The 144,179-nt window shown below is 41.7% G+C and overlaps 1 long non-coding RNA gene across 1 annotated transcript; it reads left to right on the forward strand.

Annotated features, from left to right (window-relative positions):
- Nucleotides 1-40,292: 40,292 nt before the first annotated feature.
- On the forward strand, nt 40,293-99,319 carry LOC144333620 (uncharacterized). The gene is made up of 3 exons (XR_013402521.1): nt 40,293-40,398; nt 48,837-48,972; nt 97,419-99,319. It is a non-coding gene; the product is annotated as an uncharacterized LOC144333620 (long non-coding RNA).
- Nucleotides 99,320-144,179: the final 44,860 nt, after the last annotated feature.

Raw genomic sequence — 144,179 nt, forward strand, 5'->3', positions numbered from 1 at the left:
GACAAGTCATCTCTTAGGACTATCCAGGTCCCTATTAACATGCTCAGCCAGCACATACATGCCAGATGATTGTCCAGTAATAGTACAACATTTGTGTAATACTTTACAACAATCACTAATTGATTCTCAGGAGGAGAGGATTCCTACTGTGCTTAGGGATTTTGGTGTTCTGCTTTGTTTTCAGACTTCTGCTGAGGTCACTTGGGAAGAGCTAGAGGACTTCAAAGGTCAAACATCACAGGTCACTGCTCTCCCTTTTTCTCAGATCTTCTTATAGCTTGATCAAGGATGGAGTGGGTGGGAGTAATGTTTGAGAAAGACAGTTGAGGGGGGTGAAGGGAGAGACTACAGTACTGGGGAAAGAACACAGAGCTGGAGGTAGGCTTAGACCTGAACCCTTGCTCAGCAACTGGCTTGCTGTGTGATCGCAGGTAGGCCCCTTTGCCTCTCTGCGCCTCTGTTTCACCAGCTGAGAGGGATGGCATTGAATTAAGTGAATCTCAGACATTTCTTTAAGGTAAGCACTGGGAGTCTGTGCACTGGCTAACAAAGGCTTTTCCTGAAGAAACAGCACATGGTGCCCAGCTTGCAAATCTCAGGACTCTGCCTCATGTCGGGTTCTCAGTTCCTCTCTGCCTCACGCTCCTTTTTAGCCCATTACAAAAGCTGAAAGGACAAAAATGAAGATAATGAAACACAATGCAAAGAGCGAATCAGTCACTAAATCCCTCACTCCATACACAGAAAATTATCACCAGCTGTTGCCCAATTAAATGCAACAATCCAGTAGTGCACAAGCAGTTCACAGGAGATTTCAGTGCATGCTGTGCACCCAGCCGAACCACTTCCACAAAAACCCAGAGGATTTCAACATAAAAACACATTTTTCCATAAACTACATTTGCGTTTTCACTAGAAGCATCCCTACACAAAGACTTGGTGAACAGTGGTGGACTCTGTTAGCAAACTTCACTCTGGATTTTTGTACACATTCTGCCTTTCGCATCATGTAGAAGGGAATCTGAAAGGAGGACTTCTCATCACAAGTGCAGGAAGACTATCTTAAACTCTTAGTAATGCCCTGTAAGATAAGCAGATAAATGCAATGTCATCAGTAGGTGCACTCTTGCATTTAACAACTCATCATCCATTTATTGTGCATCCTCCAGGTGGCAGTCAGTTTGCTAAGTTTCAGAGGATAAAGATCAATAAGCCAGTTTCTGCTATGAGGAAACTCAAAGTCCAGTGTGACAGATGTGAAAATTACAAGACAATGTTACAACGTTGTAAGGGTGGTATTAGGATCTTGGATCAAAACAGCAAGCATTAAGATGCTCAGGGGAGTCAGAGGAAGCTTCTAGAAGGAACTGTGCTAGAGCTGGGACAAAGGCATGGTTAGCTCCTAAATTTAATATAACCAATTTTTTCCCTATAATGTAGGGGTTGTTGAAGAAATGGTTTTCTGTTGGCGTGGATGTGGTGAAAAGGGAACACTTTTACACTGCTGATGGGATTGCAAACTAGTACAAACACTATGAAAAACAGTGTGGAGATTCCTTAAAGAACTAAAAGTAGATCTACTGTTTGATCCAGCAATCCCATTACTGAGTATCTACCCAGAAGAAAATAAGTCATTATACAAAAAAGACACATGCATGTTTACAGCAGCACAAATCACAATTGCAAAAATGTAAAACCATCCCAAATGCTCATCAATCAACGAGTGGATAAAAAAATTGTGATATATATCATATATAAATATATATGCCTATATGATATATAATATATAAAATGATATATGGTTTGTATGATATATATGATATATATACTCATAAGTGGGGGCTAAGCAATATTTTTATATCATATTTTTATATGTATATATAATATAGAATGTATAATATATGGAAAGACATTTTTATATATATCCTATAAGATATATATTACATACATATATATTTATATTACATATATCATATATGATATACTACATAGATATTATATATGATATATATCTATATGATATCATATCATATATATGATATATATGCGCGCGTGCGCGCGCGTGTGTGTGTGTGTACACATCATGGAATACTACTCAGCCATACAAAGGAATGAAATAATGCCATTTGCAGCAACCTGGATGGAATTGGAGGCCATTATTCTAAGTGATGTAACTCAAGAAAGGAAAACAAAACATTATATGTTCTCACTCATAAGTGGGAGCTAAGCTGTGATATTTTTCTTTTTAAACATATGTATTTAGAAAAGATCCTACAAATTCTAATATTTACTTTTTAACTTTTCATTTAAAAATATTTTCTAATTTCCATTATGAATTATGATTTGTCCATAGGCTCATGGATTATTTATAAATGGAATTCTTAATTTCTAAACATATATGTATTTTATAATTATCTTTTCTTTGTTCGTTTTGACTTCTACCATAATTGCATTGCCATCAGAGGGCACACTCACTATAAATTCACACTTTTAAAAATTGGTCATTATTTGTTTATGACCCAGTATATAGTTAATTTTTGTAACTGTCTTTGGTGTGCTTTAAATGTCCCTGTATTCTGTAGTTTGGGAGATAACATTCTATGTACTTATAAGTCAAGTTTATTAATCAAGTTCTTTAAATCTCTATTTTCCACTATTCGTTTGTTGTTATTGTTGTTTTGGTCTGCGTGAATCAATCAATAATAAGAGTTGTGCCAAAAGTTTTAATATGATGGTGCATTTTTCTATTTCTCCTTGTAGTGGTAGCAACTTTTGTCTTATGTGTTTTGTGACTATGTTACTGACTGCATACAAATTTAGAATAGCTTTTTATCTTCTGGGTGATTTTAATGTTCCATTGTTGTGATTTTATGATCAAAACTCTTTATGAGTGAGTTTTGCCTCAAAATATACTATATCTAATATACTAGGTTTCTTTTGGTTGGTGTTTGCATGGTGTGTGCTTTTCTTTCTTGTTACTTTTAACAGTTCTATACATTTTGTTTGAGATATGATTTGTATGTATAGATTATATTTGGAATTTTTTTCACTCTGGCATTTTTTATGTTTCTACTGGGTCATTTATTTATATCAAATGAAATTACGGATATATTTATATTATTTTGTGCTTTCTATCTATCTATGTTTCTTTTCCCTTTCTTTCCTGCATTCGTTTAGTGGCTACCCTAAGAATTATAACACTACTACTTAATTAATCTATATTAACAAATGCTTTTCTCCTCCTCTTGAACAATACAGTGCCATATAAACTAACTCCATCCCTTTGCCTCCTGACTCACTGGTTGTCCATCTCTCTTGCCCTTGGGAATGTCAGGTTCAGCATCTCCACAGCTGACTGTGGGCCAGGGTTCCTGGATGCCACTCAGATTTTGCCAATCATTACAATCATTGCAATGATTCCTTTTAATGATCAATCACTGCCACCTGGTTTTTGATTTTGGGGACTCCTATTGTGTTATGGATATCAGGGGACACAGTTCTGTATCAGCATTCCCTACTGTCAGTCTTGACTTGTAGAAAGCAGCCGCACTGAGCTTTCCTGTGAAACTGATGCTCCATTCAACAGGGCGGTCCTTCTTGCTTTGGAAAACAGCCTCCAGGCCCTCCTGTGATGCTTAATTGGCTGGGTATTCCACTCCTCCCTGTTAAAATCAAGTGGTCTTCTATGGCACATTCACGCCAGCAACCCCACTTCTCTGAGACTTTTGATTTCTTTTTTCATGTCTGAGATGTTCTGGGATTCCTGTCTCACTTAGCATAGGCTGGTGCTTTCTCCTGGCTTCCCGGTGCCTCCACGGTGTGTTAGCATCCTCCCCCATGGCCCTAGCCTGTGTGCTCAACCCTTGGTCACCGGAGATTTTGCTCTTGTCCTCCTATGTCTCACCTTCACCTTGATCCCAGGTCTTCAGGCTCCACTCTCCCAGCTCCTGCTGATACATGTCGGTAAAAGGCCCTGCAGCTCTTTTGGGGAACAGTCCTCCTCCTTTTCAGCAGGCCCAACATATTCCCAGCCACATTGTGCGGAGACTTTAGTGTTGACCTGGTAGCTAGGAGGGCTGGTGGGATAGGTCTTAAGCAGGGGTAAGGGGTAAGGAGGAAGTGGTTCTGGCTCTCATTCTCTTGTAAGGCAGTGGTCACCTGATCTTAGCAGGGAGGAGTGGGTTACTTCTGCTCACCCAGAGGTTTGGACAGATGAAGGGGCTTGAAATTTTCAAAAGCATTGATGTCCATGCTCCAGTCCCAAATCTCAGCATCCAACTTCCCAAATAGGGATCTAACCTTGGTGTGGTAGTAACTTTGCTGAAGTTGAGATTCTACTTCCACTGGAGCTCTGCTACACTGACAATGAACTTCTGGACCTAAATATCAAGTGTTCTGCCCCAAAGTATCAATCACATTCAACAACGGTCATTGGAGTCTGATGTCCTCAGAATTATCCTATCCCTTGAATTTCTCAAATGTGTGGGGTCTCGCGCCCTGTGCGTGCCCTGCAGTGTGTCCCTTCCTCGTTCATGACTGTGAAACAGACAGTTGCGGTGCAGCTTGCTGGGGCTCTTCATGCTTCTGTCCCTGGCTCCCAGTGACGGGGTCTTCACTGCCTGTCGGCCAGAAGGCTGCCGACTTCCGGAATTCCATTTTAGAGTCCAGTTCCTCAGACCAGGCCTGGCACCAGCTGCTCTAAGTCGGGTTCCTCAGGCAGCAGATACAGATAGAAATCTGAGTCAGGAAGTTGATGGCAGTGTGCCTCTATGGAGGAGTGAAACGGGGACAATAGAACAAATGAAATGGTTTAACTGAAATGTAGTTCATGCAAAGGCCTCCCAGATCCCACAGGGAGTTCTGGACTCAGTGTTGTTCTATCTGGAGGCCAGGAGGCCAGGCCTTTCCACTGTCTGCACTGGCTGGTCACAGAATGGAGGCTGTCCCTGGGGAAGGGGAAAGGGTCTCTTGCAGAGGCAGCTGTGTTGCATTGCAGGCAACTGGGATAATTCCTGGAGAATAAGTTAGCCCTGAGCTGTCAGTGTTGGTGGAGTTCCTCTGGGGAGGACCATGGAGCGACTGCCTGAAACGTAGTGCTTGTCACTGGCTTTCATAATTTCATAATTCCACACTGTGGACTGAACTGTGTCCCTCCAAATTCATATGATGAAGCCCCAATCCTCAACGTAACAGTTTTTAGAGATGGTTCCTGTAATGAGATCATAAAGGTGGGACTTTAACCCCACTAGTGTCCTTATGAGAAGGGGAAGGAACAGGGATGCAGATACACAGAGAGGGCTGTTTGAGGACAGGTTCAGAAGAGTTATTATGGACTAATTTGTTTTTAAACTGGTAACGGCATTTGATGTGCATGGACCAGGAGTTTCCACATTCCAGAGATCCTGCTAGAGAGATGTACACCAAACAGGTTGAGACTTTAAATAAGAAAGAGTCTGTCATTTCTCCCTCATATACTCATTATTCTTGTGAATGATCAGGACGAAAAAAGTGGGCATTGAATTTCCATTGAAGAGAAACCAAGCTCATATCCAAGAATATCATCCAACTATATTCCTACAGGGAATGTGAAAAATCAGAGAAGTTTCCCCAGAGAAATTCTGAGCCTTGAGTTCTGAAAAAGGCGGCCAGGGCGGTGGAGGGTGGGCAAGTGTGCCAAGCGGTTCTCCTGTGTCTCAAGGGCAGTGATTTCATGAAACATTGCTTCATGTTTGCTTACTTATAAATCAGCGAGACTGTGGAGGGCAGAAAAGATGACTGACATGACACTGTGGACTGAACTGTGTCCCTCCAAATTCGTATGCTGAAGCCCCAATCCCCAACATGACAGTTTCTAGAGATGGTTCCTGTAATGAGATCATAAAGGCGGGACTTTAACCCCACTAGTGTCCTTATGAGAAGGGGAAGGAACAGGGATGCAGGTGCACAGAGAAAAGGCCATGCCAGGACACAGCCAGAAGGTGCCATATCCAAGCCAAGGAGAAAAGACTCGGGAATCCAACCTTGTGGGCACCTTGATCTCAGCCGTCCAGCCTCCAGGAAATAACATCTCTTGTTGACATCCCAGTCCATGGCACTTTGTTATGGAGCCCTTGGCTGACTGAGGCGCTTGGCAGCTTGTAAGACATTCCAGGCACACCAGTGCGCCTCAGGACAGTGGTTAGAAAGCTCTCCAATACAGAAATGTGGAAATATAGCTTAGGAGCACATGCATATGCAGGAAAAGTCAAGGAAACAAACAAGAAAAGAGACAGAGAAAACTCTGGAAATGATAAAAATCCAGTTCAAGCCAGTGGTTACCTCTGGGAGCTTATCCCCAGGGAAGGTGGAAGAGAGAGGTTGGGGAAGAATTGGTTGAAAGTGGGCTTCAACTGTGTTTGCAATATTTTGTTTCTTCAGCTGGTTTTAGGTGCATTGTTATTGTTTATATTTTTCTTTATTTCTTTATATCATTTTGTATGCATTTTCTCTTTCATAGAATATTAGAAAAAAGAATAGCAAAATATTTCCAAGAGACGCTGATTAATTTAATAAATATTTGCTCAACCTTCTTTTCATGGTACTGATAGAATAGACAGAAAGAAGTAATCCAACACATGTTTGGCTTTATTTTTCAATGAAACTCTGTTGCCATTGACCAAGCCATCCTTTCTGGTCTGGTTCTGGACCCAACTTATAATTAGATTTTTGCTTTTGCAAGGTGAATGGAGTTATGGTTGCAGGACTTGCATATTTAAGGATCATACCTCCAAAGTGTGATGTCTTTAGTTAAAAGATGCACATTTAACGTGAAGGTTTGAGTTCTGCCATGAGGCCAGCCATCACTAAGATTTGCTGCAGGTTCCATTCAGTTGTCCTTGCGGAAGTTTTTATGCCCCATCGTGTTCAAAATAATATGAATTGCTATGGTCTGAATAAAAGAGGCTCAGCGAGATCCCTCACCCCTTCTCCCATATGAGATCACATCAAGAAAGTACCATCTAAGGACACGAAAGCAGGCCCTCACTAGACACTGAATCTCAAAACACCTTGATTTTGGGCTTCCCAGCCTTTAGAAGTGTAGGAAATAAATTTCTGTTATTTAGCCACTCAGTCTATGCTATTTTGTATAGCAGCTCGAATGGTCTAAGACACTAATTATACCTGACATTTGTTATTATTTCACCAGTATCAAAGTACTCCCAAAGACCTTCATATCATAACTTACTAGGCCCTACTATTATGAGACGGAGACTATTCCATCCATCAAAGTTCTCCTGAAGGCAGGACAGGCTGCGTTGGCTGCCTGCTGGCCTGTGAAAAGCCCCAGCCTGGGGAATTGGACATCACTCCCTAGAAGACTTGACTGCAGGAAGACTTAGAGGAAAGGGGTGCAATTAACCAAATGGCAGAGATTGTACAATATAGAATGTGATGCTTCCAAATAGCCCTCACACCTTTAGTAAAATTGTGAGACTGAAATGCCAAAGGGCATTAGATTAAAAGATGCAGCTGAATAGGATGAATGAGCACAGAACTGGGGGCAGAGGCATCGAGGTGGGGGCACTTGCAGAAATCATGGAAACGGCATGAAGCTCTCACTCCAGATTCTAACCAGGTTTCACAAGTGGAGAAAGTCCCATCCAACATCTGATTCCACAAACAACAGAGACAGGAGGTAAGTATAGCAGGTGCTGGGACTGTCCCATGGAGGGGGTGCAGCAGCAGAAACCAGAGCCCACAGAGGCAAAGGAAGAGATGGTAGCAGCAAGTGGCAATGCCAGAGGTTAAGACTAAGGCTTCTCCCTCCACATCGTTTCTCCTTCATGAACCCAAGCTGCCCCCAAACCCCAGGGACCAAGCATGGCCTATGAGGGTTCTCCTCCAGGGTGCAGGTACCATTCTGTCACCAGCAAGGAAGGCTGATGGGAAGGAGGTGAGAGCCGTAGATCAGGAGGACGTTTCGGTGGGATCACAGGGTATAAGTGGATGGCACTGCAAGGTAGGTTTCCGCTCCCATTTTCTGGGTGTCAGTGACATTTCTTGAGGTTTTACATTATCTCTGACAATCAGTCCTAATGACAGCCTTTGCGGTGGCCTGGCCAGGCCTGACTCAGCTTCAGCCCTGTGCTGAGGCAGCAGGAAGTGATCTCATCAACTCTGTGGGAAGTTCCTACATTATACTGGAGAAAACAGAATCCAAATAAATTAGGTAGAAAAGAAAGCCCTCATCAGCAAGAATGGGAGTTTGAAACATGAGAAATAACTACAGTAGGATGCTGGGGGCATTTTAAGTGGGAAATGTTATTAACTTTGATTTAGGAGCAGATAACTTGGTGTAAAACAGAATAAAAATAGGCAGTCAGATCAAAGTCTCTTTTATTTTGCTCACACTTGCTATGTGTATTACTCAAAACTTATAAAATAATATAATTTTCCCTCAAATAAGGTTTAAAAACTCTTTGATTAAGGAAGGTGTAAATGTTCCTTAATGAAATAGTAACTACCAGGCCTGGATTTGATTTTTTTTTTTTTTGTCTTCTCTTTAGCTTCCTGTTTCCAAGGGGATTTTTTCCCCCAGAAATATATTGCTTATTGGATGTTGCCTCTCTAATTTTGGAGACCATATGTTCTAGGTATTCCGGGAAAGATCCGTGTTTCAAATCCTGGATCCATTGTTCCCAAAAGCCATGTAAGAATCCCAACAGAGACAGGTCCCTCTCATGGGTATGTCCTATGTCCCAGGGATACCGCTCAGAGCATTTTGTGGCTGAAGACATTTAATCTTTCATAGAATCTCCTGAAGAAGGTATTATTGTTATTATAATCATATATATTTGGAAATGAAGACTTAGAAAAGTTCTAACTTAGTCAACATTTCTCAACCAGCATGTGGCAAAGTTCCGAAAGCCTATTATTCTAACCAACATCCACCTTGAGGAGCAATGATATTCACCTGTCTGGCTGCTACAACTTGCGTCCTTCTGTGGGCAGCAGAGTTCCAAGACATTCCCCAAGATCTCATTTTCTGGAGGTGCGTGCCTCCCATGGCCCCCTCTTCGGATTGCCCAGAGAGCCTGTGAAGACAGTGTTATCGCTCCTGTGACAGCCCTACTGATCAGGTGACTTTGAGTCCATCAAAAGGTAGATTATCCAGGTGTGCCTGATTTGCTCAGGTGGTCCCTTAAGGAGCCTTAAAATGACCCTTTCTGAGGTAGAGTAATTGGAAAAGTAAGAGGGTCTACGGGTGGGGTCACCTGGCAAGGACCTGAACTCAGCCTCCGTGAGCTCTGGCCACCAGCTGACCTTTAGCAAGAAAGCAAATCTTTCCTTGTTCAGTCTCCACAACAGGACAAAGCTGGCTGAGCCCTTGCCTTTGGCCCTGTGAGACTCTGACGGGAGTATACAGCAAACAGGTGCCGGAGTCCTGACCCACGGAAATGGAGACAATGAGTCTGTGTTGCTTTAAGCCACTAGGTCTACAGTTATTCGTTAGACAGCAATAGAAAACGAATAAACCTCCCTCTTTTTCATTTACCATCTTTCTTTCCTTCTGTCCACAAATACTTATTGAGCATTTATTCATGTATTAGAACATGTGCTAGGAACTGTAGCTATAATGATCAGTAAAGCCAGATAAAGTCTCTGCCCTCACATGGTTTATAGTATCACGAAGGAGACAGATGTAAATCAAACAACATGAATACATGAAAAGCTACAACTTAGATGACTGAGGAGACCCCATAGCACCATGACAGTGTACAGTAGTTGCCTTGGTCTAGCCAGAGAGCATAGGAAACATGTTCCTCGTGGCATTAACAATTAAGCAGGAGCTGACAGATGAGCAGTTATTGCCAAGGCCAAATTGAAGGGAAGGACAATGCAGGCAGAGGGAACAGCATGAACAAAATCTCTGTGGAGATAAAATAATACAAGTGCAAGGGACAAAAGGAAGGTCCTCTGACTGCAGCCTGGCCATTGGGACAGGAGATGAGGCTGGGCTGGTGCATACAAAGCCTAAAAGCCATAAGAAGTACGTTTTCTTTTAGGAAGAGCAATGATGTCTTAGTCAGTTTGGGCTGCTATAATAAATTACCATAGATTGGGTGGCTTGAATGACAGATGTTGATTTCTCACAGTTTTGGAGGCTGGGAAGGCTAAGATCAAAGTCCTGACAGATTCAGCGTGTGGTGGATCTGCTTCCTGGTATGAAGATGGCCTTCCTTTCCTCGTATCCTCACATGGTAGAAACAGTAAAGAGAAAGGAAGCAAGCTCTCTCCTGTCTCCCCTTATGAGGGCACACGTCCACCATGAGGGCCCCAACCTCAGAACCCATCGCCTTTCAAAGCCCCCGCCTTCTAATACCATCCCATTGGAGCTTCGTGTTTTGACATATGCATTTGTGGGGGACACACACACATGCCATCCATAACAAATGGAAAGCCTATTACGGGAGAATATCAAGCAAAAGGAACGCAGAAAGGCAGGAAATGGGCAGAACAGGTGAAAGTAAGTAGTGTAGACCCTAGGAGAACTGCGAGTCTCCATCTGAGCAATGGCACAGGGAAGGAGAGAGGTGGGCCAGGGGGCAGAGAGGAGGCAGGGTGTGTGGTTTGGAAACTGATTAGATGAGTGGAGCAAGAGAGAAGAGTAGCCAGCTTTGGCTCCGCTGTCCTTAGAGAATTCAGAGGAGGAGGAGGAGGGGGAGGAGGAAAAACAGCATGCGGGAGAAGAGAGAGGAGGGCAAGGGGAAGCGGGGGGAGGAGAACAGGAAGGAGTGAGGCTCATTGGAAGGAAGGGGCAGAGCCTGGTTTGCCCCTTCTGGGGTGAAAAGTGGAACTGTCATACATATCTACAGCCAAAGGCACAATCAGGAACATTTACTACATAGCAGAGGCGGCTGAAATGATGACAGTGAATGGAATCTTGGATGATGCAAAAGCAGAGAAAAAAGGCCAAGGACAGAACCATCTGGACAGCCTCCATATCTTTCTCACCTCTTTGGGTGACTCAAGTTTTCTCTTTCATAAATAAAGGAAAAGTGGGTAGCATGCACTTCCTTTCATTAAGTATCCAATTAATAAAAAAATTGAATAATAAATAGTAAAATTTATAATATATGTATAGACTATAAATAATACAATTTAAATAATTTGAATTTTAGAGACTATGATGTGATAATGAGAATTGAGGCTCTATTATAATGACCTTGAGATAAGACAAATACTCAGATACATTATTGTAGGTTTAAATTGGGTGCTTTTATGAAGTTTAAGTCAATGATGTGTAGCCAGCTGTGGTCAGAGGACCTATGGCTGTACTGAATCTCTGAGATACTATTGATTTTGTTTGTTTTTAGCTGAGATTCAATGTATTGTTAATTTTCATTCAAGCAACTCTGGCAGATATAGTTTTCTTTTTGATCTGAAAATGAACGGAAAGATTTTATACTTTATGAACTCGTTAAATTATTATACAAGAAAGTTTACATTTAGAAATATGGGGTGTGTTGGCTTACACCTGTAATCTCAGCGTTTTGGGAGGCTGAGACAGGAGGATCACTTAAGGCCAGGAGTTGAAGACCAGCCTGGGCAGCATAGCAAGATCTCATCTCCACATACACACATGCATACACAACAAATAAAAATAAATAAAAAAAAGCTTAAAAAGGCACAGTGACTCACACTTGCAGTCCCAGCTACTGGGGAGGCTGAGGCGGGAGGATTGTTTGAGCCCAGGAATTGGAGGCTGCAGTGGGCTATGATTGTACCACTGCACTCCTGGGAAACAGAGCAACAAGCAACAATCTGTCAAAAAAAAAAAAAAAAAAGAAAGAAAGAAAGAAAAGAAAAAAGAAAAGAAATAAAGGAAAAGGATGCTATTTTTATCCAGAAGATGGCATGGTCAGGATCACTTGAGCCTCTCGTTCCACCCAGATCCTTTCCCCAGCATATATTAGATTTCCATTTGGATTCAGGCAGATTGAGTTCAAATCCCAGCTCTGTATGGACCATCTCTGTGATTCTGTGGAAATCGTTTATTCTATAATATACTTAACTTCTTGGGCTGCTTGTGAAAATTACAGGGGATAAAGTAAGTGAAGTGTCTGGAAAGTAGTGGTTAATTGGTCGGTAGTAATTGCCTTCCCTGGTTGTCAGGGGTCACCCTTTTTTTTAATCCAAAGGTGATCATCTAGACTCCAGTTCTGGGTCTATTTTTCCCCCAAATAAAATCTTATCCTCTCAAGAAGTAAAGTAAGAAAACAGTGAAAGTGTCTATGTCTGTAATATTACCTAAATATCTCCTGGGATACTGTGAATGGAGTGAGGGAGTTCATAAAAAATTCTAGCATTTCATTCATTTTCAGCTGCTATCTCTGATATATGGAAGGCTGTAATTTCACAAGGAAGTGAAACCTTTACCTCCTACCAGGTGTCAATATATTTTAAGCACAGAGATATTATAACCCGGGAATTATTGAAAACCTATGTTCTTTCCCTGCAATTGCTTGAGGCAGATTTTGAAAGCCACATTTTGAAATCAGCCTATGACGTCATCAGAACTAGCTGTAATCGAGGTGAGGCAGTTGATGACTCTCTGGGTAGGGCTGGTGTGGGAGATAGTGATAAACATTTGGCCTGAAGAAAGCTGGAGGACAGATCTATTTTTAGACTTTTATCATGCAGTTTTATCCTGAGTCTCTTTAAAGCTGTGCAACTCTCAACTCTCCAAACAAATGAACATTTCATTGCTCTGTATTCTAAAACAATTTTTTTTAAAACTTGCTTTCTGTCTTTTTCTCAGCTCTCCATCTCTCAAAAGGTTAAAAATCAGAAGGTAAATTGCTTGTGTCCTTTCCATGCACCTAATTTCAGCTCATTTTAAGTGTTTAATTTACTTAAATAGCCTTCAATTCATCTTGGAACTATTTCGACTTAGCAAGAAAATATAAGAACATATACGATTTACTGCCCATAATAATGTCTTGGAGAGGTATGTAGTGTGTGTGTGCACACGTGTGTGTGTGTGTGTGTGTGAGTGTGTGTTTGCCTCCCCCAAGGAGCAGCAGCAGCGCCTGGTATTCACTCTGTTCCTATTTTTGTCTTTTGTCATCACTGCTGTAACTGAGCCCACTGTCATCTGGTAGGAATATTTACCCGCTGGATCTGACTTGGCCGGGTAGCAGTGAACACACATCTGGAGTCTAGACTTGGCGGCTCTGTGGGCAGGCTCGCAGCCCAGGGCTCCATCAGCCCCAGGGCTCCAACGCTCCAGCGCCCTGCTCTGTTGACATAGCTGGTGGGCTGCCTCATCAGTTTCAGCTGCCTGACCCCCTGGTCCCCCAGCCTCCCCCATCCCTGCCATATCCCGGCTCTGTGCACTTTGGAGAGCCACCAGAGGAGCCCCTCTTCTGCTTCCTTCGGCGAGCCCCTCTACTCAGGATGCTTTGCTGGAGGAGAAGGGAAGGAGGAATCCACGTTAATGTGAAAACTGCAGACAACGATTCTGCTTCAGAGATGAGGGATTGCTTTGAATTGGGAGAAGAGCTCTGATAAACTCACTGAGCATAAGAGAGAAAAGAAATCTGATGGGGTAAAACAGATATATACCTTGGAATATATGGTTTGGGTTTAAATCTTATACCCAGTTGTTATGCCAGATGTATGGCCTGGAAGGTCTTTGAGGCTCAAATTCATTATGTATAAATTCAGGGGAAGAGTGACGACTGCATTAAGTTTTTGGGCAGGATACAAACCTGAATAAAGACAAAAGGTCTACTTCAATGTCTGCCTTAAAGCGACAAATAAAAATCAGTTCCCTTTTTCCTAGTCTATGTTTTATTTACATAAATCAGAGTGATTCTTTGACCCAATGCAAGCAAAACATCCTTGAGATTTGCTGAAAATAGAGGATGCTTGCGGGGAAACCTTCATGTGAGATGAGAAGTTTTTGAAAAAGGTCCCACAGCAATACCTGCTTTTAGATAGGAGGTAACAGAGACAGAGGCGACCACATTCTCGTGGTGGCAACATTTTCCATGTAGGATCTTGTTTTCTCTTGTTTATTTTTATAACATGAAACTAGTGTGAGACTTTGATAATGGGTTGGTGACTTCTATAGAATGAGGATGAGCCCCCCATGAGCTGAGGCTCCCCTGAAACATCAAGTTTGATATTTCAGAGATTCTTAATACACATGTGTTGGTCTATGCTTTAACAGCAATGGGTTCTTAATGTATTTCCCTCACAAGGAGGCTAAAACACTGTTAAAGTTATTTGCATGTGTCTGATCAGTTATATCTGCAATAAAATGATACCCAAATCAATTTCTTGCAAAAACAATTACTTGGATGTCTACCCAGCAAACAAAAGTGTTTGAGAAATTATAAGTTTCTTTTGGAAAGTCTATTCTATTCTATTGTCGTTGGTAAACCACGGCCTGCAGCCCACAGACAGAAACTGTGGATCTGCATCCAAGCCTAAAATATGTGCTCTGTGGCTCTTTACAGAAATGTTTGTTGATGCTTGTAATTATATAAATAAATAAAATTAAAAAGGGTAGTTTTCTCTTTTAAAATTGGGAATACCTGTTGGTATAGTGTGACCATGATATTTTCTGGTTTACAATCCAACCTACATGCTCATTGACTACAGTATTATGAGTGTGTGGGAGCTGCTGTGACAGAACCCCAGTGGACTGCCTGATGGCTTAAGCAGCAAACATTTATTTCTCACAGTTCTGGAGGCTGGAAAGTCCAAGTTCAAGGCCAATTTGACTCCTGGTGAGGGCCCTCTTCCTGGCTTACAGATGGCTGCCTTCTCATGGTGTCCTCACATAGAGAGAGGAGGGACCTCTGGTCTCTGTTTCCTTTCTTTTTTTCTTTTTTTGAGACAGAGTTTCACTCTTGTTGCTCAGGCTGTAGTGCAATGGAATGATCTCGGCTCACTGCAACCTCCACCTCCCAGGTTCAAGCGATTCTTCTGCCTCAGCCTGCAGAGTAGCTGGAATTACAGGCACTCCCCACTACAACCGGCTAATTTTTGTATCTTCAGTAGAGATGGGGTTTTACCTTGTTGACCAAGCTGGTCTTGAACTCCTGACCTCAGGTGATTCACCTGCCTCAGCCTCCCAAAGTGTTGGGAATACAGGCATGAGCACCGCACACGGCCTGTTTCTTTTCTTACAGATTAATTTCATCAAGGAGCCTCGAACTCATGACCTCCTCTAAATCTCATTTCCTCCCAAGGGCCCTATTTTCAAATCCCATCACATTGGAGGTTAGGGCTTCAACATATACATTGTAGGAGGAAGGGGAATACAAATGTTCAGTCTGTAATAATTACACAGTAAATTATTTACCGTGGTGTAAAAAGCCCTTCCTTTTCTGATCTTAACATAGCAACTTCATTCCCTGGCACTCACTTCCACCCACCTTATATTCCAGACAAATGATGAGTACTCACAATAGTCTATGGGAACATAAATGGGGGAATAGATAATTTTGTCTGAGGCCACCAGAGACATTTAAGTGAAAAAGAGTATATATGACTTGAGCTTTGAAGAATAGCAGATAAATAGGCCATGGGTGTTCTAGCCAGTCAAAGCAGCATAGCCCAGGCCTGGCTAGAGGCATGAAATGCTATGATGTGCTCCAGGGAACCGAGTCATGCCAAAGAGCAAGAGATTGGGCATGTGAGGCAACGCTGGATTCACAGATCCACTCTATTACTGACCAGACAAGTGTCTTTGGGAAGGTTCTTAGGTTCTTAGTACTTAGTACTTAGGTTCCTAAGTTTCAATATTCTCACCTGTGAAATGGGAACAGTAATGGCATCTGCCTTTTAAGGCTGCTGTCCTTGTCATTACATATGGTATCTCCCCATGATCCTCCTTCATTGAAGCAAACTCAACTCAAAGAAACATAAACCAAAAAATCACCAACCCAAACAGAACCCCATCTCCATGCTTGTTGCCTGCTGGTCAAGGCCAAACTCAAGGAGGTCTCCTTGCACTTTGGAATCCTGATGATAATACTGCGTAGTGCAGTTTGTCTTGGAAGAATTATACCACCTAAAGCGCCTGAAATCACAGTCAGCAAGCTCTCTGCCTGCTATTTCAATACAGATGTATGCTTGTTGCTATAAGGAGACATTTGACCTTTAACAGTGAACAAGAATCAAAGAGTTTTGATTTATGTTCAGTTTGGGTTTGGTTTAACCACCTATCATGTTCCAGTTTGTTGACTACTAGCAAAAATTTCCTAGGTAAACCAGACTAGCATTTCAGTTTTAGCAACATGGAAGTATATGAAAATATAATCACTTAAAGGGCTAACTTAGTCTTTATTATGTTTTAACATCATTGGCTTGTACAGTTAGTTGTATAAATAGATTTTAAAAATCAGGTGCCTTCAATATGAGCCCATCAATCTTTAGGATTCTATTTTAGATTTATAATATTTTAGCTCTGGGGCCAAATATATTCTTTAACATTTAAAGTGAAAATTTCTAGCACCTAGATATGTACTTATTTTTGTTTTTTCCTGCTTCATGTAAGTGAAAAATTGAGTCCAAATCAAGAATAAAGTACCTAGTAGATTTTCTTTGTGTAGTCACCAGAATTCATCAGGGCATAAGTCAAAGACTGTAGGATGAAGGACTTCACGTGTCATCAGTCAGTCCAGAGACAATAGCTAGCATTGTTCAGTGAGTGTGGGCGTATGTGTGTGTGTATGCATGATTGTGTGTATATGGGTGCGAATGCCTGAGTATGTGTGTGTGTACATGCATGAGTGTGTGTGTGCATGCATGAACATGTGTGCATGCAGGAGTGTGTGTATATGTGTTTACATGCCTGAGCATGTGTGTGCATGTGTGAACATGCACAAGCCAGTAGGCTTAAGCATGATATAAGCTGATGTTTGCAGATGAGGAAACACTTGTGCCTTAAATAATAGGCAGCATTGGCGCCGCTGAAAATTTCTCAAGGGATAGAGATCATGTGGAAATCTTGTCCCTATTGATTAAGCCAAGCTCCAGGGTCCCCGATGACACTCTTGCCTTTGGATGGAGGTCTCGCTGCATTAGCAGCAGGAAGTGATTTTGAGTCATGAGCTGCTCTCCCCAGTAGCTGGGCTCCTTCTGAGCCAATGGGCAGGAGCCAGAAGTCTATGGAGAAGCTGGCTCACACCACGCTCTATCTGTGACAAGCTGGTTTGGCACATGAAGTGGGAACATCTTCATTGTCACCAGCAGGACCAGTGGCAGAAGCAGATTCTGCTTTCCCATGGCATGCCCCTCCCTGCACTGGGTTTTTTTTTTTCTTTTTCTTTCAAGGAGCTGAAAACCAAACCTCTCTTTTCAGGAGCTAGTTTCAGAGAAGGTCAGCACCGGGAGGGTCTTAAAGTGAGTTTATCAGGTCTCATTGTTTTATACATGAAGGATTCAAGTCCCAGAGGAGGGCCTTTCCCAACACCAAGCAGGCCACATCGTCACTGATACAGCCAGAAACAGAAGTGGCATCTCCAGACTTCCATCCATCCAGGGTTCTTTCTCCCACCAAATTCTTCCTTGTCTTTTTACATTTCAATGGTCTGTAGAAAGTATGAAGAGGGAGGGAACTGTTCACGCTATTTTTCTGTAAGAAGAGATCATTTTGTTATTATGCTGAACGCATTTCCTGGCACATGGTACTCAGTGAATTCTAGCTAAAGACCTCATTGTTGAGATTGGCTGTCTTGTTCTTTTCTGCTGCAGTGCTGTTCTGCCTATATCTAGCTTTGCTGTTGATATTAGACTAAGAAGATGCTGCATGAATTCAGTAAAATAATCCAGTTGAAACAAGCCCTAGAATTATTCCCAAGGCAGGCACTCAGCTTCTGAAGCTTTAGAGAAGGTTCAGCATCCTGCTGAAGTGTTATTTTATTTTAATCCCCAATTCAGGGATCAGGAAACAGAGATAGGTTAGACCATGTGTCCAAAGTCACACAGCTAAAGAGTGGGCTCTGCCCTTTACAAAGGTGGGTGAACTCTCTAGGTTCCAATGTATCATCAGCTACAAAGGACCTGATGACGTCTGCTGTTAGTAAGGCCAGTGCCCACTGAAGACCCACTGGTATTGGGGAGGTGCCCTCGTCAGAAGGTATCAGCCCTGACATCTCTTCATTGCCATTGCCATTGGCAAACTGCTTCCAACCTGGAGCATTTGACCAATTGTATTTCAATTAGTAAAATCCTAAAATCTCTATGCTGATTTAGAAAATATTTTAGGGATTTCCAGAGCCTATATTTGTGTAATAATACGTAATAATAATGGAAGTGAATAGGTGACTTTCTCTATAGTTAAAAAATGCTTTTATGCATATCATCTCCCTGATTCTTCACAAATCTTAAGAGAGATAACAATCTCATTGTACAAAGTAAACACTGAGGCTCAAAGAGGTTGTGAGTAGCCAAGAGTAGAACCCAGGCAATGCTTTCTTTGTTTCTGATTCTTACTGTATTACATTGTCACAGTGAGCTCGGTTTCTAATCATGCACAGGCCATTGCTGGATGAGATCTGGCTAATGGTACCCAGGGAACCATAGCGTTATTTCCCCAAGCCCCCACTGTTTCACACACAGATACCCTCTGCTACATGCATTGCAATACGGGCTTTGTCCATTCACATCGTCTTTGGTTAAAAGGGGGAAGAAAATGGCAGCTTTTGGAGAATATAGATGAAAGAAAAAATATTAATCATATATATTCAGAATAGTTGGTAGACAAAATCTCGACCCTAACCCCGCCTCTGCCAGTTTATGAGTAGAGCACAAGTTGCTTCCATTTCTAGAGGAGTCTTCTCATCTACACATTGCAGAAATTGTATTTGACAATCACTCAGGTTAGTCAGCTCTAAAAGACCATCTTTACAGATGCTGCCCCGTCTACAAAGAACTGGGTTCTATTAGAGTCTTTATACAGTAATCTCAGGTTATGCCTTCATATCTTCTGTCTAGTTTTGGTCTCTCAAAAGCCAAACTATGAGAATCAGCATTTCTAAAAAGTCTGTATTGGCACTTCCTTCCATAAAAGTGAATGAATGTATACAGCGAGACCAGGTGACACGTGGTGGCCTGGGTTTCAGTTCCAGTTCAACCACTCTTTAGCTGTGTGACTTTGGACACATTGTCTAACCTATCTCTGTTTCCTGATCCCTGAATTGGGGATTAAAGTAAAATAACACTTCAGAGAGCTGTTAAATGAATTTTAAAATATTGGTCGATGCCAATGTTTGTAATTATTTGTAACTTGTAATAAGTGCCATGTACATTTTAATTGGAACTTTTCTCCTCTGCGTGGTATATTCTCGTTTTCCTGCCAGATGGTCACTCACTCCTTAGCCCAGAGGATAAGTTATGGTTGGACTAAGGCAGTCTTGGCTGTCTTACTCTTTCCCATCCATTCTCATGGTGTGATGGGATTTGGGCCCATGGGATGTGAGAAGAGCTCTGCTTAGGGACTCTGGAGAAAGATTTTGCTCCCTGATAACAGAGGGAGGGACTGGAGGAGAAGGCGCTATGGCTCCAGCCATTCTTTGTCTCACTCAGAGCTGCTCAGTGAGAATAAGGTATTAAAAGCCACAACAGCTGTGACTTTAAGAGGAGACATTCCTGACAGTACTGGAACAAAGGAACAGGAAGGAGAAACAACTTGGGTGAAGTTTGTTGAGCTTCAGAGCTAACTCTGCTGCCAGCTCTATCCAGTCCTTATTTCCCATGAAATAATTAAATGTATTTGTGCTTAAGTCACAGCTGGTCATTTATTTTGTTAAATACCCCCCAAAGCATTCTTAAGATGGTCTAAACATGCGGTAACCTTGTCCCTTAATCAAATCAGACCATAGCAAGGAGGAAAGACACAATGAATACTAAACGGTCTTAGCATAGTTGCTGCAAACAAACATGAGATTTCATTCTGGGCTTCCTGGCTGCCAGGGGGAAACACACACACACACACAATTTTGCACGGCATGCAAGATCAGAAAGAAGAAAACAACCAACCTGAGTAGCCAAAACTGTTTTGGCAATACGTTTGAAAAGCCATTTCTCACATTCAGCATCATAGAGGTGAAACCGAAAGGCTGAATGTGCACCTTCTTGACAATTTTACATCAAACTGCATTTGTTTTTATAAATGGCTGGTTTTTTTTTTTTTTGATAAGGAATTCATCACTTAAAGCACAAACAAAGCAAGGACATCATGCTAAAGTGAAACCCTTACTGTTTTCTTTGTGACTTCTTGCTCTTTTTCTTGGTTCTAAATTTCTACCCCTACTTCATTAACTTTATCTCCACCTGACTCTGTTCCTTTGATGAAATTGCTTTACATGTTTTCAGGACCAGAGAGAAAATTTATTTAGTGGTATGTAAACACCCTAAGTTGAATTACATGGATTCATGTCGGTACATGTAGTTGTCAATGTGTATCATGATCTTCTAAGATATGGACAAAAATAAAGTGAATCCTGCCCTCAACCAGGTCCTCTCCCTGCCCTCAACCAGGTCCTCTCCCTGCCCTCAACCAGGTCCCCTCCCTGCCCTCAACCAGGTCCCCTCCCTGCCCTCAACCAGGTCCTCTCCCCTGCCCTCAACCAGGTCCCCTCCCTGCCCTCAACCAGGTCCCCTCGCTGCCCTCAACCAGGTCCCCTCCATGCCCTCAACCAGGTCCCCTCCATGCCCTCAACCAGGTCCTCTCCCTGCCTTCAACCAGGTCCCTTCCTTGCCCTCAACCAGGTCCCCTCCCTGCTGACAGCAGGAGCTGAGGTAGGGGTTTGGCAGCATCCGTGGGGCTGTCCTGGGTGGAGGGAGCCTCAGAAAGCTCCAGGATAAAGGCGGTGGGAGGCGGTGGGTTGCCAGCATGGATAGAGCGTGCATCCTGGGAATCACATTCTGTCCTAAGAGGAGAGTATTGGCAGGAAATGCATATTGATTATTGATGACCAGTTGCTTGGACAGTGATTGCCTGGTACAATTACACTTACGCTTTCTTTTCAAATAATCTCCAGCTTCTAGCTCAGACTAATTAGTGTCTGTTACAGATGCAACAACAATCTCTGCTCCTGCCTGGATAAGATTAGAAATGGCCAAGGAGGTACAGGAGAGATTTCAATGTTTCTGAACTTTAGCTTTTCTAATACTTGCTGGGGGAAAAATGTAACTTTAATCCCAGAACATACGAACATTTGCAGAGAGCTTAGGAGACAGAGACAAGATGTTACTTGTAAAATAGGCCCCAGGACTTGGTGCCAGAAAACAAACTCTGAGGAAAAGGGACCTTTGGGCACTGTGGCCTAGGTGTTAGAGAACCTGGGCAGGCAGGGGCAGGCCCATCGCTGGCAGGGGGACTCTTAGGATTCTGGTGAGTTTGGAAGGGAATAGGAGGCCTCCGCTGGGTTTTGAATTAGGAAATGCTTCAAAATAATCAGCCAGATGAAAGAGCTGATGAAGTGGATGTTTGCAGGCCTGAAGCAGACAGATGGTCAGCCCCCACAGGCTGCGTGTGTTAAGATGTGCACTGGCCAGGACAAGCTTGGGGACTCCTGTGGGAGAGACCTGGTGCCCAGGCAGCCCCAGGGGTCAGTCCACCAGGTAGAGCACAGGGAAGGTGGAAGAAGGCACCACTCGTTCTGGAAAAACCTTGCTCGTCCAAAAGAAGTCAACACCTGGCTCAATCGTGTTCTGCACGATTAAAAAGGGGCACATAAATTCTTGCTGTTGTTTATTCAACTGCAGCTAGGACTTAAAGTTTCACGAGAAAACGGGAATGAGGATAAACTCTGGGAGATGGGGTAGAGGTGGTATCTGACAACATCTGACTGAGAGGGAATGTGGAGGGGTCCCAGGGAAGATGTGTGACTGTCCCCCAAAGGTTACCTGTGGAATCTGCTGCTGTGTCTCGGTGCTGCCAGTGAGACAGAAATGTTTTGCTGGCAGAAAACTGACCCTCACTCCCTAGCAGGGTGTCCTTGACTAGAAGCTCCCCTGTCTGAATCCCTTTCTCTCCATCGCTGAGGTCAGGATAACCACAGTCGCCCAGCTGAGCTGTGGGGAGGATTAGCAATAGTTCCTGTGTAACTCACAGCACGGTGCCCATGCATACAAGGTTCCCAGGAAAGGAGCATCGATGCGCGATGGCTGTGGCTGGAAGCTCTGCGGTTGGCACATGGCCAGGCAGATAAGTGCTCTGTCCCAGGTGGCATGGCTCTGCCAGGGCGGGACGGGGCTGAGATATCTGTACTGTGGTCTGTCCTGGGTTCCTCTCCATGCTTCGTGCATCAGGTCAGCCTGGGCAGGACCAGCAGATCTTTAAAACTGAGGTCCTGTGGTTCAATAGAAAATAAGTATTTGGTCTTTGTCCCTGGTTCCTGACACAGAGGTCCTAAAACCCTTGGAATTTACTGTCTTGGAGATTCTGGTGAGAGGACTTTTAGAGAAATAAAAGGGGGTCAGATGGCTTCAGGATGAAGGGGGTCAGACTTCAGAAATTGAAGTCAGTCATCAATGGCAATGGAACCTTCATAAAACCCCTAAACAACAGGCTTTGGGGACCTTGCAGATTGAGGAGCACACTGAGGTGCAGGGAAGGTGGCACCCCTGCAGAGAACTGGAAACTCTGTGCCCTCTGCCAGCTTTGTCCTGTGGGGCTGTTCTGCCCGGCTGTTTCTGGGTGGCATCCTTCACAATCAACTGATAAACATAAGTAAAGCCCTTTTTCTGAGTTCTGCAAGTCATTCTAGAAAATGATCAAACCTAAAGAGCAGGTTGTGGGCAACCCTGAATTTGTAGTTGGCCGGCAGAGGGTAGGTGACCTGGACATCCCATTTGTGGCTGGTGTCTGGCGTGAGGGCAGTCTTGTGGAACTTGGAGTCTAACTTTGGGCATTTAGTGTCAGGATGGACTTGAACTGTAGGACACCCCGTTAGCTGGTGAATTGGTTGGCTCTGGAAGGAGAAGCCACACAAGTGCCCACGAGAGAATGAGCCCCTCGTTATCCAGGGCGGAAGACTTAGGAGTGAGATGAAGTCAGGGAAGGCAAGGATTAAACCACTCTCCCGTGCTTAATGCCTTTTTGTAACACAGTCTTCACTTGGGTGAAACAAGAATGTCCCTTGGGCACTGGTATCAGATCATTTAGAGTTTATAGTAACTCCCTGCCCATAAAGTGTGAAGTTAATGTGAAGCATTTTAGTCTCGAAAAAGTAAATCCCCATTGTTTTAATAAAGAAAATTTAAAAATCACAGACAACATTTATTGGGCACTTTCTAAGTTTCAGGTACAATTCAGAGAGTTTCACATGGATAAACTCAGGCTGTACTCATAAAAATCACCATGGAGGAGGTACTATCATTGTTTCCATCTTACAGTTGATGGAACAGAAGTTTAAGGAGATGAAGTGACATGGCTCCATCACAAGGACAGGAAGGGGTGGTTAGAATTGGAGCCTGGAAGAAGGACTTCTGTGACTTACCAAAAGTATCCTCACTGAGAAGTGCTGAATGTTGAAACAATGAAAGAATATGCAAAATGCGGAAAAACTTATATATAGGGGGCGAAAGCAATTCTTTAGCTTTTGGTGTGTTTTAGCTTATTTCTTTAAGATGGGATCTGGGATATTGAAATAGATATATTAGCTATATTTCAATATCATAAATACCTGATGAAAAAAGTATTAATGCAACTAAAGTGACTAACGTGAGCAGCACAGAGATTTCAAAGGTCTACAATTTATTAAATGTAATTTTCAGGAACGTGAAAAGAGCCAGAGGCAGGAATCCAGTGATCTGGTTTCAGCACTGACACAAACTGAACCTAAGAAAACTGAACATGCAGCTATTTAGTTACCTGAGCATCCTGCCCCACCACCCCTCACCATATCACTATAGAGACATTTGGGAAATCTGGTGTCAGGACATTAGTTTGCTGAGTTGATATGATTTGAGGGATTTTATACCTTTTATCTTGCCTTTCATGCCTTTATTCACTTGTACATCCAGTCAACTCCTGTTTGTCCAGGGAGTCTCAGTCCAAGTCTGGCCACCTTCATGTATTGCTTCTTGACACCTCTGAGCATGCTGGTTGTGTTCCAGTAACCCTCTTAAGTACCTCCGTGAATGGAGTGACATATTGCATTGCAATCATTAGTTACAAGCTATGTCTGCTGGGTCTTCCTTGAGGGTTCTATCTTTGCATCTCTACTACCAGGCACACTGCACACATTTTAGCAATTGCTTAGTAAATATTTGTGGAAAGAATGAGTGACTTTTCCTGAATAAATAATTCTCAAAATGTGGAGAGTGTACAATAAGAAGCATGACAATTAGGAATACAATGACTTGGACACATCTCTTGGTTTCTGTTGCATATTTCAACCTCAGTATGTAGAAGACCCTTCTTCCATGTACTGGGTTTTGTATTTATGTTTTTTAAATTTTTAGTATTTTGAGTCTAATGCTGCGAATATGGCAAACTCTTGAACATGCATGAGATCATCAACTTGAGAGAATGATCGTTTATTAGTTATAGGAATGTATTTTGAGTGAATTAGATCTCGATGAAGAAAAGAAGATAGAACATTTCTCCTCCTCACCTCTTACCCAGCTCAACAAAGAAATGAGTACCATTCCAAAGGCGCATGTCAAATGATAAAAGGAACCACAAAAAACCTTAGTAACTGAGTAAGAGAATATGAAGAAAAAGGCAAAATAAGAAAATCAGAAATTTGCACATCCAAGATCACAGAGTTGGTGGTGAACACTGTTTCACTAGCTTATTTGCAGAAGTGAACTTGGCTGCAGGGAGCACATGGAAATTCGTAGAACGTGCAGGCATTGCCAGGTCTGAAAGGTAGAGTGGGAAGAGACTCTACCTCTTCCCTGGGGATGAGTGACTAACTACAAGTGTGCCTAACACATAAACATTGAAGTAGGCGCTCTTGATTGGTTTGGGTGAACATAGGATTTTCTGTGCCTGGGATAAAGAGAGAAGAAAACCAAGAGTGACAGGATAAAATCTGAGGAATCATTAACTGAGAATTTTGGGGGAAAGTGAGGTTGGGGAGAATGCCGAAATCCATCTCATTCAAATGGAAGTGAAGGGGACTGAAGGCAAGGCTGAAATACAATCAAAGGAAAGGAAAGCATGAGCTTTTGGAAGCAGTGAATGGAAGACCCTCTATTTATTCCTATGAAGATCTGAGAGGGGAGGATGGGAGAGACACAATCCCCGTGCCTAGGTGACTGAGCTAATCTTTCCAAATAACTGTTGGAAACTCTCTCCTTCTGTATGTGAAGAAGATGCTATATCCTTTTACATAAAGGATTGAAGAAATGGACACAGACTTATTGGTGAGAATAAAAGTACTGCTGGAGTTGAAGAACTATATACATAAACATGGCAGCCAAAGCCAAGAGAATAGTAAGAGTCCATATTTACTATGAAATTAGTTGAATTGGAGAGAAATTATTATCTTAATTTACCAGCTTCCTACTCTTAAGGATTATATTACATGTTCTGAAAGGTCTAAGAAATGTAAGTTGGATGCAAAGGGATTTGAAGAAATGGAGTAGGTCTCCTCCAACTTTTCCATTAGAGTTATAAAAAATTTAATCCAAACAAGAATTGGTGCATGCTTGCTTGTGCAAATTAATGAAAACTTCTCCAGCTCAGACATTTTGGTGTACTAGCTAAAGGGTTTTCCAATTTTAGGTTAGGGAAAACTGTATGTCATACAAATTATACGTTCAAAGTATTGGTTACATGGGAGAAAGCTCATTTAACAGATAAATATTATTAATTGTTCCATATGTTCTTGCTTAGGGCTTGAAACTGAATAAAATTATTAAAAGTTAAACACTCTTTGAAAAAGAAATAACAGCAAAGATCTGTTTGTAATTATTCTATTCTGTTAAGGAGGACTTTCTTTAGCAACTAAATACAAACCATCCCAATTTTAGGTAATCTTTAGCTTTTTACTGCAATCCACAGAAACTACAACCAACTTTTAAAACCCAATCACTGAGTAGATACAGAGAACATAGGCTAGTAATACAGGACACATGGTTTGGCCACTTTGATGTCTGAATTCTTTGTAATTTTGCATTTGAAATACTACCAGGTATTTCTGAAGCAGAAACAGAATGTACTGAATTTGTCATGGCTCGACTTAGTTGCAATTAGAACTGAACCAGATAAGCACATCTGTTGGAGGATGAAAAAAGGAAGCATTTACATATTCGAGTCTCTGGGTCAAAGCCCCAGGAGGAGAATTGCAGAGAAATACAGAGAGGGATGGCGCGAGTCACCAGCAGACATCTTTGGGAAGATGATCCCATGTTGGGGAGTAGAGCACAGGAAACCAGAGCTGAAACTGCCTCGTACACCATCCAGGTGACTTTCATCTTTGATAGATGGAGAGATGGGCCCACAAAGGTTGAATGATTTCCCCCAGACACACAGGAAGTTGATGGCAGGGCCAGCCGTAGACCTGGAATCTTCCCTCGTCGCTCCTGTTCTTTCCCTCCACACTTAATGGGACTATTTTCATTGTTTACTCTGTAACGCAGACTTGCACACCTGAAAGTTGTGCTGTTCTCTCAAGCATCTCATAGGAGGTGAAGAGGTGGACCTGAGAACACTGGATGTTCTTCACATCCCCCACGAAGGGGGGTGAAGTAGAAGGGGCCCCTCTGAAACTGGGGGAGGTAGGCTCTTCCTCCTGGCTTCTGAAACTGCAAGCCCTGGGGCCTTCCATCCCCTCAGAGCAAGCCTGCCTTTCTTGGGAGGAGCAGATCACACTCTCACACCTGCGGATGCCCTCTGCTTAGGGTTCTGGGCTGGGGTGAGCCCTGCAGTGAGCCAGGGTGGAATCTGTCCAAGAGTCACCTGTACTCTCAGTAGCGGCTTGAGACCCTGGGAAGAAAACCTGCCCAGCTCTGCCTGGACAGGCCAGTTGCCTCCCAAGTGCCAGAGCTCTGCTCGGCCCCTGGCATCTGGCATCACTTGTCCATTAGGCATTTACCAGACACCTGCCACGTCAGGTGTTCTGCAGCACTCACATTCTGGGCCTCTGATGAATACAGCACTTGGTCTTGGGAGGCTCCCCATCCAAGGAGACTGTGACCCGTGACAGCACACTGTGTAACACGTGCCCTGCTGAGACCTTGACTGCCGACACCACGGTGGCTCTTGACATTTTCTTGTCCCCATTCCTTGGCTGATACAGCATTTGAGAAAGAAACAAACAAAACAAATCCCTTTTGTTCCCTAGGTTGAGACAGCACCTATCATGAGGAGGGACAGCACCTGTCATGAGGAGGGAAGCCAGAGAGAAGAGCCAGTCTGCAGACTCCTGCAGTGTGCTTCTCCCATTTTCTATCCCCCGCCTCACACACAAACCAGCTGTTTTCTATGAGTGGAAATGGGAACCCAAATGCCATTATTGACAAAGACAATAAAGTGCATTTGAGCTGGAAATGACCTAGAGACATCAGTAGCACATCCTGTTTATTAAAAAGTAACACATCAGCAGCACGTGTTCGCAATAAAACACTCAGACAGCAGACAGGGTTCCAAGTTGAGGGCCCCAATGCCTGCTGGACACAGGTGAGTTTAGAGGTGAGGAAGCACAGGTCGTCTGAGGCTGTGAACACGTGTTTCACAGTGTGCTGTCATGGGTCACAGTCTCCTTGGATGGGGAGCCTCCCAAAAGCAAGTGCTGTATTCATCAGAGGCCCATTCGCAGACACCCTATGCCCAGGTCAACTCTTGTGATAATATTGGGCTCAGCTGCATCTCATGTCCTTATAGAAACCTTCTGCTTTTATTAGGTTGATACGAAAGTATTTGTGATTTTTGCCATTTACTTTTGCACCAACCTAACTTTTGCCATCATGTTTGCCTTAGCACAATTACACCTTTAGTGGGATATCATATGCCATGTATTCCCCCAAGGTGCCTTCCTATTCCTCCTCCAGAAACTGTCCTACCTGCTCTTTTAATTTTAATCCATTCAATCCTCGTAACTATTCCGTACTACACTGTTGTTATTATTATTATTATCAATATCTTGATTATGTGGATTTGAAAACCAAGGCCCAGAAAGTTAAGTAAATCGCCCCAGGTTATGGAGGTAGTAAAGAGTAAAGCTGTGTGTTCTTCCCATAATTTAAAAGCTCTTTTACTGCTAGAATGATGGTTTCAATCTTTTTCTTGAGGACCATAGTCACTGGCACATAGAAAATGCTCAATTAATATTCACTGATTGAATTAATAAATTCCTAAGGAGAGGAGGTCTTTCTATATTATTGCAGTGCTTTGTCACATACTGTTTGTTAGAAGTGACTCATTCATTAAATTGACTGAATGCTCCCCAGTCCCCAGTTTCTGCAGATCCAGGATGAAGAGCAGGCAGTCCCAGACTTGATTTCTCTGTGTTTGTTCTCCTGTTCCCCACATGTATGGAAGATAGGACTTAAGAAACGAACACCACTTTCACCTTGGAGGAAAATATTAGTTCAGTAATTTTCTCATTATCGTACTTTGGAAATAAGAGCTATGGGAATCAGCTGGGAATGGGAAAGAAAGATTTCAGAAAAAAATACTCATTTCCAGTTTCCTGGCATAGGAAAGTTGGCCATAGGTTTTGAAATTAGGTAGGGATCAGGGATATAGGAACACCCTCTTCTCACCTTCTGTCTTCCAACCATTTCAAAGTCCCTCACCAACCTGCACATTCCAAGTGTGCAGCCACCTTGTGCCAAGGCAAATGTGGGCTTTGGATTAGCATTTGAACTCGTGGGCACTCCTCTGGCCAGTGTTGATAAGGTTATACAGCTGTGTTCTCCCAGCACAATGGGCCCCATGGTGAATGAGGCCATGAATTGGTATTTAGACAAATTGGGCAGTATTTTCTGAACTTTCTGTGCCATATGTCCATTCAAGAATGGGATAATGAGTGCATGTGCAGAGGCAGCAGCACTAGACTTCAACAAAAATAACATTTCCAAACCAGCAAAACTGCAAACACATGAAAGGCAAACGTTTCTAAACCAAATCTTATCCCCCAAATCAGTTGAACTATAATAATAAGAACAACCATTATTCTCATTATTACATAGATTTCTCATTTGTCTTTGATTACTGAGAAACGAGGAAGCCCTTGTAAAGTACTTTTTCCGATAAATGAGGCTTTCCATTCCAAATATCAATGAAGATCGTTATAAATAACTTACTGTCTTCTCTGCCTTCTTAAACAAAGTCTCTGAAGAAGAAAAGCTAGTGGAGTTCTCCAGCACTACCGGGGGGACTAATATCTCCCAAAACGCATGTTCACTGGTGTATTAGGGTACTCTAGAGGGACAGAACTAATAGGATAGATGTATATATAAACGGGAGTTTATTAAGGAGTATTGACTCACACAATCACAAGGTGAGGTCCCACAATAAGCCATTTGCAAGCTGAGGAGCAAAGAAGCCCATCTGAGTCCCAAAGCTGAAGAACCTGGAGTCCGATGTTCTAGGGCAGCAAGCATCCAGCGTGGGAGAAAGATGTAGGTTGGGAGGCTAAGCCAGTCTAGCCTTTTCACGTTCTTCTGCCTGCTTTTATTCTGGCCATGCTGGCAATTGATTAGATGGTGCCCACCCAGACTGAGGGTGAGTCCGCCTTTCCCCATCCACTGACTCAAACGTTAATCTCCTTTGGCAACACCCTCACAGACACACCCAGGAACAATACTTTGCATCCTTCAGTCCAATCAAGTTGACACTCAGTATTAACTATCACAACTGGGAATCTCAGAGTGTGCTTGTATTTGTTTGTTCGGGCTGCATAACAAAATGTTACAAACTGGGTGACTTAAACAACAGATATTTATTTCTCATAGTTCTGGAGACTGGAAGTACAGTACCAGGCTTGGGTTCTGGTGAGGGCTCTCTCCTAGGGCTGCAGATGGCTGCCCTCTTGCTATGTCCTCACATGGCAGAGAGAAAGAGCTCTGACAATTCTTCCTCTTCTAAGGACACTAGCACTGCAGGGTCAAGGCTCCATGTTTATAATCTCATTAGATCTTAATAACCTCCTTGGGCCTTGTCTCTAAATACAGTCATATCAGGGTTAGGGATTCAAAATATGACTTTTGGGAGGACACAATTCAATCCATAGCAGTGATCTTATTTGGAAGTACAGTAGTGATTTTGCAGATGTGTTTAATTAAGATGAAGTCATCCTCAATTAGGGTGGGTCCTAATTTAATTACCTGTGTCCTTATAAGAAGTGAAAACAGAGATAGGCAGAGAGAGAGAGAGAACACCAAGTGAAGACAGAGGCAGAGACTGAGGTGATGCCACTACATGCCAAGGCATGCCAAGAATTGCTGGCAACCTCTGGAAGCCAGAAGAGGTGAGGAACAGATTCTCCCCCAAGTTCCCAAAAAAGAACCTACCCAGCTGACACCCTGATTTCAGACTTCTGGCCTCCAGAATTGTGAGCGGAGGCATTTCTGTTGTTTGGAGCCACCGAGTTTGTGAACATTTGTTATGGGAGCCCCAGGAATCTAATCCACTGCTGTTCCATTACCATAATGACCATCACTACTCTTCAACATGGCGATTTAGCAAGGTGTCTGCTGGGCTGTTTTTGTATTGGCTTCCTGCCATGCAAGTGTGGTTCTATGAAAACTTGAGCTCTTCCCATCAGTTTTCTTCCTCTACACTGCTATAGGCATGAAGACACCTCATTAGCCTGGGGTGGTTGGAAGGAAGAGGAGGCTGGAGGTGCAGCCACCCTTGGCATATGTTAAGTGTTAGCTATTATTCCATGGAGTGGGGGTTGCTGGTATTCTTTTCATTTCTCTAACCAATATATATCTACCTTTTAAAGTATTTTAAAATTTATAATGCATTTTCACATTATCTCAATAGATCCCCCTCACATCACCGAGAGGTAGACAGAGTATTATTAACCCCATTTTACAGACAAGGAAACAGAGGCTCAAGGAGTTATTTGATTAAAGTCACTCTGCTTGGAATATGATGCTGCTGAGACTCAATCCGAGATGCCAGGCTCCTTTCTTTAACCCAAACTTACAAGAGTATTGAATGAGGAGTCTCAAGAGAAGGGCTCTGATTCTAGCTCCATCCCAAATTCCCTGGAGTTGCTAGTGGTGTACCTTCAAGTTAGATAGCACATTGCATTTTTATGAATGATATTATACATTTAAAATCCATTTGTTCGTACAGGTAGACGCAGTACGCTGATGGTGAGAAAACCACAGAGCCTTGTCTCCTGGAGCTTTTGGGTCTGTGGGGAAGACAAGCAACCAAACAAGCAATGGCCATCAAGCGAGGCAGATGCTGTGACAGAGGAGGCCCACCTCACTAGAGGAGGGGACAGGGAAGGCTTCCCAGAGAAGGACAACTCGAGTCCAGAGCTTCGAAGCTGCATCTCAGCTGGCTAGGTCTATAGGAGGCATGGCTAATCCAGGCTGAAGGAAAAGGCAAGAGGCACATTCTGCTCTGAAAAAAAATTAAAGGAAGGTGAAGGAAGAGAGAGGAAGGGAGGTAATGAAGAGAAGGAGAAAGGGAGAAAAGAAGGAAGGAAGCTCATTTTGGCTAAAACATAGAGTTAGACAGTGGGGTAGTGTGCAAAGAGAGATGAAGTTTGCAAGGGAGGTAGAGGCCAGGTGAGAAAGAACCTGGGGGCCCTTTGCATGGATTCAATGTGACCTAAGAGGAAGGGGAAGCCACTAAAGAGTTTCCTGCAGGGACAGTGTGTCCAGATGTGTTTTAGAAGGCTTGCTTATGCTGCCACGGGGAGTCTGGATTGGAGTAGAAGCAAAGTCCATCAGCTGGCTACACGGGAATTCAAGTGGGGATTGGGGTAGTGACAGCGGAGAGAAGTGGACCCTTGTAGAGGAGTAGAATCGACAGGTCTGGTATTTAATTCAAGGTAGGAGGAAGGTCAAGGAATGTCAAAGATAACTTCTCTTCCTGGCTCAGGAAGCAGCCCCGAGATACACTTTACAATAAATCATGTCTCTTAGTAACCACAGGAGCAAAGTGAAAATGAGTTAGTTTAGAAGTGAGAATGAGGTTCTGTTGGGTTTTAAGTGAAGTAGTGTTTATATTTGAATCATATTTGAATCATATTTTCCATTTTCAGTTCTTCACTTGTTTCATTCACACAATGCATTTTTAATGGTTCTGAATGGACTTTTTAGTTGGGATGTTGATTTGGGATTATGATGAAAATAATTCCCTTACATATAATAATTGGTTATATTATACCTTATTCAATGAATTTTCTCAGATGCATATAGCATGCTGAGGGCTGATGAAAAGTATACTTTTCATCTGAATGAAAAGTATACTAAAGACAGGCAAGGTGGTGCCCAGTAATTTACTGGGAAAAGAATAGTGTTCCAGGGAAGACCCTTTGCTACTTCCCAGTGTCTACTGGGGCTAACTGAAAATATTCATTAGGAAAATACATGAGGGAAAGAAAAAAAAGGAAAACACGATGTTAACACGTGTGTGCATGAGAGATGGAAGGGTGACGAAGTTAAGTGGAAAGAATTTTGTTCTGTCTTTCAGCTTTATTGAGGTTTAATTGGCAATTAAAATTGTATATATTTACGGTGTACAACGTGATGTTTTGATATAAGTATATGTTGTGAAATGATTGCCAAAATCTAGCTAATAAATATACATATAACCTCACATAGTTACCATTTGTTTGCAGTGAGAATACTTGAGATCTACTCTGTTAACAAATTTCAAGTACATAATACATTATTATTTACTGTAGTTATCTGCTGTACATTAGAACTCTAGGTAGTGCTCATCTTTTATTTATTTATTTATCTATTTATTTATTTATTTAGAGACAAGGTTTCTCTCTATTGACCACGCTGGTGTGCAGTGGCACGATCACAGCTCACTGCAGACTCAAACTCCTGAACTGAAGGGATCCCCCTGCCTCAGCCTCCAGAGCAGCTGGGACTATAGGTATGTACTACCATGACCAGCTAATTAAAAAAAAAATTGTAGAGATGGGGTCTCACTATGTTGCCCAGGCTTGTCTTGAACTCCTAGACTCAAGAGATCCTCTCATATCAGCTTCCCAAAGTGTTGGGATTACAGGCATGCATTGCCGTGCCCGACCCTTATTCATCTTATAACTGAAAATGTGTGCCCTTTTGACAAATATCTCCCCATTTCTCCTGTCCCCTAATCCCTGGTAACCATCCTACTTTCTGTTTCCAAGAAGTCAAGTTGTTTAGGTTCCACATAGAAGTGATATGATGCAGTATTTGTCTTTCTGTGTCTGGCTTATTTCACTTAGTACAACATCTTCCAGGTTCAACAATGTTGTTGCAAAATGTCAGGATTTCCTTCTTTTCTAAGGTTCAATAATATTCCATGACATATATGTATGTTTGTGTGTGTGTGTGTGTGTATCTCATTTTTAGTCTATTCATCTGTTCACAGATACTTAGATTTTATCCATATTTTGGCTATTGTGAATCATGCTGTAATGAATGTGGAGCTGCAGACATCTTCTCTAACTACTGATTTCCTTTCCTTTGAATGCGTGCTCAAAAGTGGAATTGATGGATCATGGGGTAGTTCTATTTTTAAGTTTCTGAGGAATGTCCATACTGTTTTCCATAATGTCTGTATCAATTTACATTCTTACAAACAATATATAAGGGTTCCTATGACTCTACACCCTCTCTAACATTTATTACCTTTTGATGTTTTGATAGCACCCATCCTAACAGGTGTAAGGTAATATATCACTGTGGCTTTGATTTACATTTCCTGGTGAATAGTGATGTTGAGCATCTTTCCATATAACTACTTGCCATTTGTATGTGTGAAAAAAGGTGTATTCGTGTACTTTGCCTATTTTTAAATCAGGTTGTTTTTCTTGCTGTTGAGTTGTATGAGTTCCTTACATATTTTGAATATTAACTCCTTATGAAATGTATTGTTTGCAAATATTTTCTCCCATTCTGTGGGTTGCCTTTCCATTTTGCTGATTGTTTCCTTGGTTGTGCAGAAACCTTTTAGTTTGATGGAGTCCCACTTGTTTACTTGTGCTATTGTTACTTGTGCTTTCGGTGCCACATACAAAAAGTCACTGCCAAGACCACTGTCAAGAAGCTTTTTTCTTATTTTTTCCTTCTAAAAATTTTACAATTTCAGGTCTTACATATAACTCTTTTTTTTCCTTTCAGTACCAATCAGCCTTTATTCCTTGTATTTTCCCAGGGAAAGGAGAAGGGAAGAGAAAAGAGTCAGCATGCCTTATAAAATGATTAGAAAATGGGAAAGGAGGTTCCGGGTACAGCAAAGTCAACCATCAAATAAACACACCCAGTGATGACATCACAAAAGTGTGTAGGGGCTCAGTCTCCTGCAGTTCAGGAATGAGGGGAAGGTATCAGGAAAATAAAAGACAGGTTAAGTCTTTAATTCATTTTGTGTTTGTTTTTGTGTATGGTATAAAAATGCAACTTTATTCTTTTGCATGTGGATATCTAGCTTCCCAACATTTGCTGAAAGATGATCCTTTCTCTATTGTTTATTCTTGGTGTCTTTGTGGAAGATTAGTGGACTATATATGCATGGATTTATTTCTGAGCTTTCTATTCTGTTCCATTAGTCTATGTGTCTGTCATTATGCAAATGCCATACTGTTTTGATTGCAATAGCTTTGTAATATAATTTGAAAGCAGTTAAGTGTGATACCTTCAGCTTTGTTTCTTCCTTCTCAAGATTGTTTTACCCACTTGGGGTATTTTGTGGTTCCACATGAATTTTAGAATTGTTTTTTCTATTTAAAAATGCCATTGAAAACTTGATAAAGATTATTTATGCATACATTCCATTGCATTGTATGGACATTTTTACAATATTGATTTTTCAGATCCATGAATATAGAATATCTTTCCATTTATTTGTAGGGTTTTTTTTTTTTCCAATTTCTTTCATTGTTTTATAACTTTCAGTGCACAGATGTTTCACCATCTTGATTAATTGTATTCCCAAGTACTTTATTATTATTTTTTTGATGCTATCTTCAATGGACTTGTTTTCTTAATTTATTTTTTGGACAGTTTGTTTTAGTATGTAGAGGACTAATTGGTTTTTGTATGGTGATTCTGTATGCTGCAACTCTACTGAATTCATGTATTAACAGTTTTTTGGTGTAGTCTTTAAAAGGACATGGGGAATGAAGTAGAAATGTTTTGGTTTTATTTTTGCCTCAATTATGTATGATCTAATACAAGTTATAAAATTTATCTGAATCTCAGTTACTACATCTGTAAAATAGAGATAATAACATTAGAGTTAAAATATTTTAATTATGTATAACCTGGTGCCTGGCATATAATAAACTATTCAGTGCCTAATAAATAACTCTCATTATGATTCATTTCTCTAAATTTTTAGATGTCAGCAGCATCTCCAATTTTAGGCAATGGGATCCCCTGTGTAATGGCTCTTAATGCCTTCTAACATTCACAAAGTAAAGAAACAAATCAAAACTCTTCCTAAGGGATGGAAACTTCTCAAACGTAACCCAAGCCAAGAACATTGACTTATTTTGGAAAGTTTCTTTAAAAATTCATCAGGCTATTGTTTCTGGGTTTGAGTTTGATTTGGTTTGAATTATGTTAGTAATTCAAAAAACAAAATAAATATTGTAAATAAATAACAGAGATACCCTTTAATTTCAGAGCTGAGGAAGAAAAGTACACTTTGTGCTGGATTTGCAGCCAGCCAGTTTCCAGACAAGAGTTCCTGAAGATCAGGCCTCTTCCAATAGTCTGATTGTGTGTAAACCAGTCAGCACCTTCAGGCCTCTTCCAATAGTCTGATTGTGTGTAAACCAGTCAGCATAGGAATATTCCTACAGCCAGCACCTGGCCAAGCAGTGGTCAAAGAACAAATCATTGCAAGTTCCCATGTGAAGAAGTCATAGTGTCAAAAACCTCTTAAGGAATTTTAAAAGTCACCACCATTTGGGTCTATTGGCTGATAAAGCTGTAAGAAATGGCCTTAGTAACTTTCAGATAGGGACCTCTCATTGATATTGAAACAGGAAAATTTCCCTTGTCCCCCAGGCAGGGCGTGCGACAGGGGGAGTGGCTAGCTTCCTCAGTGCCCCACTGCTCAAACCTCTAGGGGAGCATACAGATGGGCAGGCTGTGGGGTTGACCCCACAGCAGTGTCTAGGGATGAATGTTTCTATCTGCTGCACCCCTAGTGGGTGGGCGTGTGTTACAGGGCGCTCTTTCAGCTTAGCCATCCGCAGGTGGCTTGTGTTTAACTGTTCAATCCCAAGGACAGGGGGCTTTCTGGATCCTGGGGTTTCTTGCCTTGGTGTACCAGAAGAATCTGATCATATGTGGGCTTGGAGAATGAGTGCAAGGTTTTATTGAATGGAAGTAGCTCTCAGCAGATGAGGGAGCCAGAAGGGAGATGGAGTCGGGCTGCTCAGCTGCCCAGGTTCTCCTCCGCCTGCCCCGGCCAAACTCCGTGTTGTTCTGCCATTCAATGGCCTGCTGGCCTGCTGTGGTCAGTCAGTGTGCTTTTCCACCGATGTCCTTTTGATGTCCAGCCACTTGTGTCTTTGTCCACTGATGTGTTCCCCTCGATGTCCAGCTACTTGTGTCTTCTTCCACTGATGTGTTCCTCTCCATGTCCAGCCACTTGTGTCTTTGTCCACTGATGTGTTCCCCTTGATGTCCAGCTACTTGTGTCTCTGCCTGCTAGGGTCTTGGGGTTTTTATAGGCACAGGATGGGGGTGTGGCAGGCCACAGTGGTCTTGGGAAATGCAACACTTGGGCTCAAAAACAGGAGTGCCTGTCCTCACCGAGGCCAATGGGCACAAGCCCAGGGGTGGAGCCCTAGCCAGGGACCATGCCCTTCCCTTCCCAGCACTTCCCTGCCCCACTTCCGTATCAATACTGTAAGGTATCACAATGACTTCGCAGAGTGTCATGCTGTCCTTTGCTTGCATAGCACTTTGTCGTTTGTAAAAGGTTCCCATTTACAGGCTCTCCCTTGAACTTCAGAGAGATTAAGTCACCTGCCCACATGAAATAGACTCTCATTGCCTAACCAAATTTAGCTTATATATTTTTTGAACACTGATATGGTTTAGATTTGTGGCCCCACCCAAACCTCATGTCAAATTACAATCCCCAGCATTGGAGGAGGAGCCTGGTGGGAGGCCACTGGATCCCTGGGGAAGATTTCCCCCTTGCTGTTCTCATGATAGTGAGTTCTCATGAGATCTACCTGTTTAAAAGTGTGTCGCACCTCCCCCTGCTCTCTCTTCCTCACCTCCCCCTGCTCTCTCTTCCTCCTGCTCCAGAGAATGGGACATACCTGCCTCCTCTTTGCCTTCTTCCATGATTGTAACTTTCCTCAGGCCTCCACAGCCAGGCGTTTTGTAAAGCCTGTGGAATCATGAGCCAATTAAACTTTTTTCTTTACAAATTACCTAGTCTCAGGTAGTTCTTTATCGTAATGCAAAAATGGACTAATACAAACACTTTCTATGTGCCAGGCATGTAATAACCACGCTCATATATATGCCCTCATTTGATCTATTTGACCATCCCTATTTTACAGACAAGCAAATGGAGGCAAAGAACATTGAAGTCACTCTCCTGCTACACATGCTGAGGTGATAACCAAAGCAAGATTTGAACACCACTTTCTTTCTGATTGCAAACCTGGTTGTTTTCTTATTATACTGTTCTAGTAAATAGCAAATGTAGTAAGTTGTTATTTACTTACTTTCAGGCTGCTCCTGCTGGGCAAAAAGAACAAAGGAGAAATAAGAGGAGGAGGAGGAGAGCAAGAGATAGAGGCAAGGAACTGGACTGGAAATCTACAATAACTCATGGAGGGAGGAAATGTCTTACAGAAGAGGCATCAGATCGAACATCCAGTGGTGTTTTCTCCCCCTCGGTTTCTGGAAAACCGTAGACTTTCATTTATAAACTCTATGCCCAGACCCCAAAGTAGGAACCAGGAGCTCCTTTGAGGACGTGCAACCCTTCTCAGAAGTCTCACATAACAGCATGAGGTAAGATGAAGGCGGCACTGCGGGTCCAACCCTGGCTGAGGATCAGGGTCTGGCACCCTCTGATTTCTCCAGCGAAGATTCAGGTAGGATAGGGGAGAAAGAGGAGGACGAGGGGCTCCCTGCCACCTGGGAGACCCACTGCTTGGTCAAGCCTGCCTGGGCCCTGCCTGGAGTCAGCCACAGCCAAGTAACACAGACGATCCTGGAGAACTGAGGATGACTGGCTTGATTGACAGGAAGGTGGTAGGCTCCGGTAGCATCACTGAGGAGCCCAAGGGCAAGACTTGGGGCACCGCAGTATCCAGGCTGATCAAGGAGCATCTGGCCAGAACCCAGATTAAGGTAGCAAGGGAGCTGCGCATCCTGTGCCTTGAGGGTCTTTTGACAACTAGCCTTTTGTGTGAAGCTGGTTTCTCTAAAGGAAGTGAAAGCATGTGAGTATGGCAAGCTGCAGTAGGGGAGGAAACATCTTGTTTACAAATGTCAGGCGGTAATTAGCCCATTTTAAAGAGAGGAGCCACCACTGATGGCTTTTGTTAGCTGAAAACCTCAGTGCTTTCTTGTGGCTGTGCTTGAAGAGGCCGGGTAGACACAGAGACTCTGAACCCAGTTCATAAATAGTTGATTTCATATTTTAAAATGTTGCACTAAAACTGTCACCCCCTCTCGTGGATCACAGATGGTGAAGAACTAATTTGTTACTGTTTGATAACTGCTTTTATGTATCAAAGCTCTTATTTACTACTCTGTGGGGGAAATGACAGACTAAGAGCAATTGTGTGTTTTCTTTCCGTTTTTCTTCAACCGCTAGGCTTCTTGTTTTTCCCCTGACGTGTCTCTTCTTTGAAAGAGAAAATGGTGAAGCTTTTGCATATGCCAACTTGGCTGAACTCAGTTTTGGGGGAATTGGAAGACGCCTCTCCCAGCACAGACCAGCAGACTTTTTTTTTTTTTTTTGGATCCTTTTTAATGTGCCCATGCTCCATAGTAACATTCAGGCCAGCCTCTCTTCTCTCTTAACTCACAAAATGTTTCTAATTATCTATGCAAAGTGAGTCTTTGCTTGTAAGAACTGTCCGGCAAATGTAAGTGCAAGAAGATGGGTAAGCTGGATCCAGCTCATCAGACTTTCTTTCCTGTAACCACTCACTTCATTCATTCATTCAGTTCATATTTGATTCACTTTTTCATTCAATTAGCCAGTTGTTAATTCTTTCGGAGTTTTTGGCTAGATCAGAGCTTAGATTGTGGGCACAGTGGAGGCTGGCACTGGTATGTACTCACCCCTACCACTCCTACCTATGTCCTTGGCATGTCTTGAGCATAACGTAAAATGCCTAGAGAAAAAAATCCAACAATTAGTTAGCTCAGTTTAGCCAACTATAGACTGTGAGCTAAGAATAATTTTTATATTTTCAAATGGTTGGAAAAAATCAAGAGAAGAACAGTAATTCTTGACATGTGAAAATTATCAGAAAATCAAGGTTCAGCTTTTTGGAACACTGCCCCACCCACCTGTTGATGTATTGTCTGCAGTTGCTTCATGCTACAATGGCAGTGTTGAATAGTTGTGACCGGGACCATTGTCTGCAAAACCTAAAGTATGTATTACCTGGCCATGTGCAGAAAAACCTTACCAATCCCTGAGCTCATTCCCTGCTTTCTTTAACACAGCAGGAATGTACTTGAACCATACTCATGGTTGTGATTCAGGCATACGCAACCTCATCACTTGCTACTTACCCTTCGATCACTGTGCCCAGTCATCCAACCCAAAGTCACCTCCTGCCCCGCATCGTTGCACCTCCTATTCTGCTTACATGCAGAGCTATTCCTATTCTTTCTCCACATCAACTTTATTCGTTCTTTTATTTCAGAGTTTATATCAAATACAATTTTATCAGACAAGACTTCGTAAATCCCCAGACCAAATTAGCTCTTTGTCATCTGTTCTTTTATGGACCTCCATTTTTTCTTTTCTTCTTTGATAAGAGCATTCATGAAAGTTTTCAGTTATATTTTTCTTAGTGCCATTATTTAATTAATATCCTTACACTAGCCTTTAAGATTTCTGACAGCAAAAGCAATGACTGCTCATTTTGTCATTGCACCCAGGTACTCAAAAAGGGCCAGGGTGCAGCAGTGAGTGCCAGTCTGAATGAAGGAAGCATGCGTGGCCTGGAGCCTCACTGTGTTCCAGGCACCCAGGTAAGTGCTCTGCACATAATACCACACGTTGCGTTCCACGATAAGGTATTCATCTCATTTTACAGATGGAGAAAATAAGGATACTTTCTAGAATTTGGCAGAGCTCTGTCTGGCAGATAGAAACAAGTTCTATTTGACTCCAAATCTCTCATCTCATTCTTATGACTATTTTACCGATAAGGAAATTATGTGTAAGGCATCATGATTCAAATCAATTCTCACTGGGAAAGAAAAATGCCATAGAAAACATTTTATTCTATACACAAAAAGGTTTTCTCAGCATGTTTTATCAACATAATCATCATCACATTATCATCATTAAGACATGAAAGAGGAGCGTACAATGGAGAGGCTCTCCTTCCCTCCTCAGTCACTCAAGAATGCGATGGTAAATGGGGTTTTAAGCTGTGTTTTGCTCTACTTTTAATCGTGTTTCCTTTCTCGAATAATCACAAGATGCTAGAGTGTTAGAAAGAATATTAGAGGGAATCTAGCTCAGCCAGTTTCCTCGTCACACCCAGAAGTCTGAGATCACTTCCCCTGGTTGTAAAGTGTGGGCTGACGTAGATTCCCAGCACAGACCTCCTCCTGCAGCGTTTGTTCCCAGGACCTCTCCTCCACTCCACTATTCTAAAAGCACAAAAGAAAATCTCTCCAACGCTTTCTGTAATTGAGAATAAATTGCCCATTTGCAATTTCATCATGTCGTATTTTGAGATTTGAGATTGTAAATGCATTTTCATGCATGTTCGTTCAGTGATGCCCCCACACTTACCCTGTTGCCATGTTAGATTTTGGAGTGCTGAACATAGAAAATCAAGGAAACAAATTTTCCCATGTCACTCTTTGGAAAATGTTCATGCCTCATAAATATTGGAATGCGGATTTCATCATAAGTCAGTCTATGTGGAGTGCCCACTCTCTTCCGAACTCACACCTCCCTGTTACCCTTTGTTCAAGTGAAGTTTAGAAGGGTTAAATGTTATATTATCAACAATTTGATGACATTAAAAATGAATATGAACAGAGATCAATAATTCAGCATGTAGTTTCAGAGTGTCCCTTAGCTTTTGTTAGAGTAGAAGCTGATAATAATGATGACAGTTATGATGATTAAAACAATCGCTATTTAGGAGCTATTTTACATTTGGCAGAGCCCCTTCATCATGAATTTTCTCATGAAATATTCACAACTTTTCTTGTTAGTATCATTCAGTATTATTACTGCCTTATGCAAATGAAGATATAGAGCTACAGAAAGTTTATAGGAATTTCCACAAATCATATAATAAATAAATGATAGAGCCAGGGAAATTATTCTTTTGTCTTCTAAGGAGTAGAGGGAATTTCTATGTTACCAAATATATCTTGTCATCTTTTCTCTAATTCCTAAAATTGCAGTAATATGAAGAAAATCTATGAAAGAAGAATTCCAGTGGAAGATTAAAATACTGGAGTCAACTCAGGTTGGAGCAAAAATCAGTGGCTGCGTATTTGCCTGAGAGGGTCCAGTTCCTGCTGCAGCCTCATGTCATAGTTCATCATGCGTCCCTTGCTGTCACCAGAAGGTCCCAGTTTGGGCAACAATCGTGTACTCATGTGATCGCCCCAGAGACAAAGGACTGAGCAGGCTTGCATGGGGGTCAAGGAAGGAAAGGACAGGAGAGGATACCAAGAGCAGAGGCCCAGGGTCACCTTCTCCCCAAAAGCTGGCTCTGAAGTGGTGAAGGCACAAGCTGCATTCCACAGCAGTCACTGACTTGGTGATGTGTATCTTGACAGGACTTGGGGTTTACACAGCATCCAGGAGCTCCCCATCTAAGCTCCCTTTCACAGCCTCCATGTAAACGTCTCCCATCTCCCCAGTACCCTGCTGGCCTCTCCACACTGCCCTGTCCCTCTCCAGCCATTCTCAGCTTTGCTAACATTGCATGAAAAAACACCTTATTTCTCTTTGTGCCATGGTCTTTTTCCTTAATTATACCAAAACACTTCTCGGGTCAACTAGTCTAAGCATGTCCTATAGACATCCCGGCCTTCTTTCAGCATCACTTGTGGACAGTCTGCAGCCAAAGCCAGTGTCCAACAGAGGCCCTTATGTCTGGCTCTGTCAAGCAAGATCACATTCCTCCCCGACTCTCAGGAAAGGCTCACATGGATCCCACAGACTTCCAGAATCCCCAGCCCTCATTTCCTGGATTCCAAAGACCCACCATCCCAATCTCCCAAACTTTTCTCTGCAGCTTTGCACATGCAACTCAAGTGTGTGGGGGTGTGTGTGCGCCCGCGTGCGTGCGCGCACACACACGCACCCACACATGCCCATGCACGTGTGTATAGGAGTGGGGGATAAAATAGAAACCTCAGATAACACATTCTGAAGTCATCCCTTCACCATCATCTCTCATATGTTTTTGTTTTTTGACTAAAAGTGACAACATGTTTACTATTACTCTGAGCCCCACATGGCAAGAGAGAGGCTCATTTCATACATTCCTTCTCGCACATTCTTCTTAGGAAACACTAATGTGCATACTTTTCACCAAAAAAGAATCAACAGTGCCTTTCTAAAGTACAGTTGGTGCCTGCAACTGAATGCATTCAAATCTTAAATACATGGAAGTATAGAAAAGGATGTCTGTATACTTCTTAAATATGTTTATATTCTAACATGGGAAACAGATGTGAATATAAAGAGAGGGGATGTGTTTCCACAAAGCCAAAAGTATGTGAGAAATGTTTAAAATGGTCACAAAACTGCTCGTATAATCCCCGACAGAGGAGTTCAGGCCGGCACTTCTCTTAGGCCCACTTTCTGTATTACTCTGGCGGCCGTATTGATTTGATTTTTCGAGTCTTCATGCCCTGACCAAGGTCCTGGCTTCTGAACGGGCATCATTAGGGCTTCTTGGTTTGTTTCTCTTGAGGGAGATGTTTTATGACCTTGAAGGTATCAGTTTTCATTTAAGTGGAGGATTGAGAGATGCCAGGCTAAGGCATTATTTGCCTGTATTTTACCATAATACACAAATAAGTTCTGATTTTCTGCTTGGAAACAGGAAAATGGTCATTTAAACTATTTAAATATTATTAACTTGCTTAGGAAAAGCGGAAAAAAAACCCTCAAGCTATAATGGCATCTACAGCTCACAGGATAGATTTATGGAACTTTTTATTCCTTGGTAGAAATATATCTACAGATGCCCCATGGTAAAATTAGGTAGGCTTATGGCACTTAGAAAACTGAAATCTAGAAACACATGGAATGAGTAAGATGATATTTCCAGCAATCAATGCATTCTATAAAGTGATTGGAGAGAGCTTCCTCTACACAACAATTTTGGACTTAAGATTCCAATTCAGTGTTTCTTGCCCTAAATTATAGTAAAGGCTAAATCTCATTATGACAAACCGTAATAGATCATCAAAATTCTTGAGTTAGACCTAGAAATCTGTTGCGTTATGCGCCTTGATCTAAATGTGACTGGGACTTGGAAACCTTGTTATACTGAAAAGTCTGGCTATACAGATATTTGGCTGATGTATTCAGTGATTCTCATTCCTAGAGCAGGAAAGGGAATGAAGTATAAAAGTTTCAGATTGTTTGGTGAGCCGGATCAGATCACAAAGTTGGTCGAGTCCAGGATGGGGACACTGACCGCTCATAGGAAGCTGCTGTAACACCTGTTTACTGCTCATCCAGCAAGCAAACAAGCTTTGAGAACTCTTAGAGCTCCCTGGGTGGATTTGGTCACTGAGGCTGGCTTTGTTACTCATGGAAGTGGGACTCAGGTCTGGATGATCTTGGCCTAAGCTGAGCAGAGCATAGATTCTGCTAGGTCACCAGAGCTGTGGACTGACAAACTTCCCCCAGGTGGGGTAGGTGCAGGTGTCCCTTCAGCACCCAGTTGGCCACTCATTGTCATACAAAAGAGTTCTTCATGCATGGCCATTATATAGGTCTACTTAAGATTTCAGTGCAGGAGGACTAGCTACAAATGAAACTGCTAAAATAGTCTCCTGAAATGAAAGATTATGCTGATACCTGATGTATTAGTCTGTTTTCACACTGCTGGAAAGAACTACCTAAGACTGGGTAATTTATAGAGGAAAGAGGTTTAATTGACTCAGAGTTCTGCATGGCTAGGGAGGCCTCAGTAATCTTACAATTATGGCGGAAGGTGAAAGGAAAGCAAGAGGCGTCTTATATGGTGGCAGGAGACAGAGAAAGCAAGGGGGGAATGTGCCACACTTTTAAACCATCTTGTGAGAACTCACTCACTATCACAAGAACAGCAAGGGGGAAATCTGCCCCCCAATATTCAATCTCCTTCCATCAGGTTCCTCCCCTGACACATGGGGATTACAATTCAACATGAGATTTGGATGAGGACACACAGCCAAACCATATCACCTGTGTTTGAGAAAACACTCTCCTCTGAAGGGTAAGATAGTAAAACAACGTTATTTAAAACAATAAAAAAAAGAAACAGAAGCTAGCATTTTAGAACCCAATACTTTCTTCCTTTTTGATGACAGACTGCCAAATTCCTTTGGGCAAGCTCAGAAAAAGAAAACAAAAATATATGAATAGGGCAATTTCCTCTAGATGTGTAGCTTAGCGTACTCATCTTATATGGAAAAAATATCAGCTTTACTCTTCATCCACTAGAGAACTAGCAAAAGAGTGCATTCCTATCGGAGTTTGTACTCTAAGAAGTCTTTCCATATGTGACAGAAGGGGAAGAAATATCCTTTCACACACGTGCCACTGAGCAGTCTGTTCTTTTAATTTGGCCAAATGTTGTCTAGGCTCTTCTTGGAGCCTCATTCACTGAGACATTTATTCCCTCATCTTACCCTTATTTTAAGGTATATTGAGAAATTAATAGGATCCGTGAACTGTCTTTTGTAGTTCATGCTAATATAGTTCTGCCTGAGAATCCTAAGAGGAGCTGTCTGAGAGCTTTCTAATATCAGAAAAGTTATCTGAAGTTAGAAAATAGGCAAAGATTAGTAAGTATTTTCTCAGTGCAGAGCTGGTTTTGCATCTTTGATTGACTTTTTGTTGACCGAGCTATTTGACAGCTTTGTTAGGGGCAAAGTTAACTTATAGATTTTCATCTGGTAGAGATGCAAATAATTACCATCCACTGGGGGAACCTCCTCCCAAATATGGCTTATGACCTTGTAAAATATCAATCGTGTCTCTCACCTAAGCAGTCTTTTCCTAATGTTCTCATATTAAACTGTCCATAAATATCCAGCTCCTCAAATTCTCCTTTGAATCCGTATTAACATCTTAGCGGCTTCCTCCTAATTAATGAACTGAATAGAACTTGGACATTATGTTCATATTTGTGTGAGAGTTGTGTTTTTGAACCTTTTGAAAATTAGACAATAGCTCTAGGAAATAACACAGTCCAGAGCCTAGAAATTTTCTTTGAACATTTTACATACTTCTTTGACTAGCATTCCATTTTTGTACCTATGCTCTACCCATGGAGCTTTTCTGAGAAGGATTCAATAACTATCACTCTTCCCAAGAAAAATGTACAACTCTATCTGCACATGCTAGTGCCATCTGGATGGAGATCGGACTCCACAGCAAACAGGATGAGGCAAAGAAAGTCCAGTGGATATTCCCAGGTTTAGAAACTCTGACAGCAGGATATGGATGTGCCAATCAGAGTCAGATGCTGCTCATGACTGTAATAACAGATGCCACTCAGAAGTCTTGCGCCCCACCCTGTGGTCCTCTCAGTCCCTCCAATCAGATCCATCCACCTAGAATGACTGTGTCTGCTGCATTCACAGAGGCAAGTAAAGTCTCTGGTGAACTTTTACCTACCTGCCCCTTTCGAATTGGGAGATTTGCCCTCCTTGTCCAGATGCTGTCTTGGCTCCAGGCTCGTGTCTGTCCCCAAGAGACCCTGCTTTGTCTCAGAATGCCACAGGGCTATTAGCACAACTCTTTCTGATGGTTAGTCATGATAATTTGTACCTCTGGCTTCACTACTATCTACAAAAATGTGCTTCATGACTCATTATCTGTTCCTGTCTTCTCCAGTTTTCCTTTTCCAGGCATTGTACTCCCTCTTTGGGTACCAAGACTACTTGGCATCCTCTCTTTTTGTATTGTTGAGTAATTCATCTCTTCTTTTCCAGTGTAAGTCTTGGGGATTTCCACTTAGAAAATAGGACAGTAAGGTATTTTGCTAAGCAAAAGAATTATAGACTCCAAGAAATGTCAAGTCTCTAGGAATTAGAAATAGCTATAGTCAGTGTTTCTATCAGTCTGAATAGCATAACTTTTAATGTTCACCCTACACTAGCAAAGGAGGCTGGATGGGAGGTGGCTCCAGCCACTGAGGAAGTATCCTGGAGAAAGAATTGGTTTAGAGGAACAGTGAGAAATTTGGTTTTGAAACAGTTCCAAGGGAATTTCCCACGGAACATCCACAGTATCATGGGATGACTTCCAAAGCTTGAAGAAGTTTGCTTCCCCGCTGAAACTTTCTGTCCTTCTGCAGAGTTGAGGAAAGCCTTTTCCTCATTTTGGCTCTTAGTCATTGGAAACCATTTGTTTCTTTCTCTCCAATCCCCTCCCATGAGGCTCTGCCATTCTGAATTACACAGAGGTAGCTCCTTTTGATGCTCAGGGTCCTGTAAAACAAGCAGAAGTTACAGACTTGGAGTGTGACCGATGCGGCAGAGCCCGGCCCCTGCCCACAGCATCCCTCCCCAGGATTGCACGTATGCCCGTCCCAGTTCTGTGTGGTCTTGGCTGCAGTGGCCAAACATAAAGCTTCAGCTGCTGTTTAACAGCTTGGATTTTAAAGAGCTCATAAGGAGAGATTGAAAGCTGAATATCTAATGCTGTCTTCAGATGCAACATTCTATCACCCGAACAGTCTGCGTATAGTATTAGTTGCTAGAAAACTGTCCCACACATGCTTTTTATATCTTACCCTCAACCAGAATGAACCCCTCAAATGTACTAATCAACCAACCAGAGTGTGCAGATCTCTGTTAGGCCAGAGCAAAGCAAAATTTTTCAAGTTCTAAACTTACACGTATGGGAAGTGAAATTAACCTAAACTCTTACCTTTTGTCTTATAAAAACGATGTCCTGGAGGATCTTAGAAATTTCCTGGGAAATAGTTAATTACCTATTTTAGAGTCTGATAGTTAAATGTAGCTATTATGGGACAGACTTGATGCCATTTTGACCAGCCATAGTCCAACCTGCCTAGGAATCTATATTGTGCCAAGAATCTTTCAGAGGTAATTTAGAGAGTGTACATTTTTTTTAAAAACTAATTAGTAGAAAGATAACTGGATAGAAAGCTGGAGATTTAGGTTCTAATTTGGGTTTGACCCCTAACCAGCCATGCATCCCTGGAGGTATGACCCTAGACTTTCAAGGCACCAATTTAATCTATAAGGCCAAGTAGTTGGATAAAGTACTTTCGAAGTGTTTCAGAAAGGTTCTTATAATAAATACTTTCTAAAGGTTCATCAGTAACCTTTACTTACTTCTACGTGCATTTCTAGTTAAGTTCCTTTTAAAGAAAAGGAGAAAGATAGAGTCTCTGCATTCTCCCTGTTCACTTTTTTTCCGCCAATCTAAGGGATGGAGCTCTTGCCATCAGGTAGACATTGGCCTAGGCTATTGCTAAGAGCTTCCTCCAAACTTCCTGCTTTCTCAACAAGGCATTTATTGTAATGAATCCATCTCACATTTTTGACTGCCAGCACCTGAGCATATCTTCTCTGTTTCAAGACCTTTGCTACTTTTGGGGGGCCCTGGGAGCCTTGATGGGACACAGAAGCCACCTCCCATCATGGACATTTCAAATGCCAGGTAGTTGGCTTTGACAACCTCCCATGCACCTTGGCAACAGACGTGGCACTCACCATCAGACAAATATGCTGTGGGCTGTAAGTCCTCAGTGGGGCAGAGATGACAGAGATTCTGTGGTGTGGCCATGGTGTGGCTGTGGTGGTTGTAGCCCGGTTGCTTACTTGGGAAGTGGTGCTGGTGCCACCATACAGGAACCAGGTAAGTGGCATTGAGGTGCAAGATGCAGCCTGCTGCTGGGCCACAGGGCTGTCTTCAGCAGACCAGTTCTGTGGCCTGATTTAGGGGCATTGTTCCCAGTGAACCACCTGTAAATGTGCTGCTCAACCCCTCTCAGTGATTTTGCAAAGTAATCTGCAACATTTTAATACAATCTCTTTATGTCTAACTCAGCCACACTCAGTTTATTTGTCTTGCAACTGCATACTCTGACTTTAAGTATAATTGGACATAAAATAGAGGTTTTCTTATTCAACGGTTTCCAGAGACCAAAGCTAGATAAAATCATAAATCGAAATTTCTATCTCCTCCACTAATCTGTTGGTTCTTTGAGATCAGGGATGGTGCTTTGTTTATTTCTACTGCTTTAGAACTCAATGCACTCTGACATCTTTCACAGAATAAGTTCTCACATGGGAACCCGAGCAAAGTGTAATGGATGTTCCCAGGAGCTGCCTATGGGATTGAAGAAACACGTATGAGAGGAGTAACATTTGGGCTGGAAGCGAAAATACAAGTAAATATATGTCAAATAGGTAAGTATGGAAAGTGCATTCCAGTAGAAGAAAATGAGTGTAAAAATACAGAATAAGCCATTTAGAGTATAGCAATTAATTTGGTGCTTGAGGACTACAGCAACATGTTTCTTTCCCGGTCGAAAAGTCTAGCAGTAGAATTACAGTTGTGCATCACTTAATGACAGGGATACCGTCTGAGAAATGCCTCTCTCTTTGATTTTATCGTGGCATGCACTTACATAAACTTAAATGGTATGGCCTAGTATATACCTAGGTCGTGTGGCATAGCCTGCTGCTCCTGGGCTGTAAACCTGTTCAGCATGTTACTGTACTGAATACTGTTGGCAATTGTAACACGACGGAAAGTATTTGTGTATCTAAACATAGAAAAGGTACAGTAAAGGTGCAGTACTATGGACGACTGCCCCATAAGATTGTATGTGATGCATTATTGGCCAAAACGTGTTATGTTTGGTGCATGACTCTATAGTACTGTCTCATGAAATCGGCACAGGTCAGGAGCTGCAGACAGTCAAGAGCACATTCACAGATCAGAATGGCTCCCACTTTGCCAATCTTAGCTTGAACTTGAGTGAATTCATTAATTGACTGCATTAATATATCCAGAGGCAGAATTGGCACATAAAAGGTGGGTAGATCAGCCATGAATTGGCATCTAGTTTATAAATCAGTCTTGCTTGCTTGGTTAATGTGAGACTGTCACAAAAGATACAGCCTTTCTATTTTGATGATGATAAATTAAGGTTTCTAAACCAGGAAGGAGCAAACTAAGGATAGAGGATAATTTACAAAGAAAATGCCACCTTGTGGGAAATGACTGGCTAGCTATTCCCTTATGCTATGGTTTGGATATTTGCAAAATACCCCTTTACTTTGAGTTTTTGTATTTGGCATGGCTAAAAAGTAGGATTTCTGGCATGTAGGGATGGCACGTATGAATAGTAGAGCCAGAAGAAGAGTGTGGAAGCTAGATGTTTGAGAAAAAGCAGCCCCAATTTCGCATGCTTTATGTACTGGGCAGGAGTAAAGCTTCCAGGCTGTGAGTGGGGATGAAAGACAAATTTTAAAAATCACTTTGCTTCAACACACATTATGTGAGTGGACTATGGAGATGTGGGCTTAGCAGGATGACAACAGCTTTATTATGTTCTCCAGGAGGTCACTATATAGTGGGAAACAGATGAGGGTCTCAGAATTGCATGACAAGTCCAACAACAGGTACCAGCATGAGACATGGCAATCCGACTGATCATCCACATGAGAAGAGATTGGGAGGCCAAGTGAACCCACTCTGACAGCTTCTCCCTGGCAGGCTGGGTGAGGAGGTGGGCTCTGTCGTTAATATCCAGTTCCACTTCTCATGCCCCTCCTCGTCCTGTGGACCCTCAGCCCGGCACCTCCAGGAGGATGTTCTTGGAGGATGAGGTTGCATCCCACCATCTCCCTGGCCCTGTGGACCCTCAGCCCAGCACCTCCAGGAGGATGTTCTTGGAGGATGAGGTTGCATCCCACCATCTCCCTGGCCCTGTGGACCCTCAGCCCGGCACCTCCAGGAGGATGTTCTTGGAGGATGAGGTTGCATCCCACCATCTCCCTGGTCCTGTGGACCCTCAGCCCGGCACCTCCAGGAGGATGTTCTTGGAGGATGAGGTTGCATCCCACCATCTCCCTGTGGGTATTCTCCACATCAGTTTCGTCTGATGGTTCAATTGTTGATGAGTGTCCAGCCATGTCATCTTTCAGAAGTTGACTGAAGTTCTATACTGGCTGACAGTCAATCCCTCCTCCTTCCCTTTTGGGACAATTTTGGTTTATGGATTTTGTTTTGAGTGTGAGTTCAATAGTTCTTAAGGCAGAGGAGAGGTAAGAGGGTTTGTCCAGCCTGTCATATTTTTGCATTTCTCATTTCACCTGCACTCCAGCCTGGAAAGACAGGGGATACTATTAATCTAATTTAAAAGATAAGTGTGCCTCTGTGAGTGAGGAAGCTTGCCAAGGCGGCACAGCTCTAAAAGGCAGGGCCAGGCTGGAGCCCCCAGCAGCCTCCACTGTGCTTCCTCGTGCAAAGTGGGCTAAAGCCAGGGGGTGTTCAGCAGGGTGCATCCAGTGTGAGCTCAAGGAGGTTGATGTGGTTGGTGGGCTACTAGAGGAACTTTGCAAGGTGAAGGTGTGTCTTAAAGCAGTTTGCTTTATATTCACACTTTGCTGAATATTAGAGCTTTTAAAAATCCCCATGCATAGCCACATGTCACACCAATTAAATGAGAATTTCTGGCGGGGGGTTCAGACATCCAGAATTTCTAAAGCTCCCCAAGTGATTCCACTGCAGTCAGGATAAAATGCAGATTCAGATTCAGTAGTTGTGAGGTGGGACCTGAGAGTCCACATTTCTTTCTCTCCTTTTTTTTTTTTTTTTTTTTTTCCTGATAAGGAGTCTGGCTCTGTCACCCACGCTGGAGTGCAGTGGCTCGATCTCAGCTCACTGCAACCTCCACCTCCTGGGTTGAAGTGTTTCTCCTGCCTCACCCTCCTGAGTAGCTGGGATTACAGGCACCTGCCACCACAGCCAGCAAATTTTTGTATTTTTAGTGGAGACAGGGTTTTGTCATGTTGGCCAGGCTGGTCTTGAACTCCTGACCTGAGGTAATCCACACCCTTTGGCCTCCCAAAGTGCTGAGATTACAGGCTGAGCTGCTGTGCCTGGTGGCGTCTACATTTCTAACAAGCCCCAGCAGATGTGGATGCATCCGGGCCCCAGCCAACATGCTGGGGAGTAAAACCTTAGACACGTGCAAGACCCTTTATTTCAGAGTTAATTTTCAGAAAAACAAGCCTAGTTTCCTTGGAGGAGTCCTTGCTGGGAACGAGTCCGTCCTCAGGTGATGCTGCCTTGCCAGGCCACATCCCTGGTATTGCAGCCACTCTGACAGATCGATGGCAGTTGGAGCAGCACCTTCTGCCTGCCCCCACCCCCGGTCCTGCCAGGCTCAGCTGAAGTTTTGTCCTAAAGTGTCAGACATGTGTGCGGTAAGGAAAAATCATTTTATGGGGAAATCTCCTTTGACTGAGAGTGAGTTAGTGAAGAATCAAGTTGGAAGAGGGGCATTTCAGTTGGAAACTAGGGAACATTTTTCCCTGTGGCACTTTATTAGACAGCGGAATGAGTTTCCCGGGCGGTAGCAGCCACTTGTTTCATTTAAAAAGACCAATATACAAGAGGTGCTGGCAGAGGGATAGATGAAGTGACCTAAGAGGGTTTCTATTGCTCCAGCTTCTGTCGCCAAATGAAACTCAAACAGCTTTTTCATATCTTAAACAGACCTACATAGAGCAATTATGAAAATTCCATCCATTATAAATACCTCTTTTAGCAGCACTTTAGAAATATGCCTCTTGGGTCCCATTCATCCTCGGTAGATGGGATTTGGATGGTCAGGTGGGGGAGGACGTGTGGCTGGGGAGAAGGAAGGTAAGGTCTCATCACCGCCTCTCCGGATCCCAGCCCAAGGCAGCGGGCCTGGAGCAGCAGAGGTAGGGCGGGCAATCGCTTCTTCATCTTTTCTTACGGTGTTTTACAAAATGATGCTGCCATACGTGTTGGTCGTATTTAAAGAGCGGATGCAGAAAACTCACCAAGTGGACAATGCAAAGCAGGTGACCATTTGCAAACAGGTTTTCCAGGGGCAGCTGGATTCCTCACACGGCTTCGAGTGGATCGCACCCATTTTGTGTCTAATGACCGCCGGCCGCACGGGACAATGTTTTCACAGGCAGGTGTTTTCTCTCTGGCTAATCCATGGAGCAGGCTGCGTGGAGACAGGCCTGTGTGAAATTGCTTTTCACACCGTGAGGGAGCTGGGATGATCTCTCAGCAGTGTAACTGCACGTGCACACTGGCTGGAGTATTCTCATTTCAGAGAGGATTGGAGCAAAGTTCTCATTTCTCATCAGAGATACACTGGAGTAGGCAGAAGTCTTTCTGTTCCCCTTAACAAGGTTGAGGGAAGAATGCAGAAACAGTGCAAGAAACAGATTAGACTTCAGAAGTAAAGCAACTTCCCTGACATACTCAGATTTATGGCTTTAATTAGGAAGGCCAACCAGGGTCATAGGAAAAGCAGAGGAATAACAGACCTGGATTCAAATATCATTTCTACAACTTGTTAATTGTAAGATTTGGGCCAAGAACCTGGAGCAGACTTCGTTTCCAGTGGGAACAGTCATACCATCAAAACCGGTTGAAGTTCAATATAGCAGAACTTGTAATGAAGCCTGTTTACTCTGCACAAATGAGTCATTATTCCTCACTGACATGGTTTGGATCTGTGTCCCTGCCCAAATCTCGTATGGAATTGTAATCCCCCATGTTAAAGTTGGAGGCTGGTGGGAGGCGATTTTGGGGGTGGATTTTCCTCTTGGTGCTGTTCTGGTGATAGTGAGTTCTCGTGAGATCTGGTTGTTTAAAAGCGTGTGGCCCCTCCCTGCTCTGTCTTGCTCCTGCTCCTCTATGTAAAACACCTGCTCCCTCTTTGCCTTCCACCACGATTGGAAGCTCCTCTATGTAAAACACCTGCTCCCTCTTTGCCTTCCACCACGATTGGAAGCTCCTCTATGTAAAACACCTGCTCCCTCTTTGCGTTCCACCACGATTGGAAGCTCCCCGAGGCCACCACTGAAGCAGAAGCTTCTATGCTTCCTGTACAGCCTGCAGAACCGTGAGTCAATTAAACTTCTTTTCTTTATAAATTACCCAGTCTCAGGTATGTCTTTATACTAGTGTGAGAACAGGTTAATTCATTCACTAAATATCCTTTCTTAGCTGAATTCCTAGGGAAAAGCACCACTGATGAATTATAAAGCTTACCACAAGCTTTGATTCCACGATTAATGCTCATTCTATAGTAGCTAGAGAAATAGTTTAAGATACCAACAAGGCACCCCAAGGTGCCATCAAATTAAGCCTCCGTGAAAATGGTTAAGATGAAGAATAAGAAATATTAGTTATTATCATTTAATCACTTACTGTGTAACCTAAGTTCCGAATTAAAGGGTTCTTGGTGGATGTGTTTTTGAAGACAAGGCTGCTTTGATTCTGTGGGAGTTTTAATATTTACATCCGTTTCATTATGTAAGATAAAAACCACTTTAAATTGTTACCAAGAAATATAAATTATGAAGTAATGTATGTGGCAGAAATCCTCACCTTGTCCTTGACCTTTAACCTCTGGTTAATGGGGTGAGGGCGGGCCTTTAGGAATGGCCAAGAATGACATAATATTGAGGGACTGGGGCAGGAAACAATTTAAAAACAATTGAATTTACATATAGTTAATGAGTATACATTTTAGAATATACAAGGAACATCTGTTACTATACTCATGGTATATATACACTGGAAAATTAATTTAAAAATAAATCAGAATGGTTTGGTTTTGGATTTGTTATAGGCATTTGTCCCAATGCCTATAATGTTAAACATCCAACAGTCTTTCAGGATGCCATGTGATCCCAGCAGGGCCACAGACTCATACATGAAATCTACCTTCAGCTCCTTCCAGACCATCGGGGTTGAGACGATGGAAGTGTGAGTCCACTGTGTTGTTAGACACGTAGTGACCAGGGCCACAGACAGGTTGAGCCCATTTCTGTGGAAGGGAAGAAGAGAACGGCCTATTTAGAACTGTAGAGGAAAGCCAGGCTTCAAGGAGAAGAGGCGTTTGAACTGCATCTTCATCTTTTATTAGGATTCGAATCCAGAATGAAAAGAAAGGAAATGTTGAGCCTGAGCTAAGGACTGGGGCAAGAGTGTAAGCTGCCAGAAGGGGAAATAGTAGGAACTTGAGTTAGGATGAGTTGTGAACAGGTGTTGGCTTTCAGTGTCTAGCTCGAGAGCTAGGCTGTTACTTCCTGGGTCCTGGGGAGCAGGTGAACTACATGAGAGTAAGGACGGTGTTGACAGAAATCTGAGTCTGTTAGCATTTAGTGGGGCACAATGGAGGGTCCCAGGGAGGCTGGGAGAAGTATTGTGACTGTCCCCATGGAGTAACAGCTCTCTACCCTGACTCAGAGAACAGATGCTGAATGACAAGGGTAGTGGGTGGGTTTCTTCCATAGAAGTGGAGGAGACCTGCTAGAACCAGATCCTGTTATTGGTGTGGATCATTCAACACATGCAGAGCCAGTCCTAGAGAGGGCCTCAGACAGTTCTTCTTATTGAAAGGGACACATTTTACCCCTTGAAACTGAACGACCATGTTTTCTGTAACAGTGTCATCAAAAGGATATTTGGTAAAAAATTGTGCTCAGCAGGTTTAGGTGAATTTGTCAAGTCTGGAGTTTTTCAGGCACAATACAATCTAAGAAGAAAAGCACCACCAACAAATCCAGTAAGAATGTTTCTTTAGGGTCTCAAGAGGTGAATGATGAGACTAGGTTTGAGTCTTCAGGGAATTCATAAAACATGAGAAAGAAGACGACTAGTGATTATCAATCTACCTACACATCAATGCATTGAATATATTATCTCTAATCTTCATAAAAATGCAAAATCAATTATGACTCATTCTATGGTTGTGGAAATTGTAGTTTGGAGTAAACAATTAGTCAAAGGCCACAGAACTCACAAATGTTGAAACTGAAGCTTGACTTTTGGTCAGACTGACTCTTAAAATCTCTCTGCTGGAACTCCTTATTTCAAGGAGATTAGAATCTTCCTCAACTTCTATTTATGGAGATCATTAGAACACGCAAAAATACAAAATTCATGACAGTGCAGTCTACACAAGAGCATTGAGGGTAGTATTTGAAATAAAATTCTGTGATTTTAAAATTCCTTCTTTGCATGTTTCTCCCCTGCTTCTACTAACAGTGTTCTTATTAGAGAAAGTCAGAGAGAAAAGCATTAGTCATAGCTTAGTTTTGCATTTCAAAATTTAGCTGTGATTATCAGGAGCCAAAATTTGGAGAAATTAGCATCCAGTTTATCTCCAAATTACAGGATTTCATAGACTGTTAGACGAACTGGTCCCCTTTGTCTTCTACATCCCAATTCTATCCCAGGGAAGGGAAATCAAAAGTCTTCGTGGATTAGTTGTACGTGTAAGATTTTTTCCAAAGAGTTGGAGAGAAGCAAGTGTTAGATGTGGGTGTGGGTTTCCTGATCCCATTGGTAACTTCCAACTCTTCCTAGAAAGGGAGAAGTCGTAGAAGTTAGGGATAGAAACTTCCTTAATGTGAAGGAGTCCAAGAGCCGGAGAACTTATGTCTAGCTTTTAAAGCATGTAGCCTAGGGATTATTAGTGACTACTTACTACTTGAAATCTTGTTGAGATTAAGATCTGCCTTCCCTTTCTCTTAATGCTAGGATATTTTGATTTCACAGATTCAACCCCTTAATGGATACAATGAGAAATAAGAGAATAGGGCTGGGGGTTTCAGGTAGCTCTTTACAGTCTAATTGTTGGTCAGGTACATTTTCTGGGAGGAAGAAACACTGGCATGTGGTGTAAAGAAAATTGTCCTAGCAGACTTGGGTTATTAGATTTCCTTTTTTTGTTTCCTGTTTTTTGTTTTTGTTTTTGTTTTTGTTTTAATTGAGATAGCATCTCACACTGTCACCCTGGCTAGAGTGCAGTGGTGCGATCTTGGCTCACTGCAACCTTCTCCTCCTGAGTTCAAGGGATTCTCCTGCCTCAGCCTCCCGAGTAGCTGGAATTACAAGCACCTGCCACTATACCCAGTTAATTTTTTTGTATTTTTAGTAGAGACGGGGTTTCACCACGTTGGCCAGGCTGGTCTTGAACTCCTGACCTCATGATTCATCTGCCTCAGCCTCTCAAAGTGCTGGGATTACAGGGGTGAGCCCCCGCTCCCAGCCAGTTATTAGATTTCTTAGACAAACAATCTTGACTTCTCTGGGTCTCAGGCGACTTACCTATGTGCTGCTGGGCCACTATGTGAAGATAGGAGCCTTGTTCCAAGTTTTGTCTGAAGTTATTTCCCTATCTGGGATCCTGTGAGAAGGGTCTAGAAGAAATATGAATATGCACCAGAGTGGAGAGTGAGTATCCCTCTGTAATGGTTTTGTTTTTCAGTTTACCTGAAAGGAGAATGGTAAGGTCAATCAAGGGATGGTCGAGAGAAAACCTGCATGGTAGTTCCCTAAAAAGTTCCACATCCTTCAGTAGCATCCTCCCTCATCTGGGGCAGTGGGCTGTAACCACAGACCTTAACAGATCCACCTTGAACCTCAGGCCTGTCTTGTCACGCCTTGAGTCTCTCACCTGCTTTGAATAGCCTCCATGTCCATCTCTTTACTGCCCCAAGGCCTCCCCCTGGCTGCTTTCTTTCCTCCTTCCCCTGGGCCTGACACATTGTTGGAAGGTCACTTCCCAGTGTGTCCAAGGTCCCGGCTCTGGTCATCCTCGTTCAGCCTTCACAGTGAGGCCCAGGCCTGGTTCCGACCAAAGTGGCAGGTTCTCATCTTGTTTTTTTTTTTTTTTTTTTTTTTTTGAGACGGAGTCTCGCTCTGTCGCCCAGGCTGGAGTGCAGTGGCCGGATCTCAGCTCACTGCAAGCTCCGCCTCCCGGGTTCACGCCATTCTCCTGCCTCAGCCTCCCGAGTAGCTGGGACTACAGGCGCCCGCCACCTCGCCCGGCTAGTTTTTTGTAGTTTTAGTAGAGACGGGGTTTCACTGTGTTCACCAGGATGGTCTCGATCTCCTGACCTCGTGATCCACCCGTCTCGGCCTCCCAAAGTGCTGGGATTACAGGCTTGAGCCACCGCGCCCGGCGGTTCTCATCTTGTTGAAAGGGGCGTCAGAAATTTAGCTCCAAAGGATGGAGACGAAATTTGGATTTCTATAGTCCAGATATTTAGAACGACTTTGTGATTCCTTCAGGGAGGTTGTTGGACCTGACTAGAAATAGTCGTTTCTCGCCTCATTGTGAGCTACTCCCCTTGCTAAGTCCTCAATGGCGCACCTTCTTCTGGTTCAGTCCCAGGCTGTGTGCTCTGCGTGTGGGCTCTCTTGCTGCCTGACACTTAACGTTCTGCCCGACCTGCTGTTCCTTGTGAGGTCTGACTTGATTATTTCAGTGCAGGCGATGCTGAAATTCCTCTTTGAAATTCCTGATCCTTGTCACATGATCACTGAACGCAGAGCTCCTGTGAATCTACCTGGGGAGGACGTCAGGTGACGCCAGCACCTTCTCCTGTGCGAGACAGCACTGACCTGTGATGGGTCGGGGGAGAAGGAGTGCAGGTGAGCAGATGTGCACAGCACAGCTCCAGGATCCTTTGAGAAAGCAGGAACTGAAAGCCCAACCTTACTCCCAAGGCTCAGTTATTAAAACTTACTGCTTGTCTTAGCATGGTGCTTGGTACACTGCAAGCCAGCCCAGGGTGGCTCTGACCAAGGCTTCCTGGAAGAAGAGTCTGATGAGCCTCCTGAAATACAAGTACCATGGGATATAGAGAGACAACCAGTGGGCCAGTCCCATGGAGAATCTGCCATTACGAGGACAATGTAGATTGCCATCTAGGAGGAGGTGAGTGCCTAAACCTTCTCAGAAGCAGCTCTCCTGGGAGCCCAGGCTGGTGTTGGTGTGGTATGCATGTGGAGGTAGCTTCTGTGGGCAACATTGTTCTCTGTCTCTGCTTGAAGAGAACCACAGTGTCTGGTCCAATAAAGTATGGCTTAGAGCAGGAGTTTGGGGTTCAGATGCATCCCCCCGGGATGCCTTGGAAGGAACTGGCTTTGGAGGTCATGACAATTCCTCTACTGCAAGGAGTATTTCTGGCTTCCAGCCCCAACAATGAGATGGGAGCTTCCAGGGTGACTTTGAACACTAAAAATCACCCACGAGCTTCTGGAGATTTTGCTAGGAAAGGTGGCCCTGCGGACGGAGTGCTGGGTGTCCTGGAGTCTCACAGTATTTAATAACAATGTTCAAAGTGGCTGTGATTTATTTCCACATTGGTTTGGAGCCAGCAGGACACATTGTTTACATGCACATTGTTCTTGAGCTTCTGAAGTATCTTTGGGGACAGCCTCATTGCCCTCCCGTGAAGAGGAGGCCTGCAAACATGGGGACTAAGCCATTGTCATTTTCCCACCTCCGCGTTCTAGAACATATCTGATGATCAGAAACACAAATTTCATTCTGCTTGTTCCATAAACACCTGCCTGTTATCTTTTTCCTTCTGGCATCTTTGGAAAAAGCTGATCTGAGACCATCTACACTTTGCTCCTTGATGTCCCAGGCTTTCAGAGGCCACCTGGGTTTTCTGTATATCATGTTCTAGTCCCATGATGATCAGTGTACATCTCAGATAATCTGCCTTAATTTGAATTGTAAAACCCTACGGCTTTCTGTATGTAGGGTTTTACAATCTGTAATCAATGCAGCAGCTCCCCGGGCCTTTGTGCTAAAGTACATTTGCAGGTATTATTCGATCAAGGGGTTAGACACATTTACATGATATATTTTACTGTGTGTGTTCACGTGTATATGATATTTGTGTTTTTTTATTGTAAAGATTTTGAACATGCCTATTAAACGTAGTCACTGTAGATCTTCATTTCAGAAATATCATCTTTGACCTAAAAGTAAAAATTTAAGGTATGCTGATTTAAAGAACATAGTTCTTTTTATATACAGTGGCTTTGAACATATCATATTTAGTGAATTGGGTGATAATGATCAAATTTTTTAAATAGGGAAACTGAGGCCTAAAGCAATGAAGTGACTGGGTCAGGGTCATATCCCTAACACAGGACAGAGCCTGAATTTGAACCCAGCTCTCAGGTTTCTTCATTAGACTGTGTCCAAGAAATAACACTTCTAACCTAATAAGTGAACATTTATGTGGTAGGCAGCACTTTCCAGTTTACTTGGCATTTCTGAAATCCTCCTTCAAGCTTAACGACAAAGTGAACAGTGCTATTCTTAATCCCAACGAGGAGGAACTTTTTGCTGAGGGCTACACAGCTGGGAACCAGGACAGCCAAGACTAGCATCCATTTATTTTGATCATACGCACTTTGGTTTGGTTTTATGTTTCTTTGTTGCTTTTTTCTTTATCGTTTTCCTCACTGTCTCTCTCTTCCCTCCTCATGCCCTTCCTCTCTCGGAGATCACTTGTTTACCTCATCCCAATATCCTCCAGAAAATGAGGAGGAAATACACATTTTCCAACTCCATGTCCACAGGAGGACTTTTTCCAATAGCATAATAATTATGCCTCAATTCTTTCTTTTCCAATTGTAAAAGTAGCATGTGCTCATTTTGTAGGAAATTTAGAAAATACCAAAAAGTCTAAAGAAGAACATACGAATCCCATTATCTCATCATCCCCAAATAACTACTAGTAATCTCTATACATTCGTTTATTTACATATGACCATGTCTCTTGTCATCTATGTTTCTATCTATCTAGCCATCCTATCCTCTATTTGCATATCATTTATTCATGTTTCTATATCTCTATAATTGTTTTTACAAATTTCAAATCATAATAAATATGTGTTTTATTCATAAATGTGTAATGAATAGTGGCCTGTGTAAAAAATAGTTTTCAGAATAGCTACTGATATGATTTACTTCATCAATTCTTTTGTTGGCTGTGTCTGTTGTGTCCATTACTTTTCTTTTGTGATAAATAACATCACAGTGAACAACCTTATATTCCCTCAAGACTCAGGTGTCTTCTCAGGTTGCTTATGAGTTAGTTTTTCTTTCGAACACTGGGGAAGTATGTGTGGTACTGGGGCCTTGGTGAGTGCTTCAAGGACAACGTTGGCAGCAGAGAGACCATTGGATGCTCTGCGGCCCACAGCTTTGCTGGTTTCGATGAGCTCTTGCCCCCATCAACTTCCTAAAAGCAGTTACCAAAGTCCCTGTTAGAATACCAAATGGACAAGGGCTTGGTGTTAGGAAATGAGTTCCTCTGCTTTTGACTCCAGTTAGATAGAAGGGAAGGTCCTGATTCCTCCAGGGGCATAAGCGTCAGAAGCTGAAAACTGGCAACCAGAATCCAGAGGCTTTCGCACAGTATCGATTCACCCTTGGGAAGGCAATATAACTGATACTCCAAGTTTCTTTGTTGTGTGCTTAGCCTAGTGTGATAAGTCTTGTTTCCTCATTCAACAAATATTTATAAGTACCTGCCTCTGCGAGACATGCAGTTGGTTGCCTGACATTGTACTAAGCCCTCCTTGACTTTCATTATGTCCTCTATCCTTCACAGCAACTCTGAGAGGGAAGTCCTCTAACACTCAGTGTTTTCAGGGTAAGAAAACGGAGGCTTAGCAATGTCAAGGAATGCGCTCCCCCGATCACACAGCTCGTAAGGAGTAAAGCTGGGATATGAACCAGGCTCTTCTTCCTAGAGGCTTCTCAAGTTAGCACTGTTCATTTTGGACTGGATGATTCTCTGGGGGGTATGTGTGTGTGTGTGTGTGTGTGTGTGTGTGTGTGAGAGAGAGAGAGAGAGATAAAAACAGAGAGAGGGAGCTGCCCTGTGCCTTGTAGAGTACATAACAGCCTTCTTGGCCTCTACTCACTGGACATCTTCAGGAGTTTGTCACCGTCCCCATTTGTGACAACCAAAAACATCCCTGGGGGCTGAACCACCCCAGTTGAGAACCACTGGTCCAACTCTTTATCCCTGCTTTAACCACCATGCAGTGTTTCATCTCATGGGAAAATAAATTTTATCTAACAAATGCAGTTCGGTAGAAAATAGTTTCTCGTGCCTTCCTGGGAGGAGGAGTGGTAGAAGGTGAAACCGTGTTTACTGGCCTACCTCACCCACAGGCGGGAAGGCAGTTTTTCTTCTCAGTGTGGGTAATTTCATTCCATTCTTCAGAGAAAGCACATTTTTTTTCTCCCATCAAGTGACACGCTGGTCAAAATAGGAATCTTTTTATTAACATTCTGATCATCAGATAATTGTATGCATGCCCATCTCTATGCACCAGATTGCTCCCTTTTCCTTTCCCAAGTTGCCTCCATGTTTCCCAATCACTTCCTACCTGGCCCTAGGGGAAGACAGCAGTGTGTGAAAATGCCGACTCTTGCTTCCAAGTTATTGTGAAGAAGAAAGAAAGTTTACAAGAGTTGAAAAAGTCAGTCCCTGAAATTAAATGACAATTGCTTCTCCTTAGTTGTCCAGAGAGGAACCAGAAGTTGCCAAGATTTCTGTCCAAATTGGTCATTAAGGAGGTCTGATGCCACTCGAATATTACCACCAGAAACTGCAAATTTCATTGCTACGTGGGTCTGAAAGCCCCTGTTCTGCATTCAAATATAGCTGCAAGCAGCTGTGATAGAAAATTGGTCATTTACCAGTGCTTAATGACTAATGCCCTACCCAATCTGAATTAGCAAGATTTATGACAGAATTGCATTGTGCGGCTGAACTCCCTGCTGTTCTCAAAGAAATCGCAAGCATCCGATGTGAGGGAGAGAGAGTGTTGTCTGCGCCTGATGGTCGAGGTCAAGCATTTATTCTCCACCTTAGAGGGACAGGGCCTGGAGAACCTTCCATCTCCTGACCTGTTTTAGAATCAGGCTGCACATCTGCAGCATTGACCCAAGCAATCATTCCTGAGGGTCATCCTCAACAACCCTGGTTGAAAGGTATCTATGGTCAACTCCAACTTGAGTTTGCCAAGGCAAAGAGATTCACTTTCCTTATTCAGGCCAGATTCCAGCTCATTTCTTTCTTTTCTTTTTTCTTTCTTTCTTTCTTTTTTTTTTTTGAGATGGAGTCTCGGTCTGTTGCCCATGGAGTGGTGCAATGTTGGCTCACTGCAACCTCTGCCTCCTGGGTTCAAGTGATTCTCCTGCCTCAGCCTCCTGAGTAGCTGGGATTACAGGGAAGCACCACCATGCCCGGCTAATTTTTGTATTTTTAGTAGAGGCGGCGTTTCACCATGTTGGTCAGGCCGGTCTCGAACTCCTGACCTCGTGATCCACCCACCTCGGTCTCCCAAAGTGCTGGGATTACAGGCTTGAGCCACCGCGCCCAGCCGATTCCAGCTCATTTCTTCTTACCCTTAGGGACTACACAGAGAAAGATGACATAAAGTGAGATGCACTGTAAGGAGTAAGAGCTTTGGCAGGGAAGTCAGGCTGCCTTGGTGCTAACCCTGGCTCTGTCACTTGAGAAGCCTTGAACGTTTCCTCATCTACAAAATGAAGACACTGAGAATATGTCTTCATGGAAAGTGGGTAGGATTGAGTGACTTAAGCCACATAAAGCTCTTAGAACACTTTTTTGGATCCTGGTGTGGGTTCAATAAATGTTTGCAGCCACCATCCTCATCAGCATCTTCATCTTCCATAAAGGAAAGGCATGTTTTTAAAGGATAATAGTCTTTTAAACATGTAGACCTGAATGTTTGATTGATTCACTGGTAGATTTCTTTGTCTACTCTTTTAATCATCCATTGACATAGTCACTTAGTCTGTAGTCCTTATTTGTTAATGAATATGTTTCCCACACTGAATTAGGCTCTGCAGAAACAGAGAGAAGAAAGAGACATTGCCTTCGCATCCCTCGGGGACTGCTGGGAAAATCAGCATGAGCCAGGTGGGCTGCGGTGCATTGTGTGAGGAACCGATGTGAAGGTGTGTGTGGCCCTCACTGAACAGTGGGGCTGGGAGGGTGGCAGTGCTTTATGGCAACACTGGCAACTCTGGCAGAAACACTCTTTGGCACCAGAAAACTGAGCTATGTTATTTAACCCATGGTAACAGACCTGTGAAGTACATTTTATTATTTCCATTTTACTGAGGAGGAAGGTAAGGCTCAAAGTCTACATGCCACCTACTAGTGGTAGAGCTATGCTCACACCTAGACTTGGCTCCAAGTCAAGGACAGCCCAGCTCACTGTACCTCTGGATGAATGGGGAGGGGTAGAAATTCAACACAGAGTTTCCCAAATCAGAGACTCATATTCCTTTTGCTTCATAATCTCATTTGAATGAGCCAAGCATCCATGCCATCATCTAGTAATAATTTTCAATATGCACATTATATTATACTGGAAGCAAAGAATATAGATTGTGTAGGGAAGAATGTAGAGGACCACCATCAGCAACCCTCTTGATTCCCTTCTCTACCCAGGATTGACCTCTGCTTGCAGTGCATTCTGTGTTCTTTTAGGTCTTTTTTGTGCACTTACAAAACAGACATGAATATACTTATATATACACACTTCACCTATGTCTTCTTTAACCACACAATAGACCTTTGAGGGCTTATAAATGGACAGACAAGGCAATGTTTCTCTCCATTTTTTAAACCACTTTAACCTTCCTGCATGGCCAAAAATTATTTCTATATTTCTAGGGCAAAAGCTCCCTCCATCAAAAGAGCAGGAGACTATCATAACCTGAGGGCATGGCCGGGGTTAGCTGTGAGTGAGGGGAGGCCACATTGTTGCCCAGTGAGACAGGGCCATCCATCTTTAGCTCACATCTCCTGAGAGCAAAGGATGCCCCCTTTGCAAGTGTCTGCTCTTGTGGAATCGGTGAATAATGCATTGTTTCTTTTTGATGCCACACACCCCAGAGCCAGGTGGCAAGCTCATGACAGGCAGTTTTTTGCTCCTGGAATGCTTTGGTCCCAAGCCACAGGAGGTGGTCCACTGGGGGACCCGCACCTGTCAGATTGCAGGCATTGTCATTGATTAGACCACTCCTCCAGGCTGGCTGGAGCCATGCGTGCATCTCAGAGAGGAATGGACAAAGGCTTCCCAGAACAGATGTTGCTGCTGGAAGCAAGGAAATTTCCCTCACTGCCTAGCACTGCTGGCGCCCAGCTGGGCACAAGAGCCAGGCTTCAGCCACACACACACCCTGGGCTCCAGGCCCCTTGCAGGTAGCCAGACATGCAGAGGCTGACAGATGAAAGGCTGCTCTCCAGATGTCCCCTGCCGAGGGTGAGATGGCCTGTCCAGAAATGTGTTTGGCAGCTGCTGAAAGCCGCTTCTCCCTGCTGTGGGCTCACGGTTCCTGCAGGGATAGGAGAGAGGCTAGCATTAAAGTCTAAAGAGACGGCATTAAAGAGAATTTAAAGGGAATTTGTGCCCTCACTCAGATTGATACAAAGCTGACAATGGGATGCACCTTCTTGTTATCACATTAATGACATTTTATAACGTAATGAGAGCCACAGGATTCTACTAACATGTACTTCTGATAATGTCACCCATCCATGGCTTCCCAGTGATGCCAAGACAGAATTCAACTTGTTCAGATGGCTTCAGCTTCAAAATGGACAATTCCACACGCCCTTAGCTCACATGTGTAAATAGAACGTGGTTTTTAAAAATTTTCTGTCGCTTCCATAACCTACCTTATGAGTGCTCACTCTTGTGGGCAGTAGAAAAAAGTGGAATTCCCAGATGAGGAGTTTGTAGCCTCTTTTAGTTTGAATACATACTTTTACTTCGAATATTGACTATGAAAAAAATTCAGCTCTTTCTCATTATTTCAGTGGCTGCTTTTAGCTATTGTAGTATCTTGTAAATGCGAAGTGACTGTGCCTCCCTGGGGTCACCCATGCACACCATGCCGGTGTTGTCTGTGTAAGGTCCCTATTGGCTGCATGGATAACTCAGCTTGTTGCCTCGGCTTGCCCCTTCTGGGATGTGGTGACCTGGGAAGAGATGGATAAATAAACAAAAGAAGAAATGAAAGTGCTGTTGTGAGCCAGGGATATGTGGAAGCGAGGGGTCGCTGGGCTGTGCGAGTAGCTTGACTTAGTGGAGATTCATCAGGAGCCTGGAGGGGCACCGAGGAAATGGGGATCCCAGACTCTTGCTGGGGTTACAGCCCGAAGACCTTGAACGCCTGCATTCTCGGCATTTTGATGCCATTTTTTTCCTTCTTGTTTTCTTCTCCCCCCCTCCCGCCATTTTTTGTTTGTTCCTAGAAATATGACCAGAAAGTATGCAGTCACTGTTAGCCACCGCACCCCGCCGGGGCTGAGCCTCACAGCGCGCTGGGCCACTGCAGTAGACACTTCTCTGAAAATCTGGCCGGGAGCAGGGAAGGGGTGGGAGGTACGGGCCGAGGTCGTGGTTTCGCAGCGTGGGCAGTTGGAAAGTTCAGGACTGTCATCTCCTGCTTTGTGAATCCGCACAGCCGACTTTGACCAAGGCCCACCTAGACAATTGTTTCTGTAAAATGTAATTAGGAATAGTAAGATCCGTGTCCACTATTTCCACAGCAATGGGTAACAGGAAGGAGGCTGGGCTGCCTTTTCCTTACTACATTATCCCATGTTGTCATAATGCTTTTCTTAATAAAATATGCTCACATCAACTTGATAAGAAAGAAAAACTTCAAACCAGGGTTATTAGTCCCTGTAGCTTTCTCTGAAATTAAATAAATAACACACTAATAGCCAACATTCGTTGTATGTTATTCACTCTCCTAAGTACCTTACATTCATTCACTTGCTTCATTTCCATAACAACCCTATGAGATGGGTCTTGTTCTTATGCCATTTACAGAGGAGGACACAGAGGCACAGAGAAGTTAAGCTGATTCCCTGGGGTCACACAGCTAGCAAATGGCAAAATCATGCTTCCAACCTGTTGGTCTGACTCAGAGTCCGTGCTCCTAACAGCTTTCCTATATTGTCTTTCAAGAGAAAACGGAATTATGCCATTCCCAGGACAGTGACCCTGATGGCAGGTGGGTTTGCTGGCAGTAAGCTGAAGGAGGAAGAGGGTGACTCTCTCTACCTGCCTTGGGAGGGAAGTAACTCCACCTTGCAGGATTTACAGGAAACCTGAAGGCTCTCCGAAGCAGCCCCTAGGAGAAGCTTTATAAACTGACTTTCACCAGTCCCACGAGGCCTGGCTTCCCTAAAAACAGCTCCAGAGAAGGCCTTCCTTGTGTTTGGGGCACAAGGCCCTGCTGGTGACCAGGAAGGATGCTCTACAGTGGGGCAGAGGCCATGCCACTCAGGGTAGCCCAACCAGAGTCAACTCTGAAGTGTGAACGAAAGCATGTGTGGTACAGACCACACGGCGAGGGCTGGGCCCGCTGCACCAGCCCAGCGGGGCTCCCTGAGAGTGGTGTCCACCTGCTCGTGGGCCCTGTGGCTTCTTGAGGGCATCTGTTCTGTCCAGCTATGGCCCCCCTGTTATAATAAGAGGTCTTAAACAGAGAGCAGTCAGCATTCCTGATGGGCACAGGGCCTACATGTACACCAAGACGCGCTTGTGTATTCCACTACTTCTCACATACATGGAGAAAAGGGTAAGGAGCATAATATGTGTTCAGTTCCACCCTTACCAGGTGTCACGTGGCCCAGGGGATGCTCTCACATAGGTGGCCACGTTCGTTCCCATCACCCTCCTGGGAGGTGGCGTCCTCAGCTCCATTGCCTCCGAGAAAGAATCTTCAAGACCTAGGATCGCCTCTGAGTGACCCAGCTGATAGATGTGGGAACAAGGGTAAGATTTCAGTTACCACAGACCCCAGGGCCCTGACTTCTCCCCACTGTCACGTCGATGTTCTGGGAACCTTGAGGAATCCCCGAGTACAGAGTACAGAGGGTGATCTAGAGAGGTTTTACCTTCCTCTTTCAATGGGACATCAGAGCTTCCCAAAGCCGAACAATAAGGCAGATAAGGCTCCTTCTCCTGTGGTGGTGGGGGGGGGGGGTGGGAAATGAAACTTGATTTCCACTGGGCCTATTAATTTCCCACCTCTGCTTTATAGAGAAATATGACACAATGGAAGAAAAATTTAAAAGAAAATAAGTGCTCACACCCTCTGTGGCTGACTCAAAAATGTCTCCGAGTGCCCTGTATTTATAGCTGGAAAGAGCGGAGAGGAGCAGCTGCTCGCTGTTATTTCGAAGAACTTCAGGCTTCCGACCAAAATAGTCTCTGAACTTTTGAAACTCATTCTAATAGTCTCGAGGAGGAGTGAACCAATATCCTAGAATTTGAGAAGATATTTTTAGTTTTGAAAGGAACGGTGCCCTCCCCTCCCTCCATCACTCTTTCTCACGCTGCCTGTTGAGCTTTGTGTTTTACCAAGGGGTGGGGGCACGCAGAGGGCCGGTGCCCAGGGAAATTGGATTAGGGTTCCATTAAGTAAAAACAAACAGAGAGAGAGAGAGAAAGAAAGAAAAGAAGACCTCAAAATATGTATAAATTAAAAAATGCTCCATTGAGTCAAGAAATAATTTAAAATATGTTCATCAAACTAAAAAAATATATAAGAAGGCTGTTTTTAAGCTTAATAAAAGTGCTTATTAAAATAGATTTGCAGATGCTATGGCCCATATGCATCGTGCATATCTGTGTTCCCTATATGCATATATTAAGCGCAGCATGTTCTATGCCATATGCATCTATTCTTTCCTTTAATAAGGCAGTCCTGGTGATAGATGAGGATGAATCACAGATCATCGAGTCCATTGAGTGCCATCCTCAACCTAAAAGCTTTATTCTTCCCCTCTTCTTAACCCAGACATGGAGCCCATCAGCAAGTGCTGCTCGTTCTACACCTAAACTCGATTTCAGGGCTCTCCTCATGTCCTTCCCTGCACTGCTGTGTCTGGTCCAGGCCACCTCTGGCTCCCGCCTGGGTCGCTGCAGCCAATTCTAACTAATCTCATCTCTTCTACTCTTGATTCCCCCAAACCAGTAACTGTGGTGGAGTTGGGGTTGCTTTTTATGCCCTTTGAGGATCAAAGTCCTGATTTTGGTGAAGACATCATCATCGTCCCTTCAGAACAGTTTTTCCTCCATTGCATTAACCTTGGTGGGGCTAGAGGTTGAGGATCCACCCCGGCCCCACACTTCTGCCGAGGGGTTTGTGTGTGATCCAAGCTAAGCACTCAGATGCTGACTCCCAAACTGGAATCTTGAGCAAGGGTGACAAGAACCGGGACTATTGGAGGCTGAGGATCAGCTCCTTCCTGCTGCTGAGATGCTCAGAGAGCTTTTCTAAGAGCAAGTTTTTCAGAGGTTTTATCCCTTCAGATTTCTTCATTTAGCCAGAATTAAATCCTTTTGTTTTGAATCAGAAAGCCTTAACCAATCCAGAAGTCTACTGAGAATGTAGTGAGGAAACATTTTTCTCCTTATGAGTTCAATGGTGTCCCAGTGTGCTAAGAATAAAATCCAAGCATTGCAGGGTGCTGGACAATCTGGCCCTGTCTATGTATCCAGTGTGACATTTGATGAACATCTAGTAGGCTCATTTTATAGACCAGGAAGGAAATTGAGGCTCAGATGGGTTAAACAACTTACACTAAGTAACGAAATTATAAGCAATGAAGCAGAGGCTGAAATCTTTCTGATGACATAAATCTTTGCTCTTTCCTTCACTTCATAGGATATATGGTTTCTTTTCTCACTAACTTATTCCCTACAATCAGAGCAAAGAAACCCATATATACAATGTTTCTTATGGCAAGATCATTTTCAGAGACCCTGGAAGAGTGTATATATGTTTCTTCCATCCAACTCAATGGGTGTCAAATGACCCCAAACTCCAAATTCCTTGAAAGCTTACCTTAATATCCAGTTACTTGTTTAGTTTGTATAACATCTTTGAAGATGCTGTGCAAATTTTTTTAATTACATGGAAAATTATGTTTGCAACAGAGCAATTAGGGAGGAATTAGTTCAATATGGTAGCATTTGGGGGCATGTAATAGGCATGGCGGGATCTTGTTGTAGATCATCAAATATTTGTCCCTTTGGGTGAAAGGGCATTGTGAAATTCTCCCACACTTATAATCCCTAGTTTTCCTTTCTCTGTTACATTATTTGCATAAAATGGAAAGAAGACTTTACAGGAACCAGGGCTGAGAACAAAGTGGGCCATGTCTCACTCTTTTAGCTCCTGCCAAATAATCTGTAAATTATAGTCCATTGCTGTTTTTTCATTAATTGCACATATTCTTTTTCATTTGGCTGCAAATTCCATCACTTTGGCCAAAAATGTGTACTTCTGTGACAGCACAAAGTAAGCACTTTGAAAGGACAGGCAGTTCAGAAAGAGTAAGTAATTATACCAAGAAAACCAAATGCAAGAGGACAATAAAGCTCCAAGATTGAAATGAGAGAAAAAGATGAAATAAAAAGAAGTCACCTTATCATGTTTTATGTGAATAGATTGATAAACGGTGCAAGCTTTAAAGGCCAGATGTGCTGGCTAGCTCTTCTTTCCCCTTCTTCCGTCACATGTCCATGTCTGAGTGGTGGCATTCTTTCCTTTCATACTTCTTTCCAGATGCAATGGAGGCACCCAGACTTGAGGATGCAGGATTCAGTCCACCCCTGGTAAACACTGGACTCACTAGGGATAAGTCTTGAGTGCCGGGGGTACCACTGACTCCGTGCCTCCTACGTGTGAAACACCTCACTCTGCGTTTACTGCTCTCAGTAGCACTGTGTCATAGGCATCATTGTCCCCATGAGGTTTTTCAGAAGAGAAAACTAACAATTAGTAACTCCAGTGGATTTTCCCAAGAACTCACTGGGCAATTTGGTAGGATCAGGTGTAGACCCTGGTCTGTGTGATGCCAGGGCTGGGCAGACACGCCTGCTGAAATTCTGAACGTCATCCATTTGTCTTCCTGCATTGGAAACCTTGAGAGACTATTGGACGGGATGGGGAATTGCCTCAGCACACTCTTCCAAAGACGACTTTCGATTCATGTTTCAGATCCACCTATTAAAGTCCTTGCAAAAAAAAGTTATTTGCAAGGGTGGGGAGGCCAAGTATGGTGGAGATACTGTCTTGATTGTGCTGTACTGTCCAAATGTACAAACTGTACATTGGAAGGGAGAATTTCACTATACATAAATTATATCTTAATTATAAAAATAGAAACAAGTATCTCATAATTTCTATGTCTTGAGAAACAAAAACCAAAGATTGTGATGATTGACCTCATGGCTTAGCAGAGTTCGGGTTCCCATCAGGGGAACGCGAATCATCATTAGAGGGACAGGATCATCAGTTGCTCTGTCTGTCATCCCCTGAGCTGGGTACCTTTGAAAACCCAATCTTATTGGAAAAAAGTCAGACTTAGAGTTGATTAAAAACAAACAAAAATCCTCTGATCTATGATCTTAGTCCATCCTAGACAGGAGGACTATGTTTGTGTGCTTGTTTTTTTAAACAAACAATTTGCTTATGGTTAGCAGACTGTAAATATTTTGCAGGACATTACTTCCCCATATTTAATCACTTAATTATATGTATTTTAATGGGAATCTAATTTGTAATTTCTAAATAATCAACATCCTGCCGTGTCAGGGCTTCGAGAATAGTGGAACAGTTTCCTTGACATGGTGTACGTTCCCAGTGTATCTCAGAGCCCATTCCAGAGCTCGAACAATACCATTAGAGGTAGTGAAGAGCAAGGTTTTTGTTTCTACTTAACCTATCGCCTGTTTCCAGAATGATCAGAGTGGAGAAAGACCAACAATATCTGAACTTCTCAAGCTTGTTGGATCTTTACAGCTTACAAAAACAGAAAACATGTGTGGTGGGCGGAAACATGTACACAAACTCCCAAATGCCCAGTGCTAGTGGACCTGCTATAATGAGGGGTTTTCCCAGAATTATTTCTAAGGCAATATTGTTTTGTATCTCACTGGTATTGACCTCTTTGACCATGCCGAGGGCCTTCCCTCCTTAAGACTTTCCCATGCCATGTCAACGTGAGTTGAGTTATGGTGAGTATTCTGGGAAAACGGGGTTTACTATGAGCATTAGGCTTACATGAACACTGGCAGAGCATGGGAGAAAAGGTCAGGTGCACTCCAGTTGAAAGATGAGAACAGACACTGGGACCTTAGCCGGAAAGGCCAATGGTGGTTGTTCCCACAGGCTTGCCAGGAAACTGCTACAATTTTCAAGAGCTCCTTTGAAAACTCCCACCAACTGCCGCAGTCTGCATCAGCCAGACAGGTGTACCCACACTGCCTGCCCAGTACCCTCTGTGAAGCCCACCTCCACTTCCAGGTCTGGCTGTGTCCAGCTCTAGACAGCTGTGGAGTCAGCGCCACTTCTGCTTCCAGATCCATGTAGGTTTCTCTTGTTGGCAAACCGGGAACCTCATGGGAAAAAGGATCCTAAGAAATAGCATCATTCCCAGCTTCTGCTCCCACTGTAGAGAGTGGGGAGTGGGACAGTGCCTTGACAACAGAGCATCATCACACACCTGCTGTTCCTTCCTCTGGGAACACTGTTCCTCTTACTGTATCCTTCAGGTCTTACCGTACGTGTCATAGACTTGGTGCAGTCTTCCTGGACAACCAAATCTAATGTTTGAGCTTCCTAATTAATCTTTTATAATATTCCAATTTTTCCTTCATAGAGCTCATTATGATTCATTGCATGTATTTGTTGGTTTTATTGTTTATTGTCTAGCTTCATCCTAGAAAATAAGTTTCCATGACGGCAGGTACCAGATCTGCTCGGTTTGCTACTATAAGTCTAATTTCTAGCATAGTACTTAAAAACAAATATATTTTGATCACATTTCTGAATTTTAAATTTTTTCTCAGATATTCTGAATTGTAAATTTTTTCTCAAACATTTCTCAGATTTTCAGATATTCTGAATTTAATTTTTTTCTCAGATATTCTGCCATTCTTTATCATACACAAGGTATATATGCCGATCTAAACAATAAAATAAGAAAAACCATGGAACATCAGTTATTTGCAAGGCAGTCTTCTAGAATCCTAGGGAGGGGCCTACAGATATTAAACAGAATGAGGTTCATGACTCTGTTTTTAAATAATTTAGTCTTGAACACATTGGTTCCAACATCATTAAGAATCTCACCTGAAGAGAGCCCTTTACTTGTTTCTACTTAAGTTTGATATGGCCCCTATATCTCATAAAAAAATACAGGCCTCTTTTATTTATGTAGTTTATGCAATGGTTTAGAGTAGAGGAGCTTATATTAGCTTTCAAGGTTGTGAACAGGATATATGAGCTGAGAAATTTGGAATTAGTCTGCATAGCCACGGTTTCTGACCAACACAAATACTATTGCCCCAAAACAACAAAAAAACAGCTTACAACAAGCGGCCTGTGGTGCCGGTGCTGTGGGACATGAAGCTCTATATTACTATTTCAAACAGTTTCAGGCAAGTTTAGGGCAAAAATAAAAGTATGTGAATCTCCTTTGGCTTTGGATGACACAGAAATACTATAACTTCAAGATCTCTATTTTTTTTTCTGTAGGAGGGAGAAGATTCTTTTAAAAAATTGTCTTCATTTAGATGTAGTATTACAGCATCTACCCACCAGGTTAGATGTCTATCTAGTTAAGAGGGGGATTTTAATTAAAGAACATAAAATTTAAATGGTTTGGAAAATGTCAACATGGTTTCCTATTTTGAGCCCAACACAGATGATAGAACAAGAGGGTATAAATGAAAATTAAAGAAAAACAAATTCAGAACAGATGTCAGGAAGTGTTTCTTCTTCTTCTTCTTCTTCTTTTTTTTTTTTTTTCCATGCAGAGAATCATGAATATGTGGAATAGCTTACCAGGCAATAGTTAAGGCAAAAAAGAGAGAGGTCATTAAATCAACAATTAGATTTCAAAAACAATGCGATGTGGTGAACCAAATGGTCTTTCTCTTTCCTCATGTTTATATGTTTCAGGATGAATGACATCTTTGGACATCCCTCAAGCCTTCACTATGTAGACCATGCAGAGAGAACTTGCAGATATTGTAATGTCTGTATTCCTGCACTTCAAATGTGAGCTTGTGGAGTGTCATCTTGGAGATTTTCATCTTGGAAATCTTCCACTCAAACACATGTGCTTCAGGAGAAACACGAAGTGTGAAAATGTTAAGTTCCAAGAAAGCACAGACGTGCGTCTAATGAATAGATTTGGAAATGATGGGTAGACACGGACAAGGATCTCATCTACTGCATTTGCTAAATAATCAGACCTAATCTTAACATTTTAGCTCGCTCTACTCGTGGTTGTCCATGTGGCAAGAGTGATAACATGGAGTGATAACATATCCTCTGTAGTCAGGGCCTATGAAGGGGTGACAGACATCTGCATGTACAGGATACGCCCTGTATTTAATGAGTTTTGTCTTGTGTCCTATGTTGACTTTATCAGGAAGCCCTAAATGTCCCAGACTCAGCCTTTACCAATAAATTACAAAAACTGGCTCGTAGAGCTATTTTTCTGCCATGGTAATTGGCGCTTCAGTCATTTACCTAGCTGACAATCTTGCCTCTACACACAAAAATTTGAACAACCTCTTCTGGTCTTTCCCAAAGGGTCTGCTGACGGGAGGCCAAAAGAGGGGACTGAGAAAAATTAAAAGTACATCTTTTCACCCTCAAGAAAGGAAAAGATCGCTCTCTGGCCTGAGTCCCAAGGAGTGAACAAGTTTCCAGCTGTGAATGAGAGATAACTTCACATCAGTGCACTTGCTCTGAAAATCAGCCAATCCCTGATAGCCTCACTTGTGTTGTGCTTCTGAAAAGCAGCTGGTCAGCAACAGCCTCGCTCCAGTCACTGCGCTCCTGAAGATCAGCCAATCAATGACAGCTCCAGCTCCTGAAAGTCAGCCTGTCAGTGACAGCCCCTCACTTATAGACGACAGCCAATCTGCCAGTCTTCACCCCAGGGACAGTGCTTCTGAAAGTCAGCTAACTCCAGTGACCAGGGGCACAGCTCACATCCTGAGTCCCCTACACTCTCACCTCTGGAACCCACCAGCCTCTCCAGGCTGGATTTCTTTAAACCTCATGCAAGATCAGCTCAGGCTTGATTTGAGAGAGACTGTTCCTCCCTTACAATTTCAACTCTTCCTTGGAGGAAAATGAGAAGTGCCAGGTAAAAATCTACTTGCATAATTTGAAAATGTAACAGTTCCATTAACTATTATAGAGATTATCAAAGATATAAATGCCTCACCTTTTATGGCAACTGTGGGTACAAGTAATCAAAACCAGAACAAATTTCCCTTTGCTTTTGTAATACTTTTTTTCTCATGTGAAGACCCTTCCAAAAGCAATTTCAGAAACAAAAGCAAATTTTAGGAAACTCATATTAGGGTTGAAGAAGATGATAAAATTTGATGACAACATGGTTTTTGTTTGTTTGTTTGTTTTGGCCAGAAAATAATATTTCAAGAAGTTGATCAAGAAATTCAATGTAATCCTGAAGTGTGGAAAAAATAAGTTATACCATGAAACATGGTATTTTGTGCTTGAACAAATCAAATTTGAAGAGCAATTCTCAGAGTGCCAATATATAGTCAATAAACTGGTCTATAATGCTAATATTGAGCATAATTTTCAATGAACAAAGAACAGAATAAGTTAGATGTGCAGAAGCTATGTTTTGAGGTAAAGAAACAGAGGCACTAACTGTAACGAATTGTGTAAGGAAGTTCTGTAAAGCAAGGAACTATTACGAAGCGCCAAATCACATATAATAAATATAGTTAAACAAGTATAAAACATAATTATTTCAGATTAGCCACAATTAATGTTTTAGTATTCATATGTCTCTTGCAACATTTTATTTTATTTCAGTTTACATATGTATAGGCAATTAGAAATAACTCAAATTTAACTGGGTGTTCTAGATTTTTATTTGCTAACTCTGGCAACTCTACCTCACTGATACTTAAGACCTATAAATTTTACTGAAATAAAGGACATGTTATCTGATTTATTTTCTCTGTTAGCCACGAAAGAACATGTCATATTGCTTCTGATAACCCAATTCAGTGCAAAACATGCAACTTTAATGACTAGAGAAGTGGAGAGGAGGGATGGTTGATTCTTTTGAATTCTAAGTTTTCCTGGTAATGAGCGAGTTGACTGGGAGGAAGTTAGTTCTCCTTTCTAAGTTTAGAAATACTACAGTGAAAACAATGTATTTTTAATACTTCACTGCTTAACACAACAACTACAAAAAATGGCTGTCTGAGCTGTATGGGGAAAGGGAGGGAGAGAAAAGAGGCAAGGAGGCAGCAAAGCTTTGCATCCTCAGATCTCATATCTAGTTTTTGTTTGTGTCTTTCTTTTGTGTTATTAATTTCAAATACATAAAGCTACTTAAACTGACATAAGAAACCATATTCTAGTAGATGTAACCAGGTTAATAGTTAAATCAGAGTAATTTTAGTAAAATATATCATTTGAATTATATGAGTATTTAAATGCACTTCAAGCTGTCCATTAAAATATAATATTCTCTTATAGGACTTCAAATATTTTTTAGTCAATATAGTTCTAATAAATGGGTCTGAAACAATTGTAAATTTCAGCTAGCCCAATTTAGTATTGGTTCCAATATCATACTTTCTCACATAGAGAAGTCCCAATTGATGGTTCTAAAATCATAGACTGTATTTTATCTTTGGTACCAATGAGAATTTTTTCTTGCCATATGAATATATTCATTATATGATGATGATGCTAATTTTTGTTTTTATTTGTTGTGGAGGAATGTCAAATTGATGAACCAGTTACCCTTCTCAAAGACTCTCAACACATGTTCCTTACAATTGTCAAAGTCAGTCAGAAAAGTAAGGTTCTTTAGATGTCGCGTGCAAACACTTCCTAGATTTCTTTTGTGTATGTGAGATTATCCCATTGCTTTAACCTGCCTGTCATCTTTGATGACATTGAGCATGAGCTGTTTTCCCCGGATAGGGTAGTTTTCTGTTTATCTTGCAGAGCTTAGGTCTCCATTGGGACCACTAAGGACTTATAATGGCCTGGCTTTCAGGCACAGAGGGACAGACTAAAACATAATTCTGTCAAATAAAAACAAATCTGCATTTAGGTAAGAAAAGATTTTTTCAGGAGGATTTTTGCAATAAGGAGGGAAAAGACTACTGCTGTAGAGAGAATACTCCCACCATAATATCTACAAGTCAGAAATAAATTTTCTTTTATAATGGGATGTAAATAAGGCTAGAAAGAACCAGGTACAGGGGACACGTGTGAGCAGGTGGCGTGGTGGTTCCAGCGCTTGGGGGTGGGCCAAATTTAGGGTCCTGTAGGGGAGGAGGGAAGCTTAAATAGTTTGGTTAAGGCAAGTTAGCAGGTGTTTTGTCCAGATTGGTCAATGGGTAAAAATAATTCAGTCAATCATTTATGGGGCAATGAATGGAATTTGGACGGTCTATTTCTGCCTGTGTCATAGGCAAATAAACAGGCACCTTGGAGTCTTCTCTAAGTCACAGGAGGAGAAGGGTTTCTTTGCAAAAAGCCTTTCCCAGAAGACAAAATGTGAGGAGATGTCTTTACTCTTTCCTGTTTTCTAGTATCACAGGGCTTGGGTAAATTGTCAATCTCATCTTGCAGTAAAATAGGTAATAACTAACCAAGTAATCAATACATCCATGTGAGCTAGAATGCAGAAATATAATATATTTCCTGTAAAAATGAAGCTAAGCTATTTAATGACCAGTACAATCAAGAGACTAATTGGGATGATCCAAACTTCAAACACGGAACAGGGCACTTTGGCTGAATTGCCTCTAAGGCACTATTTTGTCCATCTCCACCACTCCAAACCTTAGCATACTGACTTGCACAGTCCTGCTCAGAAGAGGTTGGGTAAACTGTAACCTCACTCCCTGGCCCTCCAAGCACACTCTGCACTCCGGCCACATGGACACAATCAAAAGATCTTTCTCTACCTCAGGATTTGTCTTCATCCTGTTCTCTGTGAGCAGCCCTCTCCTGTTTCTCTGAATATCCAAATTCCACCCATTCTTCAATATCCAGCTCAAATGCCACTTTTCCCCCCAGATTTTCTTGGTAGCTTATTTTCTCCCTCCTTCCTTAATTTGACCATCTAGCACACTTTTGTATTGAGCACCTACCATGTATAGGGGTCAAAGCTAGTTGGGCTTTCTTTTTATGCCCATTGTTGTACTCGTCATTTGAGTATTACTCAGAGTTCATGATTTATGATTCAACTTTTATTGTCACATAACCAGTGGCGTGCTGGTTAATGTTTACTAATAGCCTCTGTGGGGCATGTGTGTGTGTGTGTGTGTGTGTGTGTGTGTGTGTGTCTTCCGATTTGTAGCATTTTCTAATTCCAATGGTGTCAGCTACTCTAAATTTTGAAAGGAATACATAGAATTGGTTCTCAGGAGCCTGTATGAGCCAGCCCCAGGATGCTACTATACTTGACTGTGTAAACAATGTTTAAATAAGAATGTTAATGCCTTGTTTACTTCACCAGATGACAAGACTCTGGGGGGCAGGAAGTAGTTTACCAATTAACAATAGTAATAAGGACACTACTATTTACCGGATGAATATTCATTGAGTAAATGAATGAAAAAATAAGTGAATTGAAACATGTTCAATATAATGTATAATTGATCATGTTTTCCCCAGTGGCTTGCAGAAAATCTTGCATTTCATAGGTACTGAAGGATATCTGCTCATTTGCTGAATGAGGCACTGATTTTATGGGGTTAATTTCTGTTCACTGGCTTTAGGCTTCATCGTGAAATACAAATGTAGCATAATTCTGCAGATATGTAGCATCTGGATTCACTCCTATGCCCTTCCGTCTTTATTGTAGAGGCTACCTGTGTTTGATGTCCTCCATTTTAGCCACGTGCTTCAGGAGAGTGCCCAGTCTCGTGTGTATCGTGATTGGTCCAAGCCCATCATGATAAATGGTTTGCCCTCACTGCTGATTGATTGGCTGAGGCATGCCCATAGGCTGGCAATATGGCCAATGACACTGAAAGAATGCAAGCCAGGGGGCTTGTGGGAATTTTCTCTCATTTAAAAATTGAAGTCAAGGAGAGAATTTGCCTCCTCTGACTTTATTTGCTGTATAGGAATGTGTGCTGCAGGCGTCCGTCCTGTGATCACAAAGGAAGTGAGCTTGAAGACAAAAATCAGCACATTAAGTATGGGGAGCAGAGAGGAGGAATGAACCTGAGTTATTGGCAATGTAGCTGAGCAGGAGAATGGACAGTCAAGGAATTTTCCTCTCCCTGAGTATCTTATGCAGATAATGAATGCCTTTATTGCTCAACCTACTTTTACCTACAATGTATCCTGGATGTATTAGTGTTGTTATGATGATGATTATGATCAACACCATTGTTATTATTTTGTTAAAAGCTGGCCTTGTTGCCTTCTTAGAAGCAAGGAATGCAGACAAATGCTTGGGTAGGTGAGAGCTGGTAGTGCCTCCTCAACATGGTTTACAAGTGAGGTGGGAGTATTACTGACTGAGAGTTGGATTTGAAATGGAGAGTCTCAGCATCATAGAATGGACTCCTAAATGCAGACTCTTCAGAGCTGTATTTGAAATTTTTATCTAAGCAGTCTGATTAAGAGAGAGCAGATAGGCAGATATGTAAACAGGAAGGCAGAGCTGCCCCTTATAAAATTCTGCCCTGGTGATATGAAGTCCAGAGCAATTTGAGAAACAGATGAAGAACACAATCATAAGATATCTAGTAAGTCCGCTCTTAGAGGGTTTTGCACCAGAAGGTAAGAAATATCCCGCTAGTATAATGCCAAGTGTAAGAATATTTCTGTACCCAAATCAGCATGCCCACTGTATTAGTCGGATTTCTCTAGAGGGACATAACTAATAACATAGATGGATGGATAGATATAGATAGATAGATAGATAGATAGATAGATAGATAGATAGATAGATAGATACATAGATAGATAGGGGAGCATATGAAATATTAACTCACAAGGTCCCACAATAGGCCGTCTGCAAACAGAGGAGCAAGGAGAGCCAGTCCGAGTCCCAAAACTGAAGAACCTGGAGTCCAATGTTCAAGATCAGGAAGCATCCGGCAGGGAAGAATGATGTAGGCTGGGCCCACAAACCCCTGAACTGTCCCCAAAATTGATGGGTGGAGAAGTAGTAAGGACTTCTTTTGCACAATCAAAGCATGGATGTAGGAACAGAGACTCAAATCATCCATCCTTTGTAAAGTCACCTTGCATTTCTATCCCACCTTTTCAAGCACAGATTTAGCACCATCATTTGTGGCAGCTCCTGGTTTCCAGATCAGGATTATAAAACTGCAGGTTATCCAGGAACCTAAAAGACATATTTTTAAAAAGTTGTAAAAGAACTTACCACTCATATTTAAAGTCAACTAACTTTATCTAGAGATCTTTATGAGCCAGACCAGGGACAATTAGGAAATGAAAGATTTAAATAAGATGAAGGTAATTGTTCATTCCTGCTCATATCTTCCAAATATTTCAGCATTTCTGAGATTGTTTTTTAAAAAAAAAAATTTTTGAGAGTTGGTTTTTAGGGGAATGTTTTAAACATTGATTCTCATGTTATCATTCTCCTGATGCAGTCTGCCAGGACGTTCCATTCAGCTGCCACAATCTGCTCATCCCTGTCTTATGAAGGAAAACTATTCTCAAATGAAAATCTCTCTCTTTTTTGCACCAGTATATTTCACGAAAGAATAAAGGTGTCAAATTTCAGAATTTTTTTAAATTTTAAAATATGGACATTTCCCAAAACCTGTCTTTAGATGATCACATTCAAGGTGTTCACTTATGTATTTGCTACTCTTTCTTGGGTATCACTGAGCTTCACCACATACAGTTTATTAATTCTGCTTGTTAATTTGTTTAAAGATACAGAGCATTCACTGAGTGCCCATCAAAGGTAGTATCTAAACACTGGGAGCTGAGATCTACAGAACATATATTCCCTGTCTCATAGAACTCAGGATCAAGTGGGAATATATTTATTTTGTATGTTCTCCGCATAAAATGAGTCCAGTGAGAAAGAAACTCAGAAGAGTGGTTTAGCACCAGAGCATGAAAAACACAACCTTCTCCCACCTCAATGCTCACCAAGACGAAGCAAAAGGAGTTTTTGAAACAAATATGGATTTGAACCCTTCTGCAACTTATTAGGCAGCCACATCCTCATAGTCACATATTTAATTTCTTGCAGCCCAGGATTCTGCAACCATAATTTAGCCACCTTGCTGTATTGTTATAAGGGATAAGGGAGATGTCGCGCAGCAGTTACCTTGTTAGATGATCAACACATGCCAGTGACCTTTCTCCTCTTCTCTCCTCTGGGAACTCCAAGCCTATCTCTGTATGCTATTTTATCCTTTTCATACTTCTAATTCGGTCTGTCAGCACGATAATTTTGTCATGGTATTAAGTGGGTAAATAACTTCAAAATACTGATAATCAAAATGGGGAGCAAGAAATATATCAATGGAATATTTAAGCAATTCAGTAGGGTATAAATCAATGTCAGCGTGCAGTCATATGACTAAAAGAACTGGAGGATGCTGTGTTTTTTCTATCGTTAGCAAGTTTTGATCTACTTGAGAACAGAGTACATACACAGGAGATGTCTCCACTCATGAAAATATCTTCATTTATTCATTTGTCCGTTCAACACACACTCACAGAAAGCCTATTTTCATATATTTAAAAATATGTTATGAAATTTTACTGGTCTAGATATATTTGATAAGTGCTTGAAAAGAGAAGTAGCGATGAATCCTCCCATTCCCTTTTGAGAGGGAGGTGCTAGATTTATCCTCCTTGGGCTAAATCCCTCCACCCCCCTTAAAGAGGAAGGTGCTAGATTTTTCCTTGGGCCAAATACACCAGGGCTCAGCTGGCACTGCCACTGCACCCTCCACTCCATGTAGTCTGAGCAGGGAGAAGCTGATGGATGTTGAAGAGGTAGCACGTGGTAGCCTTGGCTGTAATATGGAGCTTCCCCTGGGCTATGTGGATCCCGAAGAAAGTAGCCAAACTTGGGATGCTTTGAAGAGACTAAGACCAAGACAGTAGCCAGCATCACAAGGCTGTGGGGTGGAGTTGCAGGCACAGGAGCTGGTAATGCGAGGGAGGGCACCAAAAGGGGGTTGACAAGCTCACCATGTGTTTCTGGGAAGCATGCAGTATTCATGTTGCCCATGGCTTCTGAAAAACTTGTACATCCGCCTCCAAAGAAAACTCCAGTATTGGAATGTAAGTCATGAGAAGGACTTCAGTGAACATCTCATAACAAAATCAATCCAGTCAAGACTTCTGTACATTTTCTTAGGTTGTCTTCCACTTTACTCTGACCCTTGTGGTGCTAGTCTCAGGAGTAAGAGGAGGTAACTAAACCAGGCAAGAGCATGAATATCACAGCACTATTCACAATAGCAAGGACATGGAATCAATCTAGATGCCCATCAATGGTGAAATGGATAAAGAAAATGTGGTACAAATACACCATGGAACACTATGCAGCCACGAAAAATAATATCACATCCTTTGCAGCAACATGGATGGAGCCGCAGGACATTATTCTAAGTGACCTAATGAGGAAACAGAAAATTAAATTGCCATGTGATCTCTCTTATATGTGGGAGCTACACATTGAGCACCCATGGAAGGGAATGACAGACCTAATTCAGGATGGAAGTTGGAAACAGAGTGAGGATAGAAAAACTACCATCAGGTACTATGCTTATTACCTGGGTGATGAAATAATCTGTACATCCAACCCACAGAGCCTGTAATTTATCTGTAGAGCACATTCTGCACATTTACCCCGGAATTAAAATACAAGTTAAAAACAACAACAGCAAAAAACAAAACAAAACAAAACAAAACAAACCAAACCACATTTCCTTCTGCACTGAAGCCACTCTAGCTATGGGTTGGGCCTGAACTGGGAATAGGGTGAAGGTTTGAATCAGGTGAAATGGACTTTTCTAAACCTTAAAGTAAGTCCCAATTACCAAATTAGAAGATCATAAAACAGACTGGCCAGAAATTAGTGTAAACATGAACAGGAAGGGTACTGCTCCAAAGCGTGTTTGAAAGCAGTAATTGGAGGAAAAATACAGCTCTTTTCCTATTGCACCCAACCAAGTTGCAGCGCCCCCCATACACTGCTTAGACAGCCACAGAACTCTGAGCATTCAACACATGGGGCCCAATCTGCAGATGCTACTGGATGGGGCCTGATCAAGAGTCAGAAAAGTCATGCTCCCAACTCAGTACACACATTCACTCCCTGTATAGTCCTGGACCAGTCTTTGAAAATCTCTGACTGGAATGCAAAGCTCATAGCTTTCTTCAAAGATAATCAGACTTGTATTATTTTTTGACTTCACTTTAGTGCAGACTTGAACTCGCACAAATTGAGTAATGAGAGCCTACTTAATTGATTAGATACTTATTATTACAAAGATGAAGGGGATAGGAAAAACCAACCATATCTCCTCGCTCCTTCCATTCACTATACTCATGAAGCCTTAGATGACTCTTGAAGGTACTTTGGGGGCTATTTGCTGATATCTGTAATTCAAGGGACCCATTCCCTCCAAGTAGTAACCATAAACAGGGATCCATTAATACTCATTGATGTGCAAGTAAAGAATATCTCAGGGAATAGCGTGGACCCAGAGGTGGGAGAAATCTGGGATGAGACTGATAAAATCACTAATTGTATGACCCTACCACGTGGGCCTTCACTCAATTCTTTTGGATGAGGGGCTCCGGGAATACCAATTGCGTATTATAGCTTTAGGCTCTAGAAGCAACAAACCTAGGTTAGTAGTAATGTATTTTTAAGTAATTCACAAACATACTTTATAAAGGAGTAAAATGGAGGGTAAAAATATTCCTGGTAATAAAACACAGAGAAAAATACTTTTCCATTTTATTATCATAAGCATAGTAACTACTATGTACAAAACAAACATAGACCTTGCACTTTGCAAGCCTGATTTCCCTTCACAAGTATTATGCCCAGGAAAAAGACTCTAAAATTTAGTGTCCTTTAGCTAGTCAGTGGTAAAGACTGGATTCTGTCCCAACTACAGCTGTTTCCAAAGTGAATGCCCTTAACTACTGGGTAATACTGCCCTTCCTTCATGTTTGAGTGGAGCTTGGGACAAGACTTCTTAAATGAAACCTCAGAATAAGGCCTTGTCATTATTTCTCAGAACAGTTTGACTTCAACTGACAAACATTTATTGGACACTTACTATTGTGATAATTCACCATCCCTTGCAATCCATTTCCTTAGTAAGAAAAAGTGTTGGAACTCCTTTTTATCCACTGAAAGAATGTTGGCTCCTGGTGGCTAGAGTTTCAGATCATCTGTATTGGGAATGATTGCAATAAAAGAGGGACAAAGATGTCATCAACAGATAAAAACAAACAGAATGGAGGACATTAAAAAACATGATTTGTGCAATGAGGTCTTGAGAGAGAGAAGGAAGGAAAGATGGAGTGATGGCAGCCTAGATGTGGCACTGTATGGCTGGGTTCCTCAGAGCTGGGCACCCCACAGTGATCTCATGGCCCACACTCTAACATGGGCTTACATGGAGAAAGCTAGTAAAATCTAGGAAAATGGTGAAAAATACTTACAAATATTTTTATGTCTCACAAATCCACAAAACTTTGCTTGTTATGGCATAACCTAGGGTGCAAAAGGAAGGACATTTTCATACATAAGACCAAACATTTATTGAATATTTTGATGAAGGACCAGATGAAGGCAAAATAAATGACCTCTAGTCTATTTATAATCTACAACGAAGTCAGATGAATTCACAACCATCTTAGTGACACCAAAAAAATGATTATTGAGACTGTCTAAACAGTGAGAAAAGGAAATTAATTTGCAAACCGCATTATTACTCAGCTAGCATTCTTAGTATGACAGGATTAATTTGTTTGTTATAGGTAGCTTTAATGTTGTATTTAGTTTGATTGCACTGTCGTCTGAGAGACAGTTTGTTATAATTTCTGTTCTTTTACATTTGCTGAGGAGTGCTTTACTTCCAACTATGTGGTCAATTTTGGAATAAGTGTGATGTGGTGCTGAGAAGAATATATATTCTATTGATTTGGGGTGGAGAGTTCTGTAGATGTCTATTAGGTCCGCTTGGTGCAGAATTGAGTTCAATTCCTGGATATCCTTGTTAACTTTCTGTCTTGTTGATCTGTCTAATGTTGACAGTGGGCTGTTAAAATCTCCTATTGTTATTGTGTGGAAGTCTAAGTCTCTTTGTAGGTCTCTAAGGACTTGTTTTATGAATCTGGGTGCTCCTGTATTGGGTGCATATGTATTTAGGATAGTTAGCTCTTCTTGTTGAATCGATCCCTTTACCATTATGTAATGGCCTTCTTTGTCTCTTTTGATCTTTGTTGATTTAAAGTCTGTTTTATCAGAGACTAGGATTGCAACCCCTGCCTTTTTTTGTTTTACATTTGCTTGGTAAGAGACTCACTCAAAACCACTCAACTACGTGGAAACTGAACAACCTGCTCCTGAATCACTACTGGGTACATAATGAAATGAAGGCAGAAATAAAGATGTTCTTTGAAACCAATGAGAGCAAAGGCACAACATACCAGAATCTCTGGGACACATTTAAAGCAGTGTGTAGAGGGAAATTTATAGCACTAAATGCCCACAAGAGAAAGCAGGAAAGATCTAAAATTGACACCCTAACATCACAATTAAAAGAACTAGAGAAGCAAGAGCAAACACATTCACAAGCTAGCAGAAGGCAAGAAATAACTAAGATCAGAGCAGAACTGAAGGAGATAGAGACACAAAAAACCCTCCAAAAAATCAATGAATCCAGGAGCTGGTTTTTTGAAAAGATCAACAAAATTGATAGACCACTAGCAAGACTAATAAAGAAGAAAAGAGAGAAGAATCAAATAGACCCAATAAAAAGTGATAAAGGGGATATCACCACCGATCCCACAGAAATACAAACTACTATCAGAGAATACTATAAACACCTCTACACAAATAAACTGGAAAATCTAGAAGACACGGATAAATTCCTGGAGACATACACTCTCCCAAGACTAATCCAGGAAGAAGTTGAATCCCTAAATAGACCAATAACAGGCTCTAAATTGAGGCAATAATTAATAGCCTGCCAACCAAAAAAAGTCCAGGACCAGATGGATTCACAGCCAAATTCTACCAGACGTACAAGGAGGAACTGGTACCATTCCTTCTGAAATTATTCCAATCAGTAGAAAAAGAGGGAATCCTCCCTAACTCATTTTATGAGGCCAGCATCATCCTGATACCAAAGCCTGGCAGAGACACAACAAAAAAAAAGAGAATTTTAGACCAATATCCCTGATGAACATCGATGCAAAAATCCTCAATATAATACAGGCAAACCAGCAGCACATCAAAAGCTTGTCCACCATGATCGAGTGGGCTTCATCCCTGGGATGCAAGGCTTGTTCAACATACACAAATCAATAAATGTAATCCAGCATATAAACAGAACCAAAGACAAAAACCACATGATTATCTCAATAGATGCAGAAAAGGCCTTTGACAAAATTCAACGGCCCTTCATGCTAAAAACTCTCAATAAATTAGGTATTGATGGGATGTATCTCAAAATAATAAGAGCTATTTATGACAAACCCACAGCCAATATCATACTGAATGGGCAAAAACTGGAAGCATTCCCTTTCAAAACTGGCAGAAGACAGGGATGCCCTCTCTCACCACTCCTATTCAACATAGTGTTGGAAGTTCTGGCCAAGGCAATCAGGCAGGAGAAAGAAATAAAGGGTATTCAATTAGGAAAAGAGGAAGTCAAATTGTCCCTGTTTGCAGATGACATGATTGTATATTTAGAAAACCCCATCGTCTCAGTCCTAAATCTCCTTAAGCTGATAAGCAACTTTAGCAAAGTTTCAGGATCCAAAATCAATGTGCAAAAATCACAAGCATTCTTATACACCAGCAACAGATAAACAGAGAGCTAAATCATGAGTGAACTCCCATTCATAATTGCTTCAAAGAGAATAAAATACCTATGAATCCAACTTACAAGGAATGTGAAGGACCTGTTCAAGGAGAACTACAAACCACTGCTTAACAAAATAAAAGAGGACACAAAGAAATGGAAGAACATTCCATGCTCATGGATAGGAAGAATCAATACAGTGAAAATGGCCATACTGCCCAAAGTAATTTATAGATTCAATGCCATCCCCATTAAGCTACCAATGACTTTCTTCACAGAATTGGAAAAAACTACTTTATAGTTCATATGGAACCAAAAAAGAGCCCTCATTGCCAAGTCAATCCTAAGCCAAAAGAACAAAGCTGGAGGCATCACGCTACCTGACTTCCAACAGTACTACAAGGCTATAGTAACTAAAACAGCATGGTACTGGTACCAAAACAGAGATATAGACCAATGGAACAGAACAGAGCCCTCAGAAATAATACCACACATCTACAACCATCTGATCTTTGACAAAACTGACTAAAACAAGAAATGAGGAAAGGATTCCCTATTTAATAAATGGTGCTGGGAAAACGAGCTAGCCATATGTGGAAAGCTGAAACTGGATCCCTTCCTTACACTTTATACGAAAATTAATTCAAGATGGATTAAATACTTAAATGTTAGACATAAAACCACAAAAACCCTAGAAGAAAACCTAGGCAATACCGTTCAGGACATAGGCATGGGCAAGGACCTCATGTCTAAAACACCAAAAGCAATGGCAACAAAAGCCAAAATTGACAAATGGGATCTAATTAAACTAAAGACCTTCTGCACAGCAAACGAAACTACCATCAGAATGAACAGGCAGCCTACAGAATGAGAGAAAAGTTTTGCAATCTACTCATCTGACAAAGGGCTAATATCCAGAATCTACAAAGAACTCAAACAAATTTACAAGAAAAAAAAAAATCAACAAGTGGGTGAAGGATATGAACAGACGCTTCTCAAAAGAAGACATTTATGCAGCCAACAGACACATGAAAAAATGTTTATCATCACTGGACTTCAGAGAAATGCAAATCAAAACCACGATGAGACACCATCTCACACCAGTTAGAATGGCAATCATTAAAAAGTCAGGAAAAAACAGATGCTAGAGAGGATGTGGAGAAATAGGAACACTTTTACACTGTTGGTGGAACTATAAACTAGTTCAACCATTGTGGAAGACAGTGTGGTGATTTCTCAAGGATCTAGAACTAGAAATACCCTTTGACCCAGCCATTCCATTACTGGGTATATATCCAAAGGATTATAAATCATGCTGCTCTAAAGACACATGCACATGTATGTTTATTGTGGCACTATTCACAATAGCAAAGACTTGGAACCAACTCAAATGTCCATCAATAATAGACTGGATTAAGAAAATGTGGCACACATACACAGTGGAATACTATGCAGCCATAAAAAAGGATGAGTTCATGTCTTTGTAGGGACATGGATGAAGTTGGAAACTATCATTCTGAGGAAAATATCGCAAGGACAAAAAACCAAACACCACATGTTCTCACTCATAGGTGGGAATTGAACAATGAGAATGCTTGGACACAGCAAGGGGAACATCGCACACTGGGGCCTGTCATGGGGTGGGAGGAGGGGGGTGGGATAGCATTAGGAGATATACCTAATGTAAATGACGAGTTAATCGGTGCAGCACACCAACATGGCACATGCACACATATGTAACAAACCTGCATGTTGTGCACATGTACCCTAGAACTTAAAGTATTTTTTATATATATATATATATAAATAAAATATATTGTTTATTTTGGTAAAATATATATATCATATAATTTGTCATTTTAACAATTTTTAAGTGTCCAGTTCATTGCTATTACTGTGTAACCATCACCACCATCCAGATTTAGAATTTTCCATCTTTCCAAAGTGAAATTCTGTACCCATTAAACGCTAACTCCTCATTTCCACTCCCTGCAACCCCTGGTAACCTCTGTTTTGCTTTCTGTCTTTATGAGTTTGACTATTCTGGATACCTCACATACAATATTTATCCTTTTGTGTCTGGCTTGTTTCACTTAGCATAATGTCAAGGGTCATTCATGTGGTAGCACACATCAGATTTTCATTACTTTTTAAGGCTGAATAATATCCCATTATATGTATTTACCACAGTTTTTTAATCCACTCATCTGTCAATGGACATTTGGATTATTTTCACGTTTTGGATATTGTAAATAAAGCTGCTAAGAACATTGGAGTACAAATATTGTTCAAGTCCTTACTTTGCATTCTTTTGAGTAAACACTCAGAAGATGAATTGCTGGATTTTATTGTAACTCTGTGGTTAAAATTTTGAGGAACAGCCACACTGTTTTGTACAGAACCTGAACCATTTTACATGTCTAAAAGCAAAGCACAAGGGTTACTATATTATATCCTGTTGAGTGTGAAGACACTTACTTCCTAAGAGTTTGCATACCCCCTCCCCACTACATTTTCTCCACACAGATTCAGTTCTGACCTTTTTTATTAGTCCATTCTCATGCTGCCAATAAAGATGTACCCAGGACTGGGTAATTTATAAAGAAAAGGTTTAATTGATGCACAGTTCCACAGTGCTGAGGAGGCCTCAGGAAACTTACAATCATGGTGGAAGAAGAAGCAAACACATCCTTCTTCACATGGTGGCAGGAAGGAGAAGTGCTGAGTGACGAAGGGAAAAGCCCCTTATAAAACCATCAGATCTTGGGAGAACCCACTTACTATCACAAGAACAGCATGAGGGTAACCACCCCCATGATTAAATTACCTCCCACTGAGTCCCTCCCATAACATGTGGGGATCATGGGAAATACAACTCAAGATGAGAAGTGGGTAGGGACACAACAAAACCGCATCACCCTTAAATCACAAATTCAACTTGGCAGGTTGCAGAGTGGGGGGATATTCTAAATGGGATTTCTGTGACAGGGTAGAAAATAATAACAGAGCATTGACACTTTTTCAAACATTTTTTTACAAATATTATTTCATTTAATCATCACAATACTGTGAAGCAGGCATCATTATCATCATGATTCTCAATTGACAGGCAGGTTATTGGAGGCTGATTGGCTTGTGTGACTTCCAGTGTGCTATGGAGGTGCCCGGGGTGTGAAGTTCAACAGATCTATCTAGTTCTGCCACTCTGAGCAGGCCTTCAGCAAATACGGTGATAATTTGCTAAGGTAAGTACCTGCCTGTCCCCTGCAGCTGAGGTCTATGGCTGAGCCTTCCTACTGTGACAGCTGATTCACTCCTGGGTGGCTCAGAGTGTCTCTGTTTGCTGTATATGCAGCGATTTGTATTCAATTATTAAAAATTTAGTTTGTGGCCGGGCGCGGTGGCTCACGCCTGTAATCCCAGCACTTTGGGAGGCCGAGGCGGGTGGATCACAAGGTCAGGAGATCGAGACCACGGTGAAACCCCGTCTCTACTAAAAATACAAAAAAAAATTAGCCGGGCGCGGTTGTGGGCGCCTGTAGTTCCAGCTACTCGGGAGGCTTAGGCAGGAGAATGGCGTGAACCCGGGAGGCGGAGCTTGCAGTGAGCCGAGATCGCGCCACTGCACTCCAGCCTGGGCGACAGAGCGAGACTCCGTCTCAAAAAAAAAAAAAAAAAAAAAAAATTTAGTTTGTTTGTGAAATAATTGTCCATCCCCTCCCCCCCAAAAAAAGGCCAACTGCTAGTGCAGATGATGAAAATGAAGAAAAAGTGAGACAAGCTAAGGCACGTACGTTTCTTCGCCAGAATATAAAAGTGAGTAAACTAAAGAGAGAAATGAATTCAGCAGTGGCTCAGATCTGAGGAATGAACAAGTTCACCAATTTCTCTCTACAGAAATGAGAAAAAGACATTTGTGAAACTGTTGCAAATGATCCAGCCAGTGAAAAAATTGCTCATCAAGTGAGAGATAAGACTTAAGTGAAAACTGAAAAGGGGGTTAATGTGTGGAGTGAGAACATGCACAGGAAACACACGACTTATGATGGAAACGGGGCTCGGCAGGAAGCCCAGATCCTGTACAAACATTTCCATGAAGCAGCAGATGGGAAGGCTCCAGAGTGGCTCCTCAACCAACCTTTGCTGTGAGTGCAATTGATTGGAAAAATTGAAGAAGTATTTCTTTTTCTTGGATGATGCAAAGTAACAAGGAGAAATGGCACCCGTTAACCTCTTGGTCGATGTCCAGTTTTCTTCTGCACTCAGAAGGATCCTCAAGAGGAACGTGGTAGACCAGTAGAAGAGTCAGACACTGCTTTAGACACCTCTGTTGGGGCCAAAGTGTCTTCTGAACACAAGTATCCAGGAGGAAAGCGAACTCCAAGATTAAAGGCAGTCAAAGACAGAGTCTTCTAGACTTTGGGGATATGGTGGGCTTTAAGGTTGAGCCAAGTTTGCTGAACCATTCCTTAAACCCCCATTTAGAAGCAAGGCTAAAAACTTCATAGCCATATAGTAACAATGTAGGAAAACAATGCTGAGATTATGCCACATTTCCTTTTCCCAGGAAAACTGTATTATCCGAGTGGAATTTGGATTTCTAAAGATCTCAAGACCCTTGTCTCCTGTTGTAGCTGGGGATGTGGATCCTAAAACACCCTGCTAAGAGGTGGGTGGGCCATGCTTCAAACACAGATAAATTTGACTCCAAAATCTAGGCCCTTTTGACTCTTCTCTACCAACTTTCAGAAGTTGGTCAGCAAACTTACTCCCCAAAACCGTGGAATTGGAGCTAAGATTTATGCAAAGGTCTAGAGTTCTTTTCTGGTCCCTCAGCCCTTCCTTCCCTCTACTCTACTACTGGGGAGTAGTGGGCAGTTCGCTAAATGGCACCTCCATCTAGGCACCTCATATACAATACAGCAAACTCCCGTAATGTGATAAGCTCCATTTTGATTTTATATGTTTTAAAGATATTTTTCTATCAATACCGTTCACAATTTAATTACAATAATTAACATAGTTTTCCAATATTATTTTTGCATTTGATTATATGCCTAAAAATGTTGCAGCTGTGTTTACCTATATGCCTTTTGTCTTAGGCTTCATTTAAAATGAGAAGTAAATATCATTTTTATATATAGCTTTCCACTTGCTTTGTGAACTATTTTCATAATACCCCAATTTAGCCACAAACATCCTCTGGTGTGCTCAGATCTCTCCAATTAGGGTGAGAGGGGGACAGAAATCAGGGGACAACATCGGTTCCCTGGCCCTAGCAAGCGACGATTCCAAGTACGAGGAAAATAAATATATTTTTCTTCATAAAAACAATGTAGATAATTTGTAGTCCTATTTGGCTATCCATATCGTTGCAGGCAAAATGGAACAAAACAAAATCCTTTTTGGCGACTCTACCTCAGAGGAGGGAAAGAAAGCGAGTTGCTGACCAGAAGCCAATTTCATCTTGACTGTTTGGAAAAAACCAAAAAGACAAAAGCTTTTAAAGACCACATGGCACAATTCAAGAGCAGATCAGAGCATTAGGCTGCTTCTCCATGTGGAGTCTGGGTTAGGGCTGGAGCACCCTGTGGTAGGTGATGCCACAGGGAGGAAGCGAGGTCGAATTGTCAACTCAGCATCCTGCCTAGATCTGGACCATGGGCATTAGTACCTGGAACTTCAGACAGATTCTGGAGTCCTGAAAGCAGAAGGTGCAAGTGGATAATTCAGATACATATAGGGAAGTCTGAGCACGTTAATTGCTGACTGGGATTGATGATTTCAGTGAAGACTGAAGAGATTATTGAAACATAAATGCAGAAAACTCAATCGTATACTTGGGAAACATATCTAAATCATGCATCTGCCAGGAAGGCTGGGCATTAGAGTGGTTTGTTTGTTTGTTTGTTTGAGATGGAGTCTTGCTCTGTCGCCCAGGCTGGAGTGCAGTGGTATGATCTCGGCTCACTAAAACCTCCATCTCCCAGGTTCTGACAATTCTCCTGCCTCAACCTCCTCAGGAGCTGGGATTACAGGCGGGCACCACCATGCCCGGCTAATTTTTAGTAGAGACGGGGTTTCACCATGTTGGCTAGGCTGGTCTCGAACTCCTGACCTTGTGATCTGCCTGCCTTGGCTTCCCAAAGTGCTGGGATTACCGGCATGTGCCACCATGCCTGGCCCTAGAATGTTTTTGTTCTTAACCTTGTTTGGTCATTCGGAAAGTATAATGTGTTTACCATGGCAATCTCAGGGTGATTTTCCATAGAACTGTGTTGCAACAGGAGACAGAGCTAGGGTTGGATTGCCCGTTTGGGTGTGCAGGTTGGGAACTGAGAGGAAGAAAGGCATGGGAAAGGCAGCTGGGAAGTAGGAAGGGCAGTTCCTCATGGGTGACTTCTGTGCCTCCAGGCTTCTGATGTTGACATTCAACTAGCGCGCATGCACACACACACACACGCCTGGCCTCACAGGCACTCTGCTGGCCAACAGCTCACTTAAGGTATGACTGTGGCACTTTCAACAGTAGTGCCAGGTATCCCCTTGCCTGAACATTCTAGGGGCCCTGGTGCCAGAGTACAGATTCCCCCTTCCCTGAGATAAGGCCCCATGGTGGAGACATGAGACTGCTTGTGCTGAGGACACTGGGGCGTGTAGCTGCAGCCTCTGATTCCAATTTAGAAGTTAACAGGACACTCTGGAATTCAACATTCTTGAGGTTCATATTTTTGATTTTTATCATTACACTGCTATGTGATCCCAGGCAGGGCATTTTACCTCTTTGAACCTCTAATTCCTAACTGTATAATGGGAATCCCAGTTCTGTCAGGGATTGTGAGAATTATATGAGATAATGTGTGCGTGCTGTTTTAAAGGATCTCTCAGGGCCAGCCATTATTATAATTGTTCATCACACAAATGCACCCAGATCCTGGGAGTGAGTCTCCTGCTGAAATTCACTCATTCAATCAAATACCTAAAACACGATTGTTTACCAACCCGGTTATAAACTCATATCACGTAGCTGAAACAATTTGAAACATCATGAAAAGACAATAGAGACTTCATACACGGTATCCACGGGTATTTCTCCAAGTCAGATGGCAACAGTGACTCCTAGACATTGCTATTCTTCTTCTTTTGGGATATCGCCATGCAAACACATAAACATATTCAGCAGGAGAAGTGACTCTGTGGAGTGTTTCAGAAGTAACAGTTTATTAGATAACTCAATTATTTTAAAATAACAATTGAATCTCAGTATTTAACAATGTCAGAGAAGATAATTTACCCTTTTCAACCACATGTAAGTTAATTTGGTGCTCATTAGCTAAAACCAAAGAAACTAAATTATCATATGGATAGAGACTCCCAAGTGTCCAGCTACATATATCTTTTATATGACTGACCAGAAACATCTCTCTCCTTCATTGAGGAATTTATTTTCAGGTATTCATTTTTTAAAATGTTTGGATTTATTAGGTTTGCATTACATAATGTATCACAGTATTTAATTGCACAATTTTATTGTGAACTGAATAACTTTTTTGTAGTTAATACTGTATTTATCTTTCATTTATGTGATGGCATAACTCTTTACCAATAAATTTACTTGAGAATAAAAGTGAATCAATTTAAAAAATATGTAAATATTAGTAAGAATACATATTGTAAACTTGAGAATGAATAGATTTGGGAACAGTGTTCCAGGATATACATATGCAATTGATTGAATAGAATGCTCTGCATATAGTCTCGTTTTAATACATTTAAGAATGCTTATAGCCTAGAATTTAAAGAGCTACTTTGTACCCTTAGAGGTAACGTGTGATCACTCATACATGTATCCTTTCTTTTTATATAAAAAATTGCTCTATGCTCATTTTCTTTTTCATTTATACTATATATGAGACATTCTTCCATGTCACTAAAAGTGTCTTAATAATTTATTTTTAATACATAAATGATGTTCTTTAATATGGATGTAATATAATTTTTTATTATTTGTTTTAATGGCATTATATTTCTAATTGTGGAGTATTACAAGCAATGTTACAAAAAACAGTATTCAAATATTCATGCACATGGGTAAATATTTCCCTGGGAGAGGTTGCTAGAGATGGAACTGGTGAGCCAAAGTATCTTTTAAGTTAACATATGCAATTAAAATGTCCTTTAAAAGCCTATTCTACTTATAGAAAGCAACACTTCATGATACGGTCTGATTTTTCACATTCTGTCTTTAAATATTATAATTCTTTGAAAATTTTTATCAATTTAAAGAATGAAAATAATATCTTATTTTCATTTGTTTTTGTCATCTGTAATATGTCAATTTATATCCTTTATTTATTATTATTTAAAATTTACTAGGTGATTTCTTGTTCTTAATTGATATATAGAATTTCTTTTTAAATAGTTTGGATACACATATTGTGTGTATGTGTGTGCATGTTTGTGTGTATGCACAGGTATATAACAAAGGTGTTTCTACAACTGAAAATTGTTTTTTAAATCTTGAATTTTTCTTCATAAGAAACTTTTACATTTTTATGTGGTCATATTTGTCATTTTTTCTTTAATGCCTATATTTTATACCTTGCATAAAAATGCCTGTCTTACCAAAATGTTACTTAAAATAGGCTTCATATTTTCTTATACTTTTTTCTTATAGTTAGTCCTTTGTATCCTTGGGTTCCACATCTGCAGATTCAACCGACTAGACATCAAATTATTTTTTAAAAGTTTACAAAATAAAAATAATGATACAAAAATTAAAAATACAAATAAAAATACAGCATAATATCTATTGACATAGCATTTACATTGTATTAGGTATTGTATGTAATACATGACTTCAAGTATACAGGAGAATGTCCCTGGGTTGTATGCAAATACTATGCCACTTTATTTCAGCAACTTGAGCATCTGTGTGTCTTGTATCTTTGATGGTCTGGAAAGCAATTCTCCCCAGATATAGAGGGATAACTCTAATTTCATTAGGGCATTCCTTTTGCATTATATGAAAGAATTCTAGCTTTTTCTTTCTTTAAGTATAATGACAATTTTTTCAACACTACTTAGTTTACTCTTAGTTGAGATTTAATAAAAGATTGCTGTATTAGTCTGGACAGGTTAGGATACGCTATGGCAATACATTAACTGCAAAATCTCAGTGGTTCCACACGGCAATACTCTTTCTTCTTATGCATACCAATATCCTTTGAAGGTAGCACAGCTGCTTGGGGAGCCAGAGTAATGAAGGTCCCACCGTCCTGAGGCTGCTCCAAAGGCAACATGTGTTTTTCCTGGGCACAGCATTACAACATAGGTGAGGCTAAAGGATCACCAGGTCCTCTGAAGCTCAGCCTGGGAAGGGCTCTCCTGGGTCCCTTCTGCTCACATTGCCTTGACCAAAGCTAGTATGAGGGCCTTGCCTAATGTAGTAAAGATATAGAGAATAGGATGTAATGCAAGTGTTTCTCCAAATTTAATCTATTCCATTTCTAAAGTTGAAGAGTGAGAATTCGATAGCAAGTTCAGATAGTGTGGAGAACTGTGTTCTCCAAATCTCTTTGATCCCGAGTTTTGAATAGCAAGTAGGGAGAATTCATATAACATGGGGTAATCCAAAAATTGGTTGAATCTATTCAGTGTCTGAATTTAGAAAGCAAGAATTGGAAGAGCAAAGAATACCTGTACGTGGTGAGTGTTGCTTTTTCTGCCAGAGCTTTCTATAAAAATAAGTAAATGTCTGCAATGAAAACCAAACAGAGTGATCTGCAAATATAATCATCAACTGTGTTTGCACTTGGTAAACTCTTTTTATTTAAAATCTTTAATTATGAATTTAAATTTCCAATAGTTTTCAATTACCTATTTGCAAATTCTTAAATTATACTTGAACCTGTATCTTTTACTCAATTGATAAAGAACTTTAATTGTATGGCAATGTGAAAAATCGTTAAACTTCTTTGTGTCTTGGTTGCTTCATCTATAAAATGAGGGTAAAAATAATATGTCTACATTGGAGGAATGTTGTGCATATTCAACGTGTGTGTGTGTGTGTGTGTGTGTGTGTGTGTGTGTATGACCTGCCATATAGTAAGGGCTATTTCAGTATGAGCTATTATAATAGTCTCATAGTTGGTTATTTAAAAATCTCTAGGTGGAAAATGATAGTTTTCAAAATTAAGCACCCCCTCTACTCAACTTACTATCTATGTCTGATTGGATTTTCTAGAAGCTGACCCTGAGACATGATTCTTGGGCCAGTGGTTTCCAGGAAAATGTGTTCTTAGGTGAAACCTGTCAGAGAGTGAGGATAGCAGGCCAGGGCAAGGGGAAAGTCGTGCAGGTGTGGCCTCAGCTGTGGCCCAACCTCAGCCTGACCCCACAGGGCCTTCTGGCTTGCGAATAGCATCATTGAGTTATGCTACTTTGAAGCAAGAGGGCTGCCTTCAACATCCCTGTATCAGTCAGTCATTGGCTACAGGCTGTATTAGGTGATATAAGTAATGTAGAGATGATTTCAAGTATATGGGAGAATGTGCCTGGATTATATGCAAATACTACGCCATTTTATAGCAGGAACTTTAGCATCTGTGGATCTTGTATCTTCGAGGGTCTGGAAAGCAATCCCCCACAGAAATAAAGCAGAATCTTCTGGGCATTTCTGAGCAAGTGGACTTCCTTCAGCTGAGCACAGTCCTCAGGAGAAGCGGACAGGTGCAAAGTGTTGGGGGTTGGAGTGCTCTGGCTTCCAACAGCATTGAAACCAACAGCATTGACTACAGCGAGTTTCTCAATCTTCAGGAGACATCCCAGCCTCCCTGGGGACTGCTAACGCACAGATTGCCAATTCCCACTCTATGAGTTTCTGATTCCGGAGGTCTGGGATGGAGCTCAATAATTCATTCTTCTAACTACCTAATGCTGTTGGTCCAGCGACCACACTTTGAGAAATGTTGTACTATGTTTTTTCATATATTTAAAAATTCTCACCTCATTTATGGTTTAAAACTTCTAGAACAATTCTGAATAGTTTTTGTAACAGTGAGCCTCACTTTCCTGTCTCTGCCCTTGATGGGAATGTCTCTAATGATTCATCTTTCATACAGGGACTTCTTGTGGTTTACTGGGCAATTCCTTTTGGCAGGTTAAAAAAATTCCCTCTGTTTCAAGCTAAAGCCATTTACCAGGAAGAGATGCTAAATTTTATCAGAGGGTTTTTCCAGTAACTATTGTGATAATCATGTTTCTTTTTTCCTATTTATTAAGATACCAAACATGAAATTTACTTGAAGTCCTGGATTAAACACTGCTTGTTTTCTCTAATGTTTTGCTCATTAAATATACTGACAAATTTAATTTATTATTTTTTTGGATTTGATGTACAAGTTCATACATGATAATGACTTACTGTTTTGTTTTCATTATTTCTTCCTTCCATACTTTCTTGATACCCTTTTGGTCTCTTGGTTTCAAAATTACACTAGCGTCATAGAATGAGCTGGAAATTAGCCCATTATTCTCCATGCCATGGTATGTTTTGCAAAACATAAGAATGATCAGTTGCTTGCATATTTGGTAGAATCACCTTATAAAACACAGTGGGTTTGGTGTCTCTTCTGGGGTCCGGATACTGCTATGGACTGAATGTTTGTACCCCTGTAAGATTCATTATGTTGAAATCCTAGCCTCAAGGTGGTGGTATTAGGAGGTGGGACTTTTGGGAGGTGATCAGGCCATGAGGGTGGAGCCCTCATGAATGGGATTAGTGCCCTTATCAAATAAGGCAAAAGGAGCTCTTTAACCTCTCCCACTATGTGAGGACAAAGTGAAAAGATCCCATCTATGAATCAGGAAGCAGGGCCTCACCAGATGCCAAACCTGCCAGCACCTAACTCTTGGACTTCCAGCCACCAGGACTGTGAAGAAGAAATTCCTGTTGCTTATAAACACCCAGTTTACGGCATTTTGTTATAGAAGTGCATAATGGACCAAGGCAGATGCTATATGGTATTTAGGATTGCTTCTGTATATTTTTAAGACTTTTTAATTTTGGAATAATTATAATTTACAGAAAATTTACAAACAGAGAAAGTCTCCACATGCCCCTCACCCCACTTCCCCTACTGTTAACATAACTGTGGTCCATTTGTCAAAACTGAGAAATGAGAATTGGTATGATATTATTGACTAAATTACAGACATTACTTGGATTTTGTCAATTGTTTTACTAACTTTCTATTCTGTGTCAGGTTCCAATCTAGGTACCACATTATGTTTGTTCATTACATCTCCTTTGTTTTTCTTGGGCTGTGACAGTTTCTTATTCTTTTCTCGTATTGCCTGGCTTTGAACTTTTGAGGAATCCTAATTAGGTATTTTGTGAACTGTCACTAAATTTTGCTTGTCTGATGTTTTCTCACGGTTAGACTGGGCTTACAGGTTTTAGGGAGGAACTCTACAAAAAGGAAGTATCTTTCTCATCTCATCTAATCAATGGATATAGGATGTCAACCAAACTTATTACTGGTGATGTTAATCTTGACAACATGGTTAAGGGAGTATCTGCCAAATTACCACAAGGAAAGTTTCTATTTTTTTCATTCCTATACGCAATTTTTTGGAAGCAAGTCATGAAGTCCAGCTCACACTCAAGAACAGGGAAATTAAACCTCACCTTTTTGCATGGGGGATATCAACTTTTAAAAAAATTCTTCTGAAAGGAGACTTTTCTCTTGTAGTTTCATGTTTAATGCTTTCATACATTCATTTTTATTAATATGAACTCATAACTACTCATTTTATTGGAATAATCCATTATTATATATTTTGTTGCTGAGAGTATTTCAGCTTTGACCATTGGGCTCTTTCAGGTTGACTTCTGTGTCCTTTTGACATGCCTTCATCTATCATTATTATTTAATTTTTTTAGCACTTTCTTACTTTTGTCACTTCAAGATGTTCCAGGCTTAGTTTGTATTTTTCTTACTCTATCTTTAGAATCAGCCATTTCTCTAAGGAGCTTTGGGTCCTTTTATTGGAGAATGGTATTTGGAAAGCAAGATCTGGGCATTAGGTATGCTTATTGCTACCAGGATGTCACTGCTTCTAGGCCCTCTCAGCTGGACAGAGGTAGGACATATATGTGTGCGAATTAATCTCCATATATCAACATATCTATAATTAGCTCTGTCCTAGTCACTATTTAACTTACAACCACTTTTTTTGGTAGATGTTTGCAATCCATATTTTACTGAGTGATTAACAGTTTTAGTTTTTGGTAACAATTCATAAAATAGAAAATTGCAATTTTAATAGAGCTTTTCCAAATCTGGAATTATATACTCTCTCTGGAGTATAAATTATTCATCAAAGTCTTTTCTTCTTATATGTTCATTGGACTTACCAATGGCTTATGTATTTAATCTAATTGTTTCAGATATAGTTTGGTTTTACTGATAGAGCCTAATTTTTGTTTTTGTGTATTTAGAATGTATCTTGCTACTTTTCCAAAATAACCATTCATTCTAGTAATTGTTATATTCCTTGGGTTTTTCTACATACATAATTGTGCCATCTGAAGAAAAAGGATTTTTACTTATTTCTTTCTAAACTTTATAATTTTTGTTTCTTTTCATTTGTTTGTTTTATTGCACTGGCTAGAACCTCCAGTATAATGTTTAAAAAGAAGTAATGAGAGTAAGCATCCTTGTCTTGACTCCAACATATTGATTAATTTTTGAATATCATAAAAATCTTCCTACTCCAGAAATAAATCTCACTTGGTCATAATGCATAATGTATACATATGCATATATGTGTGTGTGTGTATTTGGATTTAATTTGCCAATATTTTGTTGAAGAGCTTTGAGTCTATGTTTATATGGGATATTTGTCTGTAATGTCTTTTGTAACACCACAGTCAGGTTTTGACATCACATTTACTTATCTCATCCATTTGTTGTTTCTCAGTCTGGATTCTAAAGCACTCACTGGCTTTGGGCACTGAGAAATTTCTTTGCTGCGTGCCTCCCCAGATGCAGACTTTCAGCTGACTCTAGAGTTAGTGTTCAGCTTCATCACTCCGTGTGAATCCTGAAGTACTCACTAGGCTCCTACTATGCATCAGGCACTGTTCCGGGGCACTGGACAGGAAGAGCAGAAGAACTGTCAAAATGAACATCAAACCCAACCAGCCTTTAAGTTTAAATTTCAATGATATTTTCAAAGGCTTTTGGCCAGAATACTTGGTGCTCTCCTAACTCAGGCATTTTACGTTCTACTGAACCTTTGTAATCCTTATTCATGTGACCTGTGCTATTCCACATCTCCAGTTCCATTTGAACCTCCAGCTTGGAAACAAGTATGACTTTATGGCCACTCAGAACTGTGTGTATTCACCCCTGTTGCCTGCACCACTTCCACACCTCTCTCATCCCAGGACTCAGTGCTAAGACATTATCCAATCATTATATCTAGAGAGAACCCATACAAGCACTGAGATGAGTTAGGAAAAGATTTCCCCAACTGGGACAGCCATGTAATTCATAATGATTTATTGATTGATTTAATAAATATTTATTGAGTGCCAACTATATGCTAAATATAATACAAGTATATATTGTATTAGATCCTGTGGAATCGATGATAAGTAAGAAAGAAAATATTCATGCTATCCTGGAGTCTATATCCCATGGGAAAAATTGCAGCTTTTAGTACTGCCCAGTGACATGAAAGTACACAGACTGGTTGTGCTGAAGAATGCTAGGTACTGGGGCCCACATGTGTAGATTCTCATGGAAACCCTCCAGGAGATATTTCATTTGAGACCTGAACAATCAAGAGCATATAAAATTACTCAAGTACCTGGGGAGAGATTCCAGATAACGTGGAAAAGCTTTGATGAGGGAACAAGCATGGCGTGTGGGAGGGTGGGAAAGGAGGCCAGTGGGCCAGGGCACAGGGAGCGCAGCAGGGAGCCTGTGACGTCGGGACAGCAGAGCAGAAGGCGGGGCCATCACACAGAGCTCCCAGTCAAGGGGCGGGGCTTGGGATGTATTCTGATTGAAAACCACTGGAGGGGATTAAGCAAGGATCTCAGCTGAGCCGCTCCTTAGATATTTTAAACGGTTATTCTGTTATTCTGGCCGGGCGCAGTGGCTCATGCCTGCAATTCCAGCACTTTGGAAGGCCAAGGCGGGCAGACCACGAGGTCGGGAATTCAAGACCAGCCTTCTTGATGAAATCTGTCTCTACAAAAATACAAAAAATTTAGCCGGGTGTGGTGATGTGCGCCTGTAATCCCAGCTACTCGGGAGGCTGAGGCCTAAGAATCGCTTGAACCCAGGAGAGGGAGGTTGCAGTGAGCCAGGATCATTCCAGTGCACTCCAGCTTGGGTGACAGAGCAAGACTCTGTCCACCACTGCACCCGCGCCCCGCCAAAAAACTCATTCTGATTACGGTACAGAGCGAATTAAAGGAGAATCCCAGAATTGAAATCAGAGAAACCAGTTAGTAGCAACAACAGCAGTCCAGGTGAGACAGCAAGATGGCTTGGTCTAGATTTATTTCAGTGACTACAAAGGTGAACGCCCTCTATTTTGGATGTAGAACCAATAGAATCAAATGATGACTATCCTTAAAGTACGGAGAATAGTAAATAATTAAAAATGACTCCTAAGTTGTTAGTTTGAGCAACTACATTGATGGTGGTACCATTTATTGCAGTGTGGAAAACTCCGGAAGAAACAGATTTGGTGGTGTCGGGAGGCAGAACTTAGGAGTTCTGCTTTGAAAATGTTAAGTTTTAAGACCGATTAGACACTCAAGTGCATAGTGTATGTCAAGTAGGCAATTATATGCAAAAGTGTCGAATTCAGGGGACAAGTCAGAGCGGGGATGTAATTTTGAGTTATCCAGGAAGATAATATTAATTACTAGACTTGCCCTTGCACTCCCAAAGTCTAATCAAAATTGCTCTTGAAATTCATTTTGAAAAATGCCTTGCATGGGACTGACATACCACCTCTAACTAGTCCAGCACAGCAGTATTTTCCTCCGATGTTTGAACATTTAACCATTTTTAAATCTGTTTCTTTGATGAGGTCACACTGGCTTGCACTTAGCAGTTGTATTGAAGGGAATATACATTTTAAGGCATTATAATCACATCCAGCATAAAAGTGTAATAGACATTTCAAACTAAACATTTCCAAAACAGATGTCATGGTTTTCTGAAAACTCTATCAAATTTATTTCTATCAAAATTATTTCCCAGTAACCCCATCTCAGTACATGGTATCCTTATTCACCTTGTTGCTCAAACAACCTAAGAATAATTGTCTCTGTGAGAGGTTCACAAAATAGTAACATTGAAGGAGTGAAAGGTTTTGTTTCTTCTCCCATTTGTTTGGTGAGTGTGGTATCTGGCCTGCAATGTGGGTCCCGATGCCCCCATCCCAGTCATTTACACCCTCATGCTATCCTTTCCCACGCTGTACCAGGGTTGGTCTGTAGGACAAAGAGGATATGGAGAGCTGATGGTGTGTTACAAGACTAGATGTGAAAGGCCTGAGCTTCCATCTAGGGTTCTTTCTCTTGGATCACCTGCTCTGAGGGAACCTGGTTGCCATGTCTTGAAGACACCCAGGAGGCTTCATGTGGAGAGGCCCACATGAGGAGGAACTGAGACGCCCCCCGCCCAAAGTCAACAGCCAGGAGGAACTGAGGACTGTAGCCACCAGCCGTGTGAGTGCACCAGTTTGAAAATGGATCCTTGGTCCTTCCAGGATGTCCGTGATACAGATCTGACCAATAGCCTGACTGCAGCCTCGTGGGAGACCCCAAGCCAGAGCCACCCAGCTAAGCCAGGCTTCCAACCCTCAGAAGCTGCGTAAGATCATAAAAATTGATCTGTGTAAGATCAAAAATTGCTCCAAAACTTGTGGTTCTAAACCACTAAGTTTTGGAGCAATTTGCTATGCGGTGATATATAACTAATAGAGCAAGAGAATATGTCCATTCTATGTAAGTTGTGATCTCCAGCTCTGAAGGTGGCTTGATCTCCTTCCTACTTCTCTCTCTCCCTCTCCCTCTTCATTAACAGTGAATTCACCACATTTCCACTAGTGCCCCTGCTCCACTCTAACAGTGCCTCTCTCTACATGCATCCTTTTAAATCTGCAAAAGAGATAAGCATGTTACTGAGCTTCAGCTGAAGGGCACCACACTTGGGCTAGAAAGCAAACCACTCATCGTGTTCACTCGCCGGACTCAATACCTAAGTCGCTTTTGATGAAAGTCCTTTTGATAAAAGGGAAAGTGATACATGAATTCTGTTGACTTTTAAAATTAAAGACTGTATGGATGGGTTCCTGGAAGTTTTTGGTAATTTCTGAAAATTAGCCCTTTACTTCCAAAAGAAAGCATAGAATACACCAATCGGAAAGGAAATTGGAGATTATTTACTCCAGTGTGCTCATTTCTTTTTTCAGGGACAACCACTGTGGTCCTCAATGAGGGAGTCAGAGACCAACATGTCTTCACCAATTGAGTGACAACTTGGATGAGACCTCGGGTGTTTCAATTCAGTGCCTTCACTATACCTCCCCGTGTACTGAGCACCATGGCAACGACCCATTGTCACTCACGACAGAGCTGACACTCCCAGAGCTCACCATGGGCCAGCACCTTTCTACATTTGTTATATTCACAAATTCCCTCTCTTCTCATAGGCCTGTTAGGTCAGTACTAGTATTATTCCCATTTTGTAGGCAAGATAATGAGATACAGCGAGGTTAGGGGGCTTGCCTGCATTTGCTGTTAGTTATTGGCAAGCCTGGGATTTGAATTCAGGCAGTCTGATTCCAAAGTCTGTCTTCCTGTATTCATTTTGTTATCTATGTACTTTCAGAAAACATCCTTTTCTTCTCTACATTCATACTGTAGCAATATATTACAATCTATTCTCAAGCACTCATCGGCAGTAAAGTTCTGAGTCTAGGGCAACTTTTCTCTTCATCATTAATACTATTGTATTATTTGAAGTTGGAAACTGCCAAATTTTGCCTCAAACTTTTTTCCAGTGAGAATGAGACATTTATACATTTTTTTATTGCAGGAAAAATAGTAAATGTTATGGAAATACTATTAAAAAATCTTATGGGAATTATTTTTAACTTATTTCATATAGATGGGAATAGCTCCTGTTTTTTGGTTCTTCTGATGAGTACATCTCGAAGTGTGCAGAAATGCTTGTGGAGTCAGATTAACGCCAATTATAAAACACCTCTTAGGGCTGGTTCTTAAGCCAAAATCTGGAGGTGATTTCATTACTACACCTTCATCTCCACTTAAAACTCTGCGCTCACCCATTGAAACACATTTTTGATACCAAGTGCTAATTATAATATGGTATTAATGGCCTTAAAAAAGGCTGAAATGACGTAAGTAAACTTGCTTCACTTTAAATTCAGGTCCGGGGGGCTCTGAGGCTAGTCTGTAAATTCACAAGCGATCTGGACAGGGTGATCATTTCATTTTTACCTTCAGCTCCTTTGTGTCTCATTCAGTAATGAGCTTGGAGATTATTTTTTAATATTGGCTGAAGAACTGTCTAGTTTGTAGTCCCGAGAGAATAAGGATGATTTCAGATTGCCTGAAGAACAGAAGTTACTGGAAAGAGGCAACTCAGTTTAACTTTTGAACACATGGGAAAGATTAAGCCCTTTCTTTTCAAGAGGACTTGGTGTTGTTCCATGACTCCAGCCTGGTAAGTCAGGATCCCAGGGACTTAAGATACTGTTGCTTTGAATATGCCTTTGAAAGAAAGCTCGGATTGAGTGGAGCTTTTCTTATGGAACTAATGTTTACAGAGAGTATCTCTGAGCCAGGTAACTTGCCAGGCACTAGGGAAACAGCCATGAAAACAAACCATTTCCTATATCCTCGAAGAGTTCACAGGGTAATCTCAGAAACTGCCATGCTACTCACTCCCTGGACCTTCCAGGACACTTTCTATAGGCAGGAATCCCAGCTGCGTTTCATATGCATAGAAGATGTGGTCCCTACTCATAAGCAGCTTACAATCTTGTTGGGGAAATGAGCAAATGCAACCGAATTAAACCCAACAAGAACTTGATTATCTACATTGTGTGAAAGTAAAACTGGTCAATTTCCTCTTCACATGCATGTAGGGGGTATTGAGCCGTACATGGCAGACCTACGCAAGACATTGCAGGGAATTAGAGAGGGGATGCAGCCGATGCATGCTGGAACAAGCCCGAAAAGGAGGTCTCAGTAGAGTGGAGGTGGGGAGTGGAGGAAGGAGGATGGGAAATTGACTGGGAAATTAGAGAAAGATTTGCACCAGGCTCAACAGTTGACTAAAAAGTAATCACAGATGAGCAGGATTTGAGGAAAGGATCAGCCAGTGAGCTAACAAGCCGATTTTCTAATTTGCCAAATTTTGCCTCAAATGTTTTTCCAGTTAGAATAAGACATTCATGCATTTTTTGTTTTTGGCCAGGCACAGTGACTCACGCCTGTAATCCCAACACTTTGGGAGGCCAAGGCAGGTGGATCACCTGAGGTCAGGTGTTCGAGACCAGCCTGGCCAACATAGTGAAACCCCGTTTCTACTAAAAATACAAAATTAGCCAGGCATGATGGCACACGCCTGTAATCCCAGCTACTCGGGAAGCTGAGGCAAGAGAATCGCTTGAACCTGGGAGGTGGATGTTGTGGTGAGCCAAGATCGCACCACTGTACCCCAGTCTGGGTAACAGAGTGAGACCCTGTTTCAAAAAACAAAAGAAAAAGAATGACATTTATACATTTTTTATTGCAGGAAAAATAGTAACTGTCTCTGTTCCTTTGATAGAAGGGTAATATATCACTTTTCAAATATATCTCTTTAAAATTTCATGTTTATTTATAAAATTGAAAACTGCTATTCTTATGTCCTTGATGGTTTTGTATGAGGCATTTCTGTTTTGACATTCTTAAATTATAATATTTGTATGCATATATCTGCTAACTATAACAATAGCATAACAAAATGTCTCCTACTTATTTATTTACTATAAACCATAATTTCCTTGAAGTTAAGGACCATATTTAATATGTTATCATTTTTAATGGTGCCCTGGTATTAAATAAATATATATCAAATTGAAATGACAATGGAAATAATAAGAATAATGACAATGAAATTAGCAACCGGTAAATATGAGCCTGAAACAGCTGGATCAGATTATTTCCACTAAAAACTTGAGTAGATATTAACCTCCCTAAAAGTTTGATAGCCTCTAGAGTGACATGTGGAAGTCCAGGAGCAAGTTCCCAGAAGTATTGTTCTTGAAAATATTATAAGTTTTTTGCATGGATGTGAGAATCCACCAACGGAAGCAGAGTGGGGAACCTGGTGGGGAAGGAAAGGGGTGCAAGGCATGAGATACGGGAAGCAGGCAGCGGTTCCTTCGGATTCTCTAAGGAGCACTGTGCTAACAAGACCAGACAAGATTAATGATCGCTAAGCAGAGGTTAAGTGTGCCGCTGACAGGCTCTGTCAGAAAAACAGGATCGGCTGGAGCGGGGCTGTTGGAATGCATGTTCCATGCACTCTGATGACACTAAAGGAATTACAGTCGAACACACAACATTGCTGAGGCCTATTGACTAGGACCCGGATTATGACCGGGACAATTAGAGTTCAGTAGCTGGGCAGAGGAAGGGAAAACAGCAGAAAACACTCAGAGGAGATAGACAGAGGTTCAACTTCAAAATTAACAAAGCACATTCTCTCTTTGAAACGTTTATAACAAGAACTACGTCAATAATGCTATGAATGAGGGGAAGGCATACCATGTTTTTTAGTCATCACTAATTTTATAGTTTATCCCCTTTTCTTTACTGACCAGTTTGCATGGCTAAACAGTCTGGGTGTTTTTCTTTTCTGAGTTGAATGAATGGCTGTCTGTCTGAGCAAACCGACAAGAGAGTTAGTGTAATTTCTTTCATTGCCGTTACTGAGCACCAGACCATGCCAGTCTGCAGTGCTAGGCTTGGCAAAAAGTAGATTTACAATAAAAATCGTTATATCACTATTCATATTTATCACTATTAATTTTTTAATACATGAGTTTGTAACTTATACTACCACAAGTATGTTTACTATAAAGCATTTTGAAAATGAATAAAAGTAAAACATAAATAAAAGCAGAAAGGAAAAGAAATACAAATTCTGTATAATCCCTCAGCCCAGAGATACCACTGCTCCTACATGGAGGATCTTTTTGTAGGCATGTGTGTGTCTTTTTTCTTTCTTTAATAAAAAAACACAGAAAACAGATTTCACGTTATTTATTTATTTTTTGAGACGGAGTTTCGCTCTGTCGCCCAGGCTGGAGTGCAGTGGCATGGTCTCAGTTCACTGCAAGCTCCGCCTCCTGGGTTCATGCCATTCTCCTGTCTCAGCCTCCCGAGTTGCTGGGACTACAGGCGCCCGCCACCTCGCCCGGCTAATTTTTTGTATTTTTAGTAGAGACGGGGTTTCACCGTGTTAGCCAGGATGGTCTTGATCTCCTGACCTCGTGATCTGCCCGCCTTGGCCTTCCAAAGTGCTGGGATTACAGACGTGAGCCACCGCGCCTGGCCTAGGTTATATTATTTATTTAGAAGGCTTCAAAATCTGCTCTTATAATCTTATGTTATAACTTCTAAGTTGTAGAATCTTGTCAGGTTCAGCAGAACAACTGCCATCGCAAGAAAAACAGAGAATTGACCTCTCAGGGACTCAAGACAAACATTTTGAGAAGCAAAGCCCTAGAGTCCCAGGGAGGCAGGAAGAGCCAAATAAAATACTAGATTTAGGGAAAGAGTGTTCTTGTTCAATGAAAAGTGTTTTCTTTGCTAAGAATGGTCCTACTTCCTTACCTATTTGGGTTTTCCCATTTCCTCTGGGCTTAGCTTAAATTCTATCATCTCAGAGAAAACTTAGCAGACAAGTCATTTCCGAATTGAGTTCTCTCCTTTAAACTCATAGCACCATGCCCAGCAGGCAGCTCAGCAGATTGCCTCCATGTTTATTGGTGAAGAAGGAGGGAGGCACTGAAATTGGCGTCTGCTATGGTCGGATGCTGCACTGACTATTTTACATACGCTTGCTGTGGCCTGAATCTTTTTCTTCCCCACCAATTTATATGTTGAAACCTAATCCCCAATGTGATGGTATTCAGAGGTGGGGTTTCTTGAGGGAAGTAATTAGGTCATAAGTGGGGAGCCCTCGGGAATGGGATAAATGCCCTTATCAAACAGGCTCAAGAAAGCGCCTTTGTCCTTCCTCCATGTGAGGATGCAGTGAGAAGACGCTGTCTGTGGTGCAGCAAACGGACCCTTGCCAGACACTGAATCTACCGGGGGCTTGACCTTAGACTTCTCAGCCTCCAGAGCTGTGTAAAATACATTTCTGTTGTCCACCTAGTTTATGGTATTTTGTTCCAGCAAACCGAGCAGACTAAAACAACCCTAATGATGTATTTGTGGAAAATATTTCATAAATAGGAAAATGAAAATGTAGCAATTCTATCAGGAAGTAGCTACATTTTTTGTGCCTTGTCTTAACTTGACAAATAAATTCACTGATTCGAATAAATTATTTCATTGTTATCGCTTGTATTATTGTTTTTCATTGGAATCCTTACCCAGTTCTTAACTTCTGTCTCATGCCTTTGTGTCAATTTCCCCGTGAGCTCTTTGAGGGGAAGGTGCACATCTGATTCCCACTTGCATCGCCCTTCATGGAGTGAAAAGAAATGATAGCTGTGGCCATCAGGCTGCAGTTCAGGTGTTCCAATTATCGTTTAATGTCGTACAACAATTTGGCCTTTGAGTTTCTGCCTAACTGTCGGAAAACATAACTTCATCATCCTAGGAGTTCCTTTCTTTCTTTATATTCCCACCTCTTGGGTATAGGTCACAATTTTAGGATCTTAAGAGGTGATAAATGTCGGCAGCTCCTTTGGTCTTTCTCCATATGGCAGAAATCGCCATGGTCCTTATCTGTATGGTGCCTGTGGTGCCCTTAGGTTTGGTGGCCAGGGCTGGCTATGAAACTTGCACAGCCCTGTGCAAAATAAAAATGTGGACCCTGGCTGGGCACAGCAGCTCACGCATGTAATCCCAGCACTTTGGGAGGCCGAGGTGGGCAGATCACGAGGTCAGGGGATCGAGACCATCGTGGCTAACATGGTGAAACCCCGTCTCTACTAAAAATACAAAAAATTAGCCGGACGTGGTGGCGGGCACGTGTAGTCCCAGCTACTTGGGAGACTGAGGCAGGAGAATGATGTGAACCTGGGAAGCGGAGCTTGCAATGAGCCGAGATCACAGCACTGCTCTCCAGCCTAGGCAACAGAGCTAGACTCCATCTCAAAAAAAAAAAAAAAAAAAAAAAAAATTGTGGACCCCCTTGTCCAAAAAGCAGAAAAAAATAAAGGGCCACTAAGGATCCTAAAATATAAAGCTTCTTTCTTCTGGTGTCTCCCTTTCATCTTGTTGTGGTGTTTTTTATTTGCTATTCAGTATCTTTCTAAGTAAAGAAAAATAAAAAAATCTAAATAAATAGTGTGAATTCTACTGCTTATCTTTATATTGCACAATACCAGTTTTAAATACAAACATAATAGCATTTAATTTGTATGTAGAATCACCAAAATTATACAATATGTATTTTGTAGTTTGTAGGTGCGTATATATTTTGTTCTTACCAAAACAGTGAAAGCTCCACACAAAACTCACTCAAATGTTTTTATATCACTCTTGATATATCCACCTCTCCCAATATCCTCTCCCTTTGGAGGAAGAAGGAAAGGAACTGTGTGTTGCCTTATTTTCCCTTTCCTTGTATGTCATCATTTTCTGTAAAAGTGGATGTAAGGGGAGTCATCTGAGTAAGAAAGGAAATAATTGGGTTCTTTAATTGCTTGTGTTTCTTTGTACACTCTTGCTTCTTTTTTGTTTTTAAAACAAGCTTGGTTCAGTCAGAAAGCATGATATCTCTGGGCCACAGGCCTCTTGCTGACTCAGCAGTGGACCTAACAGGCTTACCTGGTATCACCTTGAGTCTCCCTGACGTCCCAGGCGTTGTGGAGCCCCCAGCATTCTGTCTTTATGGGGCGTTATGGGCGCTGTACATAAATGGGTGGCCGGGAAGCACCTTGTGGACAGGCACACTGTGGGTGTCATTGTGGGACAGGCACATCTCCACTGTCCCATCAGATTTTACTTACAAAGCACAAATTCAAAGATAAAAACATTAAGAGATCCAAGATGGTGCCACCAGAGCATCAGCCAAGCATGGCCCCTTCCAAGTGCAGAGCTCATGTGACTGCACAGACCACACGCCCTCGAGCTGGCCCTGCCAGCAGCTTTCTGCCACACTAGGGTGTAGACATTTTTGTGAAACTTCCCTTGATCCTGTCTTGCCCTGGGTAAGCTGTGCTGGCAGAAACAGCATCAGAACGCCCCTGCTCTGGGATCCACAGATGTCCCTTTTATTCTCCCTATGGTGGCCATGAGAAAGGCCTCTCAGACCTCCAGCTGCAGACAGCGTGATTGAACAGGGGACTTGCTGCTGCTATAGTTGGAAGCCCTGCAGCCTTTCCTTCCATGGGCAGCTCCTGGGCAATGATGCAGCAGGAATACTGCAGGAGACCTGCTCCTGGGGACTTGGGATTCACTGACACTGTCACCAGGCACTGTGGCCTCCTTGTGCAAAGAAGAGTTCCCAGATGGCAGGGAGAGTTGACCTTGACCAGCAGGATAGGGTAGGATTGTTTTTGTACATTGTAAGCAGGGAGGAACCCTAGACCCCTGTAACCATGAGCAGACGTGTGCAGCAACTCTAAACGGAAATGGGTGTGATGGCTAAGGACTCAACGTTTTGGGTGGCACTGCCAGGTAGCTAAGCCACTGAGACCTTGTGAGGTGAGAGCTGAGTGGGAGAGGAACTTGGAATGAATCAAGAAGGGCAAGGAGAAGTCCCAGTGTGGAGTTGAGACCACCTACAGTGACAGAGGCTGGGGTTTGTCCCCCTCACCTCCCTCTTCCTAGTTTGCCCTCAGAGGCCTTGCTCTTCTGAGTCCCTATTTGATCCTCCTTTTCTTATCTCTGGATAAGGGGCGTGGCCAACACCTGTGGCAAGCCCCATGATATGGCTTGGCTGTGCCCCCACCCAAATCTCACGTTGAATTGTAATTCCCAGTGTTGGAGGGGGGGCCTGGTGGGAGGTGATTAGATCATGGGGGTGGATTTCCCTCTTGCTGTTCTCATGCTAGTGAGTGAGTTCTCATGAGATCAGATTGTTTAACAAATGTGTAGCAACTCCCCCTTCTCTCTCTCTCTCTCTCTCTCACTCTCTCTCTCTCCTGTCACCATGTGAAGAAGGCACTTGCTTCCCCTTTGCCTTCCACCATGACTGTAAGTTTCCCGAGGCTTCCCCAGTCATACCTTCTGTATAGCCTGCAGAGTGGTGAGTCAATTAAATCTCTTTTCTTTATAAACTACCCAGTCTCTGGTAGATCTTTATAGCAATGTGAGAATGGACTAATACACCCTGCTAGCTCCAAAGTCCAAGACCCAGTAGGAGGAATGGGGTAGGCTCATTAGCACTTCAACCTCTAAACCTTCTTTTAAACTCTGCATCTTGGAGGCTGACCCTGGATGCTAGTCTGTGAGAAAGAAAGAAAGAGAGAGAGAGAGAAAGAAAGAGAAAGAAAGAAAAAAAGAAAGAAAGAAAGAAAGAAAGAAAGAAAGAAAGAAAGAAAGAGAGAGAGAGAGAAAGAAAGAAAGAAAGAAAGAGAGAGAGAAAGAAAGAGAAAGAAAGAAAGAAAGAAAGAAAGAAAGAAAGAAAGAAAGAAAGAAAGGAAGAAAGGAAGGAAGGAAGGAAGGAAGGAAGGAAAGGAAGGAAAGGAAGGAAAGGAAGGAAAGGAAGGAAAGGAAGGAAAGGAAGGAAAACGGTCCCCTCTCTGAAATCCAAAGCAATGTTGCCATGTGTGGTGCTCTGAGAGCCTGTGGAGGGCACTGGTGAGATGAGCCCCTCCACTTTCTGCCTGACTTTCACAATTAGGCTCAGTACCTAGTGGCCCAGGCTAGGGCTCTGCACACTGGGGTGCCCCCAAAGGCATCTTTCAGAAACAGGTATCCAACCTGCTTTGTCTTGAGTAACAGTGGTGCCCCAAGTGTCCGATCCTCCCACAGGAAAGGGTTACATTTACTTACATTCTGGGCTTGAAATTCTCTGGCTGCAGTTGTGTTGTGGAAGGAGTTTTTGTTGTACCTCACTCAGTCACCTCCTCCTTCCTTGCTGGAGTTCTGTTCTTTTCGGGTTTTAGTTGTTGGGATGACATAGCCTCTTTTTCAGAAGATTAAAACTGCAGATAAGTAAATGAGGGGTATTTGCCTATCTACCTTTTCCTTCCTTTCTACCTTCTCCTGTCTCCATCCAAACTACAGTCTTCAGCGCCCACACCCTCAGAGTTGTCTGATGACACCTTCCACTCCTGTAATTTCAAATACTCTCTCTAAGTCTCATGCTCAGCAGCGTCTAAATATGGGCAATATGTCCTGCATCTCATAAAACCCTTGCTCAGCCTCGCCCTATTCCAGCTACTGCCCTTGTGCTTACCTTCCCTTCATGCTCAAACCTTAAAAGCCTTGTCCATACTCCCTTCTCTCTCACTCTACACACACATGCAGGCACATAGACACACACACATACTCACACAAATAAATAAACCACATATGTGTAACACAAAAGTTCGAATGTGCACAGGAATCCAGTGAAAAGTGAGTGCTTCCCCCAGTATAGGCCATTAGCCACTCATCTGCCCTCCTAGATGAAACCACCATTATGAATTATTTTTGTATATTTCCCAATATATACAAGTATATATATGTGTGTGTGTGTGTGTATATATATATATATATATATAGTTTCTTTCTATATTTTAGGATATGTTTAAGAGAGCCTGTTTCATGTCTGTATGAATAGAACTTCCCCATTCTTTTTCATGACTGCATAGTATTCCATTATAGAAATGAGCTACAATATACTTCACAAGTATTGAGAGGCATTTCATTTATCTCTAGTCTTATTTTATTATGCTAATACTGCAATTTATCTCTGTGTGTGTGCATTTGTGTGCATGTATGTGTGTGCAATTATATCTCAAGGAAAAATTATCAGGAAAAAAGTTGCTGGATCAAAGAATATGTGCATATAGAGTTGACACATATTATCAAGTTACCAGTTTTTTCTGTTTCCTTTGCTACTGCAATAAAGAGATTGTTTTTCCTGTACCATTACTAGTAAAAGTTCACCTTTTTGAACTTTTGCTAATCTGACAAGCAAAAAATTATATCATATTTTGTTGTTAATTTGTCTGTCTCTTGTTATAAATAACACTGAATATCTTTTAAAATGTTTAAGAGCCATTTGTGCTTGTGCGAGTGTGTGTGTGTGCAAGTCTGTGTGTGCACTTGCCTATCTTGTTCTTTGCCCGTTTTTTTATTGAGTTGTTTGACTTATTTGACTATTTTAAAGTGTCTTTATAGTTTAAGAAAATCAGTACTTTATTTACTTTTCCAAGCATGTATCTTATCTTTTGATTTTGTTTAGGATGGTCTTGTCAGCAGAAGTATTTTATTTTTATATGACCCACTTTATCAATCTTTTCTTTATGGTTTCTGTTTCTGTTCCTGTTCTGAACTTTGAGATGTCTTTCTCATTATTTTAATGGATATTTGTTATAATCTGATTTTCATCTTGAAAAGATTATTCTAGTTACAGATTAAAAATTAGATGAGGAGATAACAATTAGAAGGCAATCGTAGAAGTCCACATGAGTAAAATTAACAGCCAAGCTTATGATGATGGCAGTGAAAGTGGAAAAACAGGGATGAATTCGAGATCCATTTAGGAGGCAAAATAGACAGGCAATAGATTGGATATGGGAGAAGGTTTTTTTTTTTTTTTTGCTGTTTGAGCAAGTATTTAGAGGATATCATTTACTGAGCTAATATTACTTGTTGTGTGGGGGATCATGAGTGTGGTGTAATACACATTATCTGAAGGTGAATTTGAGATTTCCTAAGGGAGCCATTGAGTACTACGTCTCAGACTGTGTACCGGGGACGCATGCATGAGGAGTGGTGAAATAGTCACGGGTATTTGACAGCATGGGCCCAGATGAGATTTCTTATGAAGACAACATGAAGAGAGCTGGGAGCCGGGAAGGGCTTTGAAGAAGTCCAGCCTTTCGTTGCTGAGTGTAAGAAGGTGATGCTGCTGAAGGCATGGCTCGTGAGCGAGCCCTGGATGCTGCCTGGCTTCCGGATGTACGAGATGGGATGGACCTCGAGCAGAGGGGGGCTGCAGGGTCACCCGGCTGGCCGGGCACAGGCAAGTATCTGCGAGGGTCACTGCGGAGAATTCATTGGGCTGAGTTGCTTTGTCTACCAGGGAACTCTGGGACCCCCATATTTTGCTTTGTGTGGTTTTCTTTCTGCCTTTGTTACCATTTCCACGTTATGAGAGGGGATTCGAGAAACAGATTTCTGTAACTGTGCCCCAACATTGACACCAAGTGTTTTCTCTCTACATTGACTCGTTAGTGAGGCAAAAAGATTTCTTCAAGAGGAATATGCTACATTCTTTCCAAGCAAGACGGCAGAATATATTACAGAAATCACATTTGTGCCTCAAAATCAGGAGATGAAAAACATGGGAAAAGAGTTTTTCAGCAGTTCTACCTAAATGCCGGTTACCATCTGCCTTGTTATTAGTGTGGTGTCGTAGAAACAGCTTGGATTTTAAAAGTATATGGACCTTGGTTCAAATCCCAGCACTGTCTCCTGCTGCAGCTGTGGCTCTGAACAAATGGCTTAACCTTTTTAAACTTCAGTTTTCTCATCTATGAGGTGAGGATAATTGTGTGATTTCCCAGAATTGAATCGAATGAGATGGCACGGACGAGGGCCAGGCAGAGGCTCTGTCACACAGCAGGTGCTTAATGATCTCTGGTGGGTCCTTTCTTCTCCATCCACATCCCGGATCTTTAGCAAGCTCATTCAGTTCTGTGCAAGTACAGTGCTTTTTTCCTCCTGTTAAAAAAAAAAAAAAAACAAACAGCAAAATCCTCTGAATTTCATTCTAAGCAACAAAGGATTACTCAGGTAAAAAGGTCCATTTGTGTTCTAACTAACATTGCCGCTGGTTTCTGGGTAACTGTGGTTGGTGAACAAAATGGTTATAGAGACAGTAGAGGACAGGATCCAGGGACTTGAAAATTCATCTGTTCAGAGCAAGAAGACAGCAGTGAGAAGTGTAGTGGCAAAGGGATATGATGATTAGAGAAAAGTGTAGCCTAATTTGAAGCCTAGAGGCTGGAACTAGGGCTTCTTATGGCATTACAGTCAATCTATTAATCTTTTGAGAGGCTTCACCTAAGCCACCCCATACAGGAAAGATTGTGACATTTCTGAACCAAAGACTAATTTATGTACATCTCATTTTAAAGCACCTGGGCACGATATTCCAGCTGATGCAAACATTCAAAACTTACCAGGTTTTGAGAGAGAAGAGCACACCTGCGTCGACAGGTGGAACTGTCCTGGCACCGGGCCAGTGTGCTCGCACCGCGTCCAAATCTCTGGCACTTGTTTGCTGGTGCATCGGGTTGTACAAGGTATTTGCCTTCTCTGGCCCTCAGAATCCTCACCTTTAAAACGACAATATGATGTGCCCTTTGACCTCTGTGATCCTTTGCAGTCTGACAAACTATGACACAAAAGGCCTGGAGATCTTTGTAACTTTGCTGGGGCTAATATTGGTATTACAATCCCAGGAAGGACTCCATCGCTCATATGAGCAAATTGTATTTTTATTATTCGCATCTCATTGTGCAGCAAAGCATGTATCATTGGTTAATTAATGCTGCCAGCACGGCACTCTGCTAAATGATTGTTTAGCCTAGAGTAGAATAAAATGCTACAATGACCAGTACAGTATCATTATGTAACAGAAAATTAAAAATCTGATAATTTGATTGGAAGTCTCAGGTGAGTTTTTTGTATAAAAATGTTAACCTCAAGTAGCTATAAGCAGGTAAATGTTTTATTCATCCCACTGATATGAAATAAATGCTTATGATATAAATTATGTATAATTAATGCTCCTGGGATAAAACATGTATGCTAATAGGTTGTCAGTTAATTAAGAAAGGAATATGAGGTAAACAAAGGTGATTATAATTTATCTTGGGACCATAAACAGAAATCGTGCCTTAAATAATCTCTTTAAAAAAAAATACATTATACAGCAAATCCTTCATTTTCCTCCAGAGCAGCCGCCTGATGGTATAGAGCAAGTGTTCAGTGGAGATGTTAAACGAAGAGACGGCTCGGGAGAGCAAAGCAGGCTGTGGGCTTACCAACAACAGCTCAGCTGAGGTGGCCCCGTGTGAGCAGTCCTGGTCTCCTTAGGAACATTTTCTGAAACATAGTTTTTTGGAACCTAGAAGCTATATTACAAGAGAGGAGAAAATACATCAACTGATGAAAACTTGAAAAAGTATACCTACACTGAAGGCAGTCTTTGGCATTCTGGCTAATTTCATCTCTTTGAAACTGCCTAATAGATACACTATACTTTTCCCTGTATGTGGCTGGGGAAAGTCACAGTGATGGAAGAGAGGGACCAGGAGAAGATAACCTCTGAGTATTTCTGAGCTCACTCGGCTACACATTCATTCATTCATTCATTCATTCAACAAACATTTCTTAACTACATAGAGTGCTCAGCATGGAGGATAGAAATGTGCCGTGGGTAATGCCATCTTGTCTCTTTTCTCCTCTCGCATGGTGGTCTCCATTGACCTATGGGATCTGGGTATTCAGGTGAAAATATCCAGCTGAGAGTTGGATATAGAAGCTCAAAGGTCTGGGGGAAAAATGAAGGCTTAGGCTATTTGAGCTGTGTGAGCAGGGGACAGAAGGGAGTGTCCGGGGATGATGAACATTCAGGGGCAGGAAGTGGTGAAGTCCAGCAGGGAAAAGCACTCCACTCCAATCAGCAGGTCAGAAGGTCACTTGGAGAAGCCTCTAGAAAGGCAGAGTCACCCACTATGTCACTGCAGCAGAGACGGTGAGCCAGGAAAAAACAAACAAACAAACAAAAAACAGAAGTTTCAGGTAGATTTTGAAATTATGCAAGTTTGGTGGAAGCAGCTACAGCAAAGTGGAGGGTGCAGGCTCCACCACACCCACTCAAAAGGGTATCTAGAAGCAGGCAGAAGATCATGGCAGCCTTGCCAGAGACCAGTTTAGATGAGACGTGAGTAGGGGAGAGGCTTTGGATGGTAAGCCAACATGGGAGGAGTCAGTTTGGAGGGTAATGCAGGTTCAAGAGTGAGACAAGAAAGAGTGGCTCAGTTTGGGGGATTGTAGAGACGCACTCTTGTATAAACTGCTGGAAACAGTCCTTAAAGGAAGATGGGAGGATTGATGGCATGGCGGAATGGTTCTGCATGAAGAACCCAAGGCCATCCTCCATCCCTGAGGCAGGGGAAAGGGGATGAGGATAGTGAGGGCCTCTCTGCAGGCATATGGGCAGAGGGACTCAGGTGTCCTATTGGCTTCAGGTTCTTCTAAAGTAGAAGTTCAAAATCAAATGCTGGAACAGGCAAAGGAGGTGAGCAACTAAAATCATGGTGAATATTGAGAATTGTCATCAAGAGAAACAGGAGAGGAAATTCACCAGGGACGAGAAAAAGCCTAATTGCCTCCTTCAAAGTGCGGTTTCCTTCCATCTGCAGTTCATTCTTTCCGTTATGCAGAGGAGATGGGGGACTGCCAGGAGATGGAGGACTCTGTGAGATGGGGGACTCTGTGAGGAGATGGGGAACTCTGTGAGATGGGGGACTTTGTGAGATGGGAGACTTTGTGAGGAGATGGAGGACTCTGTAAGGAGATGGAGGGCTCTGTGAGATGGGGGACTCTGAGGAGATGGAGGACTCTGTGAGATGGGAGACTCTGTGAGGAGATGGAGGACTCTGTGAGGAAATGGAGGATTCTGTGAGATGGGGGACTCTGAGGAGATGGAGGACTCTGTGAGATGGAGGACTCTGTGAGATGGAGGACTCTGTGAGATGGGGAACTCTGTGAGGAGATGGAGGACTGTGAGATGGAGGACTCTGTGAGATGGGGAACTCTGTGAGAAGATGGAGGACTGTGAAATGGAGGACTCTGTGAGGAGATGGAGGACTCTATGAGATGGGAGACTCTGTGAGGAGATAGGGGACTCTGAGGTGATGGAGGACTGTGAGATGGAGGACTCCGTGAGATGGAGGACTCTGTGAGATGGGAGACTTTGTGAGGAGATAGAGGACTCTGTAAGGAGATGGAGGGCTCTGTGAGGAAATGGAGGATTCTGTGAGATGGGGGACTCTGAGGAGATGAAGGACTCTGTGAGATGGAGGACTCTGTGAGATGGAGGACTCTGTGAGATGGGAGACTCTGTGAGGAGATGGAGGACTCTGTAAGGAGATGGAGGGCTCTGTGAGATGGGGGACTCTGTGAGATTGGGAACTCTGTGAGGAGATGGAGGACTGTGAGATGGGGGACTCTGTGAGATGGGGAACTCTGTGAGATGGAGGACTGTGAGATGGTGGACTCTGTGAGGAGATGGAGGACTCTGTGAGATGGAGGACTCTGTGAGATGGAGGACTCTGTGAGATGGGGAACTCTCTGAGGAGATGGAGGACTGTGAGATGGAGGACTCTGTGAGATGGGGAACTCTGTGAGAAGATGGAGGACTGTGAGATGGAGGACTCTGTGAGATGGGGAACTCTGTGAGATGGGGACTGTATGAGATGGGGGACTCTGGGAGATGGGAGATTCTATGAGGAGATGGAGGACGCTGTGAGATGGAGGACTCCTCTTCCTGCAAGGAGGACTTTCCATCTTCCTTTCTCTTATGCAGAAGAGATGGAGGCCCCTACAGGGAAATTCTCTTCTTTAGTATTCCACATACTCCTTGAGTTGGGGGTTTAAAATGCTTATTTTACCAAACCCTCTCCTACAGCTTTATGAGACATTAAATGTTCTCTTTTCTTACCAAATGAGAAAATAACATTTTATCTGATTCCAGAGATTCACAATCTCCAATTTAGCAGGATGAAAAGAAGAGAAGACATTTCTGTAGATGAGACCATGACAGGAAGCTGCCAACCCCACAGGCTGTTCTTATCCTGTGCCCAATACCAGGGATGTGAGAAAGTTTTTCCTACAAAAGGAGCTGGGAAGAGCTGCTTATGATTGGCAGATCCTGCATCTCTTGAGTTACGTACTTTGATGAGGGTTGTTACAAAGCACCACAAATGCATGAGGGACCCTACACAGTGGGGGCAGAAATCCCATCAGCATTGTTCTCTGCCTCATTCAGACAGATAGAACTCCCAGCACTTTCATGTCATAGGGGCATCAGTTTGAGTAACTCAGTATTTACAAACTCAAAATGGTTTCTGAGTTACAGATGAAAAATCATTCCATTCTTTCATGAAGTGGGAAATCTGCGTAGAATCAATAGATTCTACGCAGAGTCAAGTCTGACCTGACAGGAGCTGGGTGACTGAACAAATTAGCTACCTTCAATTTCCCAATCTGTGCAACAGGAATTTCAATTCCTGCTCCCCAGGACAGTGTCAGGTTATCAAAAAGTCCCCAACATATTGTCTATCACCTAATAAACAGTAGTGCTATTTTCACTGTAGTTGAAGATATTTGTCATTGTTGTCATAATTATCACCATCATCTTCATAACCATGGCCCTGAAACCTATTAACTATAAATTTTAAATAATTTACTCTGTCAGTCAGGAATATGGACAACACTCCAGGTATCTCCAGGCTGAATTCTTTTAATGTAACATTTTAATTAAAGTATAAAATTTATTTAAAAATGCACAGATATTAACAGTGAATTTCAATAAAATTTTACCAACTGAACATGCCATGTAACAAGAATCCAGATTTAGGAGTTTGACATTAACAAGAAGTTCCCCTCCTTCTAATCATTACCTCCCCAAAAGTAACCACTATTTTGAGTTCTAAAGCCATGGATATTTTTCTGATTTTTAAACTTTGTGTAAATGGAATTATCCAGTATGTATTGTTTTGTATTCAGGCTATTTTGATTGTGAGTCATCAAAATTATGATTTGTTGGGAAAATGCGTAGTTATTTCATTCTCGTTGCTTTATTGTGTCACATGTATGAATACATCACAGCCTATCTCTTCTATGGATTGATCGATGGGTTTGTAATATGAACGACTCAAATACTGCTGCTATAAATAGTTGTATGTCTTTTGTAAACATGTGTGTGCGTTTATATTAATATATGTAGAGGTAGAATTGCTAGGATGTAGGATGGACGGATGTTCAGCTTGAGTAGATAATTTCAGTTTCCCAACGACATGCAAGCATAGTCGTACCAACTTACTCTGAAAAGTAGGTGAGTTCTAGTTGCTCCAAACGCAATACTTTGTTGTGTCTGTCATTTAAATTATAGACTTTCTTTTGTGTATATGGTGGTTTTAATTTGCATTTATCTAATAATGACTTAACCTGAGAAATTTTTAACATGCTTTTGGCTACTTAGATATTCTTTTCTGAGGTACCTACTTTGAGATGTCTGTCTTTCTTATTGATTTGTGTAAATTTTTATATATTCTTATTAGTCTTAGATATATATCGTGCAAATATCCTTTCTTCTTCTGTGGCTTGACTTCTCCTAATGGTGTCTTTTGATATGCAGAGGACACTAACTTTATTGGAGTTCTATTTATCATTTTGTGTGTTATGGCTAGCAATTTTTTGTGTCTTGTATAAGATCTGCCTACCCTAAGGTTATGAAGATGCTGTCGTATGTTTTCTTTTAAACGTTATTGTTTTACTTTTCACATGTAGGTCTATACTCTGTCTGGATTTTGTTTTTATGAGGGAGGCGTCAGGATTTATCCTCCACCTCAACTCTATGTGTATCTAATTGACCCAGCACCTTGCATTAAAAAGATGACTCTTTTGTCATAGGAAAATTTTAATACAAGGAAATAAAACCTAGTAAAATTTTGGAAAAGCTGGGGAAACAAAGAACAGTGAAGTTGTTGCTAAAGTTTTCAGCTTGCAACACTACAGCAGGAGCTGTGGAGGAGCTTGCCTGGGAGCTGCTGAGACCATCCCACCTGCTTCCTCCCCACACTGGTCTGTGAGTCACCTGTGCTTCTTCCCGCCACAGCTGCTGGAGAACACGGCCTCCTTCCTTTTCATGGAAGCCTATGGGGAAGGGATTCTAAGAAATGCAGTCCTAGGCTTTGTCTCTGAGACAAAGTGGTAGGGAACACTCCGGGAGGTGGAGATGATGCCAAAGTGCAAACATAGTTCACAGAGTCACTGAACATTCTTGCACCTGTGATGCAGAAATTAATTTTGAAGTTGGGTCAGATGGTCTCTAAGAACTTTCTACCTCAAACATTGATTAAAACATTAGATATTATAATGCTCTCTTAATAAATTTTATTCGTTCATTGAGGTATTGAACTAGGCCAAAAATATAAAAAGAAAAAGAAGGAAAAGCACTTTTGTCAGAGGCGCTTCGAATACCACTGAAATAGGAGCAAGCCAACAGATGACACAGTGCAGGAAAATAATGGCTATGGCTGTAAGAACACACAGTGCAGCAGGTTATAGGCAAAGGTGTAGCCAGACCACCTGAGGGCCACTCCTGCAGTGTTACTGGAAGGCTGTGTAGAATCCTGCCTGGAGGAGCAGAGCAGGAATTGGGAGCCCCAGAGAAAGAACAGCAGGTGTACCCAGGGATGCCATTGTAGTACCTGGGAAAATGTAAACTCAAGCTTTGTTTTCTTTTATCTTGAATTTCTTGAGGAAAACCACAGGTGCCTTCAAGGAAACAGATGGAAGTTGTAATCTGTTTTGTGTAACCAAAGCGTTAGGCAGTGTTTGTATGGCATTGGGCAAGTTACTTCCTCTCTGTGCTAGGATCTCTTCTCTCAGTCAAATCTCCAGGATTCTTCCTGCCTCTTGCAGTATGGGCTCTTGAGCGTTCTTGAGTTTGTTCTTCCTTTGCACTTTATTTGCAATTGCAAAAATTCAGGCATGCCGGGCTTACAAGTTAGAGACAAATGGCATCTAAACTGGCTTTCTCTTCTCTACAGGTTTCTTTCCAGAATCTTTGGACAATAGGTGGAGTGGCGGCAGAAAGGGGAAGAATGGACATGGTGGGTGTGAGCCAATCACAGCATATTCAATGATTCCACATGGATTGGAGAGTGTTGAATCATGAGGAGGCTGGCGAATCATGAGGAGGCTGGCAAAAGGGCCCTCTCCTCATGAGGTCTGGTTAATATCAGGAATTATTGCCTCAAACGCTGCAGGTGTGGATCGATCTCTTTCAGTCCCAGTAAATGGGGCTGCAACTGCCTTTGACAACCTCAAAGCTGCACAGTGCTCATGCCCCGGGGCAGACAATGATGTGGGGGAGTTGCTGATTTTAGGATAGAAAATTACAATGCTTATATAGTAAACAGCACCTGGAAGTTTACTAATGATTTTTACAATTAACAGCAGCAGTGCGGTCTGATTATTCATGCGTGCTTTCTATGAAAGAAAAGAAAGGAAGCAGATGTTGAAAAAAGTCACATGGCTTAGATGTTATTGGGAGGGGAGATGTGGTGGTGAAAGAAGGATGTATGAGTAGGAGCAGGAGGAAGGAAAGAGTGTGAGGTAGAGAATTCTCACTGTTGTTTTCTTCAGGCTCTAATATGCAAATCACGCTCTTTCAAATTTCAAAATTAACCTCAAGGTATGTTCTATATCATAAGAACTCTTTTCTACAGCACGTATATTTAAAAGCTTATATATTTTGCAGTAGCTAGGCAATTTTGTAAGTGCATTAGGTATTAATAAAATATATATGATTGGGCATTTTAAAAGTCTGTCTTTTTTTTTTCTTTCTTTCTTTCTTTTTTTTTTTTTTTTTTTTCCTGAAACAGTCTTGTTCTGTTGCCCACGCTGGAGTGCAGTGGCAAAATCTCGGCTCACTGCAACCTACACCTGCCGAGTTTAAGAGATTTTTGTGCCTCAGCTTCCTGAGTAGCTGGGACTACAGGCGCCTGCCACCACATGCGGTTTTGTTTGTTTGTTTGTATTTTTAGTAGAGATAGGGTTTTGCCATTCTAGTCCCAAAGGACTAGAATTACAGGCGTGAGCCACCACACCCAGCAGTTCTATGTATTCTTTAAATGCACCAACATTTTCGTAGTTGTTGAAAAATCTGGCATTTTTTACATACAGTAACTAACCAATTATTGATGGGAATTTTTATTATTTTGGATATAAGAAATGTGCTTGAATAGATTTTTGCTTCTGTTCAATTTTTCATTAGGTAAAATTCCAAACGATGGGATCACCTGGTCACAGGAAAATAACAACAACAATCAAAGAAGGCCCTGGCTTATCAATACGCTATTGGACTAGAAAGTGCTCTCAGGAGCTGGTGTGTGCTAAATTCAGCCCAGTCTCACCAATATCGGAGTGGGGGTCTCTGTGTGTTCACGTGCACATACATGTGGACATGCATATTTTTCTATCTATGCTTAGTATCACCAGATGGTTTTAAATCTATTATTTATTAGATTATTGGCCAAGAAAGAATTTTCTGTTTTTAAATTTATTGAATTTTCTCCCACATATCAAGGGACCTTTCGTGTTTCCCTCATTTATCTACCATTGGAATCTTCACATCTTATTGAAAATCTCCTCAGGCAGTAAGGTCTACGAGGGCAAAGATATATCTATATATACACAGAGATGAAGAGTGACTTGCCCCACTTTTTGTCTCTCTCTCCTTCCCTCCCTTTATTTTTTCCTTCCTTCCTTCTTTCTTTCTTTCTTTTCCTTGCCTTTCTTTCTTTCTCTTTCTTTTCCTTCCTTCCTTCCTTTATCCATCCCTTCCTTCCTTCTTTCTCTTTCTTTTCTTTCTTTCTTTCTTTTTCTCTTTCTTTCTTTCTTTCTCTCTCTCTCTTCCTTCCTTCCTTCCTTCCTTCCTTCCTTCCTTCCTTCCTTCCTTCCTTCCTCCCTCCCTCCCTTCCTTCCTTCCTTCCTTCCCTTTTTCTCCCTTGCTTTCTTCCTTTCCTTTCTCTCCTCCTTCTCCTTCTTCTTCTTTCTCTCTCTCTTTCTTTCTCTTCACTCTCCACCCTCTTTCTTCAATGTTTCTGTTGCTGAGGACCTCGGTAGACAATAATGGCTGTATTTGAGATTCCTAATTAACAAACCAGTATGGTTTAATTTTTCTTTAAATCTAGGTTCAACCTGGATCAGAAGCCAAGACCAATGCTGCACTTTGAAGGGATGACTAATAGTTCTGTGTTGCTGACCTATCTTACAGTCTTTCTCTTCTATCCGCAGTGGACCGTTTGGCTGATCACGTCACTCTACAGCTGAACTTCTGCCATATTTGTGCACCCACGTTGAAGACAAAAATACGTATGAGAAATAGAAACACTCAGAGCCTGTCGCTACACACAATTTCAACACGAGGGCAAATAGCATGGTGACAATGGCTAATCCCTGCCGTTTACCTTTATTTCTTCCTTAAAAGTTGAGACACATTAAGTCAGTGTTTACCTACGAGATAAATCTCAGACCTGTCACCAAGAGAGCTCTGTGGAGATTTTGTAGGTAAAGAGAGAAAATAATGCCTCGTATGTCTTTAGCAACATATGCACAATGCTTCTTAGTACTGTGGGCAGTTAAATGCATCTAGGAGTCTCAGTTCTTCATCTATAGGTTGTGGATGGTATAAAACACCTCACAACATTCTTGGGTAGTTAGTTGTGAAAATGTGTGCAAAGCACTCACCACAGTGCTGATCACACATGCACATCTCAGTGACCATTAGTTCTCTGTCCCTTTCTTCATGGACAGGTGGCAAGTGCAGATCTTGCACATTATAAATAGTAGAGTACTTCTCTCCCCCCACCTTTTTTATTTAGATAGAGTCTTGCTCTGTCACCCAGGCTGGAGTGCAGTGGCACAATCTCAGCTCACTGCAACCTCCGCCTCCTGGGTTCAAGCGATTCTCCTACCTCAGCCTCCTGAGTAGCTGGATTCTCCTGCCTCAGTCTCCTGAGTAGCTGGGATTACAGGTGCACGCCACCACACCCAGCTAAGTTTTGCATTTTTAGTAGTGAAAGGGTTGGTTTTACCGTGTCGGTCAGGCTGGTCTCGAACTCCTGACATCGTGATCCTCCTGCCTCGGCCTCCTGAAGTGTTGGGATTACAGGCATGAGCCACTGTGCCTAGTCAGTAGTAGAGTTCTTAAACCAACATCCCCTAAGGGTCTAAACACAGGCTCTACTAAATTCTGCCTCACCTACTGAATTTCCCAGGTGATGGGAGAAGCCTTGTCTTTGTTCATTCAGAGGAGTTAACATCTGAATATTCTTAGGCACATACTTTTATCCCTCCTGAAATGTCAAAGCTTATACAAATACAAAGATTATAATTAGAAATTGGTCTCCAGCCTTTTCGGACTTGGCTTCTCACTTGAGATAGAATCAGAAGATTCTGGAGATATTGTCTAATTGACATGAAATGCCTTTCTCATTTTCACTGTCCTCAATCCTGTAAGTTATAAATCTAGGCACTTCCTGTAGAGAAATGCATTGACTTCTTCCGGCAGGCTTCCAAAGTGAGCGTTCATTTCTGACTAATCCATATATACTAAGTTTCACTGGGTTTTACCAGATTATCAAGAACACAGGAACAGTATGTGCAAACAAAGAGACTGGCTGATATCATGATAGGACATTTTCTATTTGGTTCAAATTGGCTTGTTAAACCCTGCTTCAGTCTTATCAGGTAATGGACAGTGCTTACTTCTGAGCTGACAAACAAAATGTTTCTCTCTAATCTCTCAGGTTGGGGAGATAATGGAGAGGCAAGACAGCAATATGGGATTGACTAGAAAAATGATAGACTGAATATGCACATCAAATAAATTCCAAACACAGCCGTCTATTCCCAAGGTATCCAAACTCCAGCAGATATCATCTCACTGCTGTCTGTCAATGATTACTCTGTCTAGTTTTAATATTGAAAGCAAGTTTTCACCTTCAGCAAAGCCATGCAATGTGACCAGTGTGTGATCTAAGAATTCAAGGCTGCACCAGCCATTCTCTGGACACAGAGTCCCACCAACCATGGCAGGAAGAGTGGGCCTTGGGTTGATATGGCTGCCAGCTCACCAATCCCTCCAAATGTTCCTCATGCTACTTCTTTCTAGGAATCTCTATTCTAGGCCCTTCATTCTGACCATCACCACCTGCATCTTATATCCTGGATTGTTTTGAGAATTTTAAGTAGTGCACTAGAGGTTGTAGAAGAGATACTTAAGATATGGGTGTCTTCACTCTATTCTTGAGAGGCCGTGCATGATACATGGAGGTCAATGACATCAGAACCTTATAAAGCCTGACATAAAGATTGTGGGGAGCCCTTAGGGGGAGAGAAGGTCATTGAGTCCCCATGGCTGCAGCAGAAGGTGGAAGAGGAACTGGATAGCAGCCTGGAGCCGGAGAGAATCATCACCCACAGCCAGGGAGGGGTGGACTTGTTTTGCGTTGGTTGTTTTGTTTTGTTTTTATTCTCATGCTTCCCTGAATGGATCTCTGTCAATGCTTTAACACCACCAGAGTAAGAATAAAACATGGGTCGGCCCTGTCTCAGCCCAAAGTGAGTGGATGACGTTAACTTGGAAGGAGACCACAGCATGGGTGGAGTCCTCAGCAGATGGTGCAGCAGACTTGGCCAGCCTGGCAGAGCCCCTGAGCCCCACCTCCACCAAGTGGGACATGTAATGACAGAGAGGTTGATAACCACGAGGACAGAGCAGTGCCTGGAAAGGAAATCCTAGAAAGTCTTATGGTGGGGAGAAGGCAGTAAGGAGAGTCCAGACCCTAGAATGTAACACTGGGAACTCTGTTCCCTGGAACAGCCCCAGACTTACCTGGAGGAAAATAAACTGAAGGCATACTTTTACTCCATCGTCCAGCACACATTGTAAACAAAGCAGCTAGTAGTCCTGTGAGAATGAAAGATGATCTCACAGGAAATCTCTCTGGCCAAAGCACTTTGAGAACCACTGAATAAACAGAACTATCAATACTTGAGGAATCAAAACTAACAGAATGATATAGAATAAGAATATAAAATAGTATATTGTGTTCTGAAGGTTTGCTGAAAAATCATCTTGCAAAAGGCAGGTTAATTGGAGATAAGGCATACAAATTTACTTAATGTATATACATAATAGCCTTCAGAATGAAGATGCAAAGATATAGAAGAAATTTTCTGTTTTTATGCTTAGGTTCAACAAGTATGAACAGCTGTATAGAAATATGATTGGACCAAAAATATATGATCTAATGCTAATAGGCAGAGTGGGGACACCAAGCAAGGCCTGTCTATCTGGACTCTTCTTAGCCTCTCTGAGCCTGCATTCTTTCCTCCTGAATATTGGGCAGGACCCTCTCTGGAATGGGGTTGTATTAGTCCATTCTCACATTGCTATAAAGAAATAGCTGAGACTAGGTAACTTATAAAGAAAAGACATTTAATTGACTCACAGATCTACACGGCTGGGGAGACCTCAGGAAACTTACAATTATGGCAGAAGGCACCTCTTCACAGGGCGGCAGGAGAGAGAATGAGTGCTGAGAGAAGGGGGAAGCCCCTTTTAAAACCATCATAACTCATGAGAAATCACTCATTATCATGAGAATAGCATGGGGGAAACTGACCCCATGATTCAATTATCTCCATCTGGTCCTGCCCTTGACATATGGGGATTATTACAGTGCAAGGAGAAATTTGGGTGGGGACACACAGCCAAACCATATTAGGGGTCTTATGATCTACTGTCAAACAAGTAGATCAGATAATTTCTCTATGGCCAGCTTTTACACAAAAAGGCAGAGAGAGCACTTACCTGGTATTTTCAGGTTTCATGATTGGTTTAGGGACAGAGGGGTTTTGGTTTCTATGACCCACCTTGGGAAAGAGAGATTTTCATTTCTATGGCTGGCTAAGGACTGAGAGACAGAAGGTTAGGAGAAAGAGAAAAACTTTTACTGCTGAGGCTGCTGCTGAGGCCTTCTTTTTGGAGTGTTGTTTTCTGAGCTCTACATGTGTGTATGTGTGTGTGTGTGTATATACACACATGCAGATATTCCCAGAATAAAAAAGACATTGAAAGCAAGAACAAGCATACATGAAGTCTTTGGGCATGACAAATGAAATTGATGAAATAAAGAGCTTAATGAATGGATTTTTACAGATGAATAGATTTAGCTGAAGAATCAGTTTATAAGTTGAATTCAAATAATGTCTTCCATACATTCAAAAGCAAATAAAGTAATGTGATGATTGAGAAAAAAAGTTAAAAGATATGGAAGATAGAAGTAGTAACATTAATTTAATAAAAGTTCCAAAGGCGTCAGGCATGGGGGCTCACTCTTATAATCCCAGCACTTTAGGGGGCCGAGGCAGGCAGATCACCTGAGACCAGGAATTTGAGACCAGCCTGGTCAACATGGCAATAGCCTGTCTCTACTAAAAATTTAAAAATTAGCCAGGTGTGGTGGCGCATGCCTGTATTACAAGCTACTTGGGAGGCTGAGGCACAAGAATCTCTTGAACCCGGGAGGTGAGGTTGCAGTGAGCCAATATTGGGCCACTGCACTCCAGCCTAGGTGGCAGATCGAGACTCCATCTCAAAAAAATAATAATAAAAATTTTTTTAAAAAGTTCCAAAGACAAGAAATGAAAGGAAGGAAATATTGTCATTATATATTAGGACATTTTCTGTTATTTTTCACTTTTCATAGTGAGTATTTATTTACATATTTTCTTTTAGCCTCTGGTTTGTCTATATCTTACTTTTGTACAAGTAAAAAAAACTTTGCTTTAAAAAAAAAAGCACACAAAAACACACATAAGATAATTAACAAATCCTTCAGCCCATGAAATGGAAATACTAAAATGTCAGCTTTCTGACAAAAATGATCCCAAAGTTAGAGAGAAGATGGTAGTAAATAAAATGGACTATGAAAATTGGAAAACGGCAGTAAATTAAGCAAATTACTAACTTAACATATAGTAACACTAAAAACTATCTGCCAATAAAATGGAAATCTCATTGATAATAGATGGATTTCTGAGAAGCCAAATTCAGTATATATGCATGTATGTATATATGTGTGCTCAATGCCAATTTATTTATATATGTGTTTATATATATACACATATAAATATGTGTATATATGTACAGACTAGTAACTACGAAAGAAAATGAAATATGATATAATTGTCTATAGGTAGCTATGTAATTTTAAACTTTCAGGAAACAGATAGGTAATCTTTATCTGATGGAACTTGTCCCATATAATATAAAAAGTGAAGTCATCTCAAAACACTTCACGAGGCTTCACACTTTATAAGATTGATTCTAAAATTAGATGAAGGTATTATAAGAACCAAAAAGTCAGTTTTGCTTATGTATGTAGATTTAAGATCCTAAATAAAAATTAATTTATTAATTTAATGAGAGCATGAAAAATAGTATCTCATGATCAAGCAGCATTCATAGCAGAGATTCAAGGAGAGTTCAGCCTCAGAAAATATAATTATTTAATATTTAATGAAAAGTAGAAAAAATCAAAATAATTATCTTAATAGAAATGGATACAGAAAAGAGCGTAAGACAATTTCAATACCAATTTATTATTTTTAAAAAACCAGTGCAAGTAGAATACTAGAAAGGGAAGATAACTCTTTTAGTTTGTTCAAAATTATTTGTCAAAACCCAACATCCAATATTATACTGAACTGGCAAATTTTAATCACATTCTCTTTAGGCACACGATAACGAAAACAACCATTATATGTGTAAATGTTCAACATCTGTCCTGTGAATGGCAGTCAATTGAATGAGTCAAAACATTAAGAAAAGAAAAAGAAATGCACATAGAGACTCTAAGAGCAGTGACATTGTCATTAGTTGCAGATAATGTGATTATTTCAACAGAAATTATCAAGAGGATGAGTAATCCAGTGGCTTAATCAATCAACAGAGGAGCCATTACTACTTTCATGAGGTTTAGGGAGATTGCCAGACAGATAATCAATAAGTAAAAGCCATCAGTGTTCTTCCACACTAGCTAGAAATTTGACCACCAGAAAATGTTAGACAAAATGGCAATAGAAATACCATTTATAATAGCAACAAAAATATGGTATTTAGGAATAATAAAACAACAATATAAAACACTTTTATTAGGGAAAAAAAACCTCTAAGAACAAAAAAGGGGCCCTGTACAAGAGTTGACTGACTGGATGAGTTAACTTTCAGCATTTTGAATTTGCCTTTCGGTCTCCGTGATTTCTGAGCGGAATCAGCTATGAGTCTTATTGAGGATCCTCATAGGTCATGAGTTCTCTGGACCTGAGGCTTTGAAGCAGCTCCAATCCGTTTCTGCCTCCTGCTGGGTTTTCATTATTAGTGTGGGATGTTGGTTTTAACACCCCTGCAGAGATGGAGAAAGAAGGAAGGCAATTGGGCAAGTTCAAATCCCTCAAAGCTTGCTGTTCTTACCGAGAGTCTGTCACTTTTCTTAAATAAAAGCAACCTGAATTGCTTCAAGTCTCTGGCTAATTTCCAGAGTTCTGAAAAGGTTGATTCAGAACATTTTCCCCCAGGGTTTTGTTTCCATAGAGAAAGGAATTCTCATAAGTCCTCACTTTGCCATTTTTGCTGCTGCTACCTGTTGGATGAGTTAATTTTATGAATAATCAGTTTTGCTAAAATCCATTCACCAATTCAATACAATTATAAGCAACTTCTCAATAGCATGTTTTGGCAAGTTGGAAAACCAATTCAAAATACATTCAATAGTTAAGAAACTTTGGAAATGAAGAAAAGAGATGGGGGGATAGCCCTACCAGATAAGAGGACATGTTTCCAAACATTTGTCAAACAAATAGTATTTCAGAACAGAAATTGACATACAAAACAGGAACAGATGGAGAAACCTGCAAGCTTGATGTGTAACGAAGTAGTGAAAGCACAGAGGTTTAGCAAATGTGTTGGGAAACCTGGGTCTAAAGTTTGAAAATTAAAGGTAGATCGCCAACGCACAACACCTCAAAAATCAACTCCAAATGGAACAAAAGTCTAAATGTAAAATGTAAAAATTTAAAGCTTATGAAAATGAGGAAGAACATCACTGAGATGAGGGAAGACTATCAGTAGGATTTCAAAAGCACAAACCAAAAAGGAAAACTTAATATTAAGTGATAAATGTAAATAAGGGATAGCTGTAAATATGATTACCTCTAAATTAAAAATATGTATTTAAGAATGTCAGAGACAAACATGGAAAAAGGGACACTAATGAAAGACAGTTATAAAATCTTAAATTTTCAAAAAAATTCACATCTAGAATACATAGGAGCTCACATAAATCAGGAAGGAAAGGAAAACACAACAGAAAAATGGGCAATGATAATGAATAGTCAATTTATAGGCCTTGAAATATTAGTGATTAATAAATATGTAAAAGAAACTCAGATTCATGAGCAATGAGAAGGATACTGATTTTGAGAAGCACATGAGGTCATTTATTATAGCTTCATGTAAGGTAAACGTCATGACATATGTGTAATATGATATGCTATTCAATAACTTGAATATGTAAAAATTGAAAAAACTTAACATTGTATCAAAATTTTTTAAATGATTTTTATTTTATGTTTATTGTGAACACAGGTCTTAGTTTGGCAAGGATAGTCCTAGTTTTTGACTGTTATCTCAGAGTGAATATTACTAGGTGCCCACTTCACTCTCAACATTCCCTGGAAAATCAGTTGTATGGCCACTGTACTTGCTTCACAAGACCGTTAAATTTAAAAACACAAAACTTTCGCACTCATTTTCCAAGGAATACATTGGTTTTATGTACATAAGGCCCAAAGGCAAACAAATGGACAAAAAGTATATGTCAGGGTGGAGGGGAGGGTGCAAGGGATATTTACGAATAATGTAAGGAATCTGGGACTTGGCGCTCAGGTTAGAATTTAGGAATTTCCTATGACCCCTTCTTTCCACAGTCAACAATTAATTTCCCAATTATGTAAGGGCCACCCATGCTTTCCTGGATAAACCTGAGGAAAGTAATGCTTTTGGAGGACAAAATGGAGTCCTTCCCAGAGGAGCCAAATAAATCCCTCTGTAATGGTATGTAGCCTGTGTCCAGGATGCAAACCAATCTCAGACGTTAATAAGAATTCTCAGCTGTATAAACCAAAGTTACAAGATGTTAAATTCAGGAAATCTCATTTTACACTAAACAAACAAGGAAAGGGGGTCTAATTGGGCTCCTCTGCAATCAGATCCTATTGCCTTCTTGGGCTCACCAAGCTGTGCTGAGGGATGGTCTGGGAGAGCTCATGCAACCTTTTGCCATATGTCTCTTCCTTTACAGATTTGGACAAAACAAAGGAAAAAATGTTGGACAGAAGTTTCGAAGACCTCTATGGAAAGATAAAGCTCTCAGAGGTATCAACCTCATATGAAAGCATCCTTTAAAAGGTCGTTTTATTAAGGCTATGGCAAAGAAATAATTTTTGGAAATGGTCGTTTTCCCATTAGATGGAATGTTTATTTTCCCTCGATTTTAAACAGTCTACAGTGTACTTTTATTTCCTAACTTATTTAATTGTCAGAACAGACCTATGAGCTAAGAATTAGCATTTCCACCCTTGTAGGAAAGCTGGTATGTCAACCCTTGTCTCTTGAACATGAAAATACATGTTTCGAATTATTATATCAGGAATACAGGAGCAACTCCATGTATTTTAAGTAAGGGAAAGTGAGGCTCAAATATTTTATCAAAAAATAAAATAGAAAACAAAGAAGCACAAATTCCAAGCAAATACCTTGTTAAATAGGATCTTTGTAAGCATTGCATCATCTCCTCTACCTTTGCAGATTCTGGTCTTTTGTAATAGACTGCAGGTGGGGCAACCTTGTGTTCTCTACATTGTGCCTTTTCCTGGGAACCCAGAAAAACTACGTTTCCCAGCCTTCTTTGCAGTTAGGTTGGGGCCACATAACTCAGTTCTGTCCAGTGGAATGAGAGGGGAAGGGATGTCTTTCACTTTCAGGCCTGTACTTCCTCTGCCATCTTTTTGTTCTGCCACTGAACCCTTGGATTCCAGATTTTCCAGGCGCCATGGCTACAAGATGGAGGACAGCCACTTGATCTGTAGGGACTTGGAGTGAAAATAAATAAACCTTTATTGTGTTAAGCCGTGTAGATTTGGTAGTTGTTATAGCAGCTAGCTGGTATTAATTACCCTCTTAAAAGGATGCCAAGACATCGGTATATTTTGTCTTGCTTAAGAACAATAGAGAGCTGTCAGTCTATTTCTTCTACTTCCCATAAATAGGAAGAAATCAACACCTGGTAATATTATTGGGTTCCTGACTAGCTTATGGACTCCTTGTGGGCAGGGACATTGTAAAACTACATTTCGTATCCTTCTTTTCTTCTATTAGGTTGATGCAAAAGTAATTGCACCAACCTAATAGAATAGTACCTGACACGTTGAGGGTAGGCAGTAAATGAATCTACAGGGACTAAAGAAAGACTTGATGAGTCATAATTTGGATGTATTCTCATTCAATGCAGACTGAAAGTTTTTAAATTATTTGAATGGTAAATATGACTTGACTTGTTGTTTTGCTAAAAAATGATAAGTAACTAAAAGGAGGACTATAATCTCGTTTGTACTAATAATGTAAGCTTATTTCAGTTTTATTATATTTAAAATTTTTCTTATTGATTACCACAATAATGAGGAATCATCTGTGCCAATCAAAATCAGTATGGCCTCCACACACAGGGAGCTCTGATCACTGGACATACTTCTGATAAATCTGAGATGCTCTGTGCTCAGCAGTGCTCAAGGTTCTGTCAACACAAATATCTCCTTACCACATGGAACGAAAGGAAACCAGTGATGTTCCTGACATCTACGCGAGTGCCTTTGAAACTTTAAATAATTTTAAATATGTGTCTTGTCTTTTATAATTCAATTGGTGTTTGTATTTAAAGTTAATGATCTAATTTCCTAAACTTACCTCTCTGTGCATTTTTCTCCCTCTGATTTTGAACATTCCTGAAGATTGGTTGGCCTACAGTATCTAAGTGGTCTGTAATGTAAGTGGGAAGAGTGTGATGCAAAATGGAACTGGAGCGGCCTAATCCCTCCTCTTAGTGACCTAAGCTATTTAGAGGAGATGAAGAAATGCTTGAAATGCTTTTAATTAACCAAATAGCTATTGGAAAGCCATGTAGCCCACTGCCTGCCAGAAGCTGTCATAGCTCAACTGTTTCAGGGTTTCTTTCATATAAACAAGACTGATTAAAAGTGACCAATATTATGTAATTGCCATTGTCTTATTCAAAACTATAAAGGTTTTCTCAGAGAAACCACTGAGTCTGCTCATTTTCACAGTTATTGGCTGTTCTTCCACTTCCCTGGAGATTCAGCCCCTAACTGGTGTCTGGAAGGAACAGTCAGGGATGCTTCTGCTGAATAGTGTGTGCTGTGTGCCGTGTTCTGTGTGCCATGTTCTGTGTTCTTGTGTGCTCCTGCTACACTAGCCGGCAGGGAGGTGATGGTAGGGAGGAGATGGGCCTGGGATAGGGAGGAGGCAGGGAGGAGAAGTGGCCAAGTGGGTACATTAATTATCTGCCCTTCTGGAGCAATCGTAAACTCTAAGAAGAAATTATTCAGTAGCAGGCATTTGACTGTCATTTGAGTCTCATTTGTACTTTTAAAAATGGTTATGAATAGTAATAATGAAAAATAGAAATGTTTAGGAATATAATAGTCCTAAATACTTTCCATCCAATCTTGTCTTTTTAGATATTTGTAACCCTAATGACCTACTGCTGATGGATAACCAAACCACAGTGACTAGGAAACCATTTCATCATTCCATAAAGATCTGCTGAACCCCTCTAGGTGCTGAGGACTATGGAAAGAGGCCACAGTCAGGGGAGATGGTCTTTGCGCTTAATTGCTCAAGAATGAAGTGGGTGCAATCCTGGAACTCACAGTTGTGCAGGGGCAGTTTTCAGATATGACAGGCCTGCTTTCCTGAGATATGACAGCCAAGAATAAATATTTGTGCTGCATCAAAGGGTTTTACCATTAGAAGTTGTATTCATTGTTTACACTGATGCCCAAATGACCAAAAGTGAATATAAGGGTTTGACTTGTCTTTTATTAAATCCAGATTTGCCTTTCCAACCAAATAATAGAGCTTGAAGCTAGTACAATGTTTAGGTGAATATAAAACATGGAACTACCGCAGACAGCGATGTCGAGTCTTGAGAGTTTGTATTTATCAATGCTTTGAGCCCAAAAGGGAAAAGGAGTCAGAAGCCTCCCACCAGCAAAAATCTGGTGCTGTCTCCTGAGCACTGCTGGCTACACTGTACCTTCCTAGGTGTGAATCGCTCTTTCTCTCCATGGGGCCGGGTACCACTCTCCATGTCTTGAAGGCTTCTCTCCCGAAAGTTTGACAATGGAGAAGGGCATAGTCTCTTGTTCCTCCAAACATTGGTCCACATGTCTTTTGGGTTTTAAAGATTGAAGCACAGTATTTAGGGCCACTGAGTCTGGATTTGAATCATATCATATTTCCCTCACCCTGGCTGTGTGGCTTTAGGACCTGTATACTCTTTTAGACATTCCACTTTAGCTTTTTCATCTTTAAAAGCAAAAATGAAGCCATGCATAGGAGAGCACTCAGCATGCCGTCTTATGCAGATCACACACTCCATAAAGAGACTCGCCCTTCTTCCTGCCACCCTATGCCCAAACTGCCTCTTTTAGAAGAGGGATAAGGGTTTACACTCTGCTACATGCTTTATGTGGATCGTTCCTTTACTATAAAGGTATAAAATAGGTGCTTTTATTATTCAGAATACGGATGAGAAAGCTGGAGGCAAGGAGAGAATGAAAAATGTACTCAGTTTTACCCAGAAGCAAGCACTAATGCCAAGATTTGAACTGAGGCATTTACAACCTAGAACCCTTTGAGAGTCTGACATTTGTGCTTCTCTATTTTCCCTGGACACAATTATTGGAAATTGAAGAACAGGACACGCACACACACACACACACACACACACACACACACACACACACACTGAGAGAGAGAGAGAAAGAGAGAGAGGAGATAAAATTTTCTATTCTCAGTGGGACAACTGTGATTTATATCTTAGGACTCCAATGTATAAATTGCAAGGGTTGAGGGCAGCTTAGCTCAACCTGCAACACACAATCATCTCCACTATAAAAAGTCACATTGCTGAGCGTGACTTTTCCTCTCTAGTCTTCTGTTCTGCTTAGCACCAACACCAACGTGGTAGCAATGATAAGAACTAGCAGAACATGCTTATCTCTCTGTGTAGTGCACAAGCCAGTTTTCCAATTCAATCTTCCCACCCTCTCTGCAAGGCAGCAAGGTATGTCCAGATCACACACCTAGAGGTTGACCTTGTAGGGCCTTAACCCCAAGCCTTCTCTGAATGTTGTGTTCTTTTCATAACATCCTGCTATTCTGCTGTTAGATATAACCAAGTGTACTGCTGGAAAACTAGTGATGTGGTTGGGGGCAGTCTGAATGCACTGTGATTTCATGGTAGCATCCCTTTCTCATGGTAGCAAAACATAGGTTCACAACAAAATAATAAAAAATACCGATGAGGACTTGTTTAGAGCAAGAGAGGTGAGCCATGCCAAGGGCCAAGCCTCTTCTGGTGAATAAAGTTTTATTACAACACAGCCACAGCCATTCAGCTAGACATTTCCTGTGTCTTCTTCCATGCTGCAATGCAGGCCTGAGTAATTGTGCTGAAGACTGTGTGTTCCTCAAAGCCAGAAAGCAAGGGGGCTCTCAGAGCACTCAGTGACTAACAGGATGATGTCAAAGGACACTGAAACTGGAGGGAAGGGCTCTGGATGTCCTAACTTGGGACACTGGAGCATGAAAAAGGAAGCGGATGGTAATTGACACATTGAATACATAAAAATCCATCAGCCCACAGCAATATTCAAAATATTAATAAGAGAGACAGGGCAGAAAAATTAAAAGTGTGGAGGGGAAGAAGTTCTTTAGTGAAGAAAGCCAGCTAACAGGTGAATAATAGAATTAGAAAACAACAATTCTTACTGGTACTGCTGCTATGAAAAATACAAAATAAAGGTATTCTGAAAACTCCAATTACTTTATTAGTCTGTAATTATTACAGGTAAAACTATTACAATGCACAGAATAAGAAACCCAGGTTAGGAATCAAGGAAAAACAACAAAATCAAGCCCTTAGGCTTCCTGAATGGTATTCACTGGCCAGCAAGAGAATTGAGCTTCTTCCTATAAGCATGTGGCAAAGTCCCAGGCTGGGCAATGGAAGTTCCAGGTTCCCCCCCCAATTCCCTCCCCATCCCCAGGCTCCTGGCTTGCAGATGTCACTTCCCAGGCCCCCGTGCTCTTTGGTAGGCCAGGACAAGCCAGAGCTGAATGGCCCCTAGAGGAGACCATCCTATTCATCCCCCTCTCTTTCTGCAACATGTGACAGTGTTTCATTTGTTTGATTACCTCATTTTGTAACTTTGATCTCAAAGGATACTAATTTTGCAACTTCCCTAGTGCTGATGTTTGACAATCCATATGCATGGAGTTTCTCCTCCCTCATAGTTCACCTCCATCTAAGGGATTTCACTGGTCTTCTCGTTAAGACTTCATGCAGATTCACCCAGGTTGTTGTATTAGTCCATTTTCACACTGCTGATAAAGACACACTCAAGACTGGGCAATTGAAAAAAAAAAAGGGTTTATTGGACTTACCACACCATGTGTCTGGGGAGGCCTCACAATAATGGCGGAAAGTGAAAGGCACATCTCACATAGTGGCAGACAAGAGAAGACAGCTTGTGCAGGGAAATTCCCCTTTATAAAACCATCTGATCTCATGAGATTTATTCACTCTCATGAGAACAGCATGGGAAAGACCTGCCCCCATGATTCAATTACCTCCCACTGGGTCCCTCCCACAACACGTGGGAATTCAAGATGAGATTTGGGTGAGGACACAGCCAAACCATATCAGTTGTCATTATATATTTCTCAAATCTCCATAACAACCAAGGGGCTGCAATGTGTGATGGACTGTACAGTCAGTTGGCTTAAGTTTGAATCCACATTCTGCCATTGATTCGCTGTGAGGGAGGATGAGTTACTTAGCCTTTTGAGCCTCAGCTTACTCATCTGTAAAATAAGACTATTCAACACTTTATTTATTTGATAGAGTTATTATTACAAAGTACCCAAGACCATGTGACTTAAATAACACAAATTATTGTCTCACCATTCTGGAGGCCAGATCAAGATGTGAGCAGGGCTGGTTCCTTCTGAGGCCGCAAGGAAGAATCTGCTCCAAGCCCCTCTCCCTGGCTTGTCTTCTCCTGTGTCTTCCGAGTCTTCTCCCTGTACCTTTTCACATAATCTTCCTTGTGTGCGTCTGTCTCCAAATTTCCCCTTTTCATCAAAACATCAGTCACAGTATATTAGGGCCCATCCTGATGTCCTCATTTCAACTTGGTCATCCCTGTAGAGACCCTATCTCCAAATATGGTCACATTCTGAAGTCTTGGAGGTTAGGAATCCAACCTATAAATTGCAAGAGTTGGGGGGAGCTTAGTTCAACCCACAACACACAATCATCTCCACTATACAATCCATTGGAAATGTAACAATGTGTAGAACTTAGATGACAGCCTGCTTCATGGTGAGGCCCGAGTAAGTGTTATTTATTAATACATTGACTCTCTCCTTAGAGCTCCTGGAGGAGAGATTTTACTGCCTCCAATGTTTTCTGCAGGTCATTTCTGAGCCTCTAATTATCTTTAGAACTCTCCTGTGAACTCTCTTCTAAAATCCCTTGACTTTTTATTTGCAAAGTCTAGAAATGGGAGACGGAAGACAAGAGATTATTTGAGAACAGAACATCTCCAAGGCGGGTCTGGTGGCCACCGGGGCCTGGGGGTCCTAGTGGCAGCCTTTGGACTTTCTGCCAAGTGGTCACTCCACACGCTCAAGTCCTACCTGCTCTTTGCAGGTGGGATCTCCTCCCTTCTCCCTGGGCTTCCATCCCACATCTTTCTTGGAGCAGACCTTGCCCTCTCCAGCTTCTACTGGGCAGGTGTAACTTGTCTGCCTGTGAACCAAGTTCCCAGTTTTTCCAGAAGGGAGTTTGATCTGACCCTGGTGAAAGTGGACCTCATCTGTCTACCTTGGCTTCAAGCAGTGCAAGTAGGTGAACCCTTTAGGCTAAGGATGTCCTAGCAATTTCCTCCAGCCTCTTTCTATTTCTCATTTATTCCCGTAGCAGACACTTTCTGGACACCCACTGGCCAGTCCCTCGTAGCACTGGTTGTGGGATACCCCAGGTGGCCCAGGCATGGCCCCTGCCCTCAGGAAGCTCACAGGCTAGTGGTGAAGACACACAAATGTCTGGGGCTGCCCCCCCTACTTCTGTCCTGTGCCCTTCCTCTTCCTGTCCTGTGGGTTCAGTGAAGACACACAAATGTCTGAGGCTACCCCCCTTACTTCTGTCCTGTGCCCCTCCTGTCCTGGGGGTTCAAGATTTAGCCTTCTCCTCTGGGAAGCCTTCCCTGACCATAGGAGTCTGAAGGGTTCATGCCCTCTCTTAATTTCCTCTTGCACTTGTCTGTCCTGCTCAGCTATCTGCCCTCACCTGCCTTCCCATCTCCAACACAATGGAACTCTCTGCAATCCTTCCCCACCAGACTCAGCCTCATTTCTGACTGCACATACATAAAGTACTGCAGCTCTGTTCTTGAAGTCACAAAAACCAGCGAGGCTCCTATCACTGCTTCTGTTTGGGCTGGGCTTCATACCCTGATGCAACCCTGCTCACCTGTGACCACTGCTGATGGTGGTGTCAGAGTCCCTGCACGGACCCACACCAAATGTCCCTGCTCTGCTCTGGTACAGAGATTTTACAGTGAGGCACAAGTCATGGAAAGAAAGAGCTTTAAGAATAAATGTGAGTGTCCTCGGTGCCTTGTGTTTGAGAACAGCCTCACTGTCTCAGCCCAGGAAGCAGGCTGGTGTCCCATTGCCCTAAGAGCACTAGGAAGCTGCACTGGTCTTGCAATCTAGTAGGACTACCACAGAGAAAGTCAAGCGGGTTTTAGGAAGCCTTTTAGACCTCATCTCTGTGCACCCACCTTGCCTCTGCCCTGCCACTCAGCGAGCAGATAGAAACCCGTTTGTTCCTCTCTGGATTGTGACATCCACCCACTAAAGTAAGCGGGTCCTTTGGATGTAGTGGTAATATTTTACTCATGCAAACGATACAGACAAGAAATGAACCTGTGGGAGACTGCAGTTATGGGAGCTCTGTGATTTCAGAAGAAAATTAAAACTCACCAGGAAGTCAGAAATGCTGTCCCAGCCTCCCACTTCTGCCTGCAATAATTCAGGCCCTTCTGCTTTCTGAGATGTTGATAAGTCTCGGTACAAAGAGACCCCCATGTAGACCTCCCTACTTCACAGTTTCATGAGAGTATGGATAACAGAACCTTGGAAAAAGACTGGGTTCAAGGAGGTGATTTGTTTAATCATCAAGTTTCTGGCTTGACTCTAGGATATGGATTCCCAGTCACATTCTTTCCATGCGACTAGCCTAACCTAAGCTGGCCTATGGACACTATTTTATCCAGTTAACTATTGTTGTTTAGTGTTTGCATGAGACTAGAAGGAAAATCAGAGAAAGGTGAGGCGCCTGTTAAGACTTTCAGAGGAAAGGGAATCCTTTAGAGCCTGCATTCCATATTTAACCGCAGTGCCACACACATACTTCTTTCCCTGCTATTCAAAAGAGGAAATATCAGAGAATAATGCACCAAAAAATGCATTTGTATTCTGCTCGGGAATGGTGTTTTCAAATTCTGCACTTGAGAAGGAGTGTATTGTTATACCATTTACCCTCTCATAGAAATTTTATTGTTTTATTGAAATAATTAATTTACTATATTAGGAAGGCCAAGCATTAAACTCAAACAAAAGCCTAAAGCCTGTTTTATTGATATTTAATACAATAGTACTTGAAATCAATTATATACGGTTCTAATGACTTTCTTCCAACCTCTTCAAAGCCCCCATTACTGTTCTTAAATACACACACATGAACACACACACTCAGGAACACACACACCAGGAAGAGAAAGAAGCTGTTTCTGCTTTCCAATTCCCCAAGTCCCACACCAAAAATTCTTAATTCTTCAATTCAGTATGGATAAAATAACCAGGAACTTGTTAAAATGTAGATTTGGTGCTCAAACCTCGTAGAGATTTGGATTTAACAATACAGTGGATATTGTCCATGAGCTGTCCTTGAGAAACACAGCTCTATACCTATAAATTCAATCTAAGTTCACCCTGGTCAAAGCAAAGCATTCTGCAGGAGCTTCCACTGCACCAGTGGCTAGCACCTTTCGTTAGCTGAGTTTTCAGTGTCTTGGTCAATGCCTGTTAGCTCTTCAGGCATTACCTGAGGTGAGTTACTGTGCTGATCTGACAACCTCTAATGCAAGACATAGCACAATACTTACCAATGAGAGACTCTCAGTCTGAATCCTGCACTGCAAGGGAGGGTTGGCCTGGTTCCTATTTTAAGCCTTGGGTAGGATTGTCACTTGCCTAATGAGATCTCTCAGTTTGGAAACTTTCATATGTTCTTCTCCTGTGGTACTTATCACTCAACCTTGTATGGCAATTTATTTAGTTCATGCTCGCGGGGTCTTAATTAGGTTTAGTTTTCACCTTATGTAAAACTTAGCAAGACGGCTGGCATCACCATTAAAATCAATGATGGAATCAATAAATTCACTCAAATAAAAATCAATCATACTTTCAACCTCTCTGGCTACTAAAAAGATAGACCACTAATTCATGCTCTCTCTCAACCAAAGCTAAATATCCATTTACATTACTTTCTCATTATTGAGGTATTTATGAATCCTTCAAGCCCAATTGATTAGTCAATGAATTTATTTGCCTAAACAGACAGCAGATTTCTGCTCTGTCCTCCTAAGCTGCATGGCTTTTATCTCCCAAGGCTTGAACTCTTTCAGCTGGAGGCTCATTCATTCATTTAATTAGGTGACAAATATTTATCGAACCATTATTCTGTGACAGGCATTAGTCTTAGCACAAGGGATACAGAGAAGAAAAGAAGTAGTTTCTGTCCTGAAGAAATGCAATCTAGGAAAAGCAGAAAAGCAGGCAATCAAATGATTACCTGCAGCATGTACAGAGTGCAGGTGTGCACAAGGAGCATTGCTCAACTCTTTCTAGAGGGAATAGGAAAGAATTGAGAAGATCCTTAAAGAAAACAGGCAGAGTGGGAGAAGAGCATCCCAGATAAAGGTCATCTAGAAAGCTGGAAGTGAAAAGATGCACTATATAATACAGAAATCCTAAGTGACTTCAGCTGGGTTTCCCAGAGCACAGATCTTTGAAATGGAGATTTGCATGCAATACATTTCTTGAGGATTTTCCCCCGGCATCACCGAGTACGATTGCACAGAGGGAGCATGTGAACCGTGATCAGTTGCAATGCAAGCCAGTTTCAACAGGAAGCTCTGGGGCTGGGGCAGCCTGCAACACTGTCCCACTTAGAGCAAGGACCAGGCTCTCACCCAGGCAGCCTGCAGAAGGTTCAATCCTTACCTCTTCCCACCTCCTACCCCAAAAGGTAATGCTTTAAGCTAGGTAAGTCTCTTCCTTTGACTGGGAACAATTCTTGGGGAAGGATTTCCCTGTAAGCTGTCCGCCACCAACACTCCCAGCAGCAGGGGAATGAATGCGTCAGTCCTAAAAGTGCATCCGGGCCACAGGGCAGCATCCACTCCAGTAAGCCCAGGAAGTATGAAGTGTGAGAGTGCAGGTACCTTGTAGAGGGGACAGGAAACAAAGCTGGGAAAGTGGTCAGGAGTCAGATTGTAAAGGACACTTGTACATCAGAGGCTTGGATTTATCCCAAGAACAATGGAAGCCATTGACAGGTTTTAAGA

Source organism: Macaca mulatta, chromosome 13 (assembly GCF_049350105.2).
Source record: "Macaca mulatta isolate MMU2019108-1 chromosome 13, T2T-MMU8v2.0, whole genome shotgun sequence".
Classification (NCBI taxonomy): Eukaryota; Metazoa; Chordata; class Mammalia; order Primates; family Cercopithecidae; genus Macaca; species Macaca mulatta.